General features: G+C 43.6%; 2 protein-coding genes across 2 annotated transcripts; one reads left to right on the plus strand and one right to left on the minus strand.

Annotated features, from left to right (window-relative positions):
* Positions 1–3,386: 3,386 nt before the first annotated feature.
* LOC124006188 (protein lin-28 homolog A-like) lies at positions 3,387–12,083 on the minus strand. Its single transcript, XM_046316032.1, has 4 exons — positions 11,861–12,083; positions 11,087–11,271; positions 7,376–7,569; positions 3,387–3,974 (listed from the first exon to the last, which is right to left on the minus strand). The coding sequence occupies exons 1-4, from the start codon at positions 11,868–11,870 to the stop codon at positions 3,605–3,607; spliced, it is 759 nt and encodes a 252-aa protein (XP_046171988.1). The 5' UTR covers positions 11,871–12,083; the 3' UTR covers positions 3,387–3,604.
* Positions 12,084–48,739: 36,656 nt separating this feature from the next.
* Positions 48,740–79,993, plus strand: LOC124005997 (E3 ubiquitin-protein ligase HACE1-like). The gene is given in 24 exon segments (XM_046315655.1): positions 48,740–49,027; positions 49,979–50,033; positions 50,154–50,243; positions 50,480–50,584; positions 50,787–50,862; positions 51,077–51,208; positions 51,538–51,620; positions 52,862–52,958; positions 53,714–53,815; positions 53,951–54,057; positions 54,277–54,427; positions 54,876–55,246; positions 59,989–60,057; positions 60,445–60,493; positions 60,496–60,534; positions 62,544–62,655; positions 66,064–66,161; positions 66,436–66,523; positions 66,831–66,980; positions 67,197–67,393; positions 77,086–77,184; positions 77,426–77,496; positions 77,592–77,705; positions 78,138–79,993. Coding segments are annotated over 24 exon segments (2,649 nt in total). The 5' UTR covers positions 48,740–48,936; the 3' UTR covers positions 78,241–79,993.
* Positions 79,994–144,179: the final 64,186 nt, after the last annotated feature.

The following is a 144,179-nucleotide window of genomic DNA, read 5'->3' on the forward strand; positions in this document are numbered from 1 at the left end:
AAATGCATTGAACAAACATCTTAATATTTACATTGAGTATTCTTATTGATGAGGATGAATGAGACCATGAGGAGGCAGTTATACTACTTCTTCACTGCGCTGAACAGACAAATGATCATGTTAGCATTGGTTTAGTTAGAAACAGTTTCCCAGGCACAGATCTAGTCTAGTCCTGGATTAAAAAGCACGTTCAATGACGATCAAGATTCTCCATTGAAAGGGCGTTTTAGTCTAAGACTAGGTTTAATCTTTGTTCGGCAAACCGGGCCTAAGAGGTATGATTGGGTTTGGGTGTCTTTGACTACCGTCTGATGAAAAACGCACAGAGAAAACCAAGGCTTCGAACCGCCCTGTGTAGTTCTCCAAAATAGAGAAAGAAATCTAAGAAATACTTCCCATTGGAACAGGTGAATGGTGAATCCAGGTGAACGGTGAATCCAGGTGAATGGTGAATCCAGGTGAATCCAGGTGAATGGTGAATCCAGGTGAATGGTGAATCCAGGTGAATGGTGAATCCAGGTGAATCCAGGTGAATGGTGAATCCAGGTGAATGGTGAATCCAGGTGAATGGTGAATCCAGGTGAATGGTGAATCCAGGTGAATGGTGAATCCAGGTGAATGGTGAATCCAGGTGAACGGTGAATCCAGGTGAATGGTGAATCCAGGTGAATCCAGGTGAATGGTGAATCCAGGTGAATCCAGGTGAATGGTGAATCCAGGTGAATGGTGAATCCAGGTGAATGGTGAATCCAGGTGAATCCAGGTGAATGGTGAATCCAGGTGAATGGTGAATCCAGGTGAATCCAGGTGAATGGTGAATCCAGGTGAATGGTGAATCCAGGTGAATGGTGAATCCAGGTGAATGGTGAATCCAGGTGAATGGTGAATCCAGGTGAATGGTGAATCCAGGTGAATGGTGAATCCAGGTGAACGGTGAATCCAGGTGAACGGTGAATCCAGGTGAATGGTGAATCCAGGTGAACGGTGAATCCAGGTGAACGGTGAATCCAGGTGAATGGTGAATCCAGGTGAATGGTGAATCCAGGTGAACGGTGAATCCAGGTGAACGGTGAATCCAGGTGAATGGTGAATCCAGGTGAACGGTGAATTCAGGTGAACGGTGAATCCAGGTGAATGCTGAATCCAGGTGAATGGTGAATCCAGGTGAACGGTGAATCCAGGTGAACGGTGAATCCAGGTGAACGGTGAATCCAGGTGAACGGTGAATCCAGGTGAACGGTGAATCCAGGTGAACGGTGAATCCAGGTGAACGGTGAATCCAGGTGAATGGTGAATCCAGGTGAACGGTGAATTCAGGTGAACGGTGAATCCAGGTGAATGGTGAATCCAGGTGAATGGTGAATCCAGGTGAACGGTGAATCCAGGTGAACGGTGAATCCAGGTGAATGGTGAATCCAGGTGAACGGTGAATCCAGGTGAATGGTGAATCCAGGTGAACGGTGAATCCAGGTGAATGGTGAATCCAGGTGAATGGTGAATCCAGGTGAATGGTGAATCCAGGTGAATGGTGAATCCAGGTGAATGGTGAATCCAGGTGAACGGTGAATCCAGGTGAATGGTGAATCCAGGTGAACGGTGAATCCAGGTGAATGGTGAATCCAGGTGAATGGTGAATCCAGGTGAACGGTGAATCCAGGTGAATGGTGAATCCAGGTGAACGGTGAATCCAGGTGAATGGTGAATCCAGGTGAATGGTGAATCCAGGTGAATGGTGAATCCAGGTGAATAATGAATCCAGGTGAATGGTGAATCCAGGTGAATGGTGAATCCAGGTGAATGGTGAATCCAGGTGAATGGTGAATTCAGGTGAATGGTGAATCCAGGTGAATGGTGAATCCAGGTGAATAATGAATCCAGGTGAATCCAGGAGAATGGTGAATCCAGGTGAATGGTGAATCCAGGTGAATGGTGAATCCAGGTGAATGGTGAATCCAGGTGAATGGTGAATCCAGGTGAATGGTTAATCCAGGTGAATGATGAATCCAGGTGAATGGTGAATCCAGTGAGCTTTGGGACAATATGGTTCAGACCAGGTAAACAATCAAAAAAGAAAGAACAAGATTGCTTTGGCTGTTTGTGTGTCAGTCCCATTCCCAGTTCTTATTGCAATTGATAATAGAGCGGATGTCAATTAACCTGACTGAGCGATGGAAACAAGGGTGACTGACCATTCCTGTGCTACCAATCTGAGGTAGATGAGGCTGAATCTGTCCCAAGAGGTAACTAAGAGTATAGGTCTATCTATGTGGAGATGGATTGAGTTGGCCCAAGAGGTAACTAAGAGTATAGGTCTATCTATGTGGAGATGGATTGAGTTGGCCCAGGAGGTCACTAAGAGTATAGGTCTATCTATGTGGAGATGGATTGAGTTGGCCCAGGAGGTCACTAAGAGTATAGGTCTATCTATGTGGAGATGGATTGAGTTGGCCCAAGAGGTAACTAAGAGTATAGGTCTATCTATGTGGAGATGGATTGAGTTGGCCCAGGAGGTCACTAAGAGTATAGGTCTATCTATGTGGAGATGGATTGAGTTGGCCCAGGAGGTAGCTAAGAGTATAGGTCTATCTACGTGGAGATGGATTGAGTTAGCCCAGGAGGTAACTAAGAGTATAGGTCTATCTATGTGGAGATGGATTGAGTTGGCCCAGGAGGTAACTAAGATTATAGGTATATCTATGTGGAGATGGATTGAGTTAGCCCAGGAGGTAACTAAGAGTATAGGTCTATCTATGTGGAGATGGATTGAGTTGGCCCAGGAGGTAGCTAAGAGTATAGGTCTATCTATGTGGAGATGGATTGAGTTAGCCCAGGAGGTAACTAAGAGTATAGGTCTATCTATGTGGAGATGGATTGAGTTGGCCCAGGAGGTAACTAAGATTATAGGTATATCTATGTGGAGATGGATTGAGTTAGCCCAGGAGGTAGCTAAGAGTATAGGTCTATCTATGTTGAGATGGATTGAGTTGGCACAGGAGGTAACTAAGAGTATAGGTCTATCTATGTGGAGATGGATTGAGTTGGCCCAGGAGGTAGCTAAGAGTATAGGTCTATCTATGTGGAGATGGATTGAGTTGGCCCAGGAGGTAGCTAAGAGTATAGGTCTATCTATGTGGAGATGGATTGAGTTGGCCCAGGAGGTAGCTAAGAGTATAGGTCTATCTATGTGGAGATGGATTGAGTTGGCCCAGGAGGTAGCTAAGAGTATAGGTCTATCTATGTGGAGATGGATTGAGTTGGCCCAGGAGGTAGCTAAGAGTATAGGTCTATCTATGTGGAGATGGACTGAGTTGGCCCAGGAGGTAACTAAGATTATAGGTCTATCTATGTGGAGATGGATTGAGTTGGCCCAGGAGGTAGCTAAGATGTACACAGTTTAGTAGAGGGAGAGTCTGGGAGGGATTGGGGAAGTAAAATAGATACTTTACTGTCCATTTGGTTAGAAATGTGGATCTGCTTGGTGGTTGCTCAGGATGTAGCTCAGGATGTGTCTGTGTGAGGAGGAGACTGATCAGACTGAAGGAAGGTGGTTTTATTGGACCAGAGGTAATACTAACAGGTGGCATCCATCCATGGTGGATGTGGATCAGGATTGTTTCAACCTGTGGTGTCCTCCAGATCTCCTCTGGATCTGTGCCGGGTCTTCCGGAGAGCTGGAGGACTTGCTGGAGGACTTGCTGAGGGGGGAGGAACTGTCCTGAGAGGGCTGGGAGTGCCTGTTTCCCTGCCTGGGACTGGGGCTGTAGGAGGTGGTGGTGAAGGTAGAGGGGTACTGGTCCACAGTAGTGCGTCTTCCCTGAGTGGCTGTGGCAGGGCCAGGAGACAAGGGGCCGGGGGGGCGGTGAGGACAGTGGGCCACCATGTGCGTCGCGCTCTGGCAGTAGTGGCACTTCTTTGGCTGGGGAGGCAGGCCACACTCTTTGGCATGGTGGTCTAGTCCTCCACAGTTATAACATCTGAGACAGAGAGTGGAGATCCTTGTCACATTCTAATTCACAAACAAGGAATTTTTCTCAACTTCAGGGCTTAAAGTGCATATTTATTCTGAATTTAAAGAATAAAACCTAGAATTTCTTAAATGGGATATCATTACATTTTCTCTAGAATGTAATGCATTATGGTAGAAATCCTATTATAACATGCTTACTAGATTGGTTTAATTATATTTACCCAAAATCTGTTGGTCCAAATGTATCCTTTAGATGGCAGCATTTCACATAGAATACACCATAGAATACACCATAGAATACACCAAAGAATACACCATAGAATACACCATAGAATAACACCAATACTGAACCTAACAGAAAACAGTTAAAGTGACCAATGCAAATACAATACTTCTCATATGTGCTCTCATAAAGAGATGACAAATAAAATAAATAGATAGATAATCATTTTCCCTGATAAAATGTGCATTAATAGTTGCCAACAGTTGCCAACATGCTGATATGTATAGCTTACTGTCAAATGTATATAGAAATTAAGTATGTCTACAACAGGCCTAAGGCCTGCAATAAATAACCAAGACGCTGCTCACAGGCGGAAACAATGACATGGCGATACATTGATGACAAGGCGAAACAAAGCAGGGTTCCACAAGGCCTTGTCACTCCCAGCCTGTCACATTGTCTGTTTTACTGGATCAAATAGGAAGCTATTCAATTAACAGGTTAATATAAGAGCAAATCATACCAATTCATTTGCAATAGACGTGATCAGATCATAAACAGATAGACTCATTACGACATTATTAACTTGCAGTCAGATGTTATACGGCTACATTTCAGGCCGGTCACCCAGTCACCCAGGCCGGTCACCCAGTTAGATGTTATACGGCTATATTTCAGATCGGTCACCCAGTCAGATGTTATACGGCTACATTTCAGGCCGGTCACCCAGTCAGATGTTATACGGCTACATTTCAGGCCGGTCACCCAGCCAGATGTTATACGGCTACATTTCAGGTCGGTCACCCAGTCAGATGTTATACGGCTACATTTCAGGCCGGTCACCCAGTCAGATGTTATACGGCTACATTTCAGGTCGGTCACCCAGTCAGATGTTAAAGGCTACATTTCAGGCCAGTCACCCAGTCAGATTTTATACGGCTACATTTCAGGCCGGTCACCCAGTCAGATGTTATACGGCTACATTTCAGGCCGGTCACCCAGTCAGATGTTATACGGCTACATTTCAGGCCGGTCACCCAGTCAGATGTTATAAGGCTACATTTCAGGTCGGTCACCCAGTCAGATGTTATACGGCTACATTTCAGGCCGGTCACCCAGTCAGATGTTATACGGCTACATTTCAGGCCGGTCACCCAGTCAGATGTTATACGGCTACATTTCAGGTCGGTCACCCAGTCAGATGTTAAAGGCTACATTTCAGGCCAGTCACCCAGTCAGATTTTATACGGCTACATTTCAGGCCGGTCACCCAGTCAGATGTTATACGGCTACATTTCAGGCCGGTCACCCAGTCAGATGTTATACGGCTATATTTCAGGTCGGTCACCCACTCAGATGTTAAAGGCTACATTTCAGGCCGGTCACCCAGTCAGATTTTATATGGCTACATTTCAGGCCGGTCACCCAGTCAGATGTTATACGGCTATATTTCAGGTCGGTCACCCAGTCAGATGTTAAAGGCTACATTTCAGGCCGGTCACCCAGTCAGATGTTATACGGCTACATTTCAGGTCGGTCACCCAGTCAGATGTTAAAGGCTACATTTCAGGCCGGTCACCCAGTCAGATTTTATACGGCTACATTTCAGGCCGGTCACCCAGTCAGATGTTATACGGCTACATTTCAGGTCGGTCACCCAGTCAGATGTTAAAGGCTACATTTCAGGCCGGTCACCCAGTCAGATTTTATACGGCTACATTTCAGGCCGGTCACCCAGTCAGATGTTATACGGCTACATTTCAGGCCGGTCACCCAAAAAGTTACATATTGCAGCTTTAACTCTTTCAGATGGAAACAAAGAGTTTCGCATGACTGAGCTGGAGGCTTGCAGGGGGTCCCTCACGGTGGCATCTTCAATTAGAACATGTGAGGGGGGAGAGGGCAGGAGAGGAGAGGGGGAAGGGCATTGGAATTTAGGTTCAGGCTAGTTTGCTTGCTTGGGAGGTTACCTACCAATACCCCCTCCTCCACTCCCCAACCCCCACCAGATAGACTCCCATTCTAGCTGGTAAGAGTGAATAACCAGTTTTCACAAGACAAGCTGCCATGCTGGTAGTAAAGGTTTCACAATTGTCGCTGAATCTATGTTTTTGTAACATATCAATCACATAGGCAGGCACTGTTTAGACACATGGTTACATAGTTCCCACAACGTTTATGTTCAACCAATAACTCAAGTGAAGAGAAAGTTGTTGGCACAATTTATTTGTAAGTTCCAAAATGTTAAAATATTGTCAATGTTTATAAAGATCGGGGAGTCAAGAGTTTAACAGTGTAACACTGTAATACATCAATCTATGAAATAAAAAATATAATAAACCAATAAAGAATATAAAAAAATACATTCTGGTGGATGTACTAAAGGGAATGTAGTGTTTATGAAATGTTTTTATTCTGCCTATTTGGATCCAGCCAGAAGCTCTGTTACTGACCCAGAAAGGTCAGGGGTTAGAGGTCAACACACTGACCTCAACATATTTCTATTCCTTCTTTTGAAGTAAGATCCCTCTTACATTATAACAATGGGGAGGGAAATTGGGATGAAATGTCTATACAAAAAATAAGTATACATTGTTAAATAAATGTGATAATTGATGTAGCATAGGCCTAACTCAGGTCATAAAATTAGTATCCACCATAACGCAACATGATGCAATATAACATCACCTAACACGATGAATAAAAGGGAAATCCTGTATAAAATAGAAAGCCTGTTTCTGACAATTCCTCTTCAGTCTAAAGTAATATTTGCTCTACATTACAACATTGCATCTGGAGTCACAGATACCTATACCTGCTGCATTATTTACATTATGTCAAACGTTCACATTTGTAGAGGTTCTGTTTTAACAGCTGTTTCCCCCACACAGAACCTCTGAATCATACACAGGTAAATACGAATATGCAGCTACTGCTAAATAGATTACATCAATGCACACATACACAGGCACAGGCACACGCACACGCATGTACGCACACACACACCACTAATGATCACGGCAGTACTACTCTGTTCCTTCCAACATCATCTGTTCTGTTGCCAGTCTCAGTCTCAATTCCCTCCCTGCAGCAGCAGGTCATACCCACTCTATATTCACCCATAACAGAACATTGACTTGAAAGGAAAGTCTGTGCTAGTAATTCTATTTCTATGGTTCACTCACTGGTCTCCCTTTGGCTTCCATCTCTGCGGTGGGGCCGGGGGTTTGGGTTTCTGTCTCCTCTCACTGCCCGAGCAGGGGCCTCCCCCAGGGCCTGTGACTTGTACAGACTCAAGGCCCCTGGGGGACCACTGGAAGGTAAACTCTAGTGGCTCTCCCTCCTGCAGTCTGCGAAATCCCTCCATGTGTAGTTTGCTCTGGGATAGAAGGAGGATAGGACAGGGGCAGGATAGGGAGAAGAAGACACAGATTACACAGGGATCTCATGGTCTAGTCACACACAGTAAAACCAAATCAACCCACCTCTCCATCTAGGTATCAAGCTCATATTCATCCATCTACATCACGTTTGATAACTTTCTACCATTTATCCAAATACGTGCTTGAGGATGACTTTTATGGCAAAGACAGACATAGCCCTCATAATGGCTGATCCCTACAGTCACTTGCTCCCTGCCATTCCCTGGGTCTGTCGCTGTGGACGGAGCAGATTGGTTCACTTCCTATACCAGATGGATGGACCTTAGCACACTACAGCAGAACACTATACTTTCTTAATGCATTCATCTTAGCGTAGCTGGGCGAGACAACCACATCTCACAGTCGTAGTGTGTCAAATAATATTAATTGCTTGATTGAGGTTCATGAGTTAAAAAAGTAATAATTAATCCATCAAAGAAAAACACAATTACCAAATAGAAAATACTATTTAACAATTATTTTATTATAAACATTTAAATAGTAGGTATATATAGTATATAAATGGTAATACTATTTATGTTTTATCAAATTAAACACAGAATATTTAGGTTTTGAATATATTCAAAATGTCCTAATAATCTCTCAATTAGAGCTTTATTCCTTTTTCCTTAAACAACTTTTCATAAACAAGTTTTACTATTAACTTTTACATCTAATTACATTTTCATGGATATGGTCCAAAATGAATGTTTACAAAATGAATGTTTACAAAATGAATTCATACATTTACAGCAACTGTTACCTCAACTACAGCCTTAATTAAGACAATTTACCCCCAGTTCACAATACATAATAACCTTTTTCTAATACACAAAAGGAATAGTACTGATTAAAACAAATGATTTGACTTCTGTGAAAGTTGTTTACAGTAATGTAAATGATTGTATATCTGAACAACTGCAGTGACAAACCCCCATCCCCTAAAAACGGAATGACTCATGAATCCTAATGAAACCACATGCAACGAAACTTAACCCTCTACAGAGGCCAACAACTAATCTAGCCCATATTTCTACGAGTCACTCGTAGTCACCGATTTGCGTTTCAACAGAAGTCAAAGCGTAGGTTCAGGATTCTCTGCTCCAGATACCTCGTCCTCCTCCCGACATATCTGAGCCATCAGCCCTCAGCCCAGGCCAGCTCTCTGTTAGCCCAGGCCAGCTCTGTGTTAGCCCAGGCCAGCTCTCTGTTAGCCCAGGCCAGCTCTCTGTTAGCCCAGGCCAGCTCTCTGTTAGCCCAGGCCAGCTCTCTGTTAGCCCAGGCCAACTCTCTGTTAGCCCTGCTGGAGCCACCTAAACTCTGGGCTACCACAGACCAACCCAGCACCGCAGCCATTTTGTCTGTTTTCGGTTGGGGGAGGGTGTAAGTTGGCCTGGAGAATTTGGGAATGAAAACGGGCATAGAAGAGAAGGGAAAGAGAAAAAGAGTGCAAGGAGACAGAGTAAGGGTACGGGGTATATACAGTACTTTTATTTCATTTCTCCAGCACATGGTCTGTTTACTAGCTCTTCCAATAGTGGAGGGAGCTTTTGCCACTGGAAGGCTTGATTGAGAGAAACGTGATATGAATGAGAGGGTTGGAGAGGCCAGATATGATGAATAAATGACAAAACCCTAGAGTTCAGGCTGGGTTAGGCTTCAGCAAGTTTAACTCCTGAATATACCTCAGGTATTTGTGGTCCTTCTGTAGCTCAGTTGGTAGAGCATGGCGCTTGTAACGCCAGGGTAGTGGGTTTGATTCCCGGGACCACCCATACATACAATGTATGCACACATGACTGTAAGTCGCTTTGGATAAAAGCGTCTGCTAAATGGCATATATATATATATATATTTTGTTGAGCTTCAACTGTTTCATAGTCAACAGATCACAACAAATTCCCAGTTTAAAGAGAGAAATTCCCCCATTTGAAGCAGTTACACAGGCCATTCTACAAAGCCATATGCGGTCTCTCCACAGTCCTCTCTACAGAAGCCTCCTGTTAGTCATTTGTTAGTCACATTTAAGCTATGCAAGGAAACCTACAGTATATCAATCCACGCAACTTTGTGCAACATTCCCAGTAATCAGTCTCAGATTCATGCACCAAATATTTCCCAGTTAAATGAATCTGGATTGTAATTGAAGAGTGAGTAAATCATTCATTGCAGTGGTCTCAAAAGCCCGTGGAGACAGTGATTCAACATCAAACAAGCAGGGGTCAAAAGCACACAGACAGATAACATACTGCAACTGCATTGCTCCAACAGTGTCGGTTAGCAGTTAGATGCACTGTCGTCATATGCATTTCATCAGCTGGCCATAGAAATCAGTCTTCTCTACAATCAGGCCCTCTATCAATAGATGACTCGCTGTAAGGAGGAAGTCACGTGAACACAAGTAGGCATCTTTTTTTCTTCTTCTCCCCTTTCTGAGGGGACAAAACACCAGGAAGAAACAAAGACTGGTATTAGCCTAGCTCTGGAAAGAAGGAGGAGCCTGCCAAACACAGTGAGATGAGATGGACTGATGGGCTTTCATAACCAAGGATCCACTCCAGCCAGTCTCCCATCACATCATACACTATGTCCCCCACCACACCACTCCCCAAGCCTATGCTGCCCAAGCAAATCCTACTACATTTACATCTGAGTCATTTAGCAGACGCTCTTGTCCTGAGCAACTTACAGTAGCAGTGAGTGCAATACGTTTTCGCACTGGTCCCCTGTGGGAATCTAACCCACAACCCTGGCCTTGCAAGCGCCATCCTCTACCAATTGAGCCACACAGATTTGGGACTAGGCAAGCTAAATCAAGCACACATAAAATGTGGCAATATTTGGGTGGATTTGGTGGAATTCGGGCTCGAATTAGGCTGTTAAGTGTCAATGGAATCTTGCAACATGGCACGGGATGGTGAAGGAAAGCAGTGCTATAACATACACAGCCCAAAGCCCACACAAGTGAAATCATGTCCAAAATCTAAACCTGGTTGTGAGGTTGGCCTATAAGCACACAGTTAACCTGACAACCACCATGCATGCACCACCTATCGTTTCTATGGCTTAAAAAACCCTCCTATAGAGAGGCCCTTCCCCTGTCTTCTGGGTCTATAAAACATGACGAGTAACATCTATCAATCACCCATTTTTACAATGCAAAATGATTTTACTATAACAATAATTTCCCAAATGTTAATGATTTCCTGTAGTCCTACAGACATCCCAAATAACAGCTCATTCACCAGGACTCAGAATCTATGATTCTCCTGATGCTACATCTTAGGTGTTACAATGTTACAACTGCCCCTCAACAATGTCTGGTTGATATAAAAACGATCCAATAGCCTGCACTGTGTGGTCACCTCGTATAGGAGTGGGAGAACTTGTATCCAACTCGTGTAGACATGAGGGTTCAGCTTGACTATCTATCAGCTGATTATTTGTATCCATAGATGGTTCAACTTAACTTACTTGGTGAACAAATACATCCATAGGAGGATCTACGGGAGTTCCCCCACGACTAGTCATGGATATAAACCCGAAGCCCATCCGCACATTGAACCACTTGCAGTGGCCTGCGCCGTGCATGGACTGTTGCTGCCCACCCTGCAAGGATCCTGGCTCCTCTCCTCTATCGCCACCTTTGCCCACCCCTCCTGAAAGCAAGTCGAGAATACAATGTTAAAACATCAATAAAATCACTTCCCATGTGTTTCAGTATTTGTGCAAATCATTCCGCTTCTGAAATGTATTCTGTCCTGTACACAATTCATATGCAACGTATTTCTTTTCCAGAGCGGGTAACCAACTCATAAAGAACATATACAAAAACGTTATTTACATGATTTGCCAGCAGATGGAATTTGCTTGCAGTTGCTTTGCTTTGATGGCTATCTGATAAATAGCCATCATAGGCTACTTCAACATGGATATTGAAGTGTTTATAAATCAGCTATGAACTTCCATCTGCACGTGCGTCACTTTTAATTGTCTAACAACAAAGGTGAAATAACTTTGTATTTGACGCAAAGGACAGGTGTCCATTGTCACCCATAAAGCTCTGCAAAAAGCGCACAAAAAAAACTCGAAGTATATAGCAAACGCCGTGGGCGGTAGGCTACATAACACAACATCTTGTAAATAGATACCCAACAACATCTCGGAGGCTAGTCAGTCTCCTCTCCTTTCCCAGGACAGAGGGACGCCAGAGAGATCTAAGCAGAGCTACATAGAATATAGAATAACCTTTGTCCATGTTTCCCTGCCAAGTTTCCGCTCCAAACTTCGTTGATATAAACTCTGTTAGTCTTGATATTGTTTATTCTTCTGCGTCAGTCGAATATTCTGATTCGAGCGACCATACTTTAGGGTGCATGAGCCAACGTGCGCGCCCCCATAGAGTTTCAGCATATTCTTCTATGGATTTCTCTTTCTCTGTTCACGTGACTCTGTCAATTTACATGCTTTCTGGCTACTATTTAGTTTGGTCCGTGCAACCCGGGATCTTTAGGACGTCCCCAACCAATTGAAGTTTACATGTAAAATGGTTAAGGTAATGGTTAAGGATAGGGGTTACTGAGGGTTATGATTAAGGTTAGGGTTAAAGTAAAGGTAGGGGTTAAGATTAGGGTAGGGTTTAGGGTATGGACGTCCCAAAGATAACTGATAGCACTGCCATTTTTCTCTCCTCGAATCCAGGAAAAAGAGTTCATTCTGAGCACAGAGATAACCAATCGTCGTTCCACAAACCGAACATCAACATATCGGTGTAGGACCTATGCCACGTTAATTTATTAATTAGACGTTTCAAAACATAAGTAATTGACACGTAAATACTTGAGCTGTCATTTCATGCCAATAATAACCTGAACGAGTAGCCTAATTTATGTATGGAATATGTTAAATATATAGGCATATCCTTAAGTCATGATATTTACAGTACCAGTCAAAAGTTTGGACACACCTACTCATTCAAGGGTTTTTCTTTAATTTTTTTTGTATTATTTTCTACATTGTAGAATAACATTGAAGACATCAAAACTATGAAGTAACACACATGGAATCATGTAGTAACCAAAAAAAGTGTTAAACAAATCAAAATATATTTGATATTTGATATTTGATCAAGGAGGGTAACGCATCAGATGACCTGGCCTCCACAATCACACAACCTCAACCCATTTGAGATGGTTTGGGATGAGTTGGGCCGCAGAGTGAAGGAAAAGCAGCCAACAAGTGCTCATCATACGTGGGAACTCCTTCAAGACTGTTGGGAAAGCATTCCAGGTGAAGCTGGTTGAGAGAATGCCAAGAGTGTGCAAAGCTGTCATCAAGTCAAAGAGTGGCTACTTTGAAGAATCACAAAGATAAAATACATTTTGATTTGTTTAACACTTTTTTTTTGGTTACTACATGATTCTATATGTGTTAAATGTAGGAAACAGTAAAAATAAAGAAAAACCCTTGAATGACACAACATGAAAATCACAATAAAAATGAGTTATTGGCTTTATTCTTGAATATAACTAATATGGGTGACACTCCAATTAGCATTTTAAAAAGCATTTTAGGGAATTGTAATTGCTGTGTCCAAACTTTTAACTGGTACTGTTAAATATATCAATAAAAACTGTGATCACATTTAACTACAAGGTAACTATTGCACTGAATTAGGCTACTTTGTTATTATCTGTTCAAAATGAATCTCTCTGTAACTGTGACATATCACACATATGCCTATCCTTCTTGAAATGTTTATGTGAGTAGACTAGACACAGGGTTGATTTATGTGATAGAATAATAACTCATTAAGATAGGGTATCTGTATCGAGGTCTGAAACATGGTGGCTGACATGAACCAATTTGTTGGGTACAGTCTTTCCGGGGATGGACAAATCATTAGCCTAACTACTTTGTCAGACACCAAAAATATATATTTATGAGCACCACAGCCACAATGTTTGGGGCATGAAATAAACCTATTTTCACAGGTATCTCAGTCGTCTCACAAAGACAAGCCAACATTCCTCTCAACTGTATTTTAATGTGTATTATTATCTATATTATCTATATTATTATTGTTATCACTGTGTTATTGCGAAAGAGCTCTCAAGGTAAGAATGTCACTACTGTTTTACACCTGTGTAAACGTTGAAACTTGAAACTCACCAGGTAAAGTGAGTTCAGGCTATTTATCACAAAATATGGAAATCCGTATTACTTAAAAGCTAATCTGTGCTGACATGTATGAGGCAACAACAGATTGGCCTAAATATATATCTAACACATAAAAGGAAACTAAGGACAAAACATGAACACATAGATCATACAGGCATGACCTGACATTCCAGTGTGGTTGACATTCCTGTGCTATTCTCGTCCGTAGGTTATCATTTTTAGCGAAACCCATGTACAGATAAAGTTAGCAGAAATATCTCACTGATAGGCTTATGTGTTCCTTGCATGGCACACATTTAACAGGCCACATAAAGGATATTTGTGCGTATTAACACCTGGTTTTATTAAATATTACCGTCGAATTGTCGAAATAAAAACAATTCCTCGATAATTTGACTATAGCATAAATAACGACAGAGGGTTCAAATCACAAGAGCTTGACCAGGGCGAAGGTTAGGGGAATTCTTTATGAAGGGGATTGGGGGAGAAATTACTCCCAATACCACCTAAACACGCCCACACTCCCACATGAATTCTCTGATGGACCCCACATCACACTTCAATCCGCCTTCAAATTGTTTGTGAAGATGCAGAATACGAGAGGAATTGGAGCTCAGCACAAACACAGCATGGAACATTGGGCCACCAAACAGCCTCCCTCTCTCTCCCCTTCTCTCATTTTATTGAGTACATTAGGTTTCATTCCATGTTCTACCATTGAACACTTTTTTGCAGTCTAGCTTTTGAGTGTCACCAAGTTTCATATTGTTAAAAAAAATCATTAGGCTGCTACTAATATTAACAACTCTAAGAAATGTAGAAAACTACAATTTAACTGTTTAAACTACAATGCAAAGTGTAAATATATCAGAATCAGTTTGTACATATTATATTTAGATCGAATGTCTCTTTTTTTTAACAGCTTTGTGGAAAAAACATGCGTAAAATGGGCTCTACATCCATATAGTCTTTGCGCAAATGTCGATTGTATTGCCTAATCTTGTAACACTTTCCAAGAATCTGAGATCCTTTCGGAGTGATATTGGGGTACTTATGATGGATGTGTGGTGATAATCAGGATTTTTTCCCCCATGCAAAGTGAGTGGCTGGGAAGGGCCCGGGCATTGATGGAATGCATGTGTAAACTATTGTTCGTTCTCTGAGGCTACCGCTTTTCTAAACTGTTGAGCTCAACGAGGATATATTTTAGGCTTTAAATCTTTAGTCCATCAAATTTTGAAATATACAATTGTGCCCGATATCAGATTATGGAAAATGTTCCATAGGAACAAAAAACAGCTACATTTCTTGGCACAATTTCTTTACAGACCTTTTAGTGAGCATTTCTCTTTTGCCGAGATAATTCATCCACCTGACAGGTGTGGCATATTAAACAGCATGATCATTACACAGGTGCTCCTTGTACTGAGGCCAGTAAAAGGCCACTCTAAAATGAGAAGTTTTGTCACACAACACAATGCCTCTGATATATCAAGCTTTGAGGGAGCGTGCAGTTGAAATGCCACCAGAGCTGTTTCCAGAGAATTTAATGTCGTTTTAGAGAACTTGGCAGTACGTCCAACTGGCTTCACAACCGCAGACCACGTCTAAACACGCCAGCCCAGGACCTCCACATCCAGCTTCTTCACCAGCAGGATAGTATGAGACCAGCCACCTTGACAGCTGATGGAACTGTGGGGTTGCACAAACAAGAATTTCTGCACAAACTGTCAGAAACCTCAGGGATCTCATCTGAGTGCTCGTCATCCTCACCAGGGTCTTGACCTGACTGCAGTTCGGCATCGTAACCAACTTCAGTGGGCAAATGCTCACCTTCGATGGCTACTGGTACACTGGAGATGTGTGTTCTTCACAGATGAATCCCGGTTTCAAATGTACCAGGCAGATGGCAGTGTATGGCGTTGTGTGGGCGAGCGGTTTGCTGATGTCAACGTTGTGAACAGAGTTCCCCATGGTGGGGATGGGGTTATGGTATGGGCAGGCATAAGCTGCGGACAACTAACACAAATGCATTTTATCGATGGCAATTTGAATGCACAGAGATACCGTGACGAGATCCTGAGGCCCATTGTCGTGCAATTAATCCGCCGCCATCACCTCATGTTTCAGTATGATAATGCACGGCCCCATGTCGCAAGGATCTGTACACAATTCCTGGAAGCTGAAAATCTCCCAGTTCGTCCAATGCCTGCATACTCACCAGACATGTCACCCATTGAGCATGTTTGGGATGCTCTTGTTCGACATGTACGGCAGCGTGTTCCAGTTCCCACTAATATCCAGCAACTTCGCAGAGCCATTGAAGAGGAGTGGGACAACATTCAACAGGTCACAATCAACAGTCTGATCAACTCTACGAAGGAGATGTGTCACACACACACACACACACACACACACACACACACACACACACACACACACACACACACACACACACACACACACACACACACACACACACACACACACACACACACACACACACACACACACACACACACACACACACACACACACACACACACACACACACACACACAATAATATTTAGCTTACATTTCTCACATTTTAGGCCCCAGCTGAGGCCTTGGATGGATCATGTAAAAGCAGCTTTTATTGGATTGGACTGGATTGAGTTACACTCCCCATATAAAGACGTACTTATCGCATGCATAATGATTTTAACAGTTTCCTATTTCAGAATAATCCAAGGCATCGTGACCTTGACACACTTACTTAAGGTTGTCCCCTGCGAGGTCATACCCCTGGATATCTGTGAAGAAGAGCAGGGATGTTTGTTAATTAGACCCAGAATGCATCGAGGATGTCTCGCGTCTAGACTGCACATTAGCCTCCTGCATTTGGGACATCATTGAAGAGGGTGCACTTTCATAACCAGTTGTTGAATGCCCAAGATAACTTAAAGTAAATTTATGAACTGTATGAAATGTGGAAAAAGACAGATTCCACAATTTCCCATTCATATCAACTATAGCATATAACAAATTACTCCCCCAAGTGTAACCTAGGGAAATTGACCAAGGATTATTTAAAAAAATATATTGTACAATTCAATAAGGCTGAACGCCATCTAGTTCCCGGAGTCGGAAACCCTTAATCAACCTATGGAGGTAGTGGTCTGGCAAAGGATAACATCTCAGCTCAGCGACTGGAGACGGGAGAGTTTCGCCACAGAGTTTCTAAACCCAGAGGCGCAACATCACAAGACTACTGGGAACACTTGCGAAACAGACCAAACAGACCAGGCCAATGAGTCAATGAACGAAGTAAAAAACGATTCCTTAGTTGTTAGTTTCCTCAAAATCTAAAAAGGCACAACCTAGATTCGAGCGAATGTTTTCAGTAAACAAATGTCATTACTCCAAACTTGCGAAAGTGACAAACTGATAGGATTTAATTTTTCTTCAATTTTAGCCCATCTTCATACTGTACTGCCTTTGGTTTTACAGCTGTTTTGCCTATTACCTCACCATCTCTATCTTCGGAATATAGCCTTTTAGAAAGTATAGCCTATGAATTTCAATAGAATTTAGGTAAGAATGTCCACATGGTAACAAACTGGAAGCTAAAAAATTGCGTTGATTAAAAAGCCTATAAGAACATGAAATAAATGTAATATATTTCATTAGTTACATAATATCCCATTTGGCTAATTTGACCCCCTCCAGTCTCTGCATTGCCTGGTCAAAAATCAAAGCATACTTGCATAACATTTATGGTTAATTAATTGCAGAACATTAGGCAAGAGGAAGAAGTGGGGAACACATATGCATCCATTTTAGCTTACCGATTGTTCACCACTGCCTAGAATATAGCAACTGATGGAAAGGCTATCAGTTCCTGAGGAAGGATGGAGAGGGTAGTTTGTATCGATACTAGTCTTGGTAAGCTGTTTGCAACTACCAGCTCTATGGGGGGTGATTGATGCCAGAATTAAGCCTCATGAAGCTACTGATACCTCTCACCAAGTCACCTAACGTTTTCCTAGCTCCATAAAATAACAGCATGAGTTTACATGGACTGTCAATGGAGACAAGTTTGTTTCTAAGGCGTCAAACTGCCGGCGCTTCACGTCACGTGACACGTATACGTCATGTAGACGCAGTGTTCACATTGCGTAACGTGTCACTGACATGTCACGTGCCAGTTGGCGTGTAAGTTTATCATGAATGATCTTACCGTGAACGCCTTAAAAACATCTACATGTGTTACGCGTTGTGTTAGTTTAAGTGTCAGTTTAGTTCATCAATTTAATTTGCCGATTTAGCTAACATAGGCCTATCTTCTCAATGATAAACTTTTTTTGTCATTTTGCCCGAGCAAGGCAGTTAACCCACTGTTCCTCAGGCGACCAATACGTGGATTTCGATTAAGGCAGCCCCCCACACCTCTCTGATTCTGAGGTTGAATGCATTGTTGTACAACTGACTAGGTATCCCCTTTCCCTTTCCTTTGTTAGGGGTAGTCTAGGTCTCTAGTGGCGCATTCAAAAACCCCTCCCCCCCTTTTGTTCAGGGACACATTATTCAATTTCTGTTAGTCACATGTCTGTGGAACTTGTTCAGTTTATGTCTCAGTTGTTGAATCTTGTTATGTCCAGGCGCTGCTGCCATCTGTGTTCTGAGTGTTTGCAGTGCCAGTGTTTTTAATTCATCTATGCAGCTCACATTATGTGCCCAGTATGATAGTTTTCTTGCTCTTTCTTAGCAGAAAATGACAACTTGACAATAACAGTAGCGGATGTAATGAAAAGTTGGAGGGTGGTTGATAATGGAGAACATCAGGTGGATCCATGTCTGGGTGTTGGGCAGAACCACTAGGTCCTGGAGAACAGGAGCAGAGTAAAGGGAACAGGGTAGGAAACAGACGTAAAAAAGCAAACACACAGGTTAAATTATTATCAGGTTATGTAAAAATAAAGTTATTGAATTATTTAATTTAAATGTTTGATTAGATATGCAATAATGTTACTGGCAGACAGAAAATATACCTGTCTATTTTTTTATGTCAGTGGGGTTGGTAAGGGATGGTCCCTGGAAAAGATAAAGATGAGTTGTGAGAAACTCCAGGGTGGTGTTATGACCACTGGAGTCATACACCTTAACAGTACCTACCTGGACGTGACCGTTACTTAACGTGACCCAGTGGTTAGCCTTGAGATTGACTATTGGGAGAAACCCTTGTGCCAGTGTTGGTACTGGCGAAGCTGCCCACCACTAGGCAGCAAATGTAAATAGTTATCATCGGAGATTTTTATATTCACCTTAACGGATGTTGACCCCAGCTAGGAGCAAAAGAGCACCAAACTTTCCCAGATCTCAACTTCCTTTCGTCCTTCTTCCAAGCCAAGTTATTCACCCAGATGTCGAAGCACTAGGTCCCCTTGATTCTTCTCAGGTGGCTCTTCTTCTCATGCACCATGTCCATGTTCAGTCTCACCTTGATTGATAATAGAAATAAATGCAATTATATTTCATATTATTACAAATACATCTTATATTCAGTACATCAAAAAGAAATGAGGACCAAGGCACTCTTCATATAATTAATTAAAATGTCTTTATTAGTATAGAATGTTCAATAGAAACAAAGTTTTTTTTAAACTACACGTTTCGGCTGCACGGTTGGAGTCATTAAAACTCGTTTTTCAACCACTCTACAAATGTCTTGTTAACAAACTATAGTTTTGGCAAGTCGATTAGGACATCTACTATGTGCATGGTGAAAGTATTTTTTCCAACAATTGTTTATAGACAGATTATTTCACTTATAATTCACTGTATTACAATTCCAGTTGCTCAGAAGTTTACATACACTAAGTTTATTGGGCCTTTTAAACAGCTTGGAAAATTCCATAAAATGATGTCATGGCTTTAGAAGCTTCTGATAGGCTAATTGACATAATTTGAGTCAATTGGAGGTGTACCTGTGGATGTATTTCAAGGCCTACCTTCAAACTCAGTGTCTCTTTGCTTGACATCATGGGAAAATCAGAAGAATTCATCCAAGACCTCATAGAAAAAATTGTAGACCTCCACAAGTCTGGTTCATCCTTGGGAGCAATTTCCAAATGCCTGAAGGTACCACGTTCATCTGTACAAACAATAGTACGCAAGTATAAACACTATGAGACCACGCAGACCTCATACCGCTCAGGAAGGAGACGCGTTCTGTCTCCTAGAGATGAACGTACTTTGGTGCGAAAAGTGCAAATCATTCCCAGAACAACAGCAAAGGACCTTGTGAAGATGCTGGAGGAAACAGGTACAAAACTATCTATATCCACAGTAAAACGAGTCCTATATCGACATAACCTGAAAGGCCGCTCTGCAAGGAAGAAGCCACTGCTCCAAAACCGCCATAAAAAAAAGCCAGACTACGGTTTGCAACTGCACATAAGATCGTACCTTTTGGATTAATGTCCTTTGGTCTGATGAAACAAATATATAACTGTTTGGCCATAATGACCATGATTATGTTTGGAGGAAAAAGAGTGAGGCTTGCAAGCTGAAGAATACTCTCCCAACCGTGAAGCACGGGGGTGGCAGCATCATGTTGTGGGGGTGCTTTGCTGCAGGAGGGACTGGTGCACTTCACAAAATAGATGGCATCATGAGGTAGGAAGATCATGTGGATATATTGAAGCAACATCTCAAGACATCAGTCAGGAAGTTAAAGCTTGGTTGCAAATGGGTCTTCCAAATGGACAATGACCCCAAACATACTTCAAAAGTTGTGGCAAAATGGCTTAAGGACAACAAAGTCGAGGTATTAGAGTGGCCATCACAAACCTCACTGACCCCAATCCTATAGATAATTTGTCGGCAGAACTGAAAAAGTGTGTGCGAGCAAGGAGGCCTACAAACCTATCTCAGTTGCAGCAGCTAGGTCAGGAGGAATGGACCAAAATTCACCCAACTTATTGTGGGAAGCTTGTGGAGGCTACCCAAAATGTTTGAAGGCAATTTAAAGGCAATGTTACCAAATACTTATTGAGTGTATGTAAACTTCTGACCCACTGGGAATGTGATGAAAGAAATAAAACCTGAAATAAAGAATTCTCTCTACTATTATTCTGACATTTCACATTCTTCAAATAAAGTGGTGCTCCTAATTGACCTTTACTCTGAATAAATGTCATGAATTGTGAAAAACTGAGTTTAAATGTATTTGGCTAAGGTGTATGTAAAATTCTGACTTCAACTGTATATCTTGGAAGGCCAGAAAATAAATTAACAGCGAACAATCAGTTTTACCTGGTCAAAAACCTCCACATCCTTCTCAGTCCGTGCCTGAAGGTGGTCTTCGAAGGCGTTCTGATCTGGTTCGACAAATTCCACCACATCAGGTGGAGTATCAGTGACCTCAAAGTACATTATACAAAACAGCAAAAGAAAAACACTAAGTCAATCAAAAAAATGATACTTCATAATGTCATATACAAGTGCATTGTTTACGTTAGTTAAATGCTACGGGTCCCTGCCATATAGCAGGCTATAGAATGATTACTCTGGAGGCCTGGACACTGCTGTGTTGTGTGTAAAGATAATTACCTTCAGATAGTCCTTCCATCATTCCAGTTACCGGTCGAGGGATTCCCCCTGGCAGTCCCCTTGGTCTGTTCATCCAAACGTGGAGCGCCATACATCTACACATTGTATATAAAACTCACTGTACTATCAGTGTCAATTTCGGGGGGAAAAACCTCTAAATTACTTGACGCCTATGCGAAACAATGCCATGGTGACCTTCCTGGTCTCTTCCCTCAAGTCAGCGAGTCAACACAGAAAGGAGTAATGGATGGATAGTTCATTTATTTTCGAAGCTGCAATCATGGGACACACACAGTATGGATGAATGATGAGTAGTCTGCGGGATATAAATAGCACTCCCACAGCAATTCTCCATAGATCTGTTCTATAATATACTAACAAAAGAACAATTGAAATGCCTATCAAAGTCATTGTGATTGTATAGTGCATATAAAAATTTCTAATAATTCCTAATTTACCATAATAAAAATATATTCTAATCTCATATTCACAACCTCAGAATGAACTGTCATCCATTTTAGTATTCAAACTTTGTCAAATGAACCTGAAATTACTCAACGTCACACTCTTGTGGCGAAGAAATATAATACACCTAGAATGTACCACATATTTTCCTGAACTAACAAATCCAGTCTAATACGCTGCTGGCTGGTGCTCATAAATGAATAAAACATATACTTTATACATTTGTCATAAATGACCTGCAATCATGGGCCAAACAGTATGGATGAATGATGAGTAGTCAACGGGATATAAATAGCACTCCTAAAGAAGATGCAAGTTAGCTAGAATAAAACACACATGGCAAACTGAGATTCAGCAAATAACATATAAAGAGTGGCTTATTTGACGCCAAACCAACAACATTAGTTACAAATAAGATAAATTGCTAATGTACGATGTAAAATGTGGATTTTATGATGTAATGTCAACTTCATACATTTCTATCCATTCAATTTTCAACTCAATTCAATTCAAGGGGCTTTATTGGCATGGGAAACATATGTTAACATTGCCAAAGCAAGTGAGGTAGATAATATATGAAGTGAAATAAACAATAAAAATTTACAGTAAACGTTACACTCACAGAAGTTCCAAAAGGATTAAAACGTTACAAATGTCATCTGGATATATACAGTGCACAATGTACAACTGGTTAAAGTACACAAGGGAAAATAAATAAGCATAGATATGGGTTGTATTTACAATGGTGTTTGTTCTTCACTGGTTCACCTTTTCTTGTGGCATCAGGTCACAAATCTTGCTGCTGTTAGTTTATCATTTTTTTTCTTTCAAATTCTTTGTGGATCTGTGACATTTGAGGAAAATATGTGTCTCTAATATGGTCATACATTGAGCAGGAGGTTAGGATGTGCAGCTCAGTTTCCACCTCATTTTGTGGGCAGTGTGCACATAGCCTGTCTTCCTGGAGAGCCAGGTCTGCCTACGGGAGCCTTTCTCAATAGCAAGGCTATGCTCACTGAGTCTGTACATAGTCAAAGCTTTCCTTAAGTTTGGGTCAGTCACAGTGGTCAGGTATTCTACCACTGTGTACTCTCTGTTTAAGGCCAAATAGCATTCTAGTTTGCTCTGTTTTTTTGTTAATTCTTTCCAATGTGTCAAGTGATTCTCTTTTTGTTTTCTCATGATTTGGTTGGGTCTAATTGTGTTGCTGTCCTGGGGATCTGTGGGGTGTGTTTGTGTTTGTGAACTGAGCCCCAGGACCAAGGGACTCTTAAGGGACTCTTCTCCAGGTTCATCTCTCTGTAGGTGGTGGCTTTGTTATGGAAGGTTTGGTCATTTTTGCTTCCTTTTAGTTGGTTGTAGAATTTAACGTCTCTTTTCTGGATTTTGATAATTCACGGGTATCGGCCTAATTCTGCTCTGCATGCATTATTTGGTGTTCTGTGATGTACACTGAGGATATTTTTGCAGAATTCTGCACGCAGAGTCTCCATTTGGTGTTTGTCCCATTTTGTGAATTCTTGGTTGGTGAGCAGACCCCAGACCTCACAACCATAAAGGGCAATGGGTTCTATAACTGATTCAAGTATTTTTAGCCAGATCCTAACTGGTATGTCGAATTTTATGTTCCTTTTGATGGCATAGAATGCCCTTCTTGCCTTGTCTCTCAGATCGTTCACAACTTTGTGTGCTCTAGGGCAACGGTGTCTAGATGGAATTTGTATTTGTGATCCTAGCGACTGGACCTTTTTTGGAACACCATTATTTTGGTCTTACTGAGATTTACTGTCAGGGCACAGGTCTGGCAGAATCTGTGCAGAAGATCTAGGTGCTGCTGTAGGCCCTCCTTGGTTGGTGACAGAAGCACCAGATCATCAGCAAACAGTAGACATTTGACTTCAGATTCTAGTAGGGTGAGGCCGGATGCTGCAGACTTTTCTAGTGCCAATTCGTTGATATATATTTTGAAGAGGGTGGGGCTTAAGCTGCATCCCTGTCTCACCCCACGGTCCTGTGGGAAGAAATGTCTGTGTTTCTTGCCCATTTTAACCACACACTTGTTGTTTGGGAACATGGATTTTGTAATGTCATATGTTTTTTCCCCAACACCAAATTTGCATCAATTTGTATAGCAGACCCTCATACCAAATTGAGTCAAAGGCTTTTTGAAAATCAACAAAGCATGAGAAGACTTTGCCTTTGTTTTGGTTTGTTTGTCAATTAGGGTGTGCAGAGTGAATACGTGGTCTGTCGTACGATAATATTGGTAAAAAGCGAATTTGACATTTGCTCAGTACATTGTTTTCACTGAGGAAATGTACGAGTCTGCTGTTAATGATAATGCAGAGGATTTTCCCAAGGTTGCTGTTGACGCATATCCCACGGTAGTTATTGGGATCACATTTGTCTCCACTTTTGTGGATTGGGGTGATCAGTCCTTGGTTCCAAATATTGGGGAAGATGCCAGAGCTAAGGATGATGTTATAGATTTTAGTATAGCCAATTGGAATGTGTTGTCTATATATTTGATCATTTTCATCAACACCACAGGCCTTTTTGGGTTGGAGGGTTTTTATTTTGTCCTGTAGTTCATTCAAGGTAATTTGAAATTCCAGTGTGTTCTGGTAGTCTTTAATAGTTGATTTTAAGATTTGTATTTGATCATGTATATGTTTTTGCTGTTTGTTCTTTTCGTTATAGAGCCAAAAATATTGGAGAAGTGGTCTACCCATACATCTCCATTTTGGATAGAAAATTATTCATGTTGTTTGTTTAGTATTTTCCAATTTTCCCAGAAGTGGTTAGTCTATGGAGTCTTCAATATCATTGAGCTTATTTCTGACGTGCTGTTCCTTCTTTTTCCGTAGTGTATTTCTGTATTGTTTTAGTGATTCACCATAGTGAAGGCGTAGACTCAGGTTTTCTGGGTCTCTGTTTTTGGTTGGACAGGTTTCTCAATTTCTTTCTTAGATGTTTGCATTCTTCATCAAACTATTTATCATTGTTGTTCATTTTCTTCGGTTTTCTATATGAGATTTTTAGATTTGAAAGGCAAGCTGACACCTTCACTATTACAGTGGAACGTTTTGGAACGTTTTATCCAGGAAGTTGTCTAAAAGGGATTGAATTTGTTGTTGCATAATTGTTTTCTGGTAGGTTTCCAAACTACATTCCTTCCATCTGTAGAATTTCTTAATTTTACTCGTCTTGGATGCCTCATGATTGAGTATTGCTTTGTTCAAGTAGACTGTGATTTTGCTGTGGTCTGATAGGGGGGTCAGTGGGCTGACTGTGAACGCTCTGAGAGACTCTTGGTTGAGGTCAGTGATAAAGTAGTCTACAGTACTACTGCCAAGAGATGAGCTGTAGGTGTACCATAGGAGTCTCCTTGTCCAGTCCAGTTCTGACATTTAGGTCGCCACAGACTAGTACATGTCCCTGGGCCTGGAAATGATTGATTTCTCCCTCCAGGATGGAGAAGTTGTCTTCATTAAAGTATGAGGATTCTAGTGGGGGGATATAGGTAACACACAGGAGGACATTTTTCTCTGTCAAGATAATTTCCTTTTGAATTTCTAGCCAAATGTAAAATGTTCCTATTTTGATTAATTTAATGGAGTGAGTTAGGTCTGCTCTGTACCTAATCCCGAAGGTCTGGTCGGGGTGTGTATTGATCTGTTGATCCTGTGTGAAGTGTTGGGGCTGTGTTTGAGAGCGATGTCCTTTAGAGTCCAGGCGAAGGTGGGCACTGCTGCCTTGTATAGGTGGACCTGGTCATAGAGGCTGTTCAAGTCCAGGGTGGAGTGGTGGGCCAGGAAAACATTTGATTTTGAGGCACAGTCAAGGGAAATACTTGCGTTTACTGTATGGTAGCAGGGTGGAAGTCTTTTGTTGGTAGCAGGGTGGAGATAACCACTTGTGCATTGGGGAAAGTAGAAGAAGCTTTTTCAATCACTCTTTTCAGTGCTGTGGCCACCCTTCCCTGCTGTGTTCTCAGGTTGTTTGTGCCTGTGTGTATTATTATGTGGCTAGGTGAACCTAGTTGGTCCTCAGACAGAAGGTCTAGGGAGTGCTGGATGAACCTCGTTGGTCCTCAGACAGAAGGTCTAGGGCATGCTGGGTGAACCTAGTTGGTCCTCAGATAGAAGGTCTAGGGAGTGCTGGGTGAACCTAGTTGGTCCTCAGACAGAAGGTCTAGGGAGCGCTGGGTGAACCTAGTTGGTCCTCAGACAGAAGGTCTAGGGAGCGCTGGGTGAACCTAGTTGGTCCTCAGACAGAATGTCTAGGGAGCGCTGGGTGAACCTAGTTGGTCCTCAGACAGAAGGTCTAGGGAGCGCTGGGTGAACCTAGTTGGTCCTCAGACAGAAGGTCTAGGGAGTGCTGGGTGAACCTAGTTGGTCCTCAGACAGAAGGTCTAGGGCGTGCTGGGTGAACCTAGTTGGTCCTCAGACAGAAGGTCTAGGGCATGCTGGGTGAACCTAGTTGGTCCTCAGACAGAAGGTCTAGGGAGCGCTGGGTGAACCTAGTTGGTCCTCAGACAGAAGGTCTAGGGAGTGCTGGGTGAACCTAGTTGGTCCTCAGACAGAAGGTCTAGGGCGTGCTGGGTGAACCTAGTTGGTCCTCAGACAGAAGGTCTAGGGAGCGCTGGGTGAACCTAGTTGGTCCTCAGACAGAAGGTCTAGGGAGCGCTGGGTGAACCTAGTTGGTCCTCAGACAGAAGGTCTAGGGAGCGCTGGGTGAACCTAGTTGGTCCTCAGACAGAAGGTCTAGGGAGCGCTGGGTGAACCTAGTTGGTCCTCAGACAGAAGGTCTAGGGAGTGCTGGGTGAACCTAGTTGGACCTCAGACAGAAGGTCTAGGGCGTGCTGGGTGAACCTAGTTGGTCCTCAGACAGAAGGTCTAGGGAGTGCTGGGTGAACCTAGTTGGTCCTCAGACAGAAGGTCTAGGGAGTGCTAGGTGAACCTCGTTGGTCCTCAGACAGAAGGTCTAGGGCGTGCTGGGTGAACCTAGTTGGTCCTCAGACAGAAGGTCTAGGGAGCGCTGGGTGTTTGGACACCAGAGTTTAGACACACTTTGTTTGGGAACTTTGTTTTCTTGTGTATATTTCCCATTTAAGTCCATAAGGAGTACAATCTGTGTCTTGTGTGTCTTGTGTATGTCCTCAGTGGGAGTGGGGGGGTTGTCAGGAGGGCTTTCAGGGTGGCTGACAGGGAGGGTGCTCAGAGGGGGTGAGAGCCGCTGGGCTTGCGGTTCTTCATTTGTCTGTTCTACTGTGATGTTGGTGCTATGGTCAGGTTCTGGTGTGGACTGTTCTGCTGTGGTGTTGAAACTTTTGTCGGGAGCTGAGGTGGGCTGTTCTCCTGGCTTCTCTTCAGGGGGGGCCACCTCTCTAGTGGGTTGTTCTCTGTCACACGCCATCTCCCTCAACCTCTCCTCCAGCTGTCTGATCCTCTCCTCTAGTGCTCTGTTCTTCTCCTGGTCTTGCTTTTTATATTGTTGAAGTTGTCTCACCACAGTCCAGAGTGCAGATATGTCACTTTCCACCTCCAGCTCTCCAGGTCTGGTTAAAGGAGTGTTGTTGTGCTGGACTGTTGTAGCCAGGATTAGCTATTTCAAATCAAATCAAACTTGGTCACATGTGCCGAATACAACAAGTGTAGACCATACCGTGAAATGCTTACTTACAAGCCCTTAACCAACAGTGCAGGGGTACAGGTTAGTTGAGGAACTTAAAAATGTCCACTTTCTCCACTACTGTCCCGTCGATGTGGATGGGAGCGTGGTCCCTCTGCTGTCCATGATCATCTCCTTTGTTTTGTTGACATTGAGTGAGAGGTTATTTTCCTGACACCACACTCCGAGGCCCTTCACCTCCTCCCTGTAGGCCGTCTCGTCATTGTTGGTAATCAGGCCAATGTTGAGTGATCACACATGCCTCAGGTTACTTTGCCTGCTTGCAAATGTGTGCTAAAAGTGGGAATGTTTCATAGTATTTCTGATTAACTCACCACCACCAATGAATTTTATTCTTCACAGATATCCACAGAACCATGACTGCAATATAGGCCTACACTCAGATAAAAATGTGCTATCTACAACCTAACAGGATTCTTCCGCTGTCCCCATGGGATAACCATTTTTGGTTCCAGGTAGAACCCCTTCTGTGTCATGGTAGAATCCTTTTGGGCTCCATTCCACAGAGGGTTCCAGTTGGAACCAAAAAGTTCTCTCCTTTGGTGACAGCCAAAGAACCCTGTTGGAACCCCTTTCTCAAAGAGTGTACTCAACAAGCTTAGCCTATTAAGTTTATACCATTTGATTCTGTACTCAAACATATGCTTGCTATTCAAGATATAGATCCCAAGGGGTCTTTATTTTCATACTGTATGCTCTTACTCTCATCACCATCTCCTTTGCCATCTTATCAAGTCTTTACTTGGAACACACACACACACACACACACACACACACACACACACACACACACACACACACACACACACACACACACACACACACACACACACACACACACACACACACACACACACACACACACACACACACACACACACACACACACACACACACACACACACACACACACACACACACACACACAATAGTGTTTAGCTTACATTTTTCACATTTTAGGCATCCAGCTGAGGCCTTGGATGGATCATGTTACACTGAGATGGCACAGGGGTATATGTTGTATTGGAAATGTTCTGTATTTACCAAATCATGAGAGCAAACCACCACACAAGTCAGAGTTATCATAAAGTCCATCACAACCCTGTGACTCTCAGATCAATTCAGTGTCTATAAATGAATTCTCTGAGAGTCCTTACACATTGCAACTGAGATCCTTTATAGCATAGACATACATAGCCAGACAGAATTGGCTAAAAATTTTAGTTCAGCTTTGTCTCCTAAACTATGTTCTTATCTCACTCTTGGTACCACTCAGGACCAGCACCATTACCTCACCCAATGGCATATATCAAATACACCCCCTCCTGGACAAGATCACAGAGAGACAGTGACTGGCACAAAGACATTGTGGAGCCAAGAGATAATTGGTTCCCCCTCAATCATCCCTTCACATGGTTTAAAAGATATGTTTACATATGAAGACAAGCTTGACCTCTCCCCTTTCTGTGGCCCAAGTAACTGAACCCTGACAGAGAACAGATAACTGCAAACAGCCAACAGTATTATCCAAAAGAAGACATTCTAATGACAAATATCTCACATAAGCATGCAATAAAATAAATAAAACATTTTATTTATAAATTTTACCTAAAGAATTCTGATTCTGCTACGACAATGTACAGTCATTTTTAGTGTGGTGGCCAAGTAGGAGAGGAGAAGAGGATGAGGTTACTTGTGGAGGGAGAACAATGAGGGGGTTGGGTTGAGCACCTACAGTGAAGCTGATTGGTTGCTCTGGCTCCACATTGCCATAGTTCAGCAGCTGAAAAGCCGTCATTAACATACTCCCAGAGATAGCAATGTATTCACTGAATGAAGTAGCCTACCATCCCCATTTACAATTGTATTCATCAATGTAATTAATGATACTATAGCACATTCAATTACATTATTATTGTAGACTATAGACTACTATTTCATTCAATAACGTAATCATTGAATGAAATAGCGTACCCATCCACATTTACAATTTAATTGATCAATTTGATAAATAATGCTAGCAAGCACATACAGTTACATTGTGGTAGAATAGGCTACTACTGTATCCACACTATATTAGGATACCGTTGTGATATTGTCAGGCCTGATTTTAGGTCTTCCATCGAAGTTGCATGTTGTACCTAGTTTCCCTTCAGTGAAAAGTAGTTATTTAATTTACAATTGAATTAATCCATGAAATAAGTAATACTAGCACATCAAATGACATTATTGTACCCTAGTCTACCCCACTATTGACACATCAAATGACATTATTGTACCCTAGTCTACCCCACTATTGACTAAATTGACACACCCCACTATTGACAAATGACATTATTGTACCATTATTGTACTAGTCTACCCCGCTATTGACACATCAAATGACATTATTGTACCCTAGTCTACCCCGCTATTGACACATCAAATGACATTATTGTACCCTAGTCTACCCCGCTATTGACACATCAAATGACATTATTGTACCCTAGTCTACCCCGCTATTGACACATCAAATGACATTATTGTACCCTAGTCTACCCCACTATGACATTATTGTACAGTCTACCCCACAACACATCAAATGACATTATTGTACCCTAGTCTACCCCGCTATTGACACATCAAATGACATTATTGTACCCTAGTCTACCCCGCTATTGACACATCAAATGACATTATTGTACCCTAGTCTACCCCGCTATTGACACATCAAATGACATTATTGTACCCTAGTCTACCCCGCTATTGACACATCAAATGACATTATTGTACCCTAGTCTACCCCGCTATTGACACATCAAATGACATTATTGTACCCTAGTCTACCCCACTATTGACACATCAAATGACATTATTGTACCCTAGTCTACCCCACTATTGACACATCAAATGACATTATTGTACCCTAGTCTATCAAAAATGACATTATTGTACCCTAGTCTACCCCACTATTGACACATCAAATGACATTATTGTACCCTAGTCTACCCCACTATTGACACATCAAATGACATTATTGTACCCTAGTCTACCCCACTATTGACACATCAAATGACATTATTGTACCCTAGTCTACCCCGCTATTGACACATCAAATGACATTATTGTACCCTAGTCTACCCCACTATTGACACATCAAATGACATTATTGTACCCTAGTCTACCCCGCTATTGACACATCAAATGACATTATTGTACCCTAGTCTACCCCGCTATTGACACATCAAATGACATTATTGTACCCTAGTCTACCCCACTATTGACACATCAAATGACATTATTGTACCCTAGACATTATTATTGTACCCTAGTCTACCCCGCTACCCTAGTCTACCCCCGCTATTGACACATCAAATGACATTATTGTACCCTAGTCTACCCCACTATTGACACATCAAATGACATTATTGTACCCTAGTCTACCCCGCTATTGACACATCAAATGACATTATTGTACCCTAGTCTACCCCACTATTGACACATCAAATGACATTATTGTACCCTAGTCTACCCCGCTATTGACACATCAAATGACATTATTGTACCCTAGTCTACCCCACTATTGACACATCAAATGACATTATTGTACCCTAGTCTACCCCGCTATTGACACATCAAATGACATTATTGTACCCTAGTCTACCCCACTATTGACACATCAAATGACATTATTGTACCCTAGTCTACCCCACTATTGACACATCAAATGACATTATTGTACCCTAGTCTACCCCACTATTGACACATCAAATGACATTATTGTACCCTAGTCTACCCCACTATTGACACATCAAATGACATTATTGTACCCTAGTCTACCCCGCTATTGACACATCAAATGACATTATTGTACCCTTACCCCGCTAGTCAAATGACCCCTAGTCTACCCCGCTATTGACACATCAAATGACATTATTGTACCCTAGTCTACCCCGCTATTGACACATCAAATGACATTATTGTACCCTAGTCTACCCCGCTATTGACACATCAAATGACATTATTGTACCCTAGTCTACCCCGCTATTGACACATCAAATGACATTATTGTACCCTAGTCTACCCCACTATTGACACATCAAATGACATTATTGTACCCTAGTCTACCCCGCTATTGACACATCAAATGACATTATTGTACCCTAGTCTACCCCACTATTGACACATCAAATGACATTATTGTACCCTAGTCTATCAATTGACACATCAAATGACATTATTGTACCCTAGTCTACCCCGCTATTGACACATAAATGACATTATTGACAGTCTATCAAAATGACATTATTGTACCCTAGTCTACCCCGCTATTGACACATCAAATGACATTATTGTACCCTAGTCTACCCCGCTATTGACACATCAAATGACATTATTGTACCCTAGTCTACCCCGCTATTGACACATCAAATGACATTATTGTACCCTAGTCTATTGACCCAAATGACATTATTGACACATCAAATGACATTATTGTACCCTAGTCTACCCCACTATTGACACATCAAATGACATTATTGTACCCTAGTCTACCCCGCTATTGACACATCAAATGACATTATTGTACCCTAGTCTACCCCGCTATTGACACATCAAATGACATTATTGTACCCTAGTCTACCCCGCTATTGACACATCAAATGACATTATTGTACCCTAGTCTACCCCACTATTGACACATCAAATGACATTATTGTACCCTAGTCTACCCCGCTATTGACACATCAAATGACATTATTGTACCCTAGTCTACCCCACTATTGACACATCAAATGACATTATTGTACCCTAGTCTACCCCGCTATTGACACATCAAATGACATTATTGTACAATTGACACATCAAATGACATTATTGTACCCTAGTCTACCCCACTATTGACACATCAAATGACATTATTGTACCCTAGTCTACCCCGCTATTGACACATCAAATGACATTATTGTACCCTAGTCTACCCCGCTATTGACACATCAAATGACATTATTGTACCCTAGTCTACCCCGCTATTGACACATCAAATGACATTATTGTACCCTAGTCTACCCCGACTATTGACACATCAAATGACATTATTGTACCCTAGTCTACCCCGCTATTGACACATCAAATGACATTATTGTACCCTAGTCTACCCCACTATTGACACATCAAATGACATTATTGTACCCTAGTCTACCCCGCTATTGACACATCAAATGACATTATTGTACCCTAGTCTACCCCGCTATTGACACATCAAATGACATTATTGTACCCTAGTCTATTGACCCAAATGACATTATTGTACCCTAGTTGACACATCAAATGACATTATTGTACCCTAGTCTACCCCACTATTGACACATCAAATGACATTATTGTACCCTAGTCTACCCCGCTATTGACACATCAAATGACATTATTGTACCCTAGTCTACCCCGCTATTGACACATCAAATGACATTATTGTACCCTAGTCTACCCCGCTATTGACACATCAAATGACATTATTGTACCCTAGTCTACCCCACTATTGACACATCAAATGACATTATTGTACCCTAGTCTACCCCACTATTGACACATCAAATGACATTATTGTACCCTAGTCTACCCCGCTATTGACACATCAAATGACATTATTGTACCCTAGTCTACCCCGCTATTGACACATCAAATGACATTATTGTACCATCAAATACATTATTGTCCCTAGTCTACCCCGCTATTGACACATCAAATGACATTATTGTACCCTAGTCTACCCCACGCTATTGACACATCAAATGACATTATTGTACCCTAGTCTACCCCGCTATTGACACATCAAATGACATTATTGTACCCTAGTCTACCCCGCTATTGACACATCAAATGACATTATTGTACCCTAGTCTACCCCGCTTTGACACATCAAATGACATTATTGTACCATAGTCTACCCCGCTATTGACACATCAAATGACATTATTGTACCCTAGTCTACCCCGCTATTGACACATCAAATGACATTATTGTACCCTAGTCTATTGACACATCAAATGACATTATTGTACCCTAGTCTACCCCGCTATTGACACATCAAATGACATTATTGTACCCTAGTCTACCCCGCTATTGACACATCAAATGACATTATTGTACCCTAGTCTACCCCGCTATTGACACATCAAATGACATTATTGTACCCTAGTCTACCCCGCTATTGACACATCAAATGACATTATTGTACCCTAGTCTACCCCGCTATTGACACATCAAATGACATTATTGTACCCTAGTCTACCCCGCTATTGACACATCAAATGACATTATTGTACCCTAGTCTACCCCGCTATTGACACATCAAATGACATTATTGTACCCTAGTCTACCCCGCTATTGACACATCAAATGACATTATTGTACCCTAGTCTACCCCTATTGATTGACATTATTGTACCCTATCAAATGACATTATTGTACCCTAGTCTACCCCGCTATTGACACATCAAATGACATTATTGTACCCTAGTCTACCCCGCTATTGACACATCAAATGACATTATTGTACCCTAGTCTACCCCGACTATTGACACATCAAATGACATTATTGTACCCTAGTCTACCCCGCTATTGACACATCAAATGACATTATTGTACCCTAGTCTACCCCGCTATTGACACATCAAATGACATTATTGTACCCTAGTCTACCCCGCTATTGACACATCAAATGACATTATTGTACCCAAATGACATTATTGTACCCTAGTCTACCAAATGACATTATTGACACATCAAATGACATTATTGTACCCTAGTCTACCCCGCTATTGACACATCAAATGACATTATTGTACCCTAGTCTACCCCGCTATTGACACATCAAATGACATTATTGTACCCTAGTCTACCCCGCTATTGACACATCAAATGACATTATTGTACCCTAGTCTACCCCGCTATTGACACATCAAATGACATTATTGTACCCTAGTCATACCCTAGTCTACCGCTATTGACACATCAAATGACATTATTGTACCCTAGTCTACCCCGCTATTGACACATCAAATGACATTATTGTACCCTAGTCTACCCCGCTATTGACACATCAAATGACATTATTGTACCCTAGTCTACCCCGCTATTGACACATCAAATGACATTATTGTACCCTAGTCTACCCCGCTATTGACACATCAAATGACATTATTGTACCCTAGTCTACCCCGCTATTGACACATCAAATGACATTATTGTACCCTAGTCTACCCCGCTATTGACACATCAAATGACATTATTGTACCCTAGTCTACCCCGCTATTGACACATCAAATGTGACATTATTGTACCCCCGCTATTGTCTACATTATTGTACCCGCTATTGACACATCAAATGACATTATTGTACCCTAGTCTACCCTATTGACACATCAAATGACATTATTGTACCCTAGTCTACCCCGCTATTGACACATCAAATGACATTATTGTACCCTAGTCTACCCCGCTATTGACACATCAAATGACATTATTGTACCCTAGTCTACCCCGCTATTGACACATCAAATGACATTATTGTACCCTAGTCTACCCCGCTATTGACACATCAAATGACATTATTGTACCCAAGTCTACCCCGCTATTGACACATCAAATGACATTATTGTACCCTAGTCTACCCCGCTATTGACACATCAAATGACATTATTGTACCCTAGTCTACCCCGCTATTGACACATCAAATGACATTATTGTACCCTAGTCTACCCCGCTATTGACACATCAAATGACATTATTGTACCCTAGTCTACCCCGCTATTGACACATCAAATGACATTATTGTACCCTAGTCTACCCCGCTATTGACACATCAAATGACATTATTGTACCAAATGACATAGTCTACCCCGCTATTGACACATCAAATGACATTATTGTACCCTAGTCTACCCACATCAAATGACATATTGACACATCAAATGACATTGACATTATTGTACCCTAGTCTACCCCGCTATTGACACATCAAATGACATTATTGTACCCTAGTCTACCCCGCTATTGACACATCAAATGACATTATTGTACCCTAGTCTACCCCGCTATTGACACATCAAATGACATTATTGTACCCTAGTCTACCCCGCTATTGACACATCAAATGACATTATTGTACCCTAGTCTACCCCGCTATTGACACATCAAATGACATTATTGTACCCTAGTCTACCCCGCTATTGACACATCAAATGACATTATTGTACCCTAGTCTTGTACCCTAGTCTACCCCACATCAAATGACATTATTGACCATCAAATGACATTGACATTATTGTACCCTAGTCTACCCCGCTATTGACACATCAAATGACATTATTGTACCCTAGTCTACCCCGCTATTGCTATTGACACATCAAATGACATTATTGTACCCTAGTCTACCCCGCTATTGACACATCAAATGACATTATTGTACCATTATTGTACTAGTCTACCCCGCTATTGACACATCAAATGACATTATTGTACCCTAGTCTACCCCGCTATTGACACATCAAATGACATTATTGTACCCTAGTCTACCCCGCTATTGACACATCAAATGACATTATTGTACCCTAGTCTACCCCGCTATTGACACATCAAATGACATTATTGTACCCTAGTCTACCCCGCTATTGACACATCAAATGACATTATTGTACCCTAGTCTACCCCGCTATTGACACATCAAATGACATTATTGTACCCTAGTCTACCCCGCTATTGACACAAATGACAAATGACATTGATTGTACCCTAGTCTACCCCGCTATTGACACATCAAATGACATTATTGTACCCTAGTCTACCCCGCTATTGACACATCAAATGACATTATTGTACCCTAGTCTACCCCGCTATTGACACATCAAATGACATTATTGTACCCTAGTCTACCCCGCTATTGACACATCAAATGACATTATTGTACCCTAGTCTACCCCGCTATTGACACATCAAATGACATTATTGTACCCTAGTCTACCCCGCTATTGACACATCAAATGACATTATTGTACCCTAGTCTACCCCGCTATTGACACATCAAATGACATTATTGTACCCTAGTCTATTGACACATCAAATGACATTATTGTACCCTAGTCTACCCCGCTATTGACACATCAAATGACATTATTGTACCCTAGTCTACCCCGCTATTGACACATCAAATGACATTATTGTACCCTAGTCTACCCCGCTATTGACACATCAAATGACATTATTGTACCCTAGTCTACCCCGCTATTGACACATCAAATGACATTATTGTACCCTAGTCTACCCCGCTATTGACACATCAAATGACATTATTGTACCCTAGTCTACCCCGCTATTGACACATCAAATGACATTATTGTACCCTAGTCTACCCCGCTATTGACACATCAAATGACATTATTGTACCCTAGTCTGACCCCGTCTATTGACACATCAAATGACATTATTGTACCCTAGTCTACCCCGCTATTGACACATCAAATGACATTATTGTACCCTAGTCTACCCCGCTATTGACACATCAAATGACATTATTGTACCCTAGTCTACCCCGCTATTGACACATCAAATGACATTATTGTACCCTAGTCTACCCCGCTATTGACACATCAAATGACATTATTGTACCCTAGTCTACCCCGCTATTGACACATCAAATGACATTATTGTACCCTAGTCTACCCCGCTATTGACACATCAAATGACATTATTGTACCCTAGTCTACCCCGCTATTGACACATCAAATGACATTATTGTACCCTAGTCTACCCCGCTATTGACACATCAAATGACATTATTGTACCCTAGTCTACCCCGCTATTGACACATCAAATGACATTATTGTACCCTAGTCTACCCCGCTATTGACACATCAAATGACATTATTGTACCCTAGTCTACCCCGCTATTGACACATCAAATGACATTATTGTACCCTAGTCTACCCCGCTATTGACACATCAAATGACATTATTGTACCCTAGTCTACCCCGCTATTGACACATCAAATGACATTATTGTACCCTAGTCTACCCCGCTATTGACACATCAAATGACATTATTGTACCCTAGTCTACCCCGCTATTGACACATCAAATGACATTATTGTACCCTAGTCTACCCCACATCAAATGACTATTGACACATCAAATGACATTATTGTACCCTAGTCTACCCCGCTATTGACACATCAAATGACATTATTGTACCCTAGTCTACCCCGCTATTGACACATCAAATGACATTATTGTACCCTAGTCTACCCCGCTATTGACACATCAAATGACATTATTGTACCCTAGTCTACCCCGCTATTGACACATCAAATGACATTATTGTACCCTAGTCTACCCCGCTATTGACACATCAAATGACATTATTGTACCCTAGTCTACCCTATTGACACATCAAATGACATTATTGTACCCTAGTCTACCCCGCTATTGACACATCAAATGACATTATTGTACCCTAGTCTACCCCGCTATTGACACATCAAATGACATTACCCTAGTCTACCCTAGTCATCAAATGACATTATTGTACCCTAGTCTATTGACACATCAAATGACATTATTGTACCCTAGTCTACCCCGCTATTGACACATCAAATGACATTATTGTACCCTAGTCTACCCCGCTATTGACACATCAAATGACATTATTGTACCCTAGTCTACCCCGCTATTGACACATCAAATGACATTATTGTACCCTAGTCTACCCCGCTATTGACACATCAAATGACATTATTGTACCCTAGTCTACCCCGCTATTGACACATCAAATGACATTATTGTACCCTAGTCTACCCCGCTATTGACACATCAAATGACATTATTGTACCCTAGTCTACCCCGCTATTGACACATCAAATGACATTATTGTACCCTAGTCTACCCCGCTATTGACACATCAAATGACATTATTGTACCCTAGTCTACCCCGCTATTGACACATCAAATGACATTATTGTACCCTAGTCTACCCCGCTATTGACACATCAAATGACATTATTGTACCCTAGTCTACCCCGCTATTGACACATCAAATGACATTATTTGACACCAAATGACATAGTCTACCCCGCTATTGACACATCAAATGACATTATTGTACCCTAGTCTACCCCGCTATTGACACATCAAATGACATTATTGTACCCTAGTCTACCCCGCTATTGACACATCAAATGACATTATTGTACCCTAGTCTACCCCGCTATTGACACATCAAATGACATTATTGTACCCTAGTCTACCCCGCTATTGACACATCAAATGACATTATTGTACCCTAGTCTACCCCGCTATTGACACATCAAATGACATTATTGTACCCTAGTCTACCCCGCTATTGACACATCAAATGACATTATTGTACCCTAGTCTACCCCGCTATTGACACATCAAATGACATTATTGTACCCTAGTCTACCCCGCTATTGACACATCAAATGACATTATTGTACCCTAGTCTACCCCGCTATTGACACATCAAATGACATTATTGTACCCTAGTCTACCCACATCAAATGACATTATTGACACATCAAATGACATTATTGTACCCTAGTCTACCCCGCTATTGACACATCAAATGACATTATTGTACCCTAGTCTACCCCGCTATTGACACATCAAATGACATTATTGTACCCCGCTATTGACACATAAATGTCCCTAGTCTACCCCGCTATTGACACATCAAATGACATTATTGTACCCTAGTCTACCCCGCTATTGACACATCAAATGACATTATTGTACCCTAGTCTACCCCGCTATTGACACATCAAATGACATTATTGTACCCTAGTCTACCCCGCTATTGACACATCAAATGACATTATTGTACCCTAGTCTACCCCGCTATTGACACATCAAATGACATTATTGTACCCTAGTCTACCCCGCTATTGACACATCAAATGACATTATTGTACCCTAGTCTAAATGACCCCCCCGCTATTGACACATCAAATGACATTATTGTACCCTAGTCTACCCCGACATTATTGACACATCAAATGACATTATTGTACCCTAGTCTACCCAAATGACATTATTGTACCCTAGTCTATTTGACACATCAAATGACATTATTGTACCCTAGTCTACCCCGCTATTGACACATCAAATGACATTATTGTACCCTAGTCTACCCCGCTATTGACACATCAAATGACATTATTGTACCCTAGTCTACCCCGCTATTGACACATCAAATGACATTATTGTACCCTAGTCTAGTCTACCCCGCTATTGACACATCAAATGACATTATTGTACCCTAGTCTACCCCGCTATTGACACATCAAATGACATTATTGTACCCTAGTCTACCCCGCTATTGACACATCAAATGACATTATTGTACCCTAGTCTACCCCGCTATTGACACATCAAATGACATTATTGTACCCTAGTCTACCCCGCTATTGACACATCAAATGACATTATTGTACCCTAGTCTACCCTAGTTGACACATCAAATGACATTATTGACACATCAAAATGACATTATTGTACCCTAGTCTACCCCGCTATTGACACATCAAATGACATTATTGTACCCTAGTCTACCCCGCTATTGACACATCAAATGACATTATTGTACCCTAGTCTACCCCGCTATTGACACATCAAATGACATTATTGTACCCTAGTCTACCCCGCTATTGACACATCAAATGACATTATTGTACCCTAGTCTACCCCGCTATTGACACATCAAATGACATTATTGACACATCAAATGACATTATTGTACCCTAGTCTACCCCGCTATTGAGTCAAATGACATTATTGTACCCTAGTCTACTATTGACACATCAAATGACATTATTGTACCCTAGACATTATTGTACTAGTCTACCCCGCTATTGACACATCAAATGACATTATTGTACCCTAGTCTACCCCACATCAAATGCTATTGACACATCAAATGACATTATTGTACCCTAGTCTACCCCGCTATTGACACATCAAATGACATTATTGTACCCTAGTCTACCCCGCTATTGACACATCAAATGACATTATTGTACCCTAGTCAAATGACATTACCCCCCTATTGACACATCAAATGACATTATTGTACCCTAGTCTACCCCGCTATTGACACATCAAATGACATTATTGTACCCTAGTCTACCCCGCTATTGACACATCAAATGACATTATTGTACCCTAGTCTACCCCGCTATTGACACATCAAATGACATTATTGTACCCTAGTCTACCCCGCTATTGACACATCAAATGACATTATTGTACCCTAGTCTACCCCGCTATTGACACATCAAATGACATTATTGTACCCTAGTCTACCCCGCTATTGACACATCAAATGACATTATTGTACCCTAGTCTACCCCGCTATTGACACATCAAATGACATTATTGTACCCTAGTCTACCCCGCTATTGACACATCAAATGACATTATTGTACCCTAGTCTACCCCGCTATTGACACATCAAATGACATTATTGTACCCTAGTCTACCCCGCTATTGACACATCAAATGACATTATTGTACCCTAGTCTACCCCGCTATTGACACATCAAATGACATTATTGTACCCTAGTCTACCCCGCTATTGACACATCAAATGACATTATTGTACCCTAGTCTACCCCGCTATCAAATGACATTATTGTACCCTAGTCTACCCCGCTCAAAAATGACATTATTGTACCCTAGTCTACATTATTGTACCCTAGTCTATTGACACATCAAATGACATTATTGTACCCTAGTCTACCCCGCTATTGACACATCAAATGACATTATTGTACCCTAGTCTACCCCGCTATTGACACATCAAATGACATTATTGTACCCTAGTCTACCCCGCTATTGACACATCAAATGACATTATTGTACCCTAGTCTACCCCGCTATTGACACAGTAAATGACATTATTGTACCCTAGTCTACCCCAAATGCTTATTGACACATCAAATGACATTATTGTACCCTAGTCTACCCCGCTATTGACACATCAAATGACATTATTGTACCCTAGTCTACCCCGCTATTGACACATCAAATGACATTATTGTACCCTAGTCTACCCCACTATTGACACATCAAATGACATTATTGTACCCTAGTCTACCCCGCTATTGACACATCAAATGACATTATTGTACCCTAGTCTACCCCGCTATTGACACATCAAATGACATTATTGTACCCTAGTCTACCCCATCAAATGACATTATTGACAGTCATCAAATGACATTATTGTACCCTAGTCTACCCCGCTATTGACACATCAAATGACATTATTGTACCCTAGTCTACCCCGCTATTGACACATCAAATGACATTATTGTACCCTAGTCTACCCCGCTATTGACACATCAAATGACATTATTGTACCCTAGTCTACCCCGCTATTGACACATCAAATGACATTATTGTACCCTAGTCTACCCCGCTATTGACACATCAAATGACATTATTGTACCCTAGTCTACCCTAGTCCCGCTATTGACACAGTCAAATGACATTATTGTACCCTAGTCTACCCCACTATTGACACAGTCAAATGACATTATTGTACCCTAGTCTACCCCGCTATTGACACATCAAATGACATTATTGTACCCTAGTCTACCCCGCTATTGACACATCAAATGACATTATTGTACCCTAGTCTACCCCGCTATTGACACAGTAAATGACATTATTGTACCCTAGTCTACCCCGCTATTGACACAGTAAATGACATTATTGTACCCTAGTCTACCCCGCTATTGACACATCAAATGACATTATTGTACCCTAGTCTACCCCGCTATTGACACATCAAATGACATTATTGTACCCTAGTCTACCCCGCTATTGACACATCAAATGACATTATTGTACCCTAGTCTACCCCGCTATTGACACATCAAATGACATTATTGTACCCTAGTCTACCCCGCTATTGACACATCAAATGACATTATTGTACCCTAGTCTACCCCGCTATTGACACAGTAAATGACATTATTGTACCCTAGTCTACCCCGCTATTGACACATCAAATGACATTATTGTACCCTAGTCTACCCCGCTATTGACACATCAAATGACATTATTGTACCCTAGTCTACCCCGCTATTGACACAGTAAATGACATTATTGTACCCTAGTCTACCCCTCTATTGACACATCAAATGACATTATTGTACCCTAGTCTACCCCACTATTGACACAGTAAATGACATTATTGTACCCTAGTCTACCCCACAGCTATTGACACAGTCAAATGACATTATTGTACCCTAGTCTACCCCGCTATTGACACAGTAAATGACATTATTGTACCCTAGTCTACCCCGCTATTGACACATCAAATGACATTATTGTACCCTAGTCTACCCCGCTATTGACACAGTAAATGACATTATTGTACCCTAGTCTACCCCGCTATTGACACAGTCAAATGACATTATTGTACCCTAGTCTACCCCGCTATTGACACAGTAAATGACATTATTGTACCCTAGTCTACCCCGCTATTGACACAGTAAATGACATTATTGTACCCTAGTCTACCCCACTATTGACACAGTAAATGACATTATTGTACCCTAGTCTACCCCGCTATTGACACATCAAATGACATTATTGTACCCTAGTCTACCCCGCTATTGACACATCAAATGACATTATTGTACCCTAGTCTACCCCGCTATTGACACATCAAATGACATTATTGTACCCTAGTCTACCCCGCTATTGACACATCAAATGACATTATTGTACCCTAGTCTACCCCGCTATTGACACAGTAAATGACATTATTGTACCCTAGTCTACCCCGCTATTGACACAGTAAATGACATTATTGTACCCTAGTCTACCCCGCTATTGACACAGTAAATGACATTATTGTACCCTAGTCTACCCCGCTATTGACACAGTAAATGACATTATTGTACCCTAGTCTACCCCGCTATTGACACAGTAAATGACATTATTGTACCCTAGTCTACCCCGCTATTGACACAGTAAATGACATTATTGTACCCTAGTCTACCCCGCTATTGACACAGTAAATGATATTGCTTTCAACAAAAAAGTATTATAAAAGCCTTAGTTTCCTAACTTAAATATAGCCTACTTACTCCTCAACTGGATCAAGGACATCTTGGTAATTATTTTCATCGTCTCAAATAAGGAAACTATCTTGGGCAGACACTTGCTATTGTCACTTGTAAAAAACGAATGAATGTCGTGTTGCCGCCGAGCTCTCAAATACCGTGCCAGTCTCTCACTCTATGAACGGTCGCTGCAATCCGGATTCCTTGGGGCGTCCTTACCCTAAACTAACACTAAACTTAACCAATTTACATTTATACTTGATAGAGGTGTGGACATCCTAAAGATCCCGTATAGCACTGGGAAAGTCTATGAACTGTTCTATTTGACTGAAGGGACATCGCAAGGAGCCTAAAAATAGCAACTATTAACTCCTCTGAAAGCCATGGACACAACTCTCATTGGTTGTCTGATGTGGAACTGGTAATAATACAGTCTGTGATTGGCTAACAACATTTCGATCTGTATACAGCGAGATAAGATAACATGCCATGAGGTGTTGAGGCAAACACAGATTATCTACAGATCGGGCATAATCTTTTCTCTGCCATTAGCGATAACAGGAAATACACAAACTGTAGGCCACACTATAGTTCAAGGTGGCTTTGTACTGGAAAAATTGTACGTTTCTAACATTTACGGTTGAGATTTAATTAATATAAATATAAACTACGCACATTGACTTTCATTAACACGCGATGCAGGCATCACGCCGATGTTAGTAGGGCGTTGGTATCATGTCATGTCAGGTGGTACGGTTGCCTAGGCTTATATATGTCCCTTATCACCCCCCATACAGCCATAGTGCCTCTGTGCAGCCTCACCTTTTGCTACTCTCATGACTGATTGGATGCCTGTACAAATAGCGCCAAATTGGAACAGTGAGTGTTGCCCCTAGGAACTCAGTGCAATCATGTTGATATAGGTAACAGCGTAGCACCATCTAGTGTTAATTGCATTACATCGAAAGAAAGCCCAGTACAGTAATGTGTAGTGTGTAGCCTATTGGAAATGGGCAGCAATATATTTTATATTACGTTTCTCCCCCCAAAAAGCCTTTTTTCATAATTAGAAACTTCAATTATGTTGTTCAGTTGTGTGTTGACTGTGTTTGTTACTTTCGATGTGTAGTTTCTATTGTAGACCTTCACAGCAATAGGTAGGCCTGGGTATCTATTTAATTTCCGAATGTGGAATTTACATGAAAGGTTTTGCTCTCTTGTGTCATCTGGTGGTTGCTGGGGATTGTCTCTCTAGGATGCAGCCCTAATACAGGTAGTGAAATATATCATGTGAATAGTAAACCATACAATAACTACAATACAATTCACAATCGAACAGTCTACATTGTTTTCAAATAGCTAGTCTTGTGGTAGAAGATATTCAAATTAATATTAAAGTTTGATTATACTACAGTGTTTGGGTAGCTACCAAGCAACGTGCATCGATGAAGAAGAATCTAAAAGTAGATTTTAAAAACAAATTGAACGCGGATGTTATTTTTAGGAAACTTAAATTCCCAATAAGGGAAGTATTTCGATTGGAACGGACCTTTTTGATCCTCCTCACAGATATATTGTTCATACAGAACATTTACATCTCAAGTTAAACCAGACAAAACTTCATTTCATTCATCCGAATCACAGAATTGGACAATAGAAACAACAATAACAAATTATTCAAATGTTTGCCCAAAATGATGGGTAACATCTAAGAATGTTACACGTTTGAACAGCAATTTTTCTTAAACATATTTAAAAAAAAGTTAATGTACAAATTAACTGCAAATATTTCTCTAAGACTAAATTCATGAAATTCTGCATGAATTTTTTTTCCATATGAAAATGTTGTAAGTGCCAAAGATGTAAAAGAGAGAAAGAACAATAGCAAGTTATGGTGCCGTTTTAGTTGTCAACAATTATATGAACAAAATATTAATATTATAGAATTTCTAGAAAGAATTTAATTCAACTCCTGGACATAAAATAGAAATGTAGGCATTTCTAAATAGAACATATTTTCTCTCTTTCAGATACAGTGCTCATTTTGATAAACCTGAAATAAATATACAATTTCTAATCTTTCCTGTATTAATTCATTACTTGGTCCTGTTAGTTTTTATCATTTTGTTAGTATTTTATTTTATAATAAATGATTCCAGTGATGGGAATTGAACAACAGGTTGTTATCAATACACAAATGAATTCAGGACTGATTATTACTAATTGATCATATCTGACATGTTTAGCTTAAAAGGTATTACTCTAATTAAAATAAATAGTAAGAGTGAATTTAATGTTGTAATCTAAATGTTGATTTTCATAATTTATTGTAATTATTTTGTATAATTTACCTGGTTAATCTTTGGATTTATTACACTACTCATAATGCCTTTTTCTTGGTGCATTTTATTTGTTATCACAAAGGTAAATAAAAAAACAATGATGATGAATAAATCTTTCAATTAGTCAATGTTTTTTTTCTCCTGTTTCCCACACTTGACTTGTCATATCGTTTACATAGAGACATTTTTTGGCCTCAGTCCTTATGCTTTACACATTGAAAAAGCATGCAAATCAGAATTTTCAATGCAAAACAAAGTGTGACGGTATGAGATGCATGACATTGTTAGATGTTTTTGCTGATGAGGTGGTTGGGCTACACATGACTGGCACCATAGCTTGGAAGACCTTTATTGAGAGTCACTGGAGGGTGAAGCATGGTCGCCATTTTGTTCAAGCATGCCTCAACTTTAGGTTCTGGTTCTAGCTACCCACACAGTGAAGGCTGCTGAGGGAAGGACGGCTCATAATACTGTCTGGAACAGAGCTATTGGAATTGGCATCAAACACATGGAAACCATGTGTTTGACGTATTTGATTCCATTCCACTCGATTCGCTCCAGCCATTACTACGAGCCCGTCCTCCCCAATTAAGGTGCCACCAACCTCCTGTGACACACACATTATTCATGTCTTGAAATACAACTCCAAGTTTTCGATTCTAGTCTCACAATCTTTTTTTAATGCAAAAAGCCATATTAAACAAGTCACCAGAATCATATGGGGTAGAAAGGTATGGAGGCTAGAGAGGTATACTACATGTTGGAAGTTTGAATTGGATGTTTTTTTCTGAAGACATATCAAACCTGAGAGTTTTATTCAAGTCAAATCGATTTAAGAGAACATGACCATAAAGCAGTGTGAAGCAGGGGTGTCTGTCATTGCATTAATTCAATACAAAGAAGTTGTCAGACAGTCTACACAGATGGCACCAATTAATTAAATGAAAAAATGAACAATTAAATACATTACAAAGAATAATATCTAATACACATTTAATTATTAGCCTTTTTGTATAATGGATTTTTTTGACACATTAGTCAGATCTCTATGGTTGAAACAACACACATTCTGACAAGAAACATATATTAACAGAATAATTCACTAAACAATATAGAGATATACACAGACCCACATCAGTTTGCATACCGCCCCAACAGGTCCACAGATGACGCAAATGCCTGCACACTGCCCTTTCCCATCTGGACAAAAAGAATACCTATGTAAGAATGTTGTTCATTGACTACAGCTCAGCATTCAACACCATAGTACCCTCCAAGCTCATCATCAAGCTGGATGCCCTGGGTCTCAACTCCTCCCTGTGCAACTGGGTCCTGTACTTTCTGACGGGCCGCCCCCAGGTGGTGAAGATAGGAAACAACATCTCCACTTCGCTGACCCTCAACACTGAGGCCCCACAAGGGTGTGTGCACAGCCCTCTCCTGTACTCCCTGTTCACCCACGACTAAGTGGCCATGCACGCCTCCAACTCAATCATCAAGTTTACAGACAACAAAAAAGTAACGGGCTTGATAACCAACAACGACGAGACGACCTACAGGGAGGAGGTGAGGGCACCGGAGTGTGGTGTCAGGAAAACAACCTCTCACTCAACGTCAACAAAACAAAGGAGATGATTGTGGACTTCAGGAAACAGCAGCGGGAGCAACCCCCTATCCACATCGAAGGGACACCAGTGGAGAAGGTGGAAAGTTTTAAGTTCCCGAGCGTACACATCATAGACAAACTGAAATGGTCCACCCACACAGACAGTGTGGTGAAGAAGGTACAACAGCTCCTCTTCAACCTCAGGAGGCTGAAGAAATTTGGCCTGTCACCCAAAACCCTGACTAACTTTTAGAGATGCACAATCGAGAGCATCCTGTTGGGCTGTATCACAGCCTGGTACGGCGACTGCACCGCCCTCAACCGCAAGGCTCTCCAGAGGGTGGTGTGGTCTGCACAACACATCACCGGGGGCAAACTACCTGCCCTCCATGACACCTACACCACCCGTTGTCACAGGAAGGCCAAAAAGATCATGAAGTACAACAACCACCCGAGCCACTGCCTGTTCACACCACTATCATCCTGAAGGTGAGGTCAGTACAGGTGCATCAAAGCTGGGCCTGAGAGATAGAAGCTGTTTTTCAATCTCAAGGCCATCAGACTGTTAAATAGCCATCACTAACTCAGGGAGGCTGCTGCCTACACTAAGACCCAATCACTGGACACTTTAATAAATGGATCACTAGTCACTTTAAACAATGCCACCGTAAATAATGTTTCCGTATCTCACTTTATTCATATTACTTGTACATACTGCATTTTATATAATCTACTGCACCTTGCCTATACCACTCGGCCATCGCTCGTCCATATATTTATATGTACATATTTTCATTCACCTCTTTAGATTTGTGTGTATTAGGTAGTTGGTGGGGAATTTTTAGATTACTTTTTAGATTTGTGTGTAGTAGGTAGTTGTTGGGAATTGTTAGATATTACTTGTTAGATAGATATTACTGCACTGTTGGAACTAGAAGCACAAGCATTTCGCTACACTCGCATTAACATCTGCTAACCATGTGTATGGTTAACAGATGTTAATGTTAAAATTATGTTAAAATAACATTTTATTTGATGATGACTGAATCAATCTATGAATCGTGAACTACACATATTTGACACTGAAAACTACAGTACCCAGACCGCATTGCCATCTGACGTAATGAAAACAGGAAGAATGGGACTTGACACAAGAAATGTTGGTGAATGAATCAGAGGGTAGAGAGAGAAAAAGGGGAAGCCTAATGTAAATTTCTCGGCGGCTCGATGGATGACATCGAAGCCAGACTTTTAGTGGAAAAATAATCTTGCTCGAGGCTTTGTATCCTCGGTTTTGTTCCCGGTTGTTGGTACACATATGATGGAACGGGCGATGGAGCAACTAAACGTACAGCTGAACAGGCTGACCCGCTCTCTGCGTCGCGCCAGGACTGTCGAGCTCCCGGAAGGTATAGCCTATCGACCAAAGGACATAAATAATCGACAGGGTATAATAGGAGACTTTAGCTATATCTATAGCATACTGTATATTCACGCTAATACATATAGTAATGTAATGTTTGAATTACAGTATCATCTTACAGTTTGTCAATAACAAGGCGGAAGCCAGCAACCCTTGAGGCCATTAGACATTTCCCCGTCTACAGACTGTATGTTGGATAGGGTATTATTCTAACCATTTCATAGTAATAATATGATACGAATCTAGTGAGACCAACTGATACATACTTTGTTTCATGATACAAAAACGAAAGAGTGACTGAAAGATGTCATGTTAATATAAGCCTAGTGGTGACATAAAGTAATGGGTTGCATAGGCTGCAGATACAGACAGACCTGTCAGTAAATAGACTTCAGACCGACTGACTTCACAGACTGAGTTCAGTAGGAAGCATAGCTGTTGTGGAAGAGGATCCCCTTCTCCCTCGTTGATTGCTGTTTTCTGTTCCCTTTCTTCTATTGATCCAGAAGGGCATGTTAGTGCATGTTTATTGTCTAACTAGCAACACCATTATATTACCGCAGTACTCGTGTCCATGTCTGACAACAGCAACAACATTACCATTGAGTTGAACTCAAGATCTACTGGAGTAGGAAACAGAAACGCGTTTTTTGTCTTGTGCAGGAAGTGCATTCTTGAGTCTGAGGCGCTACATTGCGCAATCCTTTTTGACAGCCCAGCTGATAGTGTCTGGTTTGAAGGAAGTGCAGTCACTGATAGTGGTTGTACATCAGTAGTTATGACGGCCCTAAGTATGAGTCAGTAGCTTCTACATAGAGCGTTCTAAGAATACTGAGCTCTCGAGAACTAAGAATACTGATTTTAGCAGAGGAAGGTCTTTGTTCTTTAATTTCACAATTATCATTGACACACCCTCTCCCTGTTGCTCCCCTCACAGACAATGAAACCGCAGTCTACACACTCATGCCAATGGTTATGGCTGACCAGCACAGGTATGACTCTCTGTGTTTGTGTGTGTGTGTGTCTTATGTGTGAGAGAGAGAGACAGTGGAAGTTGTCAACATTGATTCCCTGTATATTAATTATCTGACATGTCTGTCTTGTACTTGAAGGTCGGTTTCTGAATTACTCCTCAACTCCAAGTTTGATGTGAACTACGCTTTCGGACGAGTCAAGAGAAGTCTACTTCACATTGCTGCCAAGTAAGGAATGTTTACATTTTTATCACTGATTGTTCTAATTGTTCCATTGTTTTGTTAGAAACCAACCAGACAGCATAATCTCTCCAGCATCTATTTTTATCACCGTGGTGTCTGATGAAACTCGGGATCTGTGGGTGTGTGTCTTTCTGTGTGTCTTTCTATGTCTGTGTGGGTGAGTACTCTACATCTATTTGTGTATTGCGGTGCTTGGGAACGTGTTGGTTATTTTGTTGTAGCTGTGGATCAGTGGAGTGTCTGGTCCTACTGCTAAAGAGAGGAGCGAACCCTAACTACCAGGACATCTCAGGCTGCACCCCTCTGCACCTGGCTGCCAGAAATGGGTAGGATACTGTACATAGACATTACTGCACACTCACTATAGTACTCTGCTGCCCCCCTTTGGTAGGGAGGAAGAATACACCTTTTACATGACGATCACAGATCCCTGCCAGCCCAGTGAACATGGTTTAGTGATGTTGAAGATTACAGTATTATTATATCTGATACTTAATGAATCCCCCTCCTCATCTTTCCTCCCTATAGACAGAAAAAGTGTATGGGAAGACTACTAGAATACAATGCAGACGTGAACATCTGCAACAATGAGGGACTGACAGCTGTGAGTACCACTGTGAAGTCATGTGTATTGACAGACCAGTACTGCTGTTAAATTCTGTCATATCTCAGGGATGTAGTTCTATTAAAAATGGTGAACGCAGGTCAAGACTGTGTACAGTAAATGCCATTAACACAATAAAAAGGTGTGTATACAGGGTTTACTTATGTTAACGCTTTACTGCAGCCCTCATCCTCTTCCTCCCCTCCTCCTCTAGATCCACTGGTTGGCTGTGAACGGGCGGACTGAGCTGCTTCATGACCTGGTGCAGCATGTGACTAACGTGGATGTAGAGGATGCCATGGGACAGACCGCCCTTCATGTAGCCTGCCAGAACGGACACAAGACTGTGAGTAGATAACACGCATATGTCAACCAAGACCTGTATGGAAGTACCAACATTTCCATAAAATGTTCAGTTTTCGTCATAGACACAAGGCTGTGAGTGTACAGAACAGGTGTCACTTTTGATATACCAGTAGTCGTAAATGGATTGTGTTCATTTGGAACCTTTGCCAGTGTTGTTATATAATCAAGTTTCAACGTTTATTAATCATAACTTCATGATAAGTTCCATGGTGAATAACATGATGAATACCAGACAGTAGTGTTGATGATGGGTTTGTTTCTCTTCTCACTCTTCCTCATTTGCCTGTGTGTGGTCGATGACGTCATCAGACGGTGCAGTGCCTGCTGGACAGTGGAGCGGACATCAACAGACCTAACTGCTCTGGGGCCACACCCCTCTACTTCGCCTGCAGGTCACTACGTACACTAGTACAGGAATGATGATGCAATACTTCCTCTCATCCTTCTTCCTATTGTCCACTTAGAATTGTAGATGAAGTATGAACTATTCTTTGTAACATTGGTTCGGGAATTGAAATGCTGTAAACATATATTTCACGGCATTGTACAAGGCTATTAATGGGAGGAGGAGGTATTGGAAGAGGAGGAAGAGGAAGCTGGGGGATGGAATATGAAGAGACCAAAGAACAGTGATCACAGCCAGACAGCTGTCCAGAGTTATGTCCCAAACTTCAGTAGCACACTCCTATCCCTGTCAGTCCTCTGATGGTCTCTATGCAGCCTGTCTCATTCAGATGATAAGAATAGGCACGAGGAAACTCATCCCTCAGCTTCAGAGAGACGGAGAATAATGAGGTTCCTATTAATTCAGAACATGACAGTGACACCCCAGCCTTCCTTTGAGTGCTGTGTATTAAGCTCTACACACACACACACACACACACACACACACACACACACACACACACACACACACACACACACACACACACACACACACACACACACACACACACACACACACACACACACACACACACACACACACACACACGTGCACAGACACACACACTCTTAGAGGATGAGCACGGTTGGAGACCGCAGTGATCGTATAATCCTCTGATCTTTTGTTTTGATTATGTTTCACTTGTACATTAGTCAGTTCCCATTAAGGAGGCTCTATCTGAAAAGCACTGTGATTTAGAGCAATTAGTCTGTAAAGAACTGTGCATAAATGAAGTGTTGTTTTACTGTCAACTGACTGCATCACAGAGTATATCAGTTTAAATTGGGTGCCTGGCCCACCAGCCAATGTACCTGTCTAGTGAATGAAATAATACACTGGACATCTTGATTTGGTACAAGCCCTTCTCAGATCTCCACTTCTGACTCCAGCCTTCTATTGACCACCTCTTAACGTTAACCCTTATCTTCTGAAATATCATTATGTATTGTTATATAGAGTTTAAACCCTAACTAACTTTATATTTATATTTTGTCAGAACTCCGTGTGTCCTTAGTCATAGTGGCTAGAGTGTTACAGTTAAGTTTATAATCATTTGTATGTATGATGATTTCCATTGACATTTCTTTACGATAAGACACAAGCTCAGAAGTAAAAAGGAGTATAGAGCAATGTTAAAGTCATACAAGTATACATTCAATACATTAAAGCCCTGCTTATGTCCCACAGCCACGGTCAAAGGGACACGGCACAGATCCTTCTCTCTCGAGGGGCTAAGTACCTACCTGACAAGAATGGAGTCACCCCTCTGGATCTGTGTGTACAGGTGAGCATTGCCATGACAACACATGGCTAATATAACAAACAAGCACCTGTCACGTTGGTAAAAAGGGTCGGGAGACAGTCGCAGGAATGCGTAATATGTAAAAAAAAAAAAAATCTTTACCCAAATTACAGTATGCCGTGTACAGGCACGTGGACGAAGACCAAACAAACACATTTTCCAAACACAGGGTTGAGACCCAAACAAACGAGAGAGGAGTACCTCTCATAAATACACAATACACAATGATTATCACACAGGACGAGACCCGTAATCATCTGCACAATACACGTGACATGAAAGCCATAACAACACAGCCTAGGTACTCGGAAGACCAACGGACATTGGAACAAAAATTTACAAGACAATGGTGAACAAAGGGCACACTTATACAATTACTAATCAAATGGGAATAGGGACCAAGTGTGCGTAATGACAATTCTGGAGGGATCCATGACGGTAACCCCCCCCGCCGACTCGCAACAGCAGCGCAACGACACCGGCCTCGAGGGTGATCACAGGAACGCGGTTCAATCAGGACCCGATGCAGCTGCCAAAGTTACGTCGTTGTCGGACGGCCCAGTTGCAGCTGCCGAAGTTGCGTCGGACGGGCCGGTCGCAGCGTCGGACGGACCGGTCGCAGCGTCGTCGGATGTTCCATTCCCGTTGTCTCCCTTAATGGTTGATTATTCAAGGAAACAGCAGTTGGTCTCTTTCCCCCTTTTTGATCCCACTGTGTTGGTGTGTGTGTTGTTCAGGGTGGTTATGGAGAGACGTGTGAGATCCTTATCCAGCACCATGGCAGACTGTTTCAGACACTCATCCAGATGACACAGAATGATGACATCAAAGAGAATATGGTACATATTCTACTGTCTATCTGTCTCACTCTGTTATTAGAGCAATGAATGGATTCATGTCCACACACCTCTTTTTCTTTTAGAAAGTACTGTTTTAACTGTGTGTGTGTGTGTGTGAAATATATATATATATAGCTCAGGCAGGTTCTAGAGCATGTCTCCCAGCAGAGTGACAGTCACTACCAGAAGATCCTGACCAGTCTAGCAGAGGTGGCCACTACTAATGGACACAAACTCCTCAGGTAATATACTCTGTGCTAGACTAGGCTCCCAGCCACACCTGAGGCAAATGCATATGGAAGTACACTTTTATTTAGTTCCTAATTAATTTCTCTGAAGGAAGTTTATTCAGGCATTACAATGCAATAAGTATGTAACAGCAACGCCACTACCTTTTAAAGCTAGTCATTAAGGGGTAAATGTTTCTTCTCTTCCGTACTCACTGTCAGTCTCCTCTCCAGTCTCTCCAGTAGCTACGAGGCTCAGATGAAGAGTCTGCTGAGAATCATCCGGATCTTCTGCCATGTCTTCCGCCTGGGCCCTTCCTCTCCCAACAACGGGAATGACATGGGATACAATGGGAACAAGACGCAGCGCAGCCAGGTCTTTAAGGTCAGTATGGGGTTAGTACTGAACCTGAATTCAGATACACACAGAGATGTAGTACATGGTGTGAATCAGAACAGGACATTGAGAGATTGTTCACCATCTTCAGATCCCTGATCCATGACTTGTCCTGGTGCATGACTTTGAGTGTGTTTGTGTGTGTATGTGTGTGTGTGTGTGTGTGTTTGTGCGTGTGTGTGTGTTTTTGTGTGTTTTTGTTTGTCAGCATCTACCCCTCTCTTTCTTTCTCTTCCTCTCTCTCTTTCTTTTTCTCTCCCTATTTCCCTCTCTCTCTCTTTCAACATCTATCTGCCTGTCTCTCTCTCTCGCTCTCTCCATCCCTCTTTCTCTCCCCTCTCTCTCTCCTTTCTCCCCTTCACTCGCTCCCTCTCCTTCACTCACTCAGTCTCTTTCCTTGCCTCCCCCTTTCCTCTCTCTCTCTGATTTCCTCCAGCCGTTGGAGTTGCTGTGGCACTCTCTAGATGAGTGGTTGGTGTTGATCTCTACAGAGCTGGAGAAGAGCCACCAGGACCCCTCCAACTCCTCCTCCTCAGGGAGTGAGATCGCCTCCCTCCTCCTCAAACAACGTGGCGAGGTCGACTCCGCCTCCACCCCTGCCGTCTTCACGGTGGCACCATCGCTGCCACCCTCCATGCCCCTAACCCCTTTGCCGGACCCAGAGGGTGGCAAGAGGACCCCGGAGGTTCTTATGGAAACGCCGGAGGTATACGCGGACGGAGAGGATGTCATCTCTATGACGGCCAATCGGCTCAGCGCGGTGATCCAGGCCTTCTACATGTGCTGTTCCTGTCAGATGCCACAGGGGTGAGAATGACCTCTGACCCCTAACCCAGGGATGATAAACTCCAGTTCTTGGGAGCCCTGAGTATCTGCTGGTTTTCTCATTGGCCAGGCTCTGGATTGCAGTGCACACACCTTATTTTACAGATCTATATTGGCCACTAAAATCTCCTAGTTTCACATAGATACTTTATGTAACTCTTCCTCCTTCACATCCCCTTTGTGTGAGTAGGCCTGGGAGAGAATGGAGCTTTAATGTCTCCTCTCCACACACACACACACACACACACACACACACACACACACACACACACACACACACACACACACACACACACACACACACACACACACACACACACACACACACACACACACACACACACTTTTCCTCACCCCCTGACTAGATAATTACATTTTAATTAGATCATTAAGCTCTAATTGAACAGTGAATTGGAGCCACTATTATTGACCCTATGCTGCTGTAGTAGAAGAAAATGGCTGTATTTGTCTTTGTTTCTCTTTCCCAAGCCTGTTCTTCATTAGCTGATAGCCTGGATTTTCCTGTCAGGGAAACACTTTCAATAATGCAGATTATTGTGTTTTGGAGAGGGATCAGATCCACTCATTATAATAGACAGATGCTGCACTAATCAAATCAAATGTATTTATATAGCCCTTCTTACATCAGCTGATGTCACAAAGTGCTGTACAGAAACCCAGCCTAAAACCCCAAACAGCAAGCAATGCAGGTGTAGAAGCACGGTGGCTAAGAAAAATTCTAGAAAGGCCAGAACCTAGGAAGGAACCCCATAGCCGCAGGCAGAACAGTTGAAACTGGAGCAGCAGCACGGCCAGGTGGACTGGGGACAGCAAGAAGTCATCAGGCCAGGTAGTCCTGAGGCATGGTCCTAGGGCTCAGGTCCTCCAAGAGAGAGAAAGAGAGAATTAGAGAGAGCATACTTAAATTAACACAGGACACCGGATAAGACAGGAGAAATACTCCACATATAACAGACTGACCCTAGCCCCCCCGACACAAACTACTGCAGCATAAATACTGGAGGCTGAGACAGGAGGGGTCGGGAGACATTGTGGCCCCATCCGACGATACCCCCGGACAGGACCAAACAGGCAGGATATAACTCCACCCACTTTGCCAAAGCACAGCCCCCACACCACTAGAAGGATATCTTCAACCACCAACTTACCATCTTGAGACAAGGCCGAGTATAGTCCACGAAGATCTCCACCACAGCACAACCCAAGGGGTGCGCCAAACCGGACAAGAAGATCACGTCAGTGACTCAACCCACTCAAGTGACGCACCCCTCCTAGGAACGGCATGGAAGAGCATCAGTAAGCCAGTGACTCAGCCCCTGTAATAGGGTTTGACGCAGAGAATCCCATTGGAGAAAGGGGAACCAGCCAGGCAGAGACAGCAAGGGTGGTTCGTTGCTCCAGTGCCTTTCCGTTCACCTTCACAGTCCTGGACCAGACTACACTCAATCATAGGACCTACTGAGGAGATGAGTCTTCAATAAATACTTAAAGGTTGAGACTGAGTCTGCATCTCTTACATGGGTAGGCAGACCATTCCATAAAAATTGAGCTTTATAGGAGAAAGCCCTGACCGTAGCGTACGTGTAGGTATGTACGGCAGGACCAAATCTGAAAGATGGGTAGGAGCAAGCCCATGTCATGCTTTGTAGGTTAGCAGTAAAACCTTGAAATCAGCCCTTGCCTTAACAGGAAGCCAGTGTAGAGAGGCTAGCACTGGAGTAATATGATCAAAGTTTTTGGTTCTAGTCAAGATTCTAGCAGCCGTATTTAGCACTAACTGAAGTTATTTAGTGCTTTATCCGGGTAGCCGGAAAGTAGAGCATTGCAGTAGTCTAACCCAGAAGTGACAAAAGCATGGATTAATTTTTCTGCATCATTTTTGGACAGAAAGTTTCAGATTTTTGCAATGTTACATAGCTGGAAAAAAGCTGTCCTTGAAACAGTCAAAAGAGAGATCAGGGTCCAGAGTAACGCCGCATAGCAGTGAAAGTTAACATTTTGTTTCTGAGTGACATCACCAAGAGGTAAGATTTATAGTGAAAACAATAGTGGTCCTAAAACGGAACCTTGAGGAACACCGAAATTTACAGTTGAATTGTCAGAGGACAAACCATCCACAGAGACAAACTGATATATTTCCGACACATAAGATCTAAACCAGGCAGAACTTGTTCGTAGAAACCCAAATTGGTCTACAATCTCTCCAAAAGAATGCGGTGATCGATGGTATCAAAAGCAGCACTAAGGTCTAGGAGCACGAGGACAGATGCAGAGCCTCCGTCTGATGCCATTAAAGGGTCATTTGCCACCTTCAACAGGGGCAGTCTCAGTGCTATGATGGGGTCTAAAACCAGACTGAAGCGTTTCGTATACATTGTTTGTCTTCAGGAAGGAAGTGACTTGCTGCGCAACAGCTTTTTATTTATTTTTTTGATAGGACTGGGAGATTCGATATAGGCCGATAGTTTTTTATATTTTCTGGGTCAAGGTTTGGCTTTTTCAAGAGAGGCTTTATTACTGCCACTTTTAGTGAGTTTGGTACACATCCGATGGATAGAGAGCCGTTTATAATGTTCAACATAGGAGGGCCAAGCACAGGAAGCAGCTCTTTCAGTAGTTTAGTTGGAATAGGGTCCAGTATGCAGCTTGATTGTTTAGAGGCCATGATTATTTTCATCATTGTGTCAAGAGATTTAGTTCTAAAACACTTGAGTGTCTCCCTTGATCCTAGGTCCTGGCAGAGTTGTGCCGACTGAGGACAACTGAGCTTTGGAGGAATACGCAGATTTAAAGAGGAGTCCGTAATTTGCTTTCGAATGATCATGATCTTTTCCTTAAAGAAGTTCATTAATTTATCACTGCTGAAGTGAAAGCCATCCTCTCTTGGGGAATGCCGCTTTTTAGTTCGCTTTGCGACAGTATCACAAATACATTTTGGATTGTTCTTATTTTCCCCAATTAAGTTGGAAAAATAGGTTGATGGAGCAGCAGTGAGGACTATTTGATACTGCACGGTACTGTCTTTCCAAGCTAGTTAGAGACTTCCAGTTTGGTGGAACAGCAGTGAGGACTATTCGATACTGCACGGTACTGTCTTTCCAAGCTGGTCGGAGACTTCCAGTTTGGTGGAACAGCAGTGAGGACTATTCGATACTGCACGGTACTGTCTTTCCAAGCTGGTTGGAGACTTCCAGTTTGGTGGAACAGCAGTGAGGACTATTCGATACTGCACGGTACTGTCTTTCCAAGCTGGTTGGAGACTTCCAGTTTGGTGGAACAGCAGGGAGGGCTATTCGATACTGCACGGTACTGCACGGTACTGTCTTTCCAAGCTAGTCGGAGACTTCCAGTTTGGTGGAACAGCAGTGAGGACTATTCGATACTGCACGGTACTGTCTTTCCAAGCTAGTCGGAGACTTCCAGTTTGGTGGAACAGCAGTGAGGACTATTCGATACTGCACGGTACTGTCTTTCCAAGCTGGTCGGAGACTTCCAGTTTGGTGGTACAGAAGTGAGGACTATTCGATACTGCACGGTACTGTCTTTCCAAGCTGGTTGGAGACTTCCAGTTTGGTGGAACAGCAGTGAGGACTATTCAATACTGCACGGTACTGTCTTTCCAAGCTGGTTGGAGACTTCCAGTTTGGTGGAACAGCAGTGAGGACTATTCGATACTGCACGGTACTGTCTTTCCAAGCTGGTTGGAGACTTCCAGTTTGGTGGAACAGCAGTGAGGGCTATTCGATACTGCACGGTACTGCACGGTACTGTCTTTCCAAGCTAGTCGGAGACTTCCAGTTTGGTGGAACAGCAGTGAGGACTATTCGATACTGCACGGTACTGTCTTTCCAAGCTGGTTGGAGACTTCTAGTTTGGTGGAACAGCAGTGAGGACTATTCGATACTGCACGGTACTGTCTTTCCAAGCTAGTCGGAGACTTCCAGTTTGGTGGAACAGCAGTGAGGACTATTCGATACTGCACGGTACTGTCTTTCCAAGCTAGTTGGAGACTTCTAGTTTGGTGGAACAGCAGTGAGGACTATTCGATACTGCACGGTACTGTCTTTCCAAGCTAGTCGGAGACTTCCAGTTTGGTGGAACAGCAGTGAGGACTATTCGATACTGCACGGTACTGTCTTTCCAAGCTAGTTAGACGACTTCCAGTTTGGTGGAACAGCAGTGAGGACTATTCGATACTGCACGGTACTGTCTTTCCAAGCTAGTCGGGGACTTCCAGTTTGGTGGAACAGCAGTGAGGACTATTCGATACTGCACGGTACTGTCTTTCCAAGCTAGTCGGAGACTTCCAGTTTGGTGGAACAGCAGTGAGGACTATTCGATACTGCACGGTACTGTCTTTCCAAGCTGGTTGGAGACTTCTAGTTTGGTGTGTCACCAATGTTCTGGAAGCTTCAGAGCTCGGGTCATTTCTGTATACCAGGGAGCTAGTTTCTTAGGGTAAATGTTTTTTTTGTTTTTAGGGGTGTCACTGCATCTAGGGTATTGTGCAAGGTTAAATTGTGTTCCTCAGTTAGGACTACACTACTTATCTCTGTGTTCTTCTGAAACACGGCTCCTGGTTATGTAGTGAGTGTATTCATGTTCTTATTCTCTTGCTTCATCTTCTCTTTTTGTCTCCCTCTGTCTTTCCTCCTCCATCTTTATCTTGTTCACTCTGTGTTTCCTTGTCTTTCCTCATCCAGAATGACATCTCCTCGCTTCATAGAGTTTGTCTGCAAGCATGACGAGGTACTCAAATGTTTCGTAACCAGGTGAGTCCTTTGACAGGATCTTAGACTGTTTCTTACCCAGACACTTCTTATCAATCTCTCTAACTCAACCTGTTTTTTTTCTCTCTCTCTCTATCCGCCTCTCTCTCTCTCCACCACCTCTCTCTCTCTTCCACCCTGGTTGGAGACTCTCCAGTTTTCTCTCAGCAGTCTCTCCACCCCCTCTCTCTCTCTATCCCCCTATCCCTCTCCAGTCTCTGGATCCCAGTCTCTCTCTCTATCTCTCTCTCTCTTTCCCCCTATCCCTTCTCTCTCTATCCCTCTCTCTCTATCCCCCATCCCTACTCTCTTTCCTCTCTCTCTTCCAGTCTCTCAGCTGAGGACTCTCTCTCTCTCTCTCTCTCTCTGGTCTCTTCTCTCTCAGCTCAGGAATCCAAAGATCATCTTTAACCATTTCCACTTCCTGTTGGAATGTCCAGTGAGCTCATGTCCCGCTTCATGCACATAATCAAAGGCCAGGTGAGACCTGTGATTTTGCAAGCTATGACAACAGCCTTCTCTCTCTCTTTCTCTCTCTAGTTTCTCTGTCTCCAATGTTCTGGAAGCTTCAGAGCTCTCTTTCTGTATCCAGGGAGCTCTTTCTTAGGGTCTGTCTTTCTTGTTTTTCTGTCTCTCTCTAGTCTTGTGCAAGGTTAAATCTGTGTCTCTCTGTCTAGCTACTCTGTCTCTCTGTCTTCTTCTGTCTCTGTCTGTCTCTGTCTGTCTCTTCTGTTCTTATGTCTCTCTGCTCTCATCTCTCTGTCTGTCTCTCTGTCTCTCTCTCTGTCTGTCTCTTGTCTCTCTGTCTTTCTGTCTCTCTGTCTCTCTGTCTCTCTGTCTCTCTGTCTCGCTCTGTCTGTCTGTCTGTCTGTCTGTCTGTCTGTCTGTCTGTCTGTCTGTCTGTCTGTCTGTCTGTCTGTCTGTCTGTCTGTCTGTCTGTCTGTCTGTCTGTCTGTCTGTCTCTCTGTCTGTCTGTCTGTCTCTCTGTCTGTCTGTCTCTCTGTCTCTCTGTCTGTCTGTCTGTCTGTCTGTCTGTCTGTCTGTCTGTCTGTCTGTCTGTCTGTCTGTCTGTCTGTCTGTCTGTCTGTCTGTCTGTCTGTCTGTCTGTCTGTCTGTCTGTCTGTCTGTCTTTAACCATTTCTGTCCTGTCTGTCTGTCTGTCTGTCTGTCTGTCTAATCAAAGCCAGGTGAGACTGTCTGTCTGTCTGTCTGTCTCGCTCTCTGTCTGTCTCGCTCTCTGTCTGTCTGTCTCTCTCTGTCTGTCTGTCTGTCTGTCTGTCTGTCTGCTCTGTCTGTCTGTCTGTCTGTCTGTCTGTCTGTCTGTCTGTCTGTCTGTCTGTCTGTCTGTCTGTCTGTCTGTCTGTCTGTCTGTCTGTCTGTCTGTCTGTCTGTCTGTCTGTCTGTCTGTCTGTGTGTCTGTGTGTCTGTGTGTCTGTCTGTGTGTCTGTGTGTCTGTGTGTCTGTCTGTGTGTCTGTGTGTCTGTCTGTGTTTCAATTCAAGGGCTTTATTGGCATGGGAAACATGTGTTAACATTGCCAAAGCAAGTGAGGTAGACAATATATAAAGTGAAAAACAACAAAAATTAACAGTAAACATTACACATACAGAAGTTTCAAAACAACAAAGACATTACGAATGTCATATTATATATATACAGTATTTTTTTTTATATACAATGTACAAATGGTTAAAGGACACAATATAAAATAAATAAGCATAAATATGGGTTGTATATATCTGTCTCTCTGTCCCTGTCTCTCTCTCTCTCTTTTTATCTCTTTCTCTTTTTCTCTCTTTTTCTCTGTCCCTCTGGGGACTATGTCGCGAGTGACTTTGAAACGCCCGTGTCTTCCAGGCAGGATCATTTAACAACGTTATTGCCATGGCGATAACACTTGTCTTAAATTCCTTTTTATACAGCTTCATAAATTTTAAGTGCCTGTTCTAAGTTGTGTGTAGTGTTCCACTCTCACTCCTCGCTATTCATATTTGAGCGGCGGACGGCGTGCCAAGCCTCGTTACCTCTGGATTATATCCCACCTGGGAACAAGAGCCCCTCGTTTTAATTACAGATTTTAACCTGAAGAAGACTATTCCATCTCCACATCTCCCTCTCAGTATGCACAGGAGCCCCAGGGGAAAACCTCTCTCGCGCTCTGTCTCTCACTTTGTCTCTCCCCAGCTCATCTCTCATAGAGAACAAAGACATTGAAATATTATGCAAATATAAATGCCATTCTTCCCCCTCTGCATTCTCCAGACACTGTATTTCAACACTTGAGGCTTTGGAACCATTGGTTTAGATACCGTCGTAGATTTAAGTGTATAGAGAGATAATGAGTTTTGGGAAGTGCTGTGGCTGGTATTTAGTTAGGCTTTATAACGTTTTATTATTATCCTATGAAGTCTTGTAATACATTATAACTGCATCATAATGCACTATACCTGCAGGCTGTAAGTGAAGTGTTATTGTTTGTTCCCCTCGCAGCCCTTCAAGGAGCGCTGTGAGTGGTTCTATGAGCACCTATTAGCAGGACAGCCAGACTCGGACATGGTCCATCGACCTGTCAACGAGAACGACATCCTGCTAATCCACAGAGGTACCAAGCCCCCACTGACCCACGCTTCATACAGTATAACCCATCCTTCATGTACAGCTAACCCCACTGACCCACCCTTCATACAGTATAACCCATCCTTCATGTACAGCCAACCCCACTGACCCACCCTTCATACAGTATAACCCATCCTTCATGTACAGCTAACCCCACTGACCCATCCTTCATACAGTATAACCCATCCTTCATGTGCAGCTAACCCTACTGACCATCCTTCATGTACAGCTGACCTCACTGACCATCCTTCATGTACAGCTGACCCCACTGACCATCCTTCATGTACAGCTGACCTCACTGACCATCCTTCATACAGTATAACCCATCCTTCATGTACAGCTAACCCTACTGACCATCCTTCATGTACAGCTGACCTCACTGACCATCCATACAGTATAACCCATCCTTCATGTACAGCTAACCCCACTGACCATCCTTCATGTACAGCTAACCCACTGACCATCCTTCATGTACAGCTGACCTAACCCATCCTTCATGTACATCCTTCATGTACAGCTAACCCTACTGACCATCCTTCATGTACAGCTGACCTCACTGACCATCCTTCATACAGTATAACCCATCCTTCATGTACAGCTAACCCCACTGACCATCCTTCATGTACAGCTAACCCCACTGACCATCCTTCATGTACAGCTGACCTCACTGACCATCCTTCATACAGTATAACCCATCCTTCATGTACAGCTAACCCTACTGACCATCCTTCATGTATAGCTGACCTCACTGACCATCCTTCATACAGTATAACCCATCCTTCATGTACAGCTAACCCCACTGACCATCCTTCATACAGTATAACCCTTCATGTACAGCTAACCCCACTGACCATCCTTCATACAGTATAACCCATCCTTCATGTACAGCTAACCCCACTGACCATCCTTTATACAGTATAACTCTTCCTGTACAGCTAACCCCACTGACCATCCTTCATACAGTATAACCCATCCTTCATGTACAGCTAACCCCACTGACCATCCTTCATACAGTATAACCCATCCTTCCTGTACAGCTAACCCCACTGACCATCCTTCATGTATAGCCAACCCCACTGACCATCCTTCATGTATAGCTAACCCCACTGACCATCCTTCATGTACAGCTAACCCCACTGACCATCCTTCATGTACAGCTAACCCCACTGACCATCCTTCATGTACAGCTAACCCCACTGACCATCCTTCATACAGTATAACCTGTCCTGTACAGCTAACCCCACTGACCATCCTTCATACAGTATAACCCATCCTTCCTGTACAGCTAACCCCACTGACTATCCTTCATACAGTATAACCCATCCTTCCTGTACAGCTAACCCCACTGACCATCCTTCATACAGTATAACCCATGACCATCCTTCATGTACAGCTAACCCCACTGACCAACCTTCATACTGATAACCATCCTTCATGTACAGCTAACCCCACTGACCATCCTTCATGTATAGCCAACCCCACTGACCATCCTTCATGTACAGCTAACCCCACTGACCATCCTTCATACAGTATAACCTGTCCTGTACAGCTAACCCCACTGACCATCCTTCATGTATAGCTAATCCCACTGACCATCCTTCATACAGTATAACCTGTCCTGTACAGCTAACCCCACTGACCATTCTTCATGTACAGCTAACCCCACTGACCATCCTTCATACAGTATAACCTGTCCTGTACAGCTAACCCCACTGACCATCCTTCATGTACAGCTAACCCCACTGACCATCCTTCATACAGTATAACCTGTCCTGTACAGCTAACCCCACTGACCATCCTTCATGTACAGCTAACCCCACTGACCATCCTTCATACAGTATAACCCTTCCTGTACAGCTAACCCCACTGACCATCCTTCATGTATAGCCAACCCCACTGACCATCCTTCATGTACAGCTAACCCCACTGACCATCCTTCATGTACAGCTAACCCCACTGACCATCCTTCATGTATAGCTAATCCCACTGACCATCCTTCATACAGTACAACACTTCATGTACAGCTAACCTCACTGACCATCCTTCATACAGTATGACCTGTCCTGTACAGCTAATCCCACTGACCATCCTTCATGTATAGCTAACCCCACTGACCATCCTTCATGTACAGCTAACCCCACTGACCATCCTTCATGTACAGCTAATCCCACTGACCATCCTTCATACAGTATAACCCTTCCTGTACAGCTAACCCCACTGACCACCCTTCATGTATAGCTAACCCCACTGACCATCCTTCATGTACAGCTAATCCCACTGACCATCCTTCATACAGTATAACCCTTCCTGTACAGCTAACCCCACTGATCATCCTACATACAGGATAACCCATCCTTCATGTACAGCTAACCCCACTGACCATCCTTCATACAGTATAACCCTTCCTGTACAGCTAACCCCACTGATCATCCTACATACAGGATAACCCATCCTTCATGTACAGCTAACCTCACTGACCATCCTTCATGTACAGCTAACCCCACTGACCATCCTTCATGTACAGCTAACCCCACTGACCATCCTTCATGTACAGCTAACCCCACTGACCATCCTTCATACAGTATAACCCTTCCTGTACAGCTAACCCCACTGACCATCCTTCATGTACAGCTAACCCCACTGACCATCCTTCATACAGTATAACCCTTCCTGTACAGCTAACCCCACTCACCATCCTTCATGTACAGCTAACCCCACTGACCATCCTTCATACAGTATAACCCTTCCTGTACAGCTAACCCCACTGACCATTGTTCATACAGTATAACCCTTCCTGTACAGCTAACCCCACTGACCATCTTTCATACAGTATAACCATTCCTGTACAGCTAACCCCACTGACCATCCTTCATGTACAGCTAACCCCACTGACCATACTTCATGTACAGCTAACCCCACTGACCATACTTCATGTACAGCTAACCCCACTGACCATCCTTCATGTACAGCTAACCCCACTGACCATCCTTCATGTACAGCTAACCCCACTGACCATCCTTCATGTATAGCTAACCCCACTGAACATCCTTCATGTACAGGTAACCCCACTGACCATCCTTCATACAGTATAACCCTTCCTGTACAGCTAACCCCACTGACCATCCTTCATGTATAGCTAATCCCACTGACCATCCTTCATGTATAGCTAACCCCACTGACCATCCTTCATACAGTATAACCCTTCCTGTACAGCTAACCCCACTGACCATCCTTCATGTACAGCTAACCCCACTGACCATCCTTCATACAGTATAACCCTTCCTGTATAGCTAATCCCACTGACCATCCTCCATCCCCAAATGTCTTAAACTCCACCCAGTAATGTGTTAGTGTGTCTCTCTTTCTCAACATGTTTCTTTCTCTTTTCTGTCAGAGTCCATATTTAGCAGTAGCTGTGCGATGGTCTCCAAATCGACCAATGAAAAGCTCAAACAGGGCATTGCCGTACGATTCCATGGAGAGGAAGGAATGGTGGGTATTATCAGTGTCTGTGACCTAGGTTCAAATTGTATTTATTTTCTTTTAAAATACTTTAGTTTAGGACCTCTTGATTGAACTTGCCTAGGGCAATGGAAACAATGGAATAGTTCCCAAAATGGAAAGGGAATAGGTCTCAATCTCAAATGGACCCACACTTAGTCCTAGCAACACTTTATTAGTGTACTATACTGGTCATAGGGTCCCATTTTAGTACATGTTCCTTTAGCAGTGGACCTTTAGTTGACCTGTGACCTTTGTGTTCCAGGGCCAGGGCGTGGTGAGGGAGTGGTTTGACGTCCTGTCCAATGAGATCATCAATGCAGACTACGGCCTCTTCACCCAGTCAGCGGACGGTGAGACACCTTTCGATTGGCTAATGAGATGTTGTTTGTGTAAACTGTTTTAAAAAAACTGTAATTGAGGGTGTATTTTCTTCCCTCACTGTTTAAAAAAAATGTTGTTACCTTGCATCATGATCCAAATACTTTGCTGGTTAATTATACGTCTGTATGCCGAGCCTAGCTGTGTATTGTGACTGTGAAATGTTTTCCTCTCGCATCAGAATACAAGTACCTATTCAAGATGGGTAGGTAAGAAGATCAAAGCTTGACTGGTATTTATTTGTGTGTGTGTGTGTGTGTGTGTGTCTCTCTCTCTCAGGCACCACGTTCCAGCCCAACAGTAACTCGTCAGTGAACCCTGATCATCTGAACTACTTCCGGTTTGCGGGTCAGATCCTGGGGTTGGCTCTTTACCACCGTCAGCTGGTCAACATCTACTTCACCCGCTCCTTCTACAAACACATACTGGGTAACACACACACACCTCACACCCACGTTCTACAGTGGGCTGTTAACATGATGTAATGTGCGTTCAGGAATCCCAGTGAACTACCAGGGTGTATCCTCTGCTTGAGCAGGTTGTTACATGTGGAGCTGGGTTATAATAGGGTTGTTAGTGTTTTTACGGGGATATTACAGTGACGCTACAGGGTTGTAACAGTATGGGTGCTGTCTGTGTGTCCAGGCATCCCAGTGAACTACCAGGACGTCTCGTCCATCGATCCAGAGTATGCTAAGAATCTGCAGTGGATCCTGGACAACGACATCAGCGACCTGGGACTGGAGCTCACCTTCTCTGTGGAAACAGATGTGTTCGGCGCCATGGAGGAGGTGCCACTCAAACCTGGTGGGACTAGCATCATTGTCACCCAGGACAACAAGGTGAGCCAGCCTATCACAGGAGGATCTGAAACTCCTAACCCCTAGCATTTTGTTGTTGCTCTCAACATCAACTAGGTGAGAATAGCAGATTATTGACAGGTCAAGCAGAAAGAAGTAGTGATGTAGACTGCGCCCCCTGTATTCTCTAACACTTATGATCTTATATGATTACTATGTCATGTCTATATGATGTGTGTACAGCTGGCCTGTAGGTGGTAATGTTCTGTAAGGAAGAAGCCAGTGAAACGAGACGGCGTTAGAGGGCTGCCCAAAGATCAACCAGACTCTACATAGTGAATGTTCCATATATATAAAACTCTCTCTTCTCTCTCTCTCTCTCTCTCTCTCTCTCTCTCTCTCTCTCTCTCTCTCTCTCTCTCTCTCTCTCCTCTCTGACCATCCAGTTCTCTCAGAGTTCTCTCTCTCTCTCTCTCTCCATCCTCTCTCTCTAGATCTCTCTCTCTCCTGACCATCCTTCATACAGTATCTCTCTCCCTCCCTCATCCAGCTCTCTCCTCTCTCTCTCTGACCATCCTCTCATCTCTCTCTCTCTCTCTCTCTCTCTCTCCTCTCTCTTCTCTCCTCTCTCTCTCTCTATAACTCTTCTCTGTCTCTCTCTCCTCAGTCCTCTCTCTCTCCTCTCTCCTCAAATCTCTCTCTCTCTCTCTCTCTCTCTCTCTCTCTCTCTCTCTCTCTCTCTCTCTCTCTCTCTCTCTCTCTCTCTCTCTCTCTCTTCTCTCTCTCTCTCTCTGTCAGAGTCTCTCAGAGTCTCTCTCTCTCTTTTTTTCTCTCTTCTATGTCAATCAAGTTGAGGATCTCAAACCTCCAGATAAACTCCTCCTGCCTCTTTTCCTCTACTGTCCTCAACTCCCTTTCCTCTCTCTTTTCTCTTTGTCATCAACTCTTCCCCTTCACCTGAATTCAGTGTCCTCTGTCCTTCTTCACCTCCCTTCTCCTTCCTCTCAAATCAACTTTCACCTCTCCTTCTCTTTTCCTCTTTTCTCTCTACTGTCATCAACTCCTTCTCCTTCACCTCTCCTCTCTCTTTTTTTCCTCTCTACTGTCATCAACTCCATTCTCCTTCACCTCTCCTCTCTCTTTTCCTCTTTTCCTCTCTGTCCTCAACTCCTTCTCAAATTGTTTTCCCCTCTCTACTGTCATCAACTCCCTTCCCACTTCACTCTCTCCCTCTTTTCTCTCTACTGTCTTTTCCTCTCTACTTCCTCAACTCCTTCTCCTCCCTCTCCCTTTTCCTCTTTTCCTCTCTCTGTCCTCAACTTTCACCTCCTCTTTTTTCCCTCTTTTCATCTCTACTGTCCTCAACTCCCTTCTCCTCTCACTCAACTCTCTCCCTCCTCTTTCCTCTCTACTGTCTACTCAACTCCCTTCCCCACTGTCCTCAACTCCAACTCCTTCACCTCTCCTCTCTTTTTTCCTCTTTTCCTCTCTACTGTCCTCAACTCCCTTCTCCTTCACCTCTCCTCTCTCTTTTGTCACCTCCCTTCTCCTTCCTCTTTTCTCTCCTCTTCTCTTTTCTTTTTCTCTTTTCCTCTCTACTGTCATCAACTCCCTTCATCTCCTCTCTCTCAGCTCTTTTTCTCTCTACTGTCCTCAACTCCCTTCTCCTTCACCTCTCCTCTCTCTTTTTCCTCTCTACTGTCATCAACTCCTTCTCCTTCACCTCTCTCTCTTTTCCTCTTTTCCTCTCTACTGTCCTCAACTCCCTTCACCTCTCCTCTCTCTTTTCCCTCTTTTCATCTCTACTGTCAGCAACTCCCTTCTCCTTCACCTCTCTCTCTCTCTTTTCCTCTTTTCCTCTCTACTGTCCTCAACTCCCTTCTCCTTCACCTCTCCTCTCTCTCTTTTCCTCTTTTCCTCTCTACTGTCCTCAACTCCCTTCTCCTTCACCTCTCACCTCTCTCTCTTTTCCTTTTCCTCTCTACTGTCCTCAACTCCCTTCTCCTTCACCTCTCCTCTTTTCTCTTTTCCTCTCTACTGTCCAACTCTTCTCTCTACTGTCCTCAAAAAATTCTCCTTCACCTTCCTCTCTTTTCATCTCTACTGTCCAACTCAACTCCCTTCTCCTCTTTTCACCTCAACTCTCTCTCCTCTCTTTTTCCTCTTTTCCTCTCTACTGTCCTCAACTCCCTTCTCCTTCACCTCTCCTCTCTCTTTTTCTTTTCTCTTTTCATCTCTACTGTCATCAACTCCTTCTCCTTCACCTCTCCTCTCTCTCTTTTCCTCTTTTCCTCTCTACTGTCCTCAACTCCCTTCTCCTTCACCTCTCTCTCTTTTCCTCTCTTTCATCAACTCCTCTCCTTCACCTCTCCTCTTTTCCTCTTTTCCTCTCTACTGTCCTCAACTTTCACCTCTCCTCTCTTGTCCTCAACTCCCTTCTCCTTCACTCTCCTCTCTCCTCTCTACTGTCATCAACTCCCTTCTCCTCACCTCTCCTCTTTTTTCCTCTTTTCCTCTCTACTGTCCTCAACTCCCTTCTCCTTCACCTCTCCTCTCTCTCTTTTCCTCTTTTCATCTCTACTGTCAGTGAACCCCTTCTCCTTCAACTCTCTCCTCTCTCTCTTTTCCTCTTTTCCTCTCTACTGTCAACTCCTCCTTTTTCCCTCTCCTCTCTCTTTTCCTCTTTTCCTCTCTACTGTCCTCAACTCCCTCTCCTTCACCTCTCTCCTTCTTTTTCTCTTTTCACTCTCTCTTTTCCTCTGTCCTCAACTCCCTTCTCCTTCACCTCTCCTCTTTTCCTCTCTACTGTCCTCAACTCCCTCTCCTTCACCTCTTCTCTTTTTTCCTCTCTACTGTCATCAACTCCCTTCCCCTTCACTGTCCTCAACTCCTCTCTCTTTTCCTCTCCTGGAGCTTTCTTTTCCTCTACTGTCATCAACTCCCTTCTCCTTCACCTCTCCTCTCTCTTTTCCTCTTTTCCTCTCTACTGTCCTCAACTCCCTTCTCCTTCACCTCTCTTTTCTCTCTCTCCTCTCTACTGTCATCAACTCCCTTCTTTCCTCTCTACTGTCATCAACTCTCCTCTTTTCCTCTTTTCACTCCCTCTCTCTCTCCTTTTTCACCTCTACTGTCAGCAACTCTTCTCTTTTCCTCTTCTTTTCCTCTTTTCTCTCTACTCTCAACTCCCTTCTCCTTCACCTCTCCTCTCTCTTTTCCTCTTTTCCTCTCTACTGTCCAACTCCCTTCTCCTTCACCTCTCTCATCTCTACTGTCCTCAACTCCTTCTCCTTCCTCTCTACTGTCCTCAACTCCTCTTCTCTCTTTCTCTTTCTCTCTCTTTTTCCTCTCTACTGTCATCAACTCCCTTCTCCTTCACTTTTCCTCTCCTCTCTCTTTTCCTCTTTTCCTCTCTACTGTCCTCAACTCCTTCACCTTCTCCTTTTCACTTTTCCTCTCTACTGTCAACAACTCCACCTCTTTCCTTTCTCTTTTCCTCTCTCCTCTCTACTGTCCTCAACTCCCTTCTCCTTCACCTCTCCTCTCTTTTTCTCTCTTTTCCTCTCTACTGTCCTCAACTCCCTTCTCCTTCACCTCTCCTCTCTTTTTTCTCTTTTCCTCTCTACTGTCATCAACTCCCTTCTCCTTCACCTCTCCTCTCTTTTCCTCTTTTCCTCTCTACTGTCCTCTCCTCCCTTCTCCTTCACCTCCTCTCTCTTTTCCTCTTTTCCTCTCTACTGTCCTCTAACTTCCCTTCTCCTTCACCTCTCCTCTCTCTTTTCCTTCTTTTCCTCTCTAACTCCCTTCTCCTTCACCTCTCCTCTCTCTTTTCCTCTTTTCCTCTCTTGTCCTCTCCTACTGTCCTCAACTCCCTTCTCCTTCACCTCTCCTCTCTCTTTTTCTTTTGTCCTCTCTACTGTCCTCAACTCCCTTCTTCTCTCTTCTCAACTCTTTCCTCACCTCTTTTCCTCTTTCCTCTCTACTGTCCTCAACTCCTTCTCCTTCCCTCTCTTTTTCTCTCTTTTCCTCTCTACTGTCATCAACTCCTTCTCCTTCACCTCTCCTCTTTTCCTCTTTTCCTCTCTACTGTCCTCAACTCCCTTCACCTCTCCTCTCTTTTTCTTTTCCCTCTTTTCATCTCTACTGTCAGCAACTCCCTTCTCCTTCACCTCTCCTCTCTCTCTTTTCCTCTTTTCCTCTCTACTGTCCTCAACTCCCTTCTCCTTCACCTCTCCTCTCTCTCTTTTTTCCTCTTTTCCTCTCTACTGTCCTCAACTCCCTTCTCTTTTCTTCTACTGTCCTCAACTCCCTTCTCCTCTCTCCTCTCTCTTTTTCCTCTTTCCTCTCTACTGTCCTCAACTCCCTTCTCCTTCACCTCTCTCTCTCCTCTCTACTGTCCTCAACTCCCTTCTCCTTCACCTCTCTCTCTCTTTTTCTCTTTTCCTCTCTACTGTCATCAACTCCCTTCTCCTTCACCTCTCCTCTCTCAACTCCCTTTTCACCTCTCTCTTTCTCTTTTCCTCTCTACTGTCCTCAACTCCCTTCTCCTTCACCTCTCCTCTCTCTTTTCCTCTTTTCCTCTCTACTGTCATCAACTCCCTTCCCTTCACCTCTCCTCTCTCTTTTCCTCTTTTCCTCTCTACTGTCATCAACTCCCTTCTCCTTCACCTCTCCTCTCTCTCTTTTCCTCTTTTCCTCTCTACTGTCCTCAACTCCCTTCTCCTTCACCTCTCCTCTCTCTTTTCCTCTTTTCTCTCTACTGTCCTCAACTCCCTTCTCCTTCACCTCTCCTCTCTCCTCTCTACTCAAACTCCTTGTCCTCCTCCCTCACCTCTCCTCTCTCTTTCTCTTTTCCTCTCTACTGTCATCAACTCCCTTCTCCTTCACCTCTCCTCTCTCTTTTTCTCTCTCTACTGTCCTCAACTCTACTGTCCTCAACTCCCTTCTCCTTCACCTCTCCTCTCTCTTTTTCTCTTTTCCTCTCTACTGTCATCAACTCCTTCTCCTTCTCTTTTTTCCTCTTTTCCTCTCTACTGTCCTCAACTCCCTTCTCCTTCACTTTTCTCTCCTCTCTCTTTTTCTCTCTTTTCCTCTCTACTGTCATCAACTCCTTCTCCCTTCTCCTTCTCTCTCTCTCTTTTCCTCTTTTCCTCTCTACTGTCCTCAACTCCCTTCTCCTTCCCCTCTCCTCTCTCTTTTCTTTTCCTCTCTACTGTCCCCTCTCTCCCTCAACTTTTCCTCTTTTCTCCTTCACCTCTCCTTCACCTCCTCTCTCATCAACTCCCTTCTCTTCACCTTTCTTTTCTCTTTTCCTCTCTACTGTCCTCAACTCCCTTCTCCTTCTCCTCTCATCTCTCTGTCAGCAACTCTCTTTTCCTCTTTTTTTCTCTCTACTGTCCCTCAACTCCCTTCTCCTTCACCTCTCCTCTCTCTTTTCTCTTTTCCTCTCTACTGTCCTCAACTCCCTTCTCCTTCACCTCTCCTCTTTTCCTCTCTCTCTACTGTCCTCAACTCCCTTCTCCTTCACTCTCCTCTCTTTCCTCTCTACTGTCCTCAACTCCCTTCTCCTTCACCTCTCCTCTCTCTTTTCTCTTTTCCTCTCTACTGTCATCAACTCCCTTCACCTCTCCTCTCTCTCTTTTCCTCTTTTCCTCTCTAAACTCCCTTCTCCTCACCTCTCTCTCTCTCTTTGCCTCTTTTCCTCTCTACTTCATCAACTTATCCTTCACCTCTCCTCTCTCTTTTCCTCTTTTCCTCTCTACTGTCATCAACTCCATTCTCCTTCACCTCTCCTCTCTCTTTTCCTCTTTTCCTCTCTACTGTCCTCAACTCCCTTCTCCTTCACCTCTCCTCTCTCTTTTCCTCTTTTCCTCTCTATTGTCCTCAACTCCCTTCTCCTTCCCCTCTCCTCTCTCTTTTTCTCTTTTCCTCTCTACTGTCATCAACTCCCTTCTCCTTCACCTCTCCTCTCTCTCTTTTCCTCTTTTCCTCTCTACTGTCCTCAACTCCCTTCTCCTTCACCTCTCCTCTCTCTCTTTTCCTCTCTACTGTCATCAACTCCCTTCTCCTTCACCTCTCCTCTTTTCCTCTTTTCCTCTCTACTGTCCTCAACTCCCTTCACCTCTCCTCTCTCTTTTCCTCTTTTCATCTCTACTGTCAGCAACTCCCTTCTCCTTCACCTCTCCTCTCTCTCTTTTCCTCTTTTCCTCTCTACTGTCCTCAACTCCCTTCTCCTTCACCTCTCCTCTCTCTCTTTTCCTCTTTTCCTCTCTACTGTCCTCAACTCCCTTCTCCTTCACCTCTCCTCTCCTCTCTCTCTTTTCCTCTTTTCCTCTCTACTGTCCTCAACTCCCTTCTCCTTCACCTCTCCTCTCTTTCCTCTCTACTGTCCTCAACTCCCTTCTCCTTCACCTCTCCTCTCTCTTTTTCTCTTTTCCTCTCTACTGTCATCAACTCCCTTCACCTCTCCTCTCTCTCTTTTCCTCTTTTCCTCTCTACTGTCCTCAACTCCCTTCTCCTTCACCTCTCCTCTCTCTCTTTTCCTCTTTTCCTCTCTACTGTCATCAACTTATCCTTCACCTCTCCTCTCTCTTTTCCTCTTTTCCTCTCTACTGTCATCAACTCCATTCTCCTTCACCTCTCCTCTCTCTTTTCCTCTTTTCCTCTCTACTGTCCTCAACTCCCTTCTCCTTCACCTCTCCTCTCTCTTTTCCTCTTTTCCTCTCTATTGTCCTCAACTCCCTTCTCCTTCCCCTCTCCTCTTTTTCTCTTTTCCTCTCTACTGTCATCAACTCCCTTCTCCTTCACCTCTCCTCTCTCTCTTTTCCTCTTTTCCTCTCTACTTTCCTCAACTCCCTTCTCCTTCACCTCTCCTCTCTCTCTTTTCCTCTCTACTGTCATCAACTCCCTTCTCCTTCACCTCTCCTCTTTTCCTCTTTTCCTCTCTACTGTCCTCAACTCCCTTCACCTCTCCTCTCTCTTTTCCCTCTTTTCATCTCTACTGTCAGCAACTCCCTTCTCCTTCACCTCTCCTCTCTCTCTTTTCCTCTTTTCCTCTCTACTGTCCTCAACTCCCTTCTCCTTCACCTCTCCTCTCTCTTTTCCTCTTTTCCTCTCTACTGTCCTCAACTCCCTTCTCCTTCACCTCTCCTCTCCTCTCTCTCTTTTCCTCTTTTCCTCTCTACTGTCCTCAACTCCCTTCTCCTTCACCTCTCCTCTCTTTCCTCTCTACTGTCCTCAACTCCCTTCTCCTTCACCTCTCCTCTCTCTTTTTCTCTTTTCCTCTCTACTGTCATCAACTCCCTTCACCTCTCCTCTCTCTCTTTTCCTCTTTTCCTCTCTACTGTCCTCAACTCCCTTCTCCTTCACCTCTCCTCTCTCTCTTTTCCTCTTTTCCTCTCTACTGTCATCAACTTATCCTTCACCTCTCCTCTCTCTTTTCCTCTTTTCCTCTCTACTGTCATCAACTCCATTCTCCTTCACCTCTCCTCTCTCTTTTCCTCTTTTCCTCTCTACTGTCCTCAACTCCCTTCTCCTTCACCTCTCCTCTCTCTTTTCCTCTTTTCCTCTCTATTGTCCTCAACTCCCTTCTCCTTCCCCTCTCCTCTCTCTTTTTCTCTTTTCCTCTCTACTGTCATCAACTCCCTTCTCCTTCACCTCTCCTCTCTCTCTTTTCCTCTTTTCCTCTCTACTGTCCTCAACTCCCTTCTCCTTCACCTCTCCTCTCTCTCTTTTCCTCTCTACTGTCATCAACTCCCTTCTCCTTCACCTCTCCTCTTTTCCTCTTTTCCTCTCTACTGTCCTCAACTCCCTTCACCTCTCCTCTCTCTTTTCCTCTTTTCATCTCTACTGTCAGCAACTCCCTTCTCCTTCACCTCTCCTCTCTCTCTTTTCCTCTTTTCCTCTCTACTGTCCTCAACTCCCTTCTCCTTCACCTCTCCTCTCTCTCTTTTCCTCTTTTCCTCTCTACTGTCCTCAACTCCCTTCTCCTTCTCCTCTCCTCTCTTCTTTTCCTCTTTTCCTCTCTACTGTCCTCAACTCCCTTCTCCTTCACCTCTCCTCTCTTTCCTCTCTACTGTCCTCAACTCCCTTCTCCTTCACCTCTCCTCTCTCTTTTTCTCTTTCCTCTCTACTGTCATCAACTCCCTTCACCTCTCCTCTCTCTCTTTTTCCTCTTTTCCTCTCTACTGTCCTCAACTCCCTTCTCCTTCACCTCCTTCCTCTTCCTCTCTACTGTCATCAACTTATCCTTCACCTCTCCTCTCTCTTTTCCTCTTTTCCTCTCTACTGTCATCAACTCCATTCTCCTTCACCTCTCCTCTCTCTTTTCCTCTTTTCCTCTCTACTGTCCTCAACTCCCTTCTCCTTCACCTCTCCTCTCTCTTTTCCTCTTTTCCTCTCTATTGTCCTCAACTCCCTTCTCCTTCCCCTCTCCTCTCTCTTTTTCTCTTTTCCTCTCTACTGTCATCAACTCCCTTCTCCTTCACCTCTCCTCTCTCTCTTTTCCTCTTTTCCTCTCTACTGTCCTCAACTCCCTTCTCCTTCACCTCTCCTCTCTCTCTTTTCCTCTCTACTGTCATCAACTCCCTTCTCCTTCACCTCTCCTCTTTTCCTCTTTTCCTCTCTACTGTCCTCAACTCCCTTCACCTCTCCTCTCTCTTTTCCTCTTTTCATCTCTACTGTCAGCAACTCCCTTCTCCTTCACCTCTCCTCTCTCTCTTTTCCTCTTTTCCTCTCTACTGTCCTCAACTCCCTTCTCCTTCACCTCTCCTCTCTCTCTTTTCCTCTTTTCCTCTCTACTGTCCTCAACTCCCTTCTCCTTCACCTCTCCTCTCCTCTCTCTCTTTTCCTCTTTTCCTCTCTACTGTCCTCAACTCCCTTCTCCTTCACCTCTCCTCTCTTTCCTCTCTACTGTCAGCAACTCCCTTCTCCTTCACCTCTCCTCTCTCTTTTTCTCTTTTCCTCTCTACTGTCATCAACTCCCTTCACCTCTCCTCTCTCTCTTTTCCTCTCTACTGTCCTCAACTCCCTTCTCCTTCACCTCTCCTCTCTCTCTTTTCCTCTTTTCCTCTCTACTGTCATCAACTCCCTTCACCTCTCCTCTCTCTCTTTTCCTCTCTGTCCTCAACTCCCTTCTCCTCACCTCTCTTTCTCTGTTCTCAACACCTCTTGCCCATTATATTTTATTCTCCTCCTCATCTCTCGCCTGCTCGCCTAGCGGGATCTGATGTCTGATGCAGGGATTGATTGACCTTGTCTGGCTCGGTGTGTGTCAATGGGATGTTGGGGTCACCTTGAGGCCTCTCACCGTCGCCCGGCTCAGATCAGATTTGTTTCTGTGTGTGTCAGCAAAATCCATGTCCTCACTAGTCCCTGGATCGATAGGGTACCATGGCGATTATCTGGCCCGCCGTGTGTTATTGGACATGTGTGTGCAGGTACAAGCCTCGGTCACACAGTCACAGCACGCCTGCTGACAACAGTAAGGATCTGTGGGGAGGAGAGTTTTGCTCTGTTTACCACTGGACCACCTGTGTTCAGTTGCGTTAGAAAAACACCCTTGTGTCTTTGACAACATGATTTTGAACAGAAGAAGCATTAAGTTATGTTTTATACGTCTGTTGTGTATGATCCATGTGTCCTGACTACTACTCCATTTAACCTCTCTGTATGTGCGTGTCTGTATGTCTGTCTGTCTCTGTGTGGGTGTCTGTCTCTGTGGGTGTGTGTGTGTGTAGGAGCTGTTGCTGTCTGGGATGCCAGAGATCGATGTGCAGGACTGGCACAGGAACACAGAATACACCAGTGGCTATGACCTGGAGGAACCTGTCATCCAGGTGAGTTAGCTCTCACCAGGCAGGACTCTTTTTCATGTAACACCACCTCATCAGAGCGGAGGAACCTTTTTACTGGAACACCTCCAAATCAGAGAGATGTACCACAGGCTTGGCAGATCCTACAGAGATCTTAACACCACCTCCCAGGCTGGCTTAGTGGTTTAAAGTTGATTCTCTTGTCAGATTATCTTATCTCACAGTGGTTTTCATTTGGTTTAATGTGGATTCTCTTGTCTTGCAGTGGTTCTGGAAGGTGGTAGAAAGCCTTACCCAAGAGGAGAGGGTCCTACTGTTGCAGTTTGTCACTGGCAGGTGAATTTCTAATAGTGTGTGTGGCAGGTGAGTTTCTCACAGTAATTCCCTCATAAGAACTGTCCTGTCTAATTCCTCTCTCATGTCCCTGTCAGTTCCAGGGTACCCCATGGTGGCTTTGCCTTTCTGATGGGAGGTAGTGGCTTACAGAAGTTCACTATTGCCTCTGTACCATACACATCAAACCTACTGCCTACCTCCAGCACCTGGTAAGGACCACACACACATGTCACTTACACATGAGAGAGAGCAGCATGCTGACAGAAAAAGCACTAGAGGGCAGTATGGTTCCTCTGACTCCTTTGCCTCTGGAGTCGTGTGTGTGTGTGTGTGTGTGTGTGTGTGTGTGTGTGTGTGTGTGTGTGTGTGTGTGTGTGTGTGTGTGTGTGTGTGTGTGTGTGTGTGTGTTGCTTTAGTGCACTGGTATAGAAGAGGGGGAGAGGGAAAAACAGGGAGGGGTTTCTGCATGTTGGATAGAAAGGACAGGTACTGTAGTTCTCATCACTGTAGGTCTATACTTTGGCAGGTAGAAATCACCACTGTACTGTATACTACAGCAGCTGGATATGAGACATAATGATATGCCATCAATCTGCAGTGAACCACAAGAAACTACATTGACCATGATGTTCCTCCCACAGCATCAACATGATGAAACTCCCAGAATACCCCAGCCAGGAGGTCCTGCGGGACAGGCTGCTGGTCGCACTGCATTGTGGGAGTTACGGATACACCATGGCGTGACGCTGGCTGCAGCTGCGTCTCAGCGGGACTCCTCTGGTCCATGCACACGAGAGTGTGTGTGCGTGTGTGTGTGTGTGTGTGTGTGTGTGTGTGTGTGTGTGTGTGTGTGTGTGTGTGTGTGTGTGTGTGTGTGTGTGTGTGTGTGTGTGTGTGTGTGTGTGCGCGCATTGGCATGGACACATCAGTGCAAGGAATCCATCCAACACTTCCTAATCCAAACATATTTCACCTATCTATGTGGCATATTTCACCTATCTATGTGGCAGTTTGTTTTAGCTGGGTAGATTTTATTCTACAGCCAGAGCTAGCTATGATTTGTATAAGATAAACAAGCTCCCTGTCATTTCAACCTAATTGAAGGCAAAGGAAATGTGATACCCCTGATTTCACTCTGAACTGCCAAAAACATGTTACCATGGTCACAACAACAACTTATCCACTAGACTGGCTGCACAGCATCCCTCCCACGGCGTGAAGCCAGTCAGCTGCCTTCCTTTTAGTCTCTCTCCTTTGTCATTCTTCTCCTGTAACATGGTAATATGGAATGATCTGGTTGGTGTGTATTTCAAATTGAAGGGGGAGTCTATAATGATATTACTGTAAGAGGCTGTGGCCAGGTGGTTTTACATGTGTTTACCAGGGAGGTAGTCGTAAAAAGGTGGCAAAGATTCTAGCCTGCAAGTAACATAAACACTAATGCAAAAATGGCTAATTTGTCCTAGGAATAGGTACATAAACGATTCCCAAAATGAATAGAAGCGTTAACGGTGCTTACAGGTGTTTACCCCCTGCTACAGTACATCCCTGATCTTCACTGCTGCCTAACCACAACTCCCTCACCCTATAAGGTGCATGTCTCATGGCTCTACTTTGTGAGGTTCTTCAGTTTAGTGTCATTCTGTTGTTTTTCTGTCATCTGCAGCTGTATCTCTGTCCTTGTAGTGATCATCAGGGCCCAGTTTTTCAAAAGTTATCTATCCGGATTTCGCCTATTGGATAGGATTAAATGCATAGAAATAGAACGAATAGAACAGACGAATCAGCGACTTCTAGTCATTCTATTTCTATGTATTTAATCCTATCAGGTTAGAAAACTTTTGGAAAACTGGGCCCAGTAGTCAGTCATCCCTTTCTATTGTATCTGACTGGCAGGACTCTCTGGGTGCATCCCAAATGTATCCATAGTTCCTGTATAGTGCGCTACTTTTGACCAGAGCCCTATGGGCCCTGATCAAAAGTAGCGCAGTATGAAAGGAATAGGGTACCATTTGGGATGCAACCTCTGCTTACCATGTTGTATTTCTCTCAGCTCAGTCGAATTGAAGGTTAGAGGAGCACTACAGTATATAGAGCTAATTGAAAGGTTTGGTCAGCAGTGCCAAAAAGGAGAGCCAGTTTGATTTTTATTGCTTTTTTGTTTTTATCCTACCTGAACATTATGGTGGAACATGTTCTAAAAAGGGATAAGAATCATATCATGACTTGACATATCATGACTTGACATATCATGAATGTAGCTAAGAAATGTTTTATTCTTGATCCTTGATTTAAATGACTCTACTTCTTTACAATGATGTGGGAATGTAAATACTTATATTTCATATTATTTATCACTATTGTTTTAAATGTATGACTTGTTTTGCAATTGTAATCAGATGTTGTATTGTATACAGAGCCTTTATAGATATTTCTGCAAATTACTCAAAAACAAAGTATGTATTTTACCATAAACATAATACATTGTTTAAACTTCGAGATTGTATCCCCCCCATACATAAACTATTAGTGAGTGATTGTGGGAGAGCATTGAGCAATTCCCAAACTTGTGTGAGTGAGGGCATGCTGGTAAAGTGCATAGTGGGTGGAGTTGTGTGTGTGTGTCTGGACGTATGTTCCCTCAGCATGTGCTGTGTTTGGTCACAGGCTGAGATCAGCAGGGCTACCTGTGCTAAACGGTTTCCTCAGCACTCTCCCTCAAACACAACCTCTTTTCCATCTCTCTCAGACAGACACACTGTGACCAAAGCCACATTCTAAACACACATCTTATGTTCTCCATAGCAACGCAGCATCCTCCATACAATCTGCCCTTCCAAGCTCTACCTTAAACACAGCCTGGCTGGTTCACCATGGCAACGCCAAAGTCTGGTTGAGTACACACACACAGGCAGCGCAGCATGGACAGGCCCAGGGCTGGCTGAGATGTGGACCCGGCATATGTCCCCTTGACAACCCAGAGAGAGAGTGAGCAGGCAGAATGTAAAAGTGGTTGAATATGTGGGTAGAGAAAGAGTGTCCATCACATTCTACCACATATCTTCGCCACACTAACATACACTCTCATTCATTTAATTGAATTAGCTAACTATTCATCCTCACCCTCCATTCTCTCCTCCTTGGACACGTGTGACACATTCAGGCGATAACACAGTACACACATACACACACTGCTTTAGACACTGTCAGGCGATACCACTGCACTATAGAGTAGATTCTGACCTTTGACCTCCAGAGTTCTTCATCTGGCTGGTTGAGGTTTTTCTGATTGCTCTGTGTTCTCAGACAGAGATAAATGCACTCTTCTGGCTGGCCTCTGGAGTTATTACCTCTGCATCCGCACATACTGATTACATCTGCTGTGTTCACCCTTTCTCTGTTTCTTATACACACACAACCACTGACTGCGTACATGTCCTCTACTACAGAACAAACTGCACAAAGCAATGAGGCTGAAAATATGGTCGTGTAGATTGTCACTCCCCTTCGGCTTGTTCTAGTGCAGACACTGGGGCATATTTCACCCAGCAATGACCTGCAGGCAGAGCGCTACAGAGAACTATCTTCACGTGGACAGATTTTGGGGTGGAATCAGCCCTCTCACTTCGCCTGTTCCTCTGCTATAGTGTACAGTGCCTTCAGAAATTTGTCATTGGCCTACACCCAGTACTCCATAATGTCAAAATTGGAAGATGTTTTTAGAATTTTCTTCACATAATAAGTTGCATGGACTCACACTGTGCAATAATAGTGTTCAACATTTTTCAATGACTACCTCATCTCTGTACCCCACACATACAATTATCTGTAAGGATCCTAAGTTGAGCAGTGCATTTCAAACAGATTCAACCACAAAGACCAGGGGGGGTTTCCAAATACTCGCAAAGAAGGACAACTACTGTATTGGTAGATGGGTGAAAAGAAAAGCAAACATTTACTATCCCTTGGAGCAAGGTGAAGTTATTAATTACAGTTTGGATGGTGTATCAATACACCCAGTCACAAAAATACAGGCATCCTTCCTAACTCAGTTGCCAGAGAGGAAGGAAACCGCTCAGGGATTTCATTGTGAGGCCAATGGTGACTTTAAAAACAGTTACATAGTTTAATGGCTGTGATAGGAGAAAACTGAGGATGGATCAACAACATTTTAATTAGTCCATAATACTAACCTAATTGACAGTGAAAAGAAGGAAGCTTAAATAATCAAAATATTCCAAAACATGCATCCTGTTTGCAACAAGGCAACTAAAGTAATACTGCAAAGAAATGTGGCAAAGCAATTCACTTTTTGTCCTGAATATAAAATGTTATGTTTGGGGCAAATCCAATACAACACATTACTGAATACTTCTCCACATTTTCAAGCATGGTGGTGGCTGCATCATGTTGTGGGTATGCTTGTAATCGTTAAGGACTGGGGAGTTTTTCAGGATAAAAAGAAAAGGAATGGAGCTAAGCAGAGACAAAACCCTAGTGGAAAACTTGGTTCAGTCTGCTTTCCACCAGACACTGAGATTAATTCACCTTTCAACAGGACAATAACCTAAAACACAAGGCAGGCCTAATCTACACTGGAGTTGCTTTTTTAAATATATATTTTTTTACCTTTATTTAACCAGGCAAGTCAGTTAAGAACATATTCTTATTTTCAATGACGTCTGGGAACAGTGGGTTAACTGCCTGTTCAGGGGCAGAACGACAGATTTGTTACAGTTTTGACTTAAATCTACTTGAAAATCTATGGCAAGACCTGAACATGTTTGTATAGCAATGGTCAACAACCAATTTGACAGAGCTTGGAGAATTTTGAAAAGGATTATGGGAACATTTAGCACAATCTAGGTGTGGAAAGCTCTTAGAGACATAAAGACTCTAAGAGTCTTTAATCACTGCCAAAGGTGCTGATACAAAGTATTTGACTCGGGGGTGTGAATACTTTATGTAAATGAGATATTTCTGCATTACATTTTCAATACATTTGCAAACATTTCTAAAACATTATGGGTTATTGTGTGTATGAAGAAAATGCAGGCTGTAACACAACAAAATGTGGAATAAGTCAAAGAGTATGAATACTTTCTGAAGGCACAATTTGTTTTATCAGGAGCTAAAATGTCTGACATGTTGGTTAATGACATCACAAGCAGCTCTCACCATGCCACCCTAACTAACTGTCCCTCTGATTAGTGCTGGAGAATATATTATTATTAAGCCTCAGCTTGTCCCTGCGGTCCCTCTTATTCAATTATAGGTGAAAGTCGAAAGGGGGTGTGTTGTCGGTATACTCGCCAGAGCTTAGTAAGCATTTAAAAGGCAAAGACGTAATGTACTGTACTTAGACAGTCAGCAGTATATCTCCAGCTGATTTATATCGACATGGCTCACCTGGGCGATGTAATTTATCCTGGGTAGAGTATCTGGGCTACACATGTCTTTGTTACATTTGATGAACGGTGTGTTATGTGCTTACAATTAACAGCAATATGCAGTGATAGAACTGATTCAGTTTCCTGATGTTTATACGCAGTACATGTTTGCCAGCATACAGCCTTTCTGTACAGTATGACAACTCTGAATGAGATACAGTAGGGAAACTCCGAATGAGATACAGTAGGGCAACTCTGAATGAGATACAGTAGGGCAACTCTGAATGAGATACAGTATGGCAACTCTGAATGAGATACAGTAGGGCAACTCTGAATGAGATACAGTAGGGCAACTCTGAATGAGATACAGTAGGGCAACTCTGAATAAGATACAGTAGGGCAACTCTGAATGAGATACAGTAGGGCGACTGAATGAGATACAGTAGGGCGACTCTGAATGAGATACAGTAGGGCGACTCTGAATGAGATACAGTAGGGCGACTCTGAATGAGATACAGTAGGGCAACTCTGAATGAGATAAAGTAGGGCAACTCTGAATGAGATACAGTAGGGCAACTCTGAATGAGATACAGTAGGGCAACTCTGAATGAGATACAGTAGGGCAACTGAATGAGATACAGTAGGGCAACTCTGAATGAGATACAGTAGGGCAACTCTGAATGAGATACAGTAGGGCAACTCTGAATGAGATAAAGTAGGGCAACTCTGAATGAGATACAGTAGGGCAACTCTGAATGAGATACAGTAGGGCAACTCTGAATGAGATACAGTAGGGCAACTCTGAATGAGATACAGTAGGGCAACTCTGAATGAGATACAGTAGGGCAACTCTGAATGAGATACAGTAGGGCAACTCTGAATGAGATACAGTAGGGCAACTCTGAATGAGATACAGTAGGGAGATACAGTAGGGCGACTCTGAATGAGATACAGTAGGGCAACTCTGAATGAGATACAGTAGGGCAACCTTTGAATGAGATACAGTAGATGTGAATGAGATACAGTAGGGCAACTCTGAATGAGATACAGTAGGGCAAAAAGGTTGCCTTTGAATGAAGGAGATGTGTATGCGGTGGCAGCAACTGTTACATCCCACTGGGCAAAAACTGGTAGAAATAACGTTCTTTCCATGTCATTTCAAGCAAAAAACTGTTATGTGATGTGAAGCAATGTGGAAGACTAATTGGGTTTGCAAAAAGTCATCAACGTGAGGGCATTTCATATTTTTTTCACCAGACTTTTAACCTAAATCCAATGACTTGGTGAAATGTTTTGTTGATTTTACGTTGAATTCACATTAGTTGACAGCTCAACCAAATGTAAATAAATACTAGATGTTGAACTGATGTCTGTGCCCAGTGGGATAAGATTGAAGATCTTCAGTGTCTTGACAAACAGACATGTTTTCCTTGACACATCGAAGACATTCATCCTCCTCCTCCTCCAATTCTTTCCTCAGCTACTCTGAAGCATGTTGAATAGGCAGTGTTGGCAAAGGAGGTACTGTATAGTATGTGCAGTAAGGCTATCTGTGCCTCCGCACCCTTCTCTCCCTCCTCTTCCTCCCTCCCCATTCTTCCTCCCCGGGCCCCAGTCCCCTGCCGTGTGCCTCATTGAAGCAGACTGCAGCTCTCACGGCCGTTTACTGAGATTGTGCGGCAGCCCTAACGTACTCTGGCACCCTCGTTACAGGAGCTGCTTTCACTCGTTAATTCACTCAGCGCTCCGCCAACAAGCCAACGGAGAGGTGGGGGGAGGAGTGTGTGTGTGTGTGTGTGTGTAAGAAAGAGTGTTGTGTAAGAAAGAGAGTATTGTGAGAGAAAGTGTGTGTGTGTGGGGGGGGAGGGGGGGCAGGCAGAGTACTACCAGGGAGGATAGGGGGTAGGATGCTTGCCAGATTGTAGCGTTTTCAATGCCATTGAATATTTAGAGTGTGTCAGCTTGTGTGAATAGAGCTTGTCATTCTGCATGTGGAGTGCATGTTTACCCAGAGTGTCTCCTGTTGGCCAGGGGCTCACATTATTTCACTGATGTTTTAACTTATACACAATGAGGAGCAGATCTATAATATTCTGGTGTCTATGAATGGAATTAGTCCACTGCTCCACCAGGAGCTAGCATGCCATGTTGTTTTACACATTCAAAGCTGTTCATTTTAGTCTATTCAAACAGACTGCCTTTCAAAGGAAACAAGCACTCTCTAAGATCAGGTGTGGCCAATTCGTGGGTGCGGAACACTCACCTGAACACACTTAATAAGATAGAGGATGGAGAGTGTTTTGTTCTGTTGATGCTGAAAACGTAATGTTTATGTTTTTAAATAACATTCTTAGAATCTTCTCTGAATGTTACTGAAGTGTTCTTGTGGAAAGGTTGTACGCAAAATAACCATAGGACTGTCATGCTCTCACCAAGCTCTAAGAAACATATGGGTCTCAGAACGTTATGTGTTAGCTGTGGTGTAACTAAGAATATTTTTGAAAGGTGATATAAACTGATATGTGTCAGTCATTCACAAAGCAGCAGATTTCTGTCTAACCAATAGTCTGTGGCCAGAGAATAGTTATGCAATACTGAAGCAGGTAGGTAGTGACCTCAAGGTTGGGGGGATTATGGGAACACCGGAGGGCAGAGAGAGGCAGGGGAGGTGATGCCGGGGGCTGTTTTTCTATTCATTTCTCTCTCCATCTCTCTTCCTCCCTCCCTCATGACTGTGGCCTTAAAAGAGAGGTCAGGGAAATGGTCAGGGTTGGAGTTGGTGATTTTTCTGCCTGAGAGCACCATGAATGGGGCACCCCATCAAACAGCAGATAAACTACTCCATAATATATTTGTGTGTGTGTGTGTGTGCGCGCACAAGCATTAATGCACATGTCTGTGTGTGTGTGTGTGTGTGTGTGTGCATGTATTCTTGTGTAAATGTGTGTGCGTATGTCTATGTGTGTTTGCTATTCACATTCTCCCACATTTTGGCCTACCTCTCCTTATTTACACATTCATGAAAACACATCAATGCCTGAGCTGAGTCGGTGGGTCAAGAGGCCAAAACGCTAACCGTGTTTCTGCGTTTGAACTCCCTACACCTCTGTTTGACTTTGGCTCTGATGTTGGCAGTTGTGAGCGCGCTTAGTGTGTTTTACGCTCCAACGCACAACCTCCCCTTCATAGCAGCGGTGCTCTGGGCTCCTCTCAGAAGGGTTCTGGAACACTGACATACAATATTGATCTGGCCATCCCATCCTTCCAATTCCTTGTCAAAAAATCACAGAGACCTCTGAGGTCCTCCATAATCTTTTCCAGAGTTCTGTTGGGTTTTTTCTTTGCTGTCTGTACTGTAATTGGCTTTAGTTCAGCTTGCTTTGTTGTTTGGTTCTTTTTCTTTTAGTTGTGGGTCATACAGTTGAAGTTGGAAGTTTACATACACTTAGGATGGAGTCATTAAAACTTGTTTTTCAACCACTCCACACATTTTTTTGTTAACAAACAATAGTTTTGGCAAGTCGGCAAGGACATCTACTTTGTGCATGACACAAGTAATTTTTCCAACAATTGTTCACATACAATTCACTGTATCACAATTCCAGTGGGTCAGAAGTTTACATACACCAAGTTGACTGTGCCTTTAAACAGCTTGGAAAATTCCATAAATTATGTCATGGCTTTAGAAGCTTCTGATAGGCTAATTGACATCATTTGAGTCAATTGGAGGTGTACCTGTGTGTAACGGCTTTCTTCCGTTGAAGGAGAGTCGGACCAAAATGCAGCGTGGTTAGTTCGATACATCTTTAATAAAGGAAAAACACGAACAATACAAAAACAACAAACGGAAAATGTGAAAACCTATACAGCCTGTCTGGTGACAACTAACACAGAGACAGGAACAATCACCCACGACATACTCAAAGAATATGGCTGCCTAAATATGGTTCCCAATCAGAGACAACGATCACCTGACTCTGATTGAGAATCGCCTCAGGCAGCCATAGACTATGCTAGACACCCCACAAAACCCCATGACAAAAACGCACCACAATAACTCGTGTCACACCCTGGCCTGACCAAAAAAAATGAAGACAAACATACATTACTTTGACCAGGGCGTGACACTGTGGATGTATTTCAAGGCCTACCTTCAAACTCAGTGCCTATTTGCTTGACATCATAGGAACATCAAAAGAAATCAGCCAAGACATCAGAAAACAATTTGTAGACCCCCACAAGTCTAGTTCATCCCTGGGAGCAATTTCCAAATGCCTGAAGGTACCACGTTCATCTGTACAAACAATAGTACAACAGTATAAACACCATGGGACCACGCAGACATCATACCGCTCAGGAAGGAGACGTGTTCTGTCTCCTAGAGATAGACGTACTTTGGTGCGAAAAGTGCAAATAAATCCCAGAACAACAGCAAAGGACCATGTGAGGATGCTGGAGGAAACAAGTACAAAAGTATCTATATCCACAGTAAAATGAGTCATATATCGACATTACCTGAAAGGCCGCTCAGCAAGGAAGAAGCCACTGCTTCAAAACCGCCATAAAAAGCCAGACTACAGTTTGAAACTGCACATGGGGACAAATATTGTTCTTTTTGAAGAACTGTTCTCTGGTCTGATGCAACAAAAGTAGAACTGTTTGGCCATAATGACCATCGTTATGTTTGGAGGAAAAAGGGGGATGCTTGCAAGCCGAAGAACACCATCCCAGCCGTGAAGCACGGGGTGACAGCATCATGTTGTGGGGGTGCTTTGCTGCAGGAGGGTCTGGTGCTCTTCACAAAATAGATGGCATCATGAAGAATGGAAATTAGGTGGATATATTGAAGCAACATCTCAAGACATCAGTCAGGAAGTTAAAGCTTGGTTGCAAATGGGTCTTCCAAATGCTTGGAGTCATTATCCATAATTCCACAGTTGTGGCAAAATGGTTTAAGGACATCAAAGTCAAGGTATTGGAGTGGCCATCACAAAGCCCTGACCTCAATCCTATAGAAAATTTGTAGGCAGAACTGAAAAGGCGTGTGCGAGCAAGGAGGTCTACAAACCTGACTCAGTTACACCAGCTCTGTCAGGGGGAACGTGCCAATATTCAACCGACTTATTGTGGGAAGCTTGTGGAAGGCTACCCAAAACGTTTGACCCAAGTTAAACAATTTAAGGGCAATGTTACCTAATACTAATAGTGTATGTAAACTTCTGACCCACTGGGAATGTGATGAAAGAAACAAAACCTGAAATGAATCATTCTCTCTCCTATTATTCTGACATTTCACTTTCTTAAAATAAATTGGTGATCCTAACCTACCTAAGACAGGGGATTTTTTGCTCAAATTAAATGTCAGGAATTGTGAAAAACTGAGTTTAAATGTATTTGGCTAAGGTGTATGTCAACTTCCGACTTCAACTGTACATATTTTATGTTTCGAACTCTCTTTAGTGTGTTTTGATCTTGCCTGTCTTTGCCTTTGCTGCACTTTTTCAGGTTTATGATTCCTGATTTTTCTAAATCAGTGAAGCCCACACATTGTCTTTTGACAAACTCTCTTATGTCAGAGAGAAGAGAAGAAGTTAAAGGGAGCGAGTGAGAGAGAGAGGGAAAGAGGAAGGGAGAAGGGGGTGAGGTAAGGACAGGGGTTTATCATTAGCATATCTAAGGAGAAGGTAGAAGAAAGGGATGGAACGTCCTATTTTGCTTTTTGACAGATAACAGTCTAAAGCCCTGTCTTGTTTTCAAGCAATAACAAATATATACCCCTCCCGTCTTCTTTCCCACCTCTCTTGTTTTCCTGGGAGAAATATGCTTACTCCTGGCGAACAGGGGGAACAGAGGAAGACATATTGTCCCGTGAGGAGCCTTGAAGAGCTCTTTGATACATTGAGATTATTACAGGGCTCTGACAGATTTTCCTGCTTGTGTGTGTGTGTGTGCGCGTGCGTACGTCCGCGCAGAGCCGACTCCAGGCATAAGAGACATAAGCAGTCGCTTAGGGACTCTGGCCGCGAGGGGGCCCTGACCAGGAACTCAGTCAGAGTCTCAACGTAATATTGAGAGTAAGAATAGTAGACTATAGAAGGTGCAATTTAAACATTTGGTTGTGCATCAGCAGGTTTTCTATTGTTATGTCACTCAATGAGCCATGTCAGCTAACAATTTTTAGATGGTAAGTTAGTCTAGCCAGCTATCTAAACTTCTAGTAATCATACCCACCAGGCATGCAGGGCGTGTGCCCAGGGGCCCTGACCTCCAGGGGGCCCCCATTGATTTTGTTAGTAATTCTCATTCACATATTATATTAAGATGGCATAAGTCATGGCAAAATGTGTAGAATTGCAGGAAATTAGCTTTAAAACTGCAAACATTTCTCTCGACCCCATGGCAAAATGTGTAGAATTGCAGGAAATGTACATTAAAAAGTCAATGTTTCTCTCTGCCGTCAATAGGTGGGTCACTAAAATGCTTGCCATCCATTTGTTGGAGACTTCCCCGTTGTCAGTCATTCTGAGTGTGGAAAGCTAAAAGAAATGCTGATGAGATTTTGGAGGTCTGACTCCTCCGAGTTTTTGGCAGTCTCAGAGAGTTTGCTCCGATCGTTCACCACATGAAGTGATTATGCTGCAAATGGCCCTTTTGTTATCTTGGGGAGCCAGTCAGTTGTAAATAGCTGCAGAGTTATCTGGGCAGCACAGTCAGTCGGAGAGGAGACGAGTAATTGGATAATTAATTTAGTCTTGGACAGGTCAAACGGATTTTCCTCATCTGCTTTTCCTTTCCGGCGCTCGCTCTGTGGCAAGGTTTCCAGGACACATAATTGATGTGTGTGTGTGTGTGTGTGTGTGTGTGTGTGTGTGTCTGTGTGTGTGTGTGTGTGTGTGTGTGTGTGTGTGTGTGTGTCTGTGTGTGTGTGATTGATGTGTGCCATGGATGGATAATTACAGCGCATTCATCTCCCCTCACCCTCTCTCCCTCACTCTCTCTCCCTTTCACCCTCTAGACATGTAGGATGGATAATGATGATGACATGAGAGGTTGTTTCAAATGACATGTCGTTGTTTCAAACACACACTATACCATATTTAAAGGGATAGTTTACTCAGGATACAAACTAACATGATTTTCAACCTACCTTGGCTGCAGTTGAGTCAAGAAGGCAGTTTTGGGATTTTTAGTTTCCTTTCAACACTTAATAGCCATATTTGGTTACTGTTAGCAATCTCAGTAACACTTAACATTAAACTGTTCTTGTGCCTGTGTAATAATCTGTCATTACTTTTGGAGCAACATTTTATTAGCATGTTGTTACATAATGCTTTGGTAATTGCATTAGAATTGCATAGCAATGAGCTGAGTTTTTGTAACAAGGGGAATAGTGACTGTTCATTATTCCACTTCTGTCATACCTCCATTATTATGCAATTATAAAGCAATTTCCAAAATCATATGTATCACCAATGTTGTTATTGTAATAATCACAAGGTTAGTATGTCATGATATGACGAAATCAAATGAAAATGTTGCTCTTGCTTTTTTTCACATGTGTATTTTTTTGTGATTTCACATAAGTTTTGTTTTGGAGTGTCACTGAGTGGATTCATAGGAGCATTGCCGATAATCACTGGAGTGTAACAACGGGAGGAACCAGAACAACTCACAGCCCGATTGGCACACCGCCCCTTGTGAGAATGCAGGTACAATCATTCAGATGTATTCCCATTGGTTCACTGCATATTGAAGCCTGTATTTAAAGCCTTGCAAGAAGCAGCATCGGGGAAGAACCGCATGGCCGCCTTTCGTTCCAGTTCTCTGCTGCCTGTGACTGGAACGAATTGCAAAAATTGCTGAAGTTGGAGACTTTTATCTCCCTCACCAACTTCAATCATCTGCTATCTGAGCAGCTAACCAATCGCTGCAGCTGTACATAGTCTATCGGTAAATAGCCCACCCAATTTTACCTACCTCTTCCCCATACTGTTTATATTTATTTACTTTTCTGCTCTTTTGCACACCAATATCTCTACCTGCACATGACCATCTGATCATTTATCACTCCAGTGTTAATCTGCAAAATTATTATTATTCGCCTACCTCCTCATGCCTCTTGCACACAATGTATATAGACTCTCTTTTTTTCTACTGTGTTATTGACTTGTTAATTGTTTACTCCATGTGTAACTCTGTGTTCTGGTCTGTTCACACTGCTATGCTTTATCTTGGCCAGGTCGCGGCAGGGTGACCTAGTGGTTAGAGCGTTGGACTAGTAACCGGAAGGTTGCAAGTTCAAAACCCCGAGCTGACAAGGTACCAATCTGTCGTTCTGCCCCTGAACAGGCAGCTAACCCACTGTTCCTAGGCCGTCATTGAAAATAAGAATTTGTTCTTAACTGACTTGCCTAGTTAAATAAAGGTAAAATAAATCAAATGAGAACTTGTTCTCGACTAGCCTACCTGGTTAAATAAAGGTGGAAAAAAAAATGAAAAAAAGAATAGGACTTAGTGTTTTTGGTTCATTGAAATGGTTCATGTAAATTATTGGTGTATTATTCTGTTTAATTTGTTCCCGGGGGGGGAGGGGAACGCACCTTAGGCAAGAGGCCTGCGGGCATACATAACCCGTAGTATTTAAACCGTCTATGCACACTAGGTAAGACCTCAGTGGACCACCCCCTGTATTTTGGTTAGCGCACCAGGTTAGGTAAGTAGTGGGAAGGCAGTAGGTAGGAGAGGGGACTTTCACTTTCTTTGCTTTGGTTCCGTCCAGCCCCTTTTCCCCACCATACCGTGGTTAAGGAATAATAAATTCCCTGTAAACAGTATTTTTCTCTGCCTCTGTTGTCTTTCCCCGCACCTACCATCACATACTAGTTTCACTCCACGGCGAGTTGAGATGTAGCAGGGTGTTGCGTTGCCTCCTCCAAGAGATGTACCTAACAGGCCTAAATGTTTACCTATTTATTTCTGTTCAAAATAAATGTCCATACTTTTTGCTGAAATCTTGCCTCCTTGTGTTTTTTGCTTACTGTGATTCGCACCCAACAGGTCACTAGAACTCAAACTTTATACAGTTAGGAGTCCTGGTGCTCCAAATCTCCACCAGGTGGCGTAGTCAGGAAATTATTACTATGCCACATACAGTGGGGCAAAAAAGTATTTAGTGAGCCACCAATTGTGCAAGTTCTCCCACTTATAAAGATGAGAGAGGCCTGTAATTATCATCATGGGTACACTTCAACTATGACAGACAAAATGAGAAAAAAATCCAGAAAATCACATTGTAGGATTTTTTATGAATGTATTTGCAAATTATGGTGGAAAATAAGTATTTGGTCACCTACAAACAAGCCAGATTTCTGGCTTTCACAGATCTGTAACTTCTTTAAGAGGCTCCTCTGTCCTCCACTCGTTACCTGTATTAATGGCACCTGTTTGAACTTGTTATCAGTATAAAAGACACCTGTCCACAACCTCAAACAGTCACACTCCAAACTCCACTATGGCCAAGACCAAAGAGCTGCCAAAGGACACCAGTGGGGTCAACATGATCCCAAGAACGGTGAGCAAAAATTCCAGAACCACACGGGGGGACCTAGTGAATGACCTGCAGAGAGCTGGGACCAAAGTAACTAAGCCTACCATCAGTAACACACTACGCCGCCAGGGACTCAAATCCTGCAGTGCCAGACGTGTCCCACTGCTTAAGCCAGTACATGTCCAGGCCCGTCTGAAGTTTGCTAGAGAGCATTTGGATGATCCAGAAGAAGATTGGGAGAATGTCATATGGTCAGATGAAACCAAAATATAACTTTTTGGTAAAAATGCAACTCATCGTGTTTGGAGGACAAGGAATGCTGAGTTGTATCCAAAGAACACCGTACCTACTGTGAAGCATGGGGGTGGAAACATCATGCTTTGGGATTGTTTTTCTGCAAAGGGACCAGGACGACTGATCCGTGTAAAGGAAAGAATGAATGGGGCCATGTATCGTGAGATTTTGAGTGAAAACCTCCTTCCATCAGCAAGGGCATTGAAGATGAAATGTGGCTGGGTCTTTCAGCATGACAATGATCCCAAACACACCGCCCGGGCAACGAAGGAGTGGCTTCGTAAGAAGCATTTCATGGTCCTGGAGTGGCCTAGCCAGTCTCCAGATTTCAACCCCATAGAAAATCTTTGGAGGGAGATGAAAGTCTGTGTTGCCCAGCAATAGCCCCAAAACATCACTGCTCTAGAGGAGATCTGCACGGAGGAATGGGCCAAAATACCAGCAACAGTGTGTGAAAACCTTGTGAAGACTTACAGAAAACGTTTCACCGCTGTCATTGCCAACAAAGGGTATATAACAAAGTATTGAGATAACTTTTGTTATTGACCAAATACTTATTTTTCACCATCATATGCAAACGTAATTCATTATAAAATCCTACAATGTGATTTTCTGGATTTTTTTTCTCATTTTGTCTGTCATAGTTGAAGTGTACCTATGATGAGAATTACAGGCCTCTCTCATCTTTTTAAGTGGGAGAACTTACACAATTGGTGGCTGACTAAATACTTTTTTGCCCCACTGTATAAGAACTTGATGTCAAGTGTTACTGTATTACCTTATGTCTCACTCATTATAAAAATATATTTGTTAGTTATTTTGATGCTGCAAAAGTGGTCTGCTCTAATGTCGAAGGGATTCTATGTCCCTCATGTATTTAATTCTAGTCAATAGACTATGTTAAGATTCATATCTAAGAGCCCTCCAAACCATTATATTTACACTAATTCACCAACTGTTGTAGTTTTTGGTTCTTCATCAAATACTCAGCAGCTATCAAATATTTTTTTATTTTCAAATAACTTCAAATATTATTTGGTTTTCTGAGGTATTCAAAATACTTTAATTATTATTTGGTTTAATGAGACGTGTATTTGAATATCAAAGAAAATAGCCTCTTAGTTTAAAATCTATATAAACTCTTTTCGACTACATAGAGCAGTGGTTCCCAAACTTTTTATAGTCCCGTACCCCCTCAAACATTCAACTTCCAGCTGCGTACCCCCTCTAGCACCAGGGTCAGCTGTACCCCCTCTAGCACCAGGGTCAGCTGTACCCCCTCTAGCACCAGGGTCAGCTGTACCCCCTCTAGCACCAGGGTCAGCTGTACCCCCTCTAGCACCAGGGTCAGCTGTACCCCCTCTAGCACCAGGGTCAGCTGTACCCCCTCTAGCACCAGGGTCAGCTGTACCCCCTCTAGCACCAGGGTCAGCTGTACCCCCTCTAGCACCAGGGTCAGCTGTACCCCCTCTAGCACCAGGGTCAGCTGTACCCCCTCTAGCACCAGGGTCAGCTGTACCCTCTCTAGCACCAGGGTCAGCTGTACCCCCTCTAGCACCAGGGTCAGCACACTCTCAAATGTTTTTGTTGTTGCCATCATTGTGAGCCTGCCACACACAATACAATACATTTATTAAACATAAGAATGAGTAAGGTTTTGTCACAACCCGGCTCATGGGAAGTGACAAAGAGCTCTTATAGGACCAGGGCACAAATAATAATATAATCAATAATTTTGCTATTTATTTAACCATCTTACATATTAAACCTTATTTGTTGATCGGAAATTGTGAATAACTCACCACAGGTTAATGAGAAGGGTGTGTTTGAAAGGATGCACATAACTCTGCAATGTTGGGTTGTATTGGAGAGAGTCTGTCTTAAATAATTTTCCACACACAGTATGTGCCTGTATTTAGTTTTCATGCTAGTGAGGGCTGAGAATCCACTTTCACATAGGTACGTGGTTGTAAAGGGCATCAGTGTCTTAACAGAGCGATTTGCCAAGGCAGGATAGTCTGAGCTCAGCCCAATCCAGAAATCTTGCACTGGCTTTATTTTGCAATTTTGATGAGGCTCTCTTGTTCAGATATCGGTAAGTGGACAGGTGCTTCACTACAGCACATTTGACATTGTCCGTAAGCTTGAGTTCATACTTTGCCCCTTGATAACCAGCACATTCCTGTATTTTGTAAAAGCATTGCATGGAAAATACACGAGAGTTCAGGGGCCTTGCTTTAACAAAGTTAACCATTTTCACTATTGTGTCCAAAACGTCTTTCAAGCTGTCAGGCATTCCTTTCGCAGCAAGAGCCTCTCGGTGGATGCTACAGTGGACCCAAGTGGTGTCGGGAGCAACTGCTTGCACGCACATTACCACTCCACTATGTCTCCCTGTCATGGCTTTTGCGCCATCAGTACAGATACCAAAATGAGCAGCAGCTACGTTTGGTTACATACAGCTACCTGTATTTGACATTGTGTTGTTATTTTGTTGAACATTAGATGGTTAAATTTTATGGCAGTGAAACGAGGCTACTCAGGTGAGAAAAACATGTACCCAAATGTATGGAAATTCTAAATGGACTGTTTGAAAATGTTAACTTAAAAATATATATATATATTTGGGGGGGGCGTACCCACAACGGCACTGCGCATACTCCAGTTTGGGAATACCTGACCTATAGTATTTGAAACTACTTTCTTCCCAGGTCTGTAATGAGATCCAGAACATCAACGGGATCCCTTGTTGCCTCTAAAGAGAGCTCATTACAGTGATTATTATCCTGATTAGTCCTCAATAAGATCCTGTGGAGAGAATGAGTACATGCTCCCCCATCTATCACTGATTGACATCTAACTGTAACCCCCCCCCCCCCCCATGGTTTACACAGAACACAAATCATATCTGCCCTACTACTGTTTTATCCCTGCACTGCTTTCTGGGAAATTAGCCAACGAGAGGAGGCCAGTTATTGAATCCATCTATTCGAGGGCCGAGCCCACTCCTTTATTAGTGCCTTGTCTTGCGTTGCGGTGGGCTAGCTACTTGAATCATCATCAACCTCATCATCTCAAGGGTTCATTATAACTGATGGTCTATTGATGAGTCCATCCACTCAGATCAGAGAGGAGGGCCAGATGGAGATGATGGAGATGACTGTTGAAGCCTCGTCTCCCAGTGCCCTCTCTATGTGGAGAACCGATGCAGGGAGAAAGGCTACTCATATCTGTGATTATGTCTCATAGTGGTTAGCTGTTGTCATGGGCTCAATGGAACCTCGCCTGTTTCCATAGCGTGTCTTTTAGCGAATGTGTGTGCATTTTAGTGAATGTGTGTTTGTGCGTACACGTGCATGCATGAGTGTGTGTTTGTTCTATGAGCACGTGCTTGTTCTATGGGGGTCGGCGCGCCGTACGTCCCTGCCTTATAATAGGGCTGAAATTGCCTTTCTTGGGGTACAGCAGCTGCTTTGAAGTGGAACAGTGGTTAGAAGCTTTTAGTCTTTTGTGTGTTGGTCAGACTTAGGACAATAAGAATGGGGCAGGTAAGTGAACGGAGGTAGAGCAGAATGGAACTGTGGAGATGGAGAGAGAGCTCTGACGGCCAGGGCTTTTAATCTCCATTAGCCCTGCATAATGCCTCCTTTCAGGGTTGATTTGATTTGACAGGCGTTGCTCTGGAGTCCGCGCCACCCATCCTGCCCACGCCCCAGCCCCATGCAGCGTGAGCGCTGACATTACCCCCCTACCACCACCTACCACCTCCTTATGACTAATATAAATCTGCTCTAATAACTTTCTATTGTTCAAGCCCATTGGGGTGAGAGAGAAATGTACATACGCAAGTTTGAGGGAATTCTGACAGGAAAACTACCACGTATTTTACACAGAAAAAGTTAGAAAAAATGTGGCGGTCATTTTGTTCCTCTAACTAAATGTGGTGTTGAGGTTTTAGGAAAAGAGCCTGTATACTGGGTCAAGTCACTACATATACATCATAACTGTGTTTAATATTTGTCAGATGTCAACTCAGTTCCTTTCCAGATAATGGCAGCTTCTGTTCTTGAGTACTATTATAATGTAAATCCTGTAGAAGGATGTTGTCAGGTATAAGTGGAATGCAGCCTGATAGAAGTCTTTGAAGTATTATTTCCTGCATAATGCACTGCTCTGGTTGGTACAGTGATGGACTGTGAGAGGAGAAGTACTGAACTGGCCTTGTTAACAATGAAATTGAAGATGAGGCAGAGCTGTGCGATACGTTTATGACATTAACGTGCACCACAGTTTAAAAAAATGATCCTTTGAACTACTAGTTTGATGGTTGTACTGTAGCCATCAATTGTCTTGTTAACAATCACCCATATTAGCAAGCTTATTTAATTCCAAACATTTCTCTAGTACAGGGTACTTATTGTAATGAATAATATCAGCAAAATGCCTGCGATAAGTGATCAGTATGGTCAGTGTCGATCATTTTCAGTTCCTCGTCCCAGCTCTAAGATGAGGTACAGCAGAAAACATACACATACCCCTGCTGTGGTGCACTGAGATTTGAGAGAGAGAGAGAGAGAGAGAGAGAGAGAGAGAGAGAGAGAGAGAGAGAGAGAGAGAGAGAGAGAGAGAGAGAGAGAGAGAGAGAGAGAGAGAGAGAGAGAGAGATACTGAGTGAGAGAGAGTATGAGATAGACAGTAAGAGAGAGAAGGGGTGATGAGGAGGGAGAGAGGACAGGTTCTTGTCCTTGAGAGGAAAACAACAATTGCAACAATTGGCTGTTCTGTTCTTTTCTTGTTCTTCATGGAAATGCACTACAAAGCTGTAACAGAGTAATATTCCCTGGTAAACAGACAAGGACTTTGAATAAAGAATAGGTTCTACTGCTGAACACTGAAAGAAAGAGACAGAGTGGGGGAAAGAAAGATGGAGGGGGGACTGGGGCAGAGGGGGGGTAGGTCTTTGCATATGGAGTTATTTTTCCATTGTCCATTTTAGTCTTTTAGCGGACACTCTTATCCAGAGCCACGTCCAGTTGTAAAAGCCCTACAGTGATATCAACACAGGCCAAAAGGGAAATTAAATCTACCCCGGGTCTGATAAGAGTGGTCTTGAAGATAAACCATTGCTCCCTACCACCACTACTACCACTGTCCCACGCTATATCTCCATGTGATGGGGAGAAAAAAGGGCCCATGGTGTTTGCATAGCCCTTAGTTGAACTCTCATGGTGCAGCTTGAGCACGATGTGCAGCCAAGCAGATGAACGATCCTTTGACAAATCACCTCGACCTGCTCCCTTTATCAACCCCCCCCAACCCCCAGCCCCCACCTGCCTCAACCCACCTCAATCACCATTATCTTTGTGACTAGGCACCACCTCAATCACCATTATCTTTGTGACTAGGCACCACCTCAATCACCATTATCTTTGTGACTAGGCACCACCTCAATCACCATTATCTTTGTGACTAGGCACCACCTCAATCACCATTATCTTTGTGACTAGGCACCACCTCAATCACCATTATCTTTGTGACTAGGCACCACCTCAATCACCATTATCTTTGTGACTAGGCACCACCTCAATCACCATTATCTTTGTGACTCGGCACCACCTCAATCACCATTATCTTTGTGACTAGGCACCACCTCAATCACCATTATCTTTGTGACTAGGCACCACTGGAGGTCACATTCAATGACGAGTGCAAAAATGGCTTTCTTTCTCCCTTTATCTTTCTCTCTCTCCATATCTGTTTCTCTTTACCCCCCCCTCTCTCTCTCCTTCCCCCTCTATCTACCTCTCCATCTTTCCTCCCTCACTCTCTATGGCTGTAGGGCCGTGTTCAGTGTAATTTTAACATGCTCTGTACATACAGTACCAGCCAAAAGTTTGGGACACACCTACATTGTAGAATAATAGTGAAGACATCAAAACGATGAAATAACAAATATGGAATCATGTAGTAAACAAAAAAGGTTTAAACAAATCAAAAATATTTTATATCTGAGATTCTTCAAAGTAGCCACCCTTTACCTTGATGACAGCTTTAAACACTCTTGGTATTCTCTCAACCAGCTTCATGAGGTAGTCAACTGGAACAGATGTGCCTTGTTAAAAGTTAATTTGTGGAATTTCTTTCTTTCTAAAAGCGTTTCAGCCTATCAGTTGTGTCGTGACAAGGTGGGGGTGGTATACAGAAGATAGTCCTATTTGGTAAAATACCAAGTCCATATTATGGCAAGAACCGCTCAAATAAGCAAATGAAGGTCAGTCAATACGGAACATTTCAAGAACTTTGAGTTGCAAAAACCATCAAGAGCTATGATGAAACTGGCTCTTATCAGGTCCGCCACAGGAAAGGAAGACCCAGAGTTACCTCTGCTGCAGAGGATAAGTTCATTAGAATTACCAGCCTCAGAAATTGCGGCCCAAATAAATGCTTCACAGAGTTCATGTAACAGACACATCTCAACATCAATCAATCAAATGTATTTATAAAGCCCTTTTTACATCAGTCGATGTCACAAAGTGCTGTACAGAAACCCAGCCTAAAACCCCAAACAACAAGCAATGCAGATGTAGAAGCACGGTGGCTAGGAAAAACTCCCTAGAAAGGGCAGAACCTAGGAAGAAACCTAGAGAGGAACCAGGCTATGAGGGGTGGCCAGTCCTCTTCCGGCTGTGCTGGGTGGAAATTATAACAGAATATGGCCAAGATGTTCAAACGTTCAAATATGACCTGCAGGGTCAGATTATAATAATCATAGTTGTTGTAGAGGGTGCAACAGGTCAGCACCTCAGGAGTAAATGTCAGTTGGCTTTTCATAGCCGATTATTCAGAGTTAGAGACAGCAGGTGTGGTAGAGAGAGGGTCCAAAACAGCACGTCCGGTGAACAGGTCAGGGTTCCATAGCCGAAGGCAGAACAGTTGAAACTGGAGAAGCAGCATGACCAGGTGGACTGGGGACAGCAAGGAGTCATCAGGACAAGTAGTCCCGAGGCATGGTCCTAGGGCTCAGGTCCTCTGAGAGAAGAAAGAGGGGGAGAAAGAAAGAGAGAGAAAGAAAGAGAGAGAGAGAGAGAGAGGGTGGGGGGGTGAGAGAGGGAGAAAGAGTGAGAGAGAGAGAGAGAGAGAGAGAGAGAGAGAGAGAGAGAGAGAGAGAGAGAGAGAGAGAGAGAGAGAGAGAGAGAGAGAGAGAGAGAGAGAGAGAAAAAGAGAGAGAGAATTAGAGGGAGCATACATAAATTCACACAGAACACCAGATGAGACAGGAGAAATGCTCCAGATATAACACTGACCCTAGCCCCCCGACACATAAACTATTGCAGCATAAATACTGGAGGCTGAGACAGGAGGTGTCGGGAGACACTGTGGCCTTGTCCGACGATACCCCCGGACAGGGCCAAACAGGCAGGATTTATCCCCACCCACTTTGCCAAAGTACAGCTCCCACACCACTAGAGGGATATATTCAACCACCAACCTACTACCCGGAGACAAGGCCGAGAATAGCCCATGAAGATCTACCCCACGGCACGAATCCAAGCTCTATAGGAGAAAGCCCTGCCTCCAGCTGTTTGCTTAGAAATTCTAGGGACAATTAGGAGGCCTGCGTCTTGTGACCGTAGCGTACGTGTAGGTACAGTATATACGGCAGGACCAAATTGGAGAGATAGGTAGGAGCAAGCCCATGTAATGCATTGTAGGTTAGCAGTAAAACCTTGAAATCAGCCCTAGCCTTAACAGGAGGCTAGTGTAGAGAGGCTAGCACTGGAGTAATATGATCACATTTTTTGGTTCTAGTCAAGATTCTAGCAGCCGTGTTTAGCACTAACTGAAGTTAGTTAGCGGGAAAGTAGAGCATTGCAGTAGTCTAACCTAGAAGTGAGAAAAGCATGAATGAATTTTTCTGCATAGTTTTTGGACAGAAAGTTTCAGATTACAGATGGAAAAAAGCTGTCCTTGAAAGATGTTTTAATTTTTTTAATTTCACCGTTATTTAACCAGGTAGGCCAGTTGAGAACAAGTTCTCATTTACAACTGTGACCCGGCCAAGATAAAGCAAAGCAGTGCAACATAAACAACAACACAGAGTTACACATGGGATAAACAAACGTACAGTCAATAACACAATATAAGAATCTGTGTACATTGTGTGCAAATGTAATAAGATTAGGGAGGTAAGACAGGAAATACGCCACAGTGGCGAAATAATTACAATGTAGCATTAATACTGGAGTGATAGATGTGCAGATGATGATGTGCAAGTAGAGATACAGCAAAAAAATTACAATATGGGGATGAGGTAGTTGGGTGGTGTAACGTTCGTCGTCTTCCCCTGATGAGGAGTAAGAGAGATCGGACCAATTTGCAGCGCGGTAAGTGTCCATTTTAATAAGTCAAACTGAACACTACAACATACAAAATAACAAAGTGAAACAAACGAAACAGTCCCGTGTGGTACAAACACTGACACAGAAAATAATCATCCACAACTCAAAAGTGAAACCAGGCTACCTAAATATGGTTCTCAATCAGGGACAATGATAAACAGCTGCCTTTGATTGAGAACCATACCAGGCCAAACACAGAAATCCCAAAACATAGAAAAAGGAACATAGACAACCCACCCAACTCACGCCCTGACCATACTAAAACAAAGACATAATAAAAGAACTAAGGTCAGAACGTGACAGGTGGGCTATTTACAGATGGGTTGCGTACAGTTGCAGTGATCGGTAAGCTGCTCAGTAAATTCATCAGGCTTAAGCCATGTTTCGGTCAGGTCAATCACATCAAGATTTTGATCAGTGACTAGTTCATTGACTATAACTACCTTGGAAGTGAGGGATCTAACTTTAAGTAGCCCTATTTTGAGATATGAGATATCACAATCTCTTTCAGTAATGACAGGAATTCCAGTGAGATTACTAAAGTGAACATCGCAATGTTTATTTTTGCCCAACCTAGATCGAGGCACAGACAAGTTCTCAATGGGGATAACTGAGCTGACTACACTGACTATGCTAGTGGCAGACTCCACTAAGCTGGCAGGGTGGCTAACATCCTGCTGCCTGACCTGTACCCGATCTCATTGTGGAGCTAGAGGAGTTAGAGTCCTGTCTATGTTTATAGATAAGATGAGAGCACCCCTCCAGCTAGGATGGAGTCGGTCACTCCTCGGCAAGTCAGGCTTGGTCCTGTACGTGGGTGATTCCCAGGAAGACCAATTATCTACAAATGCTATATTTTGGGAGGGGCAGAAAACAGTTTTCAACCAGCGATTGAGTTGTGAGACTCTGCTGTATCATCACTCCCCCTACCTGCGAGGGGGCCAGAGACAATTACTCGATGCCAACACATCTTTCTAGCTGATTTACACTCTGAAACTATGTTGTGCTTGGTGATCTCTGACTGTTTCACCCTAACATCGTTGGTGCCGACGTGGATAACAATATCCCTATACTCTCTACACTCGCCAGTTTTAGCCTTAGCCAGCACCATCTTCAGATTAGCCTTATCGTCGGTAGCCCTGCCCCCTGGTAATGTCACGACTTCCACCAAATCGGTCCCTCTCCTTGTTCGGGCGGCGTTCGGCGGTCGACGTTACCCGCCTTCTAGCCATCGCTGATCCACTTTTAATTGTTTTGTCTTTGTCTTACACACTTGGTTTCAATTCCCCAATTACTTGTTCATTATTTAACCCTCTGTTCCCCCATGTTTGTTTGTGAGTAATTGTTTGTATGTAATACGGTCCATTATGTGGGCTCGCTTTATTGTATTGTATTTGTTTATTTTGAGTAAATTATGTTTATTTACTCATATCTGCTGTCCTGCGCCTGACTCCTCTACACAAGCTACACACAGACCACATTTCAGGTGAACAGTGTATGATCGTTGGATAATTATTTTTAAGTCCAATACTACAGGTAATGGAGTCGCCAATGACTAGGGTCGAATTGCTGTAAAGAAACCACTACTAAAGAACACCAATAAGAATTAGAGACTTGCTTGGGCCAAGAAACATGAGCAATAGACCGGTGGAAATCTGTCCTATGGTCAGATGAGTCCAAATTGGAGATTTTTGGTTCCAACTGCCGTGTATTTGTGAGACGCGAAGTAGGTGAACCGATGATCACTGTGAAGCATGGAGGAGGAGGTGTGATGGTGAACGTGATTTATTTAGAATTCAAGGCACACTTAACCGGCATGGCTACCACAGCATTTTGCAGCAATACGCCATCCCATCTGGTTTGCACTTAGTGGAATTATCATTTTCTTTTCAACAGGACAATGACCCAACACACCTCCAGACTGTGTAAGGGCTATTTGACCAAGAAGGACCAAGATGGAATGTTGCATCAGATGACATGGACTCCACAATAACCAGACCTCAAGAGATGGTTTGGGATGAGTTGGACCGCAGAGTGAAGGAAAAGCAGCCAACAAGTGCTCAGCATATGTGGGAACTCCTTCAAGATGGTTGGAAAAGCATTCCAGGTGAAGTTGGTCGGGAGAATGCCAAGAGTGTGCAAAGCTGTCTTCAAGGCAAAGGGTGGCTACTTTGAAGAATCTAAAATCTTCGATTTTCGATTTGTTTAACACTTTTTTTGGTTACTACATGATTCCATATTTGTTATTTCATAGTTTTGATGTATTCACTATTATTCTACAATGTAGAAAGTGGTAAAAATGAAGAAAAACCCTTGAATGAGTAGGTGTCCAAACTTTTGAACGGTACACATGAGTAGTGGGCAGTGTTAAATGTTTCTGGGTGGCAGAAAAGAGGAGGAGGAGTAGGAGGAGAAGGAGGATGAGGAGAGGCAGGTTGCTATGTGTGGACCCATTGCTAAGAGCTACACATTTATGTGCAAATGCATTGTGCTTGCTAGTGTAAATTCCCCAGCGTGGTGATGTTATTCATGGAATATAGAATCCTCTGAGAGTTGTGACGACTGTCGTCAGCGCCTACCTTCTGAGTTATTCATAGCCCTTTAAAAAGCACAGCACTATAAAAAAAATACTCGTTCATAACTCTCAACCAACATCAAATAGCTCCCTTCATCCTACCACCAAGGTGTGAATTACGGGGGAGCCAGGGGGTGCTCAGCTCCCCTGAATGAGACATTAGCTCCCCTAAATTCAATGATCTAATTCAATTGTTAAATGCTTTATTTCTGACAAATAACAATGCCATTAATGTAAGGAAAGAAATGTAGTGTTTTATGTCACACGATATGTGTGAGTATTAACACATAAATGATAGACAACTCATGATCTAGAATATAAAACATGTTTTTGATTCAACTCATGTATTATATTGAATGCAGGCAACCTCTCCTGCATGTGTTCGTGTATAAAATTGTCCTGGCTGAGAGGGTAAGCTACCGGCAGTGATGTAGGCCTAGTGGAGGGTAAACGTCACTAAATGCTGTTTACCCACCTTTTTCTGAAAAATATATTGAAAGTATGGAAAGCGCTATTATGTATTTTTTTACACAAAGTTTACCCAACTATTTTTTACCACTACATCACTGACTACCAGTTGGCTTATTTAAAGTTCATGGTAATACACGTTGTAGTCTAGTGAGTTGACCGTGTGTGTTAGGGTGACCATCCCGTGTTACGACTTCAGGTTACAAAAAAGGTACATTTTGTCAGCAAGATGCATCAATTAATGTTGGCAATCACTGAATGTCATTAAGCACAGTTTTTGGTGTTTTGTAACAGATGTTTATTTATCAAATGGCATGAGTATACATGCAGTTTGGATGCTGGAATTCTTTTGGAGTGGACGAACAGCTTACTTTTTGAAGTGCTTTGTTTGACTATCAAATGAAAATATCATGACTGGTTGTAATCATGCCACATTAAATTGTAATTCATTTTTATAGTTTAAATGACGGCTTTATTAGGCCCATCACTTCTTAAATTTCATTAGAGACCCCCCCATACTGTCATGGTGTAATTCACACTCTGCCTGCCTGCCATCTCTCTCTCTCTCTCTCTCTCTCTCTCTCTCTCTCTCTCTCTCTCTCTCTCTCTCTCTCTCTCTCTCTCTCTCTCTCTCTCTCTCTCTCTCTCTCTCTCTCCCTCTCTCTCCCTCTCAATTTCCGTCTCCTTCTCCCTCTCCTCCCCTCTTACTGCAGCTCTTGAAGCTTTGGAAATCTGTCGATAAACAACCTCATAGAGCAATTAATGTGAATAGTTTAACCTTCATTTGAACTTCCTAGAGAAATGATTGTGACTTCATAACACCGGGTCATCAATAAAACCTCCATGGGCCATTTCAAAAAGGTTAATAAGTATAACCCAGCTTCCTTCCCCTTTTCCCCCCCGGCCTTCACCACGTCCTGATCCACCATCCATGTCTCCACACCACAGTGTGTTTCCCCTCCCGGCCTTCACCATATGTCCTGATCCACCATCCATGTCTCCACACCACAGTGTGTTTCCCCCCCCGGCCTTCACCACGTCCTGATCCACCATCCAATCCATGTCTCCACATCACAGTGTGTTTCCCCCCCCGGCCTTCACCACGTCCTGATCCACCATCCAATCCATGTCTCCACACCACAGTGTGTTTCCCCCCGGCCTTCACCACGTCCTGATCCACCATCCATGTCTCCACATCACAGTGTGTTTCCCCCCCGGCCTTCACCACGTCCTGATCCACCATCCAATCCATGTCTCCACATCACAGTGTGCTTCCCCCACCAACCCCCCTCGTCGGTCCGTCTGCATCTATTTGTTTTTTCATTAATGCCGTCTTTATGAGCCCTGTAGGAGCCACTGCTGATTGTACAAAGTGATTGATCAACTGATCAGGTCGTTTGCTGAGGGGTTTGCGATTGGATCAGGCAATGGGGGGATTGTGGGGGAGAGGGGAAGGCCATCAGAAGCCCTCTGAAGGATCATGGGAAGGTTTTTCTTCAGTATGATGTACTGTAAGCAACTGTTTGAGTGCTGCCATAAGTCACAACCAATATGAAACGTGCACGGACATTGAAAATGGGCTATGTGAATGTTGAGTTAATATGGGTATATGAGGGTAGTGAGGTACATTTGTGTGTTCCAGACAGTCTATTGCCTTACAGAAGAACAAATGTACAGTCATCTATAGTCTCATTATTAATTAAAACACTCTTTAGTGATCATAGGAATGAATCTGTCTCATCTTTAAATGAGACATCATTACATATTCAATCAAGGGCAATTCCTACATAATTTGCTTAACAGAGCTTACAGAGCAGCTAATGAAAACAGTTGATGGTAACACAGACAGTGGAAGGCTGAAAGTTCACCTTTTGGTAGGTAGATGAACCTGTTATTTCCCTTAATAAGAATGCATTCCACCGGTGTGCCGCACCTCAAGGCCTTAACAGGGTAATATATGGCTTTTGCAGAGCAAATGTGTGTGTGCGTGTGTGCGTGTGTGTGTACGCAGTGTACTGTAACACGTTGCACGACAGCTAGCTGATCATCATTCATCTTTGTGCGAGTTCTCCAACTCTGTCCCCACAGATTGCAGATACAGATACAGGCTGCTTCATTTTGCTGAGCTTTCAACTTAAGTGGAGCAAAGCAGAAAGATTAATCCTGTGAAAACAACGATTTTTTTGGAAATTAAATGACAAGATGCAATTTTCCACCCCGCTGGCCTGGTACCACTGAGTTGGAGGCAGACGGCTGGGTGGGAGGTTGGGAGTGTGTTTGTGTGTGTGCATGGGATATATGAATAGGGTGGAGGAGAGAGGTGGGGGTCTGCTGGGAGAGAGCAGAGTGATTACTCTCATTCCCCAGTGGTAGCGGTATAAGTGGGGTGGGGGGGAGAACCCTCTGAGCTCTCAGCTCCCCTCTCAGTGCACCATCTGATTATTTCTCTACACAGCTAGTCTCTCAACACACACACACACACACACACACACACACACACACACACACACACACACACACACACACACACACACACACACACACACACACACACACACACACACACACACACACACACACACACACACACACACACACACACACACACCAGCAGCCAGCAGTATGTAGGAACAACACTACAAAAAACAGCATAACGGAACACGAGACAAAACTACATCAACAGAACAGCCTGAGGACAGACTACGTACACCATTTCAACACTCATCACTCAGAAACTGCACATAACATAACACACCATCCCAATCCCAATCCCAACACACACAGCACACCATCTCAGCAACTCCACATACAAACACCACCACTATGACTACACATAGTGGTTGTGTCAATGGATCATGAGATGAATCTTACACACCATCTCTCTAACGACACACATAGGCCAGGCGAATCGTAACATTCCACTGCACTAATGTAGATGTGGATGTGTCGGTGGCTTTAAGCCATGTTCCTTTACTCTCCCTTAGAACTCTTAATCCTGGAACTTCAGGTTTGTCCAAATTCTAAATTCTTCCGAGGTCCAGACTTGCCCAGAGGTTCTCAGAACAGATCAAATAAAGGTTTATTGGTCGCATACACAGGTGAGAAGATGATTTACACAAAATGCCTACCACTTTGAAGATGCAAAATATTTTTTCTTGTGAAACAACAAGAAATAACACACAAAAACTGAAAACTTGAGCATGCATATGCTACCATCTCCTAACACTGCAGTAAAATACACAAATCATTCAAATCAAAATCAATTAAAAGTAAAATAAAGAAATAAAGAAACGTCGGAACGAATCTAATTAACTGTCACGTGTGCTCCCTCTCCAGCCTCTAGGTCACTAGACTGCTCGTTATGGAAACCGGGGAGGTCTCAGTCGGCTCATCAGGCTCTCACGCCTCAGCCGGTTCGTCAGGTTTCTGCGCCTCAGTGGAGGCGACCGGTCCGCTCCTGATCCCCGGGATCATCCCTGTGGTTGGCGTCCTGCGGCTGGAGCAGAAAGGGCCAGGAAGGGGGTATTGTCACATATGCTCTCTCTCCGGCGCTCTAGGTCGCGATGCTCCCGCGCCTCAGCTGGATCAACAGGTTCCAGCGTCTTTGCAGAGGTGACCGGTCCGTTCCTGATCCATGGGATCTTCATCTTGGTCAGCGTCCTGCGGCAGGAGCCGCACGTCAGGGAGGGGCTACTGTCATGTGTGCTCCCTTTCCAGACTCTAGGTCACCAGGCTGCTCGTTATGGCACACACCTGTCACCATCGTTACGTGCATTATGACACTCACCTCGATTCCATCACCTCCTTGATTACCTTCCCTATATATGTCACTCCCTTTGGTTCCTTCCTCAGGTGTCATTGTTTCTCTTTCTGTGTCATGTCTGTGTACTGTCCGAGTTTATTGTTTTGTATTATGTTCCGTTAATTTACTAAAACATTCACTCACTGAACTTGCTTCACAACTCTCAGCGCACATTGCTACATTAACAACCCCAAAATAATTGTAAAATCCAAACGCAATTACTATGTATATACAGTGGCTTGCGAAAGTATTCACCCCCTTGGCATTTTTCCTATTTTGTTGCCTTACAACCTGGAATGAAAATGGATTATTTTGGGGGGGTTGTATCATTTGATTGACACATCATGCCGACCACTTTGAAGAAATAACATGTTTGTTATATTTTTCTTTGAGCAATGGCTTTTTTTCTGGCCACTGTTGTAAAGCCCAGCTCTGTGGAGTGTACTGCTTAAAGTGGTCCTATGAACAGATACTCCAATCTCCGCTGTGGAGCTTTGCAGCTCCTTCAGGGATATCTTTGGTCTCTTTGTTGCCTCTCTGATTAATTCCCTCCTTTGGCGTTCGCCAAAAGGCATGTGGGTGACTCCCAAAACATATGAAAGAAGGTACTCTGGTCAGATGAGACTAAAATGGAGCTTTTTGGCCATCAAGGAAAATGTCTGGTGCAAACCCAATACCTCTCATCACCCCGAGAATACCATCCCGACAGTAAAGCATGGTGGTGGTAGCATCATGCTGCGGGGATATTTTTCAGAATTTATAGAATGATGGATGGTGCTAAATACAGGGAAATTCTTGAGGGAAACCTGTTTCAGTCTTCCAGAGATTTGAGACTGGGATGGAGGTTCACCTTCCAGCAGGACAATGACCCTAAGCATACTGCTAAAGCAGCGCTTGAGTGGTTTAACCTGTTGCGACGAGCCATCCCGGATCCGGGATCGTGAATACAGCCTCAAGCTCATTACCATAACGCAACGTTAACTATTCATGAAAATCGCAAAATAAATTAAATCAATATGCTAGCTCTCAAGCTTAGATTTTTGTTAACAACACAGTCATCTCAGATTTTCAAAATATGCTTCTCAACCATTGCAAAACAAGCATTTGTGTAACACTATTGATATCTAGCGTAGCATTTAGCGTTAGCATTTAGCAGGCAACATTTTCACAAAAACCAGAAAAACATTCAAATAAAATAATTTACCTTTGAAGAACATATGTTTTCAATGAGGAGACTCTCAGTTAGATAGCAAATGTTCAGTTTTTACAAAAAGATGATTTGTTTAGGACAAATCGCTCCGTTTTCTGCGTCACGTTTAGCTACGAAAGAAACCTGTATCCAGGATTGTGTAAATCTATCCGCAAGCTCATTAGCATAACGCAACATTAACATTCATGAAAATCGCAAATGAAATGAAATAAATCTATTTGCTCTCAAGCTTAGCCTCCTGTCATCTCAGATTTTCAAAAATATGCTTCTCAACCATTGCAAAACAAGCATTTGTGTAACACTATTGATAGCCTAGCATAGTATTATGCCTGACATGCCTGACATTCAGCAAGCAACATTTTCACAAAAACCAGAAAAACATTAAAATAAAATCATTTACCTTTGAAGAACTTTGAAGAACTTCATATGTTTTCAATGAGGAGACTCTCAGTTAGATTGCAAATGTTCAGTTTTTACAAAAATATTATTTGTGTTGACAAATCGCTCCGTTTTCTCCATCACTTGGGTAAGAAAAAAAAGAAAATTAAGTCATTAAAACGAGAACTTTTTTTCCAAAATAACTCCATAATATCGACAGAAACATGGCAAACCGATGTTTAGAATCAATCCTCAAGGTGTTTTTCACATATCTATCGACGATAAATCCATCGTGGCAGTTGACTTTCTCTTCTGAAGAAATGGAACGCACATGGACCTAGAGATTACGCAATAATTTCGACACAGGACACCGGGCGGACCCCTGGTAAATGTAGTCTCTTATGGTCAATCTTCCAATGATATGCCTACAAATACGTCACAATGCTGCAGACATCTTGGACGAACGGCAGAGAGCATAAGCTCGTTCACGGCACATTCACAGCCATATAAGGAGACGATAGAAAAACAGAGTCACTCAATACCTAGTGGATTGGGAGGGTTACGGTCCTGACTTTTCGCTCATCGATGATTTCCTCCGTCCGCCACATTGCGCCAGGAGGCGCTCGGTGAGTGGGGGTACCGATTTATTGTCATGTCTTGTCCCTGTGCTCCCATGCTATTCGTTTCCCTCTGCTGGTCTTGTTTGGTTCTAAATCAAAAATTCTGCTCATTTCCTGTTTGAGTTTCCTCTTGGTTTTGCCTGTAGCATGAGTTCCGTGGCACTCACAGATAATATCTTTGCAGTTTTGAAAACGTCAGAGTGTTTTCTTTCCAAAGCTGCAAATTATATGCATAGTCGAGCATCTTGTCGTGACAAAATATTGCACTTAAAACAGGCACGTTTTTTTATCCAATAATGACATAGCGCCCCCATAGGTTGAAGAGGTTAAGAGAAAACATTTAAATGTCTTAGATTGGCCTAGTCAAATCTCAGACCTCAATCCAATTGAGAATCTGGGGTATGACTTAAAGATTGCTGTACACCAGCAGAACCCATCTAACTTGAAGGAGCTGGAGCAGTTTTGCCTTGAAGAATGGGCAAAAATCCCAGTGGCTAGATGTGCAAAGTTTATAGAGACATACCCCAAGAGACTTGCAGCTGTAATTGCTGCAAAAGGTGGCTCTACAAAGTATTGACTTTGGGGAGTTTAATAGTTATGCCTCCCCAAATACCCCCTGTCTTCTCCTGAGAAGACTTCTGACCTCTAACCTCTGACCTAGGTGTCTGGGAAAAGGGCGGGGAAAGAGTAGAAGGTAGTGGAAATGCTGAGGAGTGTAGAGAACTGGGGCAGGAGAGGAGAGGAATGTTTCTGACTGACCAAAATCATCGGAGCGTTTTTTTGTGTTAGGTTCCTGACATTCTGTGGCCTTTCCCAGGGATTTTTCTGTCTCCCAGTTAAAACTTGATTGATCTGAGTGGAGCAGAACTCACAAATCACAGCGATCTTTTTTATCTTCTTGAAAGATATGTTGCAGGTAGCTAGCTGTTAACACATGCACCAATTACTCTAATATCTCTCTCTTACTCTTTCTCTTCTTCATCCCTTCATGGTGTAAAAAGTGAGACGCCACAGCCTGCAGAACAAAACAGAAAGGGAAATTGGTCCCTTGGAGGCCCTCCTGGCCTCGTTACTGCCTCACTCAGAGCCAGACACACACACACACACACCTTGAACCTCAAACAAATGACCGGATTTATGCTACTCCGCTTCAGGAGTTGTTGCCAGATTTGTCTTAGGTTTGTTCCCATTGCCAAGGGAATAATGTCTCCCCCTGACTCCCTCCCTGTACCCAGAACACTGCCAGCTCACACTGTTGCCAAGGTGATGACTGGATATGGTGTGTGTGTATGTGTGTGTGTGTGTGTGCATACGTGCGCGAGTGCATGCATGTGTGTGTGTTGCTGCCAAGGTGATGACTGTATATGGTTGTTCATGAGGGCCAGATTGGCAGAAGTAAGGCAGTATTGACTGCTAGGCTCTGTCTAGTCCACTATGTTCCACTCAGCCCAGGGACTGGTCCTGATGATGTACTGTACACTATACACTATGGTCTGGGGAATTGACTGTGGACGTTATTAGAGGGTGTGCAGAGATTGGTGGGAGACCGGTGAGCACACAGACTAGAGCAGACCATATAGGGGCGGCAGGGTAGCCTAGTGGTTAGAGCGTTGGACAAGTAACCGGAAGGTTGCAAGTTCAAACCCCCCAGCTGACAAGGTACTAATCTGTCGTTCTGCCCCTGAACAGGCAGTTAACCCACTGTTCCTAGGCTGTCATTGAAAATAAGAATTTGTTCTTAACTGACTTGCCTAGTTAAATAAAGGTAAAATAAATAAAAAATCAAGATGACTCAACAATACCGTAGATTGTGTGTGTGACTCCACTCCCCCATCCCTCTGACACCACTATGAGAGAACCGCCACTTCAGTTCTAAAAACACGACAGAGGGATATGCTAACTAGCCGGACTGTGGAAAGTGTGTATTATTGTCCAAGTGCATGGTCTTTTAAAGACTGGCTTTAAGACTCTTTTAGAGTTGTCTCTGTGTTTCATTTTATAGTGTATCACTATCTACCGCCTTGTATAATGTTACTGGAGCAATAATGGACAAATGCATTGCTAAACTGCACTGCAATGCATAGATTCATAGAATCTGAAATACGTGGCAGTTGGTGTGCTTGGTATACATACTGTACCTATTTGTTGAAGTATGAATAATGATGGAATTAAGTGTGTGTGTGTGTCTGAACGGTCATCATAAAGCGACTGCATGAGAGTGCTCAGCCAAGCAGCCTTATGAAAAATGCAACAGCACAGAGTGGAAAAATCAGTGTTTCTTTACGATGTCCCATTGAGACTGTCTCTCTGTGTAGCTTCAAATGACTGTGTTAGTTCAACCTTCCTCCACAGGTTCTGCCTGCTCTTCTCTTCTGTGATCTCTATCCAGGGTTGGATAGGTTACTTTCTAAATGTAATCTGTTACAGTTGTTAGTTACCTGTCCAAAATGATGTAATCAGTATTGTAACTCTTGGATTACCCAAACTCAGGAACGTAATCTGATTGTTTTCAATTACTTTCCATTTCAGAGGCATTAGGAGAAGACAATTGCATTTGGTGTGTCATCATAGTGGTTTCTGACTTGTGGTCAGACTCATTCAGGTGGAAGAATGTTTAACTGGTGACTCTTTTCAATGCTGAATTGAATGTCATTGAGAAGACAGAAAGGTGTCATTATGTTTTTTTGTTCGTTTAAGTAATCCAAGATATAATTATCTAGTTTCTCAAAAGTATCTGTAATCTGATTACAATATTTGTGATGGTAAAGTAATTGATTACAGTTTAAAAAAATGTAATTGTATTATATGTAACCAACCTGTCTCTCTATAATGACGAGGGTTACATGTAACCCTACTGCAAATACCAGCACCACTCTCCCTGAACCCCAAATCAACACCCAGTCCCTGCCCCCTAGGCACAGAGTAGATACGAGATTATTGGATAGGTATAAGCAATATAATGATTGCTCCATCTTGCTTTCTAACAGGCCAGTCGGAATTATCTCCATATTTCCTTTAGTAACGCAATCCTCTCAGATCTACACAACAGAAGGGGTTACGTTTGGATATGTTAACAGTCTCTCTCCCGTTACCCTGCCTCGCGGGAAGGTCCTCTTCATATCAAAACCTGTCATTATGGTCTGACCAGGGAAAGGAAGATCAGCAAACTCTGTAGAATTGGGTCGAAGCCGGAGGTTCCCCTGCAGCCTCCTATGTCTTTGACAAAAATAACATAAATAAAAGAAGGTATGATGAGAGAGAGGTAGAGGGATGGAGAAAGAGAGAGAGAGAGAGAGATGGAGAAAGAGAGAGAGAGAGAGAGAGAGATGGAGAAAGAGAGAGAGAGAGAGAGATGGAGAAAGAGAGAGAGAGAGAGAGAGAGATGGAGAAAGAGAGAGAGAGAGAGAGAGATGGAGAAAGAGAGAGAGAGAGAGAGATGGAGAAAGAGAGAGAGAGAGAGGTAGAGGGATGGAGAAAGAGAGAGAGAGAGAGATGGAGAAAGAGAGAGAGAGAGAGAGAGATGGAGAAAGAGAGAGAGAGAGAGGTAGAGGGATGGAGAAAGAGAGAGAGAGAGAGGTAGAGGGATGGAGAAAGAGAGAGAGAGAGAGAGAGGTAGAGGGATGGAGAAAGAGAGAGAGAGAGAAAGAGAGAGAGAGAGAGATGGCGACAATGACAGCCTAGCTGTGGCCATAAGCAGGTTGGAGAAGAACGGGGGTTATGAAAGGCATGAAAGACATTGGCTGCAGCAATTACATGCATATCAATACCTGAACCCTGCAAGGTAAACAATGACTCTTAACTAGTTTGAATTAAGATGATGCTGCATGAATGATGGTCCCTGACAGTGATGATGGAGTCTGTGGTCTGATTACAGCATCCAGCCGCAGAAACACCTTGTAACACCGACCTTAACTAGCCTGGAAGGAGGCGCTCACTAAGGACATGACCTCGCTGTTCACAGGGGTGGATGGGTTAGGGAGGGGCTGAGAGGAGGGAGTGAGAGGCAGGGGAGGGGAGGTAGTGGGCGACAAGGGTGGGGGATCTTTAACATACACTCATTTAATTTAACTGTCCTTCCCAATACAGCCATGAGATCACACACAGAGACGATGTGTCATAGATAGCAGGAATCAAGTTAGGATCAAACAGGTGCACACTTACTAAAGGCCGCCCATGACGACAGCCTTTTCTTTTTGAGTAAAAGAGTGGGAGCGTGTTGCAGATGTAGCAGAGGTGTGTGTCTGTGTGTGTCTACATACTTCATCCAGTTCAAGTGTTTTAGTGAGTCACAGGGAACCAAGGTGCGACAGTCTTCCTCCCTGTAGCCTTCAAGTTCAAGTTTCAGTGCTATCAAAGCGCCTGCAGGGCTTGTGTGTGAATACGGCTGAGTTTACAGTTCTACACCTATTATCTGCTTCAGTGGGAACACAATTATAAACAGGAGCAGGGAGGATAGACTGTAGGGGAAACAAGACAGATGGAACAGTAAACACAGGCACATAGATTCTACTCCTGACTGACACATCCCACTGGGCACAGACCTCACTTCAACGTCTATTCCACGTTTGATCAATGTAATTTCTTTGAAACGGAACATTTTATTGAAGTACCCAGTGGGATTGAACACAACGAAACAACATTGGTTCTTGGTATTCTATAGAATATAGAATTAGTATTGCATTCTATAGAATACCCAGCGACAATGCTGTTTTGTTGTGTACAACGAGAGTCAGTCAGTATTAATGCCGTTTTCCATTATACAGTTCTGCTTTATCAAACAGCTAGAGTCAAAGTTATTTAACTTGATGAAGAATGTAATGGTAACAATTCATTCTACAACTCTGATAACAATCCCAGAGATACAGTGAATTCGGAAAGTATCCAGACCCCTTGACTTTTTCCACATTTTGTTATGTTACAGCCTAATTCTAAAATTGATGATTTAGTTTTTCCCCCTCATCAATCTACACACAGTACCCCATAATGACAACGCAAAACAGGTTTTTAGACATTTTTGCAAAACATTAAACTGAAATATCACATTTACATATGTAACTATTCAGACCCATTACTCAGTATTTTGTTGAAGCCCCTTTGTCAGTGATTACAGCCTAGAGTCTTCTTGGGTATGACAAGCTTGGCACACCAGTATTTGGGGAGTTTCTCCCATTCTTCTCTGCAGATCCTCTCAAGCTCTGTCAGGTTGGATGGGGAGCGTCGCTGCCCCAGCTATTTCAGGTCTGTCCAGAGATGATCGATTGGGTTCAAGTCCAGGCTCTGGCTGGGCCACTCAAGGACATTCGGAGACTTGTCCCGAAGCCCCTCTTGCCTTATTTTGCAAGGTGAACCTTCACCCCAATCTGAGGTCCTGAGCAATCTGGAGCAGGTTTTCATCATGGATCTCTCTGTACTTTGCTCCGTTCATCTTTCCCTCAATGCTGACTAGTCTCCCAGTCCCTGCCGCTGCAAAACATTCCCACAGCATGATGCTGCCACCACCATGCTTTATTTTAGGGATGGTGCCAGGTTTCCTCCAGACGTGACGCTTGGTATTCAGGCCAAAGTGTTCAATCTTGGTTTCATTATACCAGAGAATCTTGTTTCTCATGGTCTGAGAGTCCGTTAGGTGCCTTTTGGCAAACTCCAAGCAGGCTGTCATGTGCCTCTTACTGTGGAGTGGCTTCTGTCTGGTCACTCTACCATAAAGGCTTGGTTGGTGGAGTGCTGCAGAGGTGGTTGTCCTTCTGGAAGGTTCTCCCATCTCCACAGAGGAACTCTGGAGTTCTGTCAGAGTGACCATCGGGTTCTTGGTCACCTCCCTGACCAAGGCCCTTTTCCCCTGGTTGCTCAGTCTGGCCGGGCAACCAGCTCTAGGAAGAGTCTGGGTGGTTCCAAACATCTGCTTTCTAAAGAACGACCGCTGTGTTCTTGGTGACCTTCAATGCTGCAGAAATGTTTTGTTACCCTTCCCCAGACCTGTTTCTCTACACAATCCTGTCTCGGAGCCACCTCATGGCTTGGTTTTTGCTGAAATGCACTGTCAAGTGTCGGACCTTATACAGACAGGTGTGTATCTTTCCAAATCATGTCTATCTATTTAATTGACCATAGGTGGACTCCAATCAAGTTGTAGAAACATTTCAATGATGATCAATGAAAACAGGATAAACCTCAGCTCAATTTCGAGTTTCATAGCGAAATGTCTGAATGAGAGGTCGACCGATTAACTTAATCAGCATGGCCGATTAATTAGGGCTGATTTCAAGATTTCATTACAATCGGTAACTGGCCGTTTTGGCTGCCGATTATGGCCGATTACATTGCAATCCATGAGGAAACTGCGTGGCAGACTGATCACCTGTTATGCAAGTGCAGCGTCAAAAGGACCTTGTGGCTGCAAGGAGCCAAGATAAGTTGCTAGCTAGCATTAAACTTAGAAAAACAATTAATCTTCACATAATCACTAGTTAACTACACATGGTTGATGATATTACCAGGTTAACTAGCTTGTCATGCGTTGCATATAATCAATGCAGTGCCTGTTAATTTATCATCGAATCACAGCCTACTTCAACTTCGCCAAACGGGTGATGATTTAACAAAAGCACATTCGTGAAAAAAGCACAATCATTGCATAAATGTAACTAACCATAAACATCAATGCCTTTCTTAAAATCAATACACAGAAGTATATATTTTTAAACCTGCATAATTAGTTAAAATAAATGCATGTCAGCAGGCAATATTATCTTGGGAAATTGTGTCACTTCTCTTGCATTCAGTGCACGCATAGTCATGGTATATGCAACAGCCTTGGCTGTAGTCTCATTGTGGTCTGTGTTTCTTCCTAACAAAGACAATAATTAATATGCCAGAATTGTACATAATTATGACATAACATTGAAGGTTGTGCAATGTAACAGCAATATTTAGACTTAGGGTTGCCACCCGTTCGATAAAATACGTAACGGTTCTGTATTTCACTGAGAGAATAAATGTTTTTTTCTTCAAAATTATAGTTTCTGGATTTCACCATATTAATGACCAATGGCTCATATTTCTGTGTTTATTATATTATAATGAAGTATATTATTTGATATTTGATAGAGTAGTCTGACTGAGCGGCGGTAGGCAGCAGCAGGCTCGTAAGCATTCATTCAAACAGCACTTTACTGAATTTGTCAGCAGCTCTTAGCAATGCTTGAAGCACAGCGCTGTTTATGACTTCAAGCCTATCAGCTCCTGAGATTAGGCTGGCAATACTAAAAGTGCCTATAAGAACATCCAATAGTCAAAGGTATATGAAATACAAACGGTATAGAGAGAAATAGTCAACGCGCCATAATTCCTATAATAACTACAACCTAAAACTTCTTAACTGGGAATATTGAAGAACTGGGAATATTGAACCACCAGCTTTCATGTTCTCATGTTCTGAGCAAGGAACTTAAATGTTTGCTTTTTTACATGGCACATATTGCACTTTTACTTTCTTTTCCAACACTGTGTTTTTGCATTATTTAAATCAAATAGAACATGTTTCATTATTTATTTGAGACTAAATAGATGTTATTTACATGCTATATAAAGTTAAAATAAAAGTTTTCATTGTTCGTTCAATATTGATGTAATTGTCATTATTACAAATATATATTTAAAAAATCGGTATTGACATTCAAAAATCATAATCGGTCGACCTCTTGTCTGAATGCATTTTCTAAACAAAACGTTTTTAATTTGTCATTATGGGGTATTGTGTATAGATTGATGCCGAAAACAAATAATTTAAGGCTGTAACGTAACAAAATGTGGAAAAAGTCAAGCGGTCTGAATAGTTTCCGAAGGCACTGTATTAACTATTTTCCAGATAATACTTACCTCAAGTGTGTACTTCATATACTTTATATGTAAAAACCACATCAAAGGAATTTGAACTTTTCACATCGATTTAATTTCATTAATTATTTATGTCCTTGTTATTTTCTCTGCTTGTATTGTATTGATCTGTTTTAATTGAGGTGAAGGCTGCTGGTTGTGGTTTTGTGGAGTCCAGTGGCTTCGCAATGCTGATGTCTTGCTGAGACCTTTAGAAAGTTGAGGCATGTGAACAGACATGTCAATGAATTATTCACTGTAGTTGACTGGCTGAGACGCTCCAGTGGTCTTTACTAATGAATGAATCTTCTGATGTTTGAGACCAGGGCCTGGATGGCCTGGCTTCATCAAGAACACACAGCGTAAACAGCCAGATTAACCGACAGGTTCAACAATCACCCAACAACACAAACATAAACCACTCTGGGATGCTTAGAGTACAAAGCTACAGCCAAGTTGAAGCCAAGGAGGGCACAGAGACTTACTGAGAGTGTTTACGCTTTTGCTACTTGACTTATTCATTTCAGCTTTTAGTGCAGCAAAAGGCCTCAACAGTCTATCTCTAGTGAACTCTGTTCAGGGTGTTTTTCTTGACGTTGTTCCAGGTGAAACAGCTGTATAACAGGACGCTGCAATTTTTTCCAGCCCCTGCAGTAAAATCCATAAGGACATAACGGACATTAGGCTGACGTTTGTTGATTGTCTTATAACCGTCACAATGTGTACAACCATGTCCAACTGTCACCCAATGCTTGGTACTTTGCCAACGTCGGAGCACCATTGGCTAATCTGGCTAATGGCGGTATTCTGCCCGTGTGACTGCCAAACAATACTGGCTCAATGTCAACTCTTTAAGGACCGTATTAGCAGCCGCGAGGCTTAACCAAAACATCAGCTGGTGTGATGATGAGATGAAGGATTGGGTTGCTGTTCACAAATCTACGTTAACAAGGTCATCTTCTGGACATATAAGTAAAGCTTCTAATTGATGTAGTGGCTGATGCGCTGTAGCATCACTAACGCGGCAGCCGTAACGGGGTCAAAAAGACTTATTCAGAAAGACATCTTCAACAGAGCTGTCACTTCTCTAATCACCTGGCCTTTAGCCGCTCCCCTGCAGGACCGTCAAACAGACCAATACACCCTGATTATCAGCTGGATATATCCTGCAGAAAGGTTGACGGATGATCAACAGCTTTCTGACCTTATCACGAAGAAGATCCTCTCAATAAAATACAAAAGAAATCTAAATCTGTTCAGATTGCTTCCTTCCCTGAGGAAGTTGAACAAGACCAATCAGTGTGAATTTATTGAAATGTAAACACATTGTGGGTTGAACAGGATATGCATATAAATGTTGTTTGTTCCTTCTCTCTGTAGTATATGAATTAAGGCCCATCGAGGAAGGTTGTATATGAATTAAGGCCCATCGAGGAAGGTTGTATATGAATTAAGGCCCATCGAGGAAGGTTGTATATGAATTAAGGCCCATCGAGGAAGGTTGTATATGAATTAAGGCCCATCGAGGAAGGTTGTATATGAATTAAGGCCCATCGAGGAAGGTTGTATATGAATTAAGGCCCATCGAGGAAGGTTGTATATGAATTAAGGCCCATCGAGGAAGGTGCTGTAGGTTTTCTCTAATCAGGTGGATTATCTGTACGAGCTAAACAAATAGTATTGGCTTTTTGGATTAGGTGTGTGTGTGTTTATTGGTGTATTTGTAAGTCGCTCTGGATAAGAGCGTCTGCTAAATGACTTAAATGTAAATGTAAATGTGTATCTGTGTGTGTGTGTGGTTTTGTGTGTGCCTGCGTGAGCGTGCGTGTGTGGTCTCATTTCTGTGAATAAAACAGAGGTGGGGATAGGAAGGATTGATGCTTCTCTAATCCTATTGAACATGTATTGGTTAATAAGAGAGACCTAGTTCTTCCTGGCCATCTGGGCAGGCAGGCAGGGAAGAGATGGACTGCAGTTCAGACCCTCTTCCATGTACGTATGAGGGTTGTATGGATTTTTCACTGTATCTACTCTCTCTCTCTCTCTCTCTCTCTCTCTCTCTCTCTCTCTCTCTCTCTCTCTCTCTCTCTCTCTCTCTCTCTCTCTCTCAAAAAAGAGAATAGCCCTGTAGCAGAGGACACGGTATGATATCTGTCAGGTCTCTCCTCTCCCTCTCTTGTGTTCTCACCCTCTCTCTTACTCTCTTCCCCTCTCCCATCTCTCTCTTGTTCTCTTTCTCTCTCTTTCTCCTCTCTTTCTCTCTCTCTCCAGCTGACCTGGAGACTGAACACTCATTCAATTGGCAGGCCCTGTGTTAAAAATGTTAAATGTTAAAACAACACAGATTCTTTATTCTAATGCTTTCCTCCCACGGCTGATGTGCCCTGTGTGTGTGGGGTGAAAATTACAGCCATTACCAGCAACGTCGCTGACCGAACACGCCTGGGAGGCCTCTCTCTGTTCCCATCAGACCTCCACCCTCCAGCCTCTCTCCATCCCCATCCCACCACTCCACCCCATCTCCCCCCACCAAATGAACGGCGTAATATGAAACAGTAACTGAATTCCAAATGTATCCCGAGCCGTCCGTAACAGAATGAAATGGATGTGCTGAATGCTAAGCTCTGCATCAAAGCATGACGATAATGGCCTGGTGTTTTACGAGCCTGGTCGTCTCGACAGCCATCCCTCCCCCTCACTCCCCGTCTCCCCCTCCTCACCCCCACCCCGCGCTCCCTTAATCTTACCTTAGCCCGGAGCTCAAATAAATCCCGGCTGCTGTGAACTCTATGGTAATAGAACTGCTTTTCTAAGTATTGATCATTTTCCTAAATGTCACTCATTGCGTGGCCCCTTGTGTCTGTACTACAGGCTGTTCCAACAGGCGGAGCTTTACTGCAGACATGACACGTGACTGACGGCATGTGTGTGTGTGCTATTGTGTTAACATTCACTCACTCCTACATAAACATGCATATACTGTATAAGCAAGCACACAGCAAGCACACACAAACAGACAGTCACATGGACATGAGCACACACACATATACACACATATACACAAACACACACATATTGTGGTTAGATTAACGACGTTGCTACAGTTGCTCCTCCCTTTCTTGAAACTCTGACAGACTTTTACATTACCAACGTAGTGGAGTTCTCTGCTTGTGATTACTGGCTGCTGTTCAGTGTAATCAATACGAGGACATGCTCTCACAGACACTGGGGTGAAGTGATTGAAGTGGATCATAGCAGCATATTTTGTGAGTTCCTGCTTCATCCTCTGATGTAAAGGCTATTCACTACCTGTAAACTGTTGGCTGATATGAGAGAGAGAGAGAGAGAGAGAGAGAGAGAGAGAGAGAGAGAGAGAGAGAGAGAGAGAGAGAGAGAGAGAGAGAGAGAGAGAGAGAGAGAGAGAGAGAGAGAGAGAGAGAGAGAGAGAGAGAGAGAGAGAGAGAGAGAGAGAGAGAGAGAGAGAGAGAGGGAGAGGGAGAGGGAGAGAGAGAGAGAGAGAGAGAGAGAGAGAGGGAGGGAGAGAGGGAGAGGGAGAGAGGGAGAGAGAGAGGGAGAGAGAGAGAGTTACCATAGCTCTCTTTTTCTTCGTTTATTTCTTTGTTTCTCCCTCTCTCAGTCGGCTGAGATGTTTTCTGAAGGCAAAAATAAATAGGAGAGTTTCTCTACAGTGTTTCTCTCAGTTTATCTTCCTCTCTGATCTCCTTCATCCTGAGAGGCTTCTCAAAAACATCATTATTTTCCCTATTACTTCAATCTCACTTATATCCACCACGGATACGTTTCTAATACAGTATGTCAGCTTGGAGCCTATCTAGGGTCAATACCGCCGTTGATTCTCTGTTCACTGTTATGCCATCATGTACCTGCCTGGAGTAGGCCTGCGGAGAGGGTCATGGGAGATCGTCCTTACATATGAGTTATGTTTTCTCAGTATGATAGAAGGATAGATGTCCCCATACACTTCTAGTCATTGAGCCAACGACTGTCCATTTGAAAGCGTGTCTCGTCAGAAATATATAAAAATTGCATTACATTTTTGCTGCTAAATGAATATAGGTGGTGGTGGTCTAAACATGGTTGGTGTATGATTATGGTGACTATTAAATGTAGTCTCAGAGGCGTCGCCGTGAAATCAATGACTTTGAGAGAAACAATCCAAGCCGATGTGTGAATTGGTCATTTTCTTTGACTGTGATGTGAAGAGGTGTGGAACCCCCCCCCCCCAATCTGTAGTATTTTGAGAGCCAGAATGACAGTCATTTACAGGACAGGTTGGTGGTGTTTCTCTCATTGTCTGCACCACAGGCTATTCCACTGAGGTGAACAGCTTTCAGGGAAAGGACAGAAAACTACAATATAGTTACTGTTAGATGATAACTGCAGAGCTGTGAACTAAAAAGCCTCTCTGCCTTTGTTCTGCAAAGACAGAATAGTAAAAGGTGTCAAGTTGAAGGTGGCAAGTTAGGATGTGTGTCAGGAGGACCGCTCTGGTCAACCTACTCGGAAAGAACACATATTTTATATTTTTCTCAAATACTCCCCCCTCCTCTCCCTCTCCTCCTCCATCCCTCTGTCCCTCTCCTCATCTGTCCCCCTGTCCCCCTGTCCCTCTCCTCCTCTGTCCCTCTGTCCCTCTCCTCCTCTGTCCCCCTGTCCCTCTCCTCCTCTGTCCCCCTGTCCCTCTCCTCCTCTGTCCCTCTGTCCCTCTCCTCCTCTGTCCCCCTGTCCCTCTCCTCCTCTGTCCCTCTGTCCCTCTCCTCCTCTGTCCCCCTGTCCCTCTCCTCCTCTGTCCCCCTGTCCCTCTCCTCCTCTGTCCCCCTGTCCCTCTCCTCCTCTGTCCCCCTGTCCCTTTCCTCCTCTGTCCCCCTGTCCCTCTCCTCCTCTGTCCCCCTGTCCCTCTCCTCCTCTGTCCCCCTGTCCCTCTCCTCCTCTGTCCCCCTGTCCCTCTCCTCCTCCGTCCCCCTGTCCCTTTCCTCCTCTGTCCCCCTGTCCCTCTCCTCCTCTGTCCCCCTGTCCCTCTCCTCCTCTGTCCCCCTGTCCCTCTCCTCCTCTGTCCTCCGTCCCCCTCCTCCCTTTCCTCCTCCTCTGTCCCCCTGTTCCTCCCCTCCTCTGTCCCCCTGTCCCTCTCCTCCTCCATCCCCCTGTCCCTTTCCTCCTCTGTCCCCCTGTCCCTCTCCTCCTCTGTCCCCCTGTCCCTCTCCTCCTCTGTCCGTCTGTCCCTCTCCTCCTTCATCCCTCTGTCCCTCTCCTCCTCTGTCCCCCTGTCCCTCTCCTCCTCTGTCCCCCTGTCCCTCTCCTCCTCTGTCCCCCTGTCCCTCTCCTCCTCTGTCCCCCTGTCCCTCTCCTCCTCTGTCCCCTGTCCCCCTGTCCCTCTCCTCCTCTGTCCCCCTGTCCCTCACCTCCTCTGTCCTCCTGTCCCTCTCCTCTTCTGTCCCCCTGTCCCTCTCCTCCTCTGTTCCCCTGTCCCTCTCCTCCTCTGTCCCCCTGTCCCTCACCTCCTCTGTCCTCCTGTCCCTCTCCTCCTCTGTCCCCCTGTCCCTCTCCTCCTCTGTCCTCCTGTCCCTCTCCTCTTCTGTCCCCCTGTCCCTCTCCTCCTCTGTCCCCCTGTCCCTCACCTCCTCTGTCCTCCTGTCCCTCTCCTCTTCTGTCCCCCTGTCCCTCTCCTCCTCTGTCCCCCTGTCCCTCTCCTCCTCTGTCCCCCTGTCCCTCTCCTCCTCTGTCCCCCTGTCCCTCACCTCCTCTGTCCTCCTGTCCCTCTCCTCTTCTGTCCCCCTGTCCCTCTCCTCTTCTGTCCTCCTGTCCCTCTCCTCTTCTGTCCCCCTGTCCCTCTCCTCCTCTGTCCCCCTGTCCCTTTCCTCCTCTGTCCCCCTGTCCCTCTCCTCCTCCCTGGTGAATATGTTAATGCATTATCACTTCATTAGAGTTGCATCAGTGTGATAAATGATCTGCTCCTTTCTCCCAAGACACCCCACGACCCCCTGCTGGTGCTGCCTGATCTGGATCTAGTGTCCTGGGGCTGTAGAATGAGGTGGGGTAGGGTGGGGGTTGGAGGTGGGGGTGAGGTGATGGGTCTACGCTTGGGGTCTGAGGGTAAGAAAGTGTTTTATTTCCTGTGTCACCTGTGTGTGTGTTTGTTTGCGTGCATGTGTGGTCCTCCTCCCACTCCCCCAGCCACCCTCCAGCTCTCTTGGCTGTCCCGACACACATCCTTATTCCCACAGACACTAGAATGAATCTCTGCCCTGTGGAGCCTGATGGAATGGTACATATGTATAGGACACTCTCCAGCCGGGCCTGATGGAATGTTACAAGTGCATTAAAGGTTTGTCTGGCAGATCAAAACCATCGGAGTGTGGGAGGGTGTCTCTGTGTGTATCTGTATGTGCGTGTGTGTGTGTTTGCATGCGTGTGTTTGACCAGTGTGTCAGAGACTTCCAGCAGCAGAGCAGTGAGCAGACAGACAGGCTAAATCCTGGAGTGTTTGATGAATTAATGAGGTCTGGAGGGGGCAGGCAAGGCAGTACAGTTAGGGGTCTGGACAGCACACCAGGCCACTGAGAGACACATCACGCCTGGGTAGACCATAAAAGAGAGATGCAGGGTACCGGACACTGGGTCGGCCGGGCATGAGGTCAGGGTAGGGTCTACATTGTTGCTCCCTCCTGCGCCCCACCCTTTCAGCATCTCTGACTCAACATCAGTAATGTGACACTTGTTATGACTGTTATGATGGTCTGAGATGTAATGTTTGTGACACATATCATATTAAACATACATAAGTCAGAGCTGCTTCATTGATTTCTCACAGTAGATTTGGCAAATAAATCCCAGCACATTAAAGTTAATAGCCCTGTAGCAGAGAAGACAGTATGATCTCTCATCTCCCTCTCCCTCTCCCTCTCCCTCTCTCCCTGTCTTGTTCTCTCTCTCTCTTCCTCCATCTATCTGTCAATAAAATCACTACACATCCCCATTGGCACTGACATAATTTCAGCATCTACACCCTTTGAAAAAAAGGTGCTATATAGAACAGAATGTTTTTATTTGGCTGATCTCATTGAAGAATCCTTTCAAGAACCCTTTTTGGCTCGAGGTAGAAACCTTTTTAGTTCGAGGTAGAAACCTTTTGGGTTAGAGGTAGAACACTTTTGGGTTCCATGTAGGATCCTTTCCACAGAGGATTCTATATGGAACCCAGAAGGGTTTTACGTGGAACCAAAAATGGTTCTACCTGGAACCCATAAGTGTTCTCCTATGGGGACAACCGAAGAACCCTTTTTCTAAGATTGAGTTATCAACTAAGGTAAATTCAACATGAAATCAACAAAAAATGTCACCATGTCATTGGATTTAGGTTAAACGTTGGGTGAAAAAAAGACAAAATTCCCTTGATTCAATGTCATCACATTGAAATTCTTTGTCTAAATGACGTGGAAACAACATTGATTCAGTGGGATGGCACATATCTTGTGATCCCAGTGTAACACATGCTACTGGATGGTGTGGCACAACAGCATGTCATGCAGGTAAAAGAGGACCCAAAAGCGACTTAACAGAAACAGAGTTTAATAATGTTCAAAACGGAATAACTGACATCCTCTAGAATTGTAGAGGGGAAAACAACTGGAGAAGCGGCCACAGACTGCAGGTCGCTTCGGGTAGGCGCAGGCCGTAGTCGACTGAGACACCTGCTCACACGCAGCGTCTGAAGAAGGCACAAAACACGACAGGACAGGGTGATACACAATCACGGCAAAAACACGACAGGACAGGGCGAAACGCAATCACAACATGGTGAATACAATACGAGGAACCGACGGAACAGGAACGGATCACAAAGGAATAAATAGGGAGTCTAATCAGGGGAAAGGATCGGGAACAGGTGTGGGAAGACTAAATGATGATTAGGGGAATAGGAACAGCTGGGAGCAGGAACGGAACGACAGAGAGAAGAGAGAGCGAGAGAGTGAGAGAGGGAGGAGAGAGAAGGATAGAACCAAACAAGACCAGCAGAGGGAAACGAATAGCATGGGGAGCACAGGGACAAGACATGACAATAAATGACAAACATGACAGTACCCCCCACCACCACCGAGCGCCTCCTGGCGCACTCGAGGAGGAATCCTGGCGGCAACGGAGGAAATCATCGATGAGCGAACGGTCCAGCACGTCCCGAGACGGAACCCAACTCCTCTCCTCAGGACCGTAACCCTCCCAATCCACTAGGTATTGGTGACCCCGTCCCCGAGAACGCATGTCCATAATTTTATGTACCTTGTAAATAGGTGCGCTCTGACAAGGACGGGAGGGGGGAGGGAAGACGAACGGGGGTGCGAAGAAAGGGCTTAACACAGGAGACATGGAAGACAGGATGGACAACAATGACAAGATGTCGAAGAAGAATCGCACAGCGACAGGATTGACGACCTGGGAGACACGGAACGGACCAATGAACCCTGAGTCAACTTACGAGAAGCTGTCGTAAGAGGAAGGTTGCGGAAAAAGTGGAAAGCCACACTCTCTGGCCGCAACAATACCTTGGACTCTTAATCCTGCGTTTATTGGCGGCTCTCACCGTCTGTGCCCTGTAACGGCAAAGTGCAGACCTCACCCTCCTCCAGGTGCGCTCACAACGTTGGACAAACGCTTGAGCGGAGGGAACGCTGGACTCGGCAAGCTGGGATGAGAACAGAGGAGGCTGGTAACCCAGACTACTCTGAAACGGAGATAACCCGGTAGCAGACGAAGGAAGCGAATTGTGAGCGTATTCTGCCCAGGGGAGCTGTTCTGCCCAAGACGCAGGGTTTCTGAAAGAAAGGCTGCGTAGTATGCGACCAATCGTCTGATTGGCCCTCTCTGCTTGACCGTTAGACTGGGGATGAAACCCGGAAGAGAGACTGACGACGCACCAATCAAACGACAGAACTCCCTCCAAAACTGTGACGTGAATTGATCAAATATACAGACCTCTGTCTGAAACGGCGTCTAACGGGAGGCCATGAATTCTGAATACATTCTCAATAATGATTTGTGCCGTCTCCTTAGCGGAAGGAAGTTTAGCGAGGGGAATGAAATGTGCCGCCTTAGAGAACCTATCGACAACCGTCAGAATCACAGTCTTCCCCGCAGACAAAGGCAGACCGGTAATGAAGTCTAAGGCAATGTGAGACCATGGTCGAGAAGGAATGGGAGCGGTCTGAGACGACCGGCAGGAGGGGAGTTACCCGACTTAGTCTGCGCGCAGTCCGAACAGGCAGCCACGAAACGGCGCGTGTCACGCTCCTGAGTCGGCCACCAAAAGCGCTGGCGAATAGACGCAAGAGTGCCTCGAACACCGGGATGACCCGCTAACTTGGCAGAGTGAGCCCACTGAAGAACAGCCAGACGAGTGGAAACAGGAACGAAAAGGAGGTTACTAGGACAAGCACCCGGCCTCACGCAGTGTGCGTGAGTGCTTGTTAACCTGTCTTTCAATTCCCCAGACTGTTAACCCGACAACACGCCCATAATCTTCTGAAGAATCCCAGACGGGATCAGTAGAAGCCACAGAAGAACTAAACAGACGGGATAAGGCATCAGGCTTGGTGTTCTTGCTACCCGGACGGTAAGAAATCACAAACTCGAAACCATTGCGAAAAACAACGCCCAACGAGCTTGACGGGCATTAAGTCGTTTGGCAGAACGGATGTACTCAAGGTTCTTATGGTCTGTCCAAACGACAAAAAGGAACGGTCGCCCCCTCCAACCACTGTCGCCATTCGCCTAGGGCTAAGCGGATGGCGAAAAGTTCACGGTTACCCACATCATAGTTGCGCTCAGATGGCGACAGGCGATGAGAAAAATAAGCGCAAGGATGAACCTTATCGTCAGACTGGAAGCGCTGGGATAGAATGGCTCCCACGCCTACCTCTGAAGCACCAACCTCGACAATGAATTGTCTAGTGACGTCAGGAGTAACGAGGATAGGAGCGGACGTAAAACGTTCTTTTAGAAGATCAAAACCTTCCTGTTACGGAACCGGACCACTTAAAACACGTCTTGACAGAAGTAAGAGCTGTGAGAGGGGCAGCAACTTGACCGAAATTACGAATGAAACCCCGATAGAAATTAGCCAAACCTAAAAACGCTGCAACTGACACGTGACCTTGGAACGGGCCAATCACTGACAGCTTGGACCTTAGCGGAATCCATCTGAATGCCTTCAGCGGAAATAACGGAACCGAGAAAAGTAACGGAGGAGACATGAAAAGAGCACTTCTCAGCCTTTACGTAGAGACAATTCTCTAAAAGGCGCTGTAGAACACGTCGAACGTGCTGAACATGAATCTCGAGTGACGGAGAAAAATCAGGATATCGTCAAGATAGACAAAAACAAAATGTTCAGCATGTCTCTCAGAACATCATTAACTAATGCCTGAAAAACAGCTGGCGCATTGGCGAGACCGAACGGCAGAACCCGGTACTCAAAATGCCCTAACGGAGTATTAATAACCGTTTTCCACAGCAATCCCCCTCTCTGATGCGCACGAGATGGTAAGCGTTACGAAGGTCCAACTTAGTAAAGCACCTGGCTCCCTGCAGAATCTCGAAGGCTGATGACATAAGGGGAAGCGGATAACGATTCTTAACCGTTATGTCATTCAGCCCTCGATAATCCACGCAGGGGCGCAGAGTTTACTCCTTCTTCTTAACAAAAAGAACCCCGCCCCGGCCGGAGAGGAAGAAGGCACTATGGTTCCGGCGTCAAGAGAGCCCCTTGAATTGAATTGAACACAGACAAATAATCCTCGAGGGCCTTACGTTCGGGAGCCGACAGAGAGTATAGTCTACCTCGAGGAGGAGTGGTCCCCGGAAGGAGATCAATACTACAATCATACGACCGGTGAGGAGGAAGGGAGTTGGCTCGGGACCGACTGAAGACCGTGCGCAGATCATGATATTCCTCCGGCACTCCTGTCAAATCGCCAGGTTCCTCCTGAGAAGTAGGGACAGAAGAAATGGGAGGGATGGCAGACATTAAACACTTCACATGACAAGAAACGTTCCAGGATAGGATAGAATTACTAGACCAATTAATAGAAGGATTATGACATACAAGCCAGGGGTGACCCAAAACAACAGGTGTAAACGGTGAACGGAAAATCAAAAAAGACATAGTCTCACTGTGGTTACCAGATACTGTGAGAGTTAAAGGTAGTGTCTCAAATTTGATACTGGGAAGATGACTACCATCTAAGGCAAACATGGGCGTAGGCCTGTCTAACGGTCTGAAAGGAATGTTATGTTTCCGAGCCCATGCTTCGTCCATGAAACAACCCTCAGCCCCAGAGTCAATCAAAGCACTGCATGTAGCACCCGAACCGGTCCAGCGTAGATGGACCGACATAGTAGTACAAGATCTAGATGAAGGGACCTGAGTAGTAGCGCTCACCAGTAGCCCTCCGCTTACTGATGGGCTCTGGCCTCTTACTGGACATGAAATAACAAAATGTCCAGCAACTCCGCAATAGAGGCACAGGCGGTCGGTTCCTTCTGTCATGCAGGTAAAAGAGGACCCAAAAGCGACTTAACAGAAACAGAGTTTAATAATGTTCAAAACGGAATAACTGACATCCTCTAGAATTGTAGAGGGGAAAACAACTGGAGAAGCGGCCACAGACTGCAGGTCGCCTTTCAGGCGCAGGCCGTAGTCGACTGAGACACCTGCTCACACGCAGCGTCTGAAGAAGGCACAAAACACGACAGGACAGGGTGATACACAATCACGGCAAAAACACGACAGGACAGGGCGAAACGCAATCACAACATGGTGAATACAATACGAGGAACCGACGGAACAGGAACGGATCACAAAGGAATAAATAGGGAGTCTAATCAGGGGAAAGGATCGGGAACAGGTGTGGGAAGACTAAATGATGATTAGGGGAATAGGAACAGCTGGGAGCAGGAACGGAACGACAGAGAGAAGAGAGAGCGAGAGAGTGAGAGAGGGAGGGGGAGAGAGAAGGATAGAACCAAACAAGACCAGCAGAGGGAAACGAATAGCATGGGGAGCACAGGGACAAGACATGACAATAAATGACAAACATGACACAGCAGGCATAATATTGACCTGTGAAGCCACTCTTAACAAACCGTTCAGAATAATCGATAAACACTGCAATTCATTTAAAAAAAATGTCCCCCAAAAAACAGTGTCACGCGTTCAGTCATGGACGGAGGAGGCTATGTTTGAATGGGATCCAGCAGCTGTAATTTGAACACTGCCGCGGCGTCTCAGCATCTTCCTTTTTACAGGCATCAGATGGCCATTTAAAGTCGTGAGCAGTAAAGTGCTGGAGGACATTAATCGGGAGGAACATGCCGCCCAGCTCACATCTGCTTTGAGTTGCCATGTTGGAGCATAGAGCTGGAACTGTCTGTCTACCTGACTGTCTGTCACTGCCAGAGAGAGTGAGATAGGACAGAGAGACAGAGGGAGAGAGAGAGAGAGAGAGAGAGGGAGAGAGAGAGAGACAGCATTCCCTCCCCCATATGCCCCCTAGGCACAACTGTGTTAACATAACTGACAAAAACGGGTCACAACTCCTGCAGCTCTGTCGCACGCTGGGTATGTCCATCGTCAATGGTCGGCTTCGAGGGGACTCCTATGGTAGATACACCTACAGGTCATCTCTTGGCAGTATTACTGTAGACTACGTTATCACTGACCTCAACCCAGAGTCTCTCAGAGCGTTCACAGTCAGCCCACTGACACCCCTATCAGACCACAGCAAAATCACTGTCTACTTGAACAGAGCAATACTCAATCATGGGGCATCAAAGCCAAAGGAACTGAGTAATATTAGGAAATGCTATAGATGGAAGGAATGTAGTTTGGAAACCTACCAAAAAATGTGGCAACAACAAATTCAATCCCTTTTAGACAACTTCCTGGACAAAACATTCCACTGTAATAGTGAAGGTGCAAACTTGGTAGTAGAAAATCTGAACAGTATATCGAACCTCTCAGCTTCCCTATCAAATCTAAAAATCTCAAATAGAAAACCGAAGAAAATGAACAACAATGACAAATGGTTTGATGAAGAATGCAAACATCTAAGAAAGAAATTGAGAAACCTGTCCAACCAAAAATATAGAGACCCAGAAAACCTGAGTCTACGCCTTCACTATGGTGAATCACTAAAACAATACAGAAATACACTACGGAAAAAGAAGGAACAGCACATCAGAAATCAGCTCAATGTAATTGAAGAATCCATAGACTCTAACCATTTCTGGGAAAATTGGAAAACACTTAGCAAACAACAGCACAAAGAATGATCTATCCAAAAAAGGAGATGTATGGGTAAACCACTTCTCCAATCTTTTTGGCTATAACAAAGAACAAACAGCAAAAACATATACATGATCAAATACAAATCTTAGAATCAACCATTAAAGACTACCAGAACCCACTGGATTGTCAAATTACCTTGATTGAACTACAGGACAAAATAAAAACCGTCCAATCCAAAAAGGCCTGTGGTGTTGAAATGATCAAATATACAGACAACAAATTCCAATTGGCTATCTGAAAATGGTTAACATCATCCTTAGCTCTGGCATCTTCCCCCAATATTTGGAATCAAGCACTGATCACCCCAATCTACAAAAGTGAAGACACATTTTACCCCAATAACTACTGTAGGATATGCGTCAACAGCAACCTTGGGAAAATCCTCTGCATTATCATTAATAGCAGACTTGTACCATTTCCTCAGTGAAAAAGATGTACTGAGCAAATGTCAAATTGGCTTTTTACCAAATTATCGTACGACAGACCACGTATTCACCCTACACACCCTAAATGACAAACATACAAACCAAAACAAAAGGCAAAGTCTTCTCATGCTTTGTTGATTTCAAAAAAGCCTTTGACTCAATTTGGCATGAGGGTCTGCTATACAAATTGATGGAACGTGATTTCGGGGGAAGAACATAGGACATTTTAAAATCCATGTACACAAACAACAAGTGTGCGGTTAAAAAACACACACATTTCTTCCCACAGGGCCATGGGGTGAGACAGGGATGCAGCTTAAGCCCCACCCACCTCAACATATATAACAACGAATTGGCAAGGGCATTAGAATAGTATGCAGCACCCGGCCTCACCCTACTAGAATCTGACGTCAAATGTCTACTGTTTGCTGATGATCTGGTGCTTCTGTCACCAACCAAGGAGGGCCTACAGCAGCACCTAGATCTTCTGCATAGATTCTGCCAGACCTGGGCCCTGACAGTAAATCTCAGTAAGACCAAAACAATGGTGTTCCAAAAAAGGTCCAGCTGCCAGGACCACAAATACAAATTCCATCTAGACACCATTGCCCTAGAGCACACAAAAAACTATATATGCCTTGGCCTAAACATCAGTGCCAGGGGTAACTTCCACAAAGCTGTGAATGATCTGAGAAACAAGGCAAGAAGGGCATTCTATGCCATCAAAAGGAACATAACATTTGACATACCAATTAGGATCTGTCTAAAAATACTTTAATCAGATAAAGAACCCATTGCCCTTTATGGTTGTGAGGTCTGGGGTCTGCTCACCAAACAATGATTCACAAAATGGAACAAACATCAAATGGAGACTCTGCGTGCAGAATTCTGCAAAAATATCCCCCGTGTACAATGTAGAACACCAAATAATGCATGCAGAGCAGAATTAGGCCAATACCCGCTAATGATCAAAATCTCGAAAATTACATTAAATTATACAACCACTGAAAAGGAAGCGATTCCCAAACCTTCCTGTTACAAAGCCATCACCTACAGAGATTTGAACCTGGAGAAGAGTCCATTAAGCAAGCTAGTCTGGGGCTCTGTTCACAAACACACCCCATAGAGCCCCAGGACAGCAACACAATTAGATCCAACCAAATCCTGAGAAAACAAAAAGATAATGTCCTGACACATTGGAAAGAATTAACAAAAAAAACAGAGCAAACTTGAATGCTATTTGGCCCTAAACAGAGAGTACATAGTGGCAGAATACCTGACCACTGTGACTGACCCAAACTTAAGGAAAGCTTTGACTATGTACAGACTCAGTGAGCATAGCCTTGCTATTGAGAAAGGCTGCCGTAGGCAGACCTGGCTCTCCAGAGAAGACAGGCTATGGGCACTCTGCCCACAAAATGAGGTGGAAACTGATCTGCACTTCATAACCAATGTATAACCATATTAGAGAAACATATTTTCCTCAAATTACACAGATCCACAAAGAATTCGAAAACAAACCCGATTTTGATAAACTCCCATGTCTACTGCCTGACATTCCACAGTGTGTCATAACAGCAGCAAGACTTGTGACCTGTTGCCACAAGAAAAGGTCAACCAGTGAAGAACAAACACTATTGTAAATATGTATGTTTATTTATGTTCCCTTTTGTACTTTAACCATTTGCACATCGTAACAACACTGTATATATACATAATACTACATTTGAAATGAACTTCCGTGAGTGTAATGTTTACTGCTCATTTTTGTTGTTTATTTCACTTTTGTATGTTATCTTCTCCACTTGCTTTGGCAATGTTAACATATGTTCCCCATGCCAATAAAGCCCCTTGAATTGAATTGAACTGAGAATGTTGTGTGTTTCCCTCCATCTTAAAGAGATATATTTACACCAAAAGATGTGCTTTCTTGTCTGACTCTATTCAACTACATCCTTGAAGGTGGCATGTTAGGGTTACCTTGGAGACTGTGTGTGTGTGTGTGTGTGTGTGTGTGTGTGTGTGTGTGTGTGTGTGTGTGTGTGTGTGTGTGTGTGTGTGTGTGTGTGTGTGTGTGTGTGTGTGTGTGTGTGTGTGTGTGTGTGTGTGTGTGTGTGTGTGTGTGTGTGTGTGTGTGTATTACATTTACATTTAAGTAATTTAGCAGACACTCTTATCCAGAGCGTATGAAGGGTGGAATTGATAGCAGGCAATGGAATGAAAATAAAGAAGCATTGCTGTTTCCATGTTTGAAATTCAGGACTTTTTTGGGCTTGTCTTGTATTTATCGATGTTTGAGATGTATTTGAATTGAAGGGAAGGGAGAGGAACTCAACATGTTATTTCCGGGGAGGAAGTCCTATAATTTCCTACTGTGGGCTGAGCTATGATTTCCAGAACCACATCTATTCTTTTTGATTTATACAACCCATAAGGGTTGAGAGTAATAACATGCCATTGTAGAGAGAAATCAATATTGTTGTCTATAGCCATAGATTCTGGGAATCCAGGGCAGTGAGGGCCATAGTCACCTGATGGTGAGAAGGAGGAGACGGAGAGATGGTGAGGGCTGAGCGGGGTGCAGAAGGCTTGAAAAAATAGAGAGAGAGGAAGCCTGCCTTTGTCCTGCATTTCTTTGATCTGACAGCTTGTTATCAAGAAGGAGAAGAAGCCTCGACCTAGATATAGGCCTGGTTATTTGACCTCTTTCAGCCACTCTCTCTCCTTTTACCTCTCCCTCCATCTCTTGCAGTCTTTCTCTCTCCATCTGCCCATTCACTCACTCTCTCCCCCCTCTTTATTAGCCCTGTTGTTAGTTAGCATGTTTGACACATCAGTATTGTGCACATTTGACACTCTTAATTGAATACATGCACAGAACTAGACATTGCGAGCATGTTGACAGTGAAAAGACAGGTGAGGTCCTCAGGATGTCTTGCGCCTTTCATGCATGAGAAGCACAAATGACAACACTTTAATTGACAATAATTGACAGTAATAATGTCACTCTGCGTATTTGTCCCTGATAGGTCAGTCAGCCCATCCTACCTGTGGGTTTCCATGAACCCTCCAGCCGCTGTGGCAACCCCAAGATGTTAGATAATTGGCCGGCACAAACACTCGCTAAGGGGGTAACCATGGCAACTGAAAGGTTAGAGTGTTTACAATTTTGGACTAGTCATATGCTACAGGAGCCCGGAGGCTATTTTCACTCTCCAGGAAATCTATTAAACACAATCTAGTAGAGAGGACCAGGGCAACTCACAGCACAGCAACACATACTGAAAGGTGGTCAGGATTCCAGACATACAGACCAAGGGGAGTTGAGGCAACTGCTTCAGTCTCTGGTGGTACAAAGACAAGGCTGACTGTCTGCTTTCAGTGTCCTGTCCTTTATATCACCTTTATAGTGAAGTACTGTCATGACGTTGGCCTGGGGGGTAGGTTTATGACAGTCATAAATACATCTTTCCACTTTTTTCCTCTCTCTACCCTACTGAGGTTACATTTGCAAAAACCTTGGTTAACATAGAGATTCTGGGAACATCAGTAGGTGGGTGGAAATGAACTATATTCTGGTAATCCGAACAATTTAACATATGCAGTGGTACTTAATGAATATGATGTCAGTTCGGTTGTCATCTGAGACATTCTCATCAATGATAAGATGGCATAAACTCTACAGTGGAAAGTCTACACATCAGAGTTATCGGATTCACATGGAATTGTTGTTCAATTTAAATGTTTGAATATGAAATTATTCGTGATGGGATGAAATGGGATTTTAGTTTCTAAAATCTGAGATTTGGGTTTTCATAAGATATGGCTCTGCTGGCTCTGCTCGATCAGTGGCCCTCCCCTGTGAAGGGACATGGGCTATAAGTTAGAATGGGCGGTAATTTAGAATGCACAAGATACCGTATTTACAATAGCACAGCTTTTCCCCTGTGTAGCTCAGTCTTCCCGCTCTTTCACTCAAAACCAGCCCCCTTTCTTTTGTGTAACAAGCTGTCATATCTGTTCCACCCGCAAGGGACGTTTTCCTTTATGACGTAACTTGTAATCAAGTTATGATTTAATTATGTGTATGTGTAATTCTGTGTGATTAGTTAGGTATTTAGTAAATAAATAATTAAACCCAATTTTGTATTCGTGATTCAAATAGTTAGCCAGGGTTCGTGCAGATAACCAAGAATTTACAACTTTCAGATGAGACTGAATTAAGACGATGATTGATATTGACTGCTATTGATGTAAAATATTACTAGGTCTTTCTAAGAGTTTATTCTGAAGATAACAGCTCTATAAATATTATTTTGTGGTGCCCGACTCTCTAGTTAATTACATTTACATGATTAGCTCAATCAGGTGATATTAATTACGGATAAATTATTTTATAGAATAGCATGTCATATCACTTAATCCGGCATTGCCAAAGACACGACAGTACATTCACACATACACAGACTTAGTGAGAAGATTTAACAGTTAGGAAGCCATAATGCAGATGAGATGCTTCTTGCCAGAAGAAGAAAGACAGCCGGCGACTGTACAATATATACAACAATAATCTGAAATATGAAGTATACATCCACCTGGAATTGGGAATTCTAGCTTACCCGTAATACTCTATAAACTATGCACTCCTGAACGCACCCCATTTGCCCGTCAGATCTCAGACCAGGAAATGGACAGAAAGCCCTCTGCAAACAACTAAGAAATTAAGGTAAGTGTTTACATTTCTTAATGTTAACTTTCACATTTTAATTGTTAAACATGATCACATCACAGTTGTACTTCCTGTTCATTAAATTCATGTTTAGAAAGAGAACTATAATCGGGTGACACACAACAAAAGCTTTTGCGCGCACAAACCAATTGCCGGCGTGCGACCTTAAACTGTAACTCTTCGTGTCATCTTTCTTTCACAGATGATCATCAATCAAAAGGACATCGCTATCTTGCCTGGCTACCCAAACTCCTTGCTCCAGCCAAACGCTATGCTACGCCACGCCTCACCCACGGACATTAGTTTATTCTTCTCATTGAGTCTGGATCTGAGTACCTCTCGATTTCTAGAATGCAAATACATTCTAACCATTCTGATTGGTCCCAAAAAATGATGAGTTGGGCCAGAGCCAGAACACGTACGGGCAGAGCAGCATTTAGAAAATGTGTAATTGGCTTTGATACTTTAATTGGTTATAAATTATCCAAACGCTGATGACTTTGTTTTGTACGACACCCCTCATTTTAATGTCACCACAAATGATTTCAATAATGGCAGTTGTTGGGGTAGGTTCCTGGTTCCTTGTCAATCATTGGCTTATTAGTGAAATCAGCAATCAGGCAATATCTTCTTTAAGTAAATAAATTAAACCTTTATTAATGTAAATGCGGACAGAAGTTGACAACAGAAACATAGCACGCAGGTTTCAGAGTAAGTTCTGCAAAATAAAAAAGGTCAAAGTTTATTTAATATGCTTGCAGTCAACCCCTATTGATGTAACTGCCTACGTCAACACCTTCTACTCATGAGACCAAGCCCATGCATATACAGTTATTCAAACTTGCAGGAGAAAACAGTAGTCCAGTGTTTTCTAAGGGCTCAGCAGTAATTTTCCATTCCCGTGTGGCTTACAGTGGTATGTCTGACTTGTCTCTTATCTCTTTACTCCCCTGCAGTGTTCCGTGTCTATGTATCTCTTTTAGCCTTGAGGCACTTTCTCACAGACACCCTGTTTTGACTGCAATGGCTCACACATCTGCTCAGACCGTTTCTTATAAGAGGCAGAGATGAGAAAAAAACTGTGGAACAGTATTAAACCTTATAATGCATGTATTGCTAATCTGTGGTCCAGAACCCTATAAAGGTAGTAGGGGAGGGTCTTATAGCCCTTCCCCTTATATTAATAAAACATAAGCATAATCAATTATTATAATACATCAATCATTTGGTGCAGCCCCTATCATGACCCCAAGGTGACAGACTGAAATATATAGCGAATATAGAGCAGAGGAGGAATTCATTTTGAGTTGTCAGGGAAATCGCTATCCAAACATAAATACACTGAATAAATGTGCTTCCCATGAACTATTTCATAAACAGAGTCTGGTCATTCATATAGGCATGTCTTTAGATGAAGTGATGGCGAACATATGACAATCGTCACAACTCCCCTTGGTCTGTATGTCTGGAATCCTGACCACCTTTCAGTATGTGTTGCTGTGCTGTGAGTTGCCCTCGTCCTCTCTACTAGATTGTGTTTAGTAGATTTCCTGGAGAGTGAAAATAGCCTCCGGGCTCCAGTACCATATAGCTGGTGAAAACAAAATACCAAAAAACACCCTAACCTTTCTGTTGCCATGGTTACCCCTCACCGATTGTTTAACACCCTATATTCCTTAGATAGAGCATTACTTATAGTGGATAGGGTGACACTTACTTTACAAGGCCAGGCTGAATCATCCCATCACTGCCTATCATACTATAAAAACGCAAGGTTCACATACACCACATTTCACTGTGCGTGTGTGTCATCTTGTGGTTCACAGAGGCGTATCCCAGGCCGTGTTGATACAATTCTAGTCGTAATGGATTATCCTCTTCCTTCACTGTGGAACTCCTGATAAGCCAGGAATTCTCATCCGTTCCCTCCATCCCTCTCTCCATCCCTCCCTCTCTCTCCCTTTGTGGGTCTGGGGTTATCTGCTGTTGGGCTCCAGTGAGACAGAACCCGTGGCAGGGCTGAGGCAGGGCCAGGGGAACAGGAACAGTATTTCTAGCTGGTGTCAGGGTGTCACTGACAGCTTATTTAATGCAGATAAGCTCTCCTCCCTCTCACCTCTAGTCTGGGGAGAAGAATGGAGAGGAAGGAAGGGCCGGCAGAGAATGAGAGCTTCCCTCTTTCCTACCGATCCCTCCTTCCCCACTTCTGTTCTTCTTTCCTTTCCTCCTTACCTCCTTCCTTCTCTCTGTACCTCTTTCTCTACACTCCTTTTTCTATCCTTCCCTGCTTCTCATCCTTCTCTCCTTACCTCCATCCAGCAGCATAGAGATAGAAGGAACATCTTGGCCATGTTCTGTTATAATCTCCACCCGGCACAGCCAGAAGAGGACTGGCCACCCCACATAGCCTGGTTCCTCTCTAGGTTTCTTCCTAGGTTTTGGCCTTTCTAGGGAGTTTTTCCTAGCCACCGTGCTTCTACACCTGCATTGCTTGCTGTTTGGGGTTTTAGGCTGGGTTTCTGTACAGCACTTTGAGATATGAGCTGATGTACGAAGGGCTATATAAATACATTTGATTTGATTTGATTTGATTTGAGAATAAAACTTAAAAACTCCTGAAAACTCCCCATTTATTCTCATAATGATCAGCCAACCCTGTGCATTGAGGATCTCCCTATCAGCAGCCTGGTGCTTAATGTGTGTGATTGTGTTTAATTTGCTGGTGTTAACTTTACGTGCCTCATATTAAATCCTCCTGCGTCCCAACCTCTATCAGAGTGAGATAACGCTATAATGTCATTTTGCATTCAGTGGACTTCCGGAGTAAAACATCTATTTGGTCTGAAGTGAACAGTGAGCTGCCAGCATGGTTTGGTTGTGGTCGGCGTTATGCATGGTTTGGTTGTGGTCGGCGTTATGCATGGTTTGGTAAATGTAAATGTGGTCGGCGTTATGCATGGTTTGGTTGTGGTCGGCGTTATGCATGGTTTGGTTGTGGTCGGCGTTATGCATGGTTTGGTTGTGGTCGGCGTTATGCATGGTTTGGTTGTGGTCGGCGTTATGCATGGTTCGGTTGTGGTCGGCGTTATGCATGGTTTGGTTGTGGTCGGCGTTATGCATGGTTCGGTTGTGGTCGGCGTTATGCATGGTTCGGTTGTGGTCGGCGTTATGCATGGTTTGGTTGTGGTCGGCGTTATGCATGGTTTGGTTGTGGTCGGCATTATGCATGGTTTGGTTGTGGTCGGCGTTATGCATGGTTTGGTTGTGGTCGGCGTTATGCATGGTTTGGTTGTGGTCGGCGTTATGCCTGCGTCTCTCGTCATGCTCCTCTTGAGTGCTTCAATATGAATCAAATTACAATCCTGTAATCTTTCGATATGATGTGGATGGAAACTTCCAGGAGCTTTTTACCATCAGTTTTCAGCCACCCTGTGTTCCTATCTGCGTGACAGAAGGCTACCTCTCTTTCCAGGGTTGGGAGGGAGCAACTATGTTACTGCATATTGTTTGAACGGATTTCAAATGTACTAATGTTATATTTTCAGCATTTCAATTCTAATTTGTTTGATGTTGTTGGTTATAAAGGAATGTGTTCAATTGGAGAATATATCCTATGACTAATATTATTAACACATCTAAATACTCTGTTACGATCATCATGGCAAGAAACCTTTTGAAACTAGCATTTTCTCCTGCTCAGATAGCCCACACCTCCTGTAACCTTGTAGTTTGAATTCAAACACTGTCTTTGTATTGCGGGAAAAGAAAAAAGGGAATCTTTAAAATGAAACAGCAGCAGCAGTAGCAGTAGATGTTAATGGAGGTGGCCCTGGCATTGGCTGCTATTGAAATTGCAGATAGGAATCAGAAATCACCTAGACGCTGGTGACCCTGAGTCCTCGCTCTGCTCGCAGGGCAGGAACAAAGGGAACAGGAAGGAGGGAGGATGGAGGTTGAGGGGGGTGCTGCTGGGGTGGTCTGGCGACACGGCCGCACACTCTATGTAATGCAAATCAGGATAAAGATACAGTCAAACACCTCATTATACAGGTTAGGCAATGGGTGTGTGACAAGACAGGTTGACAGATGGACAGATGGACAGACAGACAGGGAGATTCTATAAGCTACCAATTAAGTTTTAGAATCACTTACACATCCGTTATGAAGTTTATAAAGCTTACCTTCATTTACCAAGAGAGTTTCACTGTGGGGAAAACATCCTTCAATAAATATTCAACAGGACTTTTTGTCTGTCTTGAGGTTTAGGCTTTAATTTTCCCTGTGAGGGTATTGCTGTCAAAACAGTCTGCCATACAGACAGCAGAGGAGATTTTCTAGCTTCTAGACACCAGAAGCCATTTTAGGTGTTAGAGAGGCCATTTTGATTGTCTCTATCTGACAGGACTGCAATTCATCACTGGCTGTGTAATCTGTCTCCTCGGTGTGGTCTAATTGAGTCTCTGGTGTCTGTCTGGCCTCCCTTCCTCCACAGGCCTGGTCTGTCAAAACCCTGACCTCTTCTGTGTAGAGGGCCTCAGACAGACATACAGCCCCAGCTGACCTAGAAGATTCACAGCACCCAGAACAGCCTTCACAGCCCCTGGCCAATATCCATAGTGTCTCAGTTTTGCAATTTAGATAATAATAAATAAGATGATATGGATATGGGGGACCTGATCCTAGATCAGCACTCCTACGCTGAGAGGCTTTGTGAACACAGGCCCAGAGTAGCCTTCACAGACTCACAGACAGGGATCTTTACAGGCAGCTGGAATATGGATCACATGAACAATTAATTCAATCAGAGACGCCTGCCAGATTCCTTCCCTTAAATTAAAAATAGAAATACAATATCCTTTCCTCATGCAATGTAAATTCAAATTAATTAAAACTGTATATCATTCCGCCAATAATTGGATCTCAATCATCTGTGTAATGAGAATCATTTGATTAATTTGTATAAAAAATGATCTAACTTTTCATTTCTGTCTCACTGAAAGCATTCCTCAGAGATTAATTTGTGTGTGATGTCAGGAGGAACATAAGCACATGTTTTGGGGATATAGAGATGTATAGATATGTACAGTTGAAGTCAGAAGTTTACATACACTTAGGTTGGAGTCATTAAAACTCCCTTTTCAACCACTTCACAAACTTTTTGTTAACAAACTAGAGTTTTGTCAAGTCACAAGTCATTTTTCCAACAATTGTTTACAGACAGATTATTTCACAATATCACAATTCCAGCGGGTCAGAAGTTTACATACACTAAGTTGACTGTGCCTATAAACAGCTTGGACAATTCCAGAAAATGACATAAGGGCTTTAGAAGCTTCTGATATGCTAATTGACATCATTTGTGGATGTATTTCAAGGCCTCCCTTCAAACCCAGTGCCTCTTCGCTTGACATCATGGGAAAATAAAAAAAAATCAGCCAAGACCTCAGAAAACAAATTGTAGACCTCCACAAGTCTGGTTCATCCTTGTGCACAATTTCCAAACACCTGAAGGTAACACGTTCATCTGTACAAACAATAGTATGCAAGTGTAAACATCATGGGTGTAAGGGTTTTCTAGGTGTGGTGAAGGAGTCGGACCAAAACGCAGCGTGTAGATTACGATTAATGTTTAATGAAAAAAACACACTAAACACAAACACTACAAAACAATACACGTAATGAAAACCGAAAACAGCCTATACTTGTGTCAACTAACACAGCGACAGGAACAAAGACACTAAGGACAATCACCCATGACAAACTCAAAGAATATGGCTGCCTAAATATGGTTCCCAATCAGAGACAACGATAAACACCTGCCTCTTATTGAGAACCACTCCAGACAGCCATAGACTTTGCTAGATAACCCACTAAGCTACAATCCCAATACAACCACCAAAACCCCAAGACAAACACACCACAATACAAAAACCCCATGCCACACCCTGGCCTGACCCAATACATGAAGATAAATACAAAATACGTTGACCAGGGCGTGACAGAACCCCCCCCCCCCTAAGGTGCGGACTCCCGAACGCACCTCAAAACAATAGGGAGGGTCCGGGTGGGCGTCTGTCCATGGTGGTGGCTCCGGCGCGAGACGTGGACCCCACTCAGTCAATGTCTTAGTCCCCTTTCCTCGCGTCCCTGGATAGTCCACCCTCGCCACCGACCATGGCCTAGTAGTCCTCACCCAGAAACCCACTGGACTGAAGAGCAGATCGGGACTGAGCCAGCTCGGGACTGAGGGAAAGCTCGGAGTGAGAGAAAGCTCGGGAGTGAGAGAAAGCTCGAGAGTGAGAGAAAGCTCGAGAGTGAGAGAAAGCTCGAGAGTGAGAGAAAGCTCGGGTGTGAGAGAAAGCTCGGGCGTGAGAGAAAGCTCGGGCGTGAGAGAAAGCTCGGGCGTGAGAGGAAGCTCGGGCGTGAGAGGAAGCTCAGGCGTGAGAGGAAGCTCAGGCGTGAGAGGAAGCTCAGGCAGGTAGATAGATCTACCAGATCCTGGCTGACTGGTGGTTTCAGCAGATCCTGGCTGACTGGCAGATCCTGGCTGACTGGCAGATCCTGGCCGACTGGCAGATCTGGCAGATCCCGGCTGACTGGCGGATCTGGAAGAGTTTGGTTGACTGGCGGATCCTGGCAGACTGAAAGATCTGGCTGCTCCATGCTGACTGGCGGCTCTGACTGCTCCACGCTGACTGGCGGCTCTGGCTGCTCCCTGTAGGCTAACAGCTCTGGCAGCTTCTTACAGACTAGCAGCTCTGGCGGCTCCATGCAGACTGGCAGCTCCTTGCAGACTGGCAGCTCCTTGCAGACTGGAAGTTCCTTGCAGACTGGCTGCTTCATGCAGACTGACAGCTCTGGCTGCTCCATGCAGACTGACAGCTCCGACCGCTCCATGCAGGCTGGCAGCTCTGGCTGCTCCATGCAGGCTGGCAGCACCTTGCAGACTGACAGCTCTGGCTGCTCCATGCAGACTGACAGCTCTGGCTGCTCCATGTAGACTGGCAGCTCTGGCTGCTCCATGCAGGCTGGCAGCTCTGACTGCTCCATGCAGGCTGACAGCTCTGACTGCTCCATGCAGGCTGACAGCTCTGGCTGCTCCATGCAGGCTGACAGCTCTGGCTGCTCCATGCAGGCTGACAGCTCTGGCTGCTCCATGCAGGCTGACAGCTCTGGCTGCGCTGAACAGACAGGAGACTCCAGCAGCGCTGTAGAGGAAGAAGGCTCTAGCTGCGCTGAACAGGCGGGAGACTCCGGTAGCGCAGGAGAGGAGAAAGGCTCTGGCTGCGCTGAACAGGCAGGAGACTCCGGCAGCGCTGGAGAGGAGGAGGGCTCTGAATGCGCTGAACAGGCGGGAGACTCCAGCAGCGCTGTAGAGGAGGAAGGCTCTGGGCTAGACCGTGAAGGCGTACTGGAGATCTTGAGAGCAGTGCTGGCACAGGACGTGCAAGGCTAGGGATGTGCACAGGAGGCCTGATGCGTGAGGCTGGCACCAACTTCACCAGCCGACTAACACGCACCTCAGGATGAGTATGGAGCGCTGACCCAGGTGCCATCAAATCCCCGACACATTCCGTCGGGCGAATTCCATGCAAAAAGCACCAGCACATC

This window comes from Oncorhynchus gorbuscha, linkage group LG19 (assembly GCF_021184085.1).
Source record: "Oncorhynchus gorbuscha isolate QuinsamMale2020 ecotype Even-year linkage group LG19, OgorEven_v1.0, whole genome shotgun sequence".
NCBI lineage: Eukaryota > Metazoa > Chordata > Actinopteri > Salmoniformes > Salmonidae > Oncorhynchus > Oncorhynchus gorbuscha.

Coding starts and splice junctions, on each gene's coding strand:
- LOC124006188 (XM_046316032.1), bottom strand. Junction 7,570..11,086: donor TGGATGTATTTGTTCACCAA/GTAAGTTAAGTT, acceptor CTTCTATCCCAG/AGCAAACTACACATGGAGGG. Junction 3,975..7,375: donor TGGAAGCCAAAGGGAGACCA/GTGAGTGAACCA, acceptor TCTCTGTCTCAG/ATGTTATAACTGTGGAGGAC.